Below are 113,721 nucleotides of genomic sequence, written 5' to 3'. Positions count from 1 at the left end.
TTTCCCTCTTCTCTCTGTCAACACTGTCTTTCTTTTTGTATTCTGTTATTTATAATTTTATGTTTTTTTATTTTTATTTTTTGTGTTTTAATCATTTTTTTATTTGTGTTAGCTCTATAAATTTATGTGTTTTTTTGTTATTTTTCAGAAAATCAATTATTTTTTGAAAATTTGGTTGGGATTTATTTAAAAAATAATTGTTTACACAACATTTATGCTCTATGATCAGAATTTAAATTGGTCTCCGTTAATTCTTATGATGATAAATAGTAAATACAAACGCATTATATTTCCAGAAATTAAATTAGTAGCTTTCGCTTGTTGGGAGTGTAATGAACTCCAAGTTGTCATCCTTAAATTTGCAATGGACAATAAAATCTATGGGACAATAAAAATTATTCCTTTTTAAATTAATCCTAAAAAAGTTTAATAAATGATATTAATCTTTAATAATTTGTTAAATTGGAAGACATCGCAAACAATAAAAAATATTTTAATAAATTGCATTTGTCTTTTTATCACTTTTATAACTAACGCGAATAATAATTGCTAAACTAAAACATTAAATAGAGCTGTTAAAATAAATCATGACTCGTGAGTCGAGTTAGTAAAATTATAACTCGTTTAAAAGTGAGTAAATTTAGCTTGACTCATATAACTCTCAAGTTAAACGATTTTGGATTGAGCGAGGTTGATTCATATTACTCGTTTTTTCTTTTTTTTTTGGGTATATAAAGTCTCTTTTAGTATATAAAATCTCTTTCTTGTTAATTAGTAATAAAAAATATATGAAGGTATGATAAAAAATTTTACTTGTACGGATATCAAGTAAAAAAGATTTCTAAAATTATGAAGTAATGTTTTTATGAAAGAAAAAAAAGACTCAAACAAGTCAACTCGTCTAATTCGAAGGAGTTGAGCCAGGTTGAGATTTCTTTGACTCGTTTCAAATACGAGCTAAGTCATTTTTCTAATTTTGGCTCACCGCTTGTGATGAATCGGCTCGAACTTACTCGTTCACTCGCTCATTTAACACCTCTAAAGTTAAGTATCAACACAACACACAGTCTATCATGTTCTCTTAAAAACTGATCTAATAAATGTATGAAAATATGTTGAATGAGTCTTTTTCCAATTACATAAATCTTAACCCGAATTTCGGCTACAAACAATTCTTTCTTTTGGAGCACCATCACACTTGTTTAGAGAGCAAATTTTTGTGTTGGCACCATGATGGAGAGTAAAAATAAAAGTTTTAATAGTAGGTTACCGTCTCATTCACATGGTAATTATGGTTCCAACTCTTCTATGTAAAAGAGGAAAAAGAATACGGGTCAAATATATTTTTGTGTATTCAAGATTTTGATTAAAAATTTTGAGACAACAGAAGATATAGTCATATTGTTTCATACTTGTCTAAGATACTGAGTAAGTTGAAATTCATATATGCAAATACTTTAGATGGGTTAATGATAATGACTATGAATAAGTAACAAAAGATGCAAAGAGAGATGTAGTTTCTCGTGGAAAGAGAGATGCAATCTCTCGTAGATAAGTTGACCGCGATTATGTGAACTTAACACGGAAAGTCAATAGTTTAAAAGTAAAATTTAGGGTAATTAAAATGCTAATGACTTTGATGTTAAATGGAACGACAATAGTCATTTTAATCATAGTTATCAAATTTAAACCAAATTGACCAGTTTGACCGAAAAATTGATAAACTAAATTCAAAATCAGTTCAATTGAACTTTTTGACAATTTTATCATTTGACACGTAAAAATTCAGTCTAACCCGTAAGGCTAACAATGGGTAGGGTAGGATAGAATTTGGACCATATTCTAACTCTACTTGCAGGTTGAAAATTTCATTAAAACTATACCCTATCTTACCTGTGGGTTGAGAATCTCTCAACTATAACCCTACCCACATCCTAAAGTTCTAAACCCTACCCTACCCGTAGAAATATCAAATTTTATTATATCAAAGCAAATATAAAATTCAATCATTCCAAATTTCATACATATTAATAAAATAAAAAAACTAATGCTCCAAGTTACTAAATTAACTAATTAATTTAGTAGTTGCTCACTTATTTCAAGTTATTACACGATGGGAGATTATATGTTATATATAAGATGCGGGTAAGATACATCCTAAACCCATACCCTACTCTACCTATAATCATATTCGGATCAATCTCTATCCTATCCACAACGAATTAAATAGCCTATCCTACACAAACGAATTGAATCGAATTGGATATTCGTGAATAAGATATGTATTGCCAATCCTACTAATCTGTACTAAATCAATCTAAAATACTCTAGAGGGTCTTACATACTCTTTTAATGAGCTAACAATATAAATAGAAGCTAATTACTATATATATTTTACAAAAGTTATCTTTTTCTGACGATGCTTATCATGTTAAGGATTAATAATTATATATTATATTAAAGGCATGAAATTTTCATATAATTTATTTAAATTTGAATAATGTAAAAAAAATTTATTATTCAATAAAAAATTTATATTTACTTATTTTATAGTTTAATTTTAATACAATTGATAGTATAAATTATTTTAGATAGTTGTTCGATCACATTTTTTAATAATTATTTATATAATTAATATAAAAAATAGTTATTTATCCTAATCTAATGTTACATAATTAAATACACATGAAAATTTATTTTTTTATCAATACATTAAAATTAAATTCTTATTTTTATTATTTAAAATTAAATTTTATTATAATTTTATATATTTATTTAATTATTACTAGATTAAATAGTTCGACCAATAAGTGAACTAAGACTCTAGTTGGTTAATGTCTTTTAAACACAAAAGCATAAATACACAAATAGACATAACACAGTTATACATAAATTTGTGTTGCATGTTTAATGATAATAAATAAGACATAATTATCTAATTTAAATATCTATTTTACTCCAAGTATAACTAGTGCCATCATCTTTATCACTCTACCATTATTATCATTGGTTTCTTTAACTATTATTAATTCTTTAACCTTCAATCTAGGTCAATATCGCCAATAAAATTTAATCATCAGATTAACAATTCAAATTTAAAAATTAAAATAGAGTAAAAAAATTTACAATTATTTCTTAAAAATAAAAATTAATGAAGAATTAAAAAAATAGATTTGGAAAAGCAAAGAAGAAGGTGAAAAGGATGTAGTAAAGGTTAGGCACAATTCTAATTTTCTAGAATTGGTAGGCCCTTATTGTTCAAGGTCATGATTTTTTGTGTAAAATATTTGTGTGAACTACTAATTTGATTTTTGTACATTTTTTAGAATGACAATATGATTTCTCAAAATAAAAATATTTTATTTTTATTCCAGTCTTTTATTTTTGTGACACAATGCGGTTTCTGTAGATTTTTTTCATTAAGTCTTGACAGAAAACAATGACGTATCATATTACATGGCTGAGCTGTCACATCATGCTTGTGGAGGTGGTCTTTATGTGCCAACATAGACAATCAGAAATGAACAAAAACTTAATTGTCATTAAATTTAAATTGGTTATGAGTTTATTTGTTTTTATTCTTTAATTAATATCCTTTTTAAATTATTTTTTTATTTATTATATTAATATTATTTTTTCAATAAATTATTGAATATATGGTATAATAAGTACAAACTAATTAATAAATTATTCAAATTTAAAATATTATTTATTATGAAATTAAATGAATAATTTTCAAATATAATTTTTAAATATATAAATAATAAACATTAAAATACAGTTAATACAAAAATAATAATAATGCTATGATATATTAGTACTATGATCTAAATTATTTTCACAATAAAATAGAACTAATAAACACATTATTTGATATATAATAATTTTTTTTAGGTAATAACAAACTTAATTATTTAGCTCTTTAAATTATATTAATAATTTCATTTAATATCTCTACACTAAAATATACTATAGCAGGCTATTAATATTAAATAAAATAAAATAATATATATATATATATTTATATTATAGAGACTATTTATAAATTCAGCAAACTCAAATCATCAATAATATTATTAATCTATTAATAATACATATTGTCATAATGTTACATATCAATGAAGATTTATTAATATAAAAATAATTTAAATTAATTAAAATTTTGCGTATATTAAAATTCGATTGCTTGTATATATAGTCAAATATAATGATTTTGAGTAAAATATTTGTAAATTTAATTATTAGTTATACTATGAAAGTATTGAATTTTAATTTATGTAAATTTTAATAAATCTTCGTTATTCTTATATTTATAAATCTTCATCGATCTATAATCTTATGACAATATGTATTATTAATAGATTAATAATATTATTGATGTTTTGAGTTTGTTGTGTTTATAAATGGTTTCCATAATATATATATATATATATATATATATATATATATATATATATATATATATATAATGTATTTTATTTCATTTAGTATTAGTAGCATGTTGATAGTGTATTTTAGTGCAAAGATATCAAATAAAATTATTAATACAGTTTAAAGAGATAATAAAAAATAAAGTTTGTTATTACTCAAAAAGATTTTACTATATATCGAATAATATATTTATTAGTTTTTATTTTATTATAAAAATTATCTAGATCATAATACTAATAATATATCATAAAATTATTATTATTAATGTATTAACTGTATTTCAATATTTATTATTTATATATTAAAAATTATATTTAAGAATTATTTTGTTTAGTTTCATAATAAATGATATTCTTAAATTTGAATAATTTATCAATTAGTATGTACTTAATATACTATATATTCAATAATTTATTGAAAAAACAATATTAATATAATAAATAAAAAATAATTTGAAAAGATATTGTTTAAAGAATAAGAATAAATAAATCCTTCACTAATTTAAATTTAGAGACAATTAGATTCTTGTTCATTTCTAATTGTCCACATTGACATATAAGAACCACCTCAACAAGCATGATGTGACAGCTTAGCCATATAACTTGACATATTATCATTTTTCGTCAGGACTTCACAAAAAAAAAAAAAAACCAGCTACAAAAATTGTGCTATATCACGAAAACAAAGAATTGAAACCAAACTGAGACATTTTTATTTTGAAAAATCATGTTGTCTTTCTGAAAAATAAACAGGGTGCGAATTGGTAATTTACTCTAAATATTTTAATAAATTTTTAGATTTGTTAAAGTGCTCCATACATCATAGAAAGATCCGACAACAATAATTTGAGATAATTTATTCTGTAAATATTTGAATATATAGTCTTATTAACTTGAAAATTATATAAAATTATTAGATTACATTTTGTTGTAGATCTAAAAATAGACTTTTTTATAATTATACTAAATTTGAGTTAAACCTGATAGCTAAATATGTGCTAATAATATTAGTAAAAAACTCTGTTTAATTTTTTTTAATGAAATTTATTTCTAAGACTTGTTGAGAATGACTTTTCTAAACGTTAGTCCATGGCTAGATTAGAGTGTGGCATTCTTTTTCATCTTTAAACGAGTAAAAAACCTAATTTCTAGATAACTTTGTCAAGACTGCAAATGAGTCAAATCTACTTTACTGTATTGGAGGAAGAATGCTTAGTAATTTATCAACTTTTTCTTATTATTAGTCATGCTCTTCGTGATAATTTTCCTCACTTCTTCTATCAATGTTGGGATAGGCTTAACCTATCATTCTTAATCTTTGCATTGAATGATTTATATGCACTAGTACAAATAGTATTTACTTTAGGCATTTCATTAAAGCATGTATTAGTTCATACTTTACCGGTTAAAAATATCTTTAGACCTTTTTATTGATCACTTTAACTCTTTATATTTCTCTCAAATTCATTACGAGTTTTTAATTTAGCACATTCTTATAACAAATTCTTCAATTCTAAATTGTTTATTGTTTTGAAATTTTTTTAATAGATGTTATATAGAGTATGACTTCTTGCATAACTGAAATTAAACCTCAAAAAATTGTGAATAAAAATAATTCTAAAAAATTATTTTCAATTTATTTCTTAGAAAAATTAATCGTGATTCAAATTTTTCTTTTTTCTTTTTTGTATTTCCATGACAAAAACATCATTTATGCTCTTTGTTTTCTCCAAAATCAGTGTACAAAAATTCTAAAAACTATTTTCTATATATCCTACCTTTTTCATTATCTTCAACTTTTAAAACTGCTATTATTCATTCTTTTAAAAATTTTAAACCTCCATAACCTTCTGTCATCACTTTTTTAACCACCTTTAACACTAATAATCTAATCAACATTTCAACACCATGTTAACACACATAAATAAAAACACTTTAAAAAAACACACAAATATAAACTCTTCTGTCACACACTTATACCTATTTATCCCCTTCCTATACTCAGTTTGTGTGTCACTGCCAACTCCTTTACTGCTGACGGTGCTTCTGCTCTCACATTCCTTTTGGCTCATTATTTTCTTGAGTACACTATTAATGATTTTTTATAAATATTTTTGTTGTGTTTTAAACTTTGTTGATAAAAATAATATTTCTTCTTTCTTTTTTAGTAAATTACCCGAACTGTCCTTAGCTTTTGAAAATGTTAATAAAAATAATTTTTACTTTTTAATAATAGCAATAATATTTTTAAATATTATAAAATATTAAAATATGATAAAAATAATAAAAAATATTATTTTTTATAAGTCACAAATAACTTTGTATTCAGCAAACTATTTATATATTATCTCTAAAATTTTATAAAAATATTTAGATAATATATATATAAAAAATTAATCTCTAAAATTTTTAAATATTTTAATATTATTTTTGTTTCAGATAAAAAAATACAAGAATATCTACTGAGTATAAAATTATTTTATTTTTTTAATCATGTTTGTACATGCAAAAATATAAAAAATTAAGGGCCATTTAATTAGATCATTAATTTATTTATTTTTTTTAAGTTGGGTTTAGATCATAATTATAAAAATAGAATCGGATTGATCGGTTTAATAAAAAAATTAATAAACCGAATTATAAACCGGTTCAATTCACTTTTTATATTGTTTAAGGATAAAAATCGGCATGAACAGATAAAAATTGACAAAAATCAGTCAAATTTGGTGAGAACTGACTATGTACTCTATGGTGCTCCATAGCACCACCACCACCACATCTCCCCTGTACTTCTTATAAATATCTAATGTAAATTTTTGAATTAAATAATTTTATAAATATCTAACTTAATTTTAATTTTGTATTTTCTACGAATTAATTATAGTTTTAATTATGTACTATTATTAATAGAAGTATAAATTTTACTAATAATTTATTAATCTATTTTAATATTAGTGTTGTAATTAAAGCTATCTGATTTGATACTAATATTAAAATTTATTCTTATTATAAATTGTTATTCTTATCCGGTCAAATTAAGATATATTGTAGTAGTATTAACTAAATTTATGTTTATCTTTATATTAATTATCTTTAAAAATTAAAATTTGGTTGTTTTTAAAATATTAATGAAAATATGTATTTTAAATTTTTTATTATTTTATAATTTTTATTTATTTGAGACCAATTTTATCTATTTAACTAGTAATTTATTGATTTAACTAATAAACTAATGAACTAGAATTATGTTAGTGTATATTAAAATTTGCTATCAAAATTAGTTATTAGTATAAAATATATACTAAAATATAAATATACGTTAAAAATAAATTAAATTATATATATATTTATATACAAATATATTACTAATTAATTTTAATTAAAAATAAATTAAACTATCTATATATTTATACACAAATACATTACTAATTGATTTTATTATTTTACTGATTTTAGTGGCTAAGTCTAGTATTTAATCACCAGTTCAGTATGGTTTGGATTGGATCTAAATTTGTGACAAAGTTTAAACTAAGCTTATGGTAACAGCCTAGCAGGCTAGCACTCATTTCTCTCTCATTCTCGCTGTCTCTTCCAAGTCAGTGGACCGAAGCTGCTAATTTGCTATCTCCTCATTTCTCTCTCTCACTTACTAACTCATTCAGTCACCACCCTTTTCTCAATTGCATTCAGCCTAAAGGTTCCTCCTCTTCTTTTTTAGTTCTTCCTTCACTCGTTTTCTTCTTCTGTCTATCTTCCCCTCTCCGCGTTTTCAAGATCCATTCTTTAACAAAAAGTCGAGTGATAAATAAGGCCCTCTTTGGTTGGCTGCGAGGGTAACGTCCCTTTACTTCAAAGTCAAAATGTGTTCGTGTTGCAAAAAGAAACAAAATGCTATTTTATTTTTCTCACTTGCTTTTGGTAGAATGATTCAAAATCCTGAATCAAGTGTCAATGTATAAACCTGATCTTGCTTTTTTTGTTGACTACCAAAAATGAAACGTCAACTAAACCAAAATGGTGGCTTTTCTTGTTTCTTTTGAGTTTGAGTTCTAATTTCTGCTCAATTTTTGTTGCAGTTCTGCATTATTTTACCTTGATTGGCCATGGATGAGTAAGTGTTTCTTTGTTATTTCACTACTCGTTAAGATTCATGATACTTCAAAATCCACTTAGTAAAGTTAGCTTCTTTTTGTTATTTGATATGAAATTTGAAAATTTCAGAGAGAATGCGTTAGAGCTTCTGCAGAGATACAGAAGGGACAGGAGAGTACTTCTCGATTTCATTTTGTCGGGGAGTTTGATCAAGAAAGTTGTAATGCCGCCTGGTGCTGTTACACTTGATGATGTGGATCTGGATCAAGTGAGTGTTGATTACGTCCTCAACTGTGCAAAACGAAGTGAGTTTCAGTTTGGTCATTCACATTGTTGTTTATGAATTATGATGCTTTTGTTTATTTATTGTTTTTGTAGGGATTTACTTGTTGTATGAATCTTTTGGTGTAGGTTCGCTGCTGGAGCTTTCGGAAGCTATTAGAGATTATCATGATCATACTGGTTTGCCCCAAATGGTATGTTATAATTAATAATTTGGCCTTCTTTGATGGTTTGATCTTTCTCTCTTCTTTTTATTGGATATGAAAACTACTTATGTTCCTCTATTGAATAGCTTTAGAATTTAGGACAGATGGTTTGGGACATAATTGTGTTAGAACTTGTGTAACCATATAGTCTAGAGCTTGATCCTTTCCCATTTAGTCTTCTAAATAACTGTTAATGTTAGCACAAGCTAAGATGGGCTATGTGTTCACACTTGAATCCCAATGGCTCTTGCTTGGAGGGGGCATTTTGGATGTAGACACCATTTATTTTCCTGTACCCCTTTGCTTGCTTATACGAGAGATAGTTGAGGAAATTTTTTTTGTTTTTCGTATGCATCTTTATTTTTTGCAGATATAGGTATTATACATAATGCCCTGATTTGCCTAGGCTTCGTGCACTTTGTGATGACAATTTTATATTGATATAATATAGTGCTTACTATTTATAGAAGTCATTCCTGGATCTTGTCTTTTCATACATTTTTTGAGGGTTTCCCCCCTTACTTATATAATAGATGCTGCTGAATAAGATGCATCTTCAAAACACATGTGCTAGATTATTTCCGGCCACCCTAGGTTCTTTTTTACACTTCAGGTGTTTGAAGCTTTTTGGTTAATTTGTTTATGAGGATTATGTTGAGATTTTGAATTTTTCTTCTTTTTTTTTTTTTTTTTTTCAGAGTGATACAGGTTCAGTTGGCGAGTTTTATTTGACAACTGATCCTGAAACTTCAGGTTCACCTCCTAGAAGGACGCCACCACCTGTTCCTGTTTCAACAGTTTCTCCTGTTGCTATATCCACTCCAACTCCTGTTTTTGCCCCATCCCCGGTTGTTTCAAATCTGTCAAGATCAGAGTCTTTTGACTCTACACATGAAAAAGAGCTAACTGTGGATGACATTGATGACTTTGAGGATGATGATGATTCTGCAGCATTAGAAGGTTTCAGGTCCAAAAGGACTCTCAATGATGCATCTGATCTTGCAGTGAAATTGCCTTCTTTCTCCACAGGTGAATGTTTTACAACGTTTATTTGTTGGCTAAATTCTATGCATTCCTAGAAATCCTATGAAGTTAATTATTATCAGATGAATAGTATTTGACATTAAATATCAGAACATCATGGGAATAGGAAAACATATTAAGAAATTCGTGTGAGATAACCTCTTTCATGAAGTCACTACTAGTTGATTGCTGAGTGATGGAGAAATTATTGCTCAGATAGAAACCTGTATGAGAAAGAGAGAAGTTCTATGATTGGCCTTGGGCCCTTGTATGGGAATATTGTGCATGTCAAGTTCCATGAATTCACCAATTACGTGATGTACCTTGTATTAGTTCGTGCATACACTTCATGATTCATCCGTGTGCTAGAACACCATGCATTGTATAGTTCACGTATGGATCACCAATAGAGATAATAATGGTACTGGTTGCTGAGTAAAACTAGGATAATTGGTGCACGAAGAAAGTGAACTTACAACCACAAGATTTTCGGACGTTGGAACTTTTGATTTAGAAAAAGATAAAACAAAAAAATGTCTACAAGAAATTAAAGAAGGTAGGATTAGTAATTTGTGAGGCAATAATGCTGAGCTTTGGGGTATTTTAACGGTCTTCTTTCGAGGATTATATCAAAGCGTACTAAAATTGCGATTGAATGGTACAAACACCCCCCCGTGCGCGGTACTATATATTTCACAAGCAGCATACTGCGTAACTGTTTCCATATGGTGTACTAAAAAACTTATGGTGTATGATTTCTTCCTCATTCTTTATATTTCTCTCCGTTTGCAATTTTACGCGTAATGATATATTGGTTTTAATATAAAAACACAAACATACATTTAGATAATTTTGACGTTGAACTTGACCCAAAGGTTCAAAGGATGCTGTGAATTTTCTTAGTTTCTGTTGTTACTGTTTCTAGGCCTCACAGATGATGATCTACGGGAAACTGCATATGAGATCCTTTTGGCTTGTGCTGGAGCCACAGGGTACGTGTTCATAGTGCCCTTAGTTTGGGAAGATCACTTTTCCTTGACAAAAAATTATAATTGGATTCTTTAACATATGTTAAATATTTTATCTGTTCCTTGGATAACAGGGGTTTGATTGTCCCATCCAAAGAAAAAAAGAAAGAGAAAAGATCCAGTTTGATTAGGAAACTTGGGCGGAGCAAAACTGGAAGTGTTGTGTCCCAGTCCCAGAGTGCTCCAGGATTAGTTGGCTTGTTAGAAACCATGCGTGTTCAGATGGAGGTATGTTGTTTTTCTCCAGGATTAGTTGGTTTGTTAGTGCTCCAGGATTCCATTTACTCATACTTTGTTTTTCCTTCCATTATTTTAACTCTTTGTAATACCATGGCTTCCCTTTTCTTGAGAGCGGTGGTTCAGAAGCTGGGTTTGCATTTATAAATGGATTTTGGAGGCTTGTTTATAACTCTTATGGAAAACTCAGTTAAAGTTAGTCCCTTGGCCCATGCTTTGATTTGCTTCTAAGAAAAAGTACACTTTAACTTAGCCTGGTTCTTTTATGCTCTGTTAATCAGATGACAGAGTTATAGGGTGAGAAATATTTAGTGTTATAACTTAAAAAGGTTAAAACTGAAGGAAAAGTAACTCAGTGGACTGCAGTCCTCAAAGGGACTTGATAGGTTTTGATTCTTGAATTTGTTCAACACACAATATGGATTTGATTTTCCACTTAACATCCTTATCTTAAGCTCATGAGTATGAGCTTACTTTCTTTACATATTTTTCTTCTATGTTAGAATAACAGAAGCTATTGACTGAGACAGGGAGAAGAAGTGTGATCTGAAAGTGAATCTGCATTATTGTCATTAGAGAGTAGATGCTAGAGTATTTATTGGGAGAGATTTGGCTCTCAACTGTCCTCTATGAGTATCCACAATACTTATGGATTATCTTTAGTTCTTTACTCTGTTAACTAAAACTTTTTACCATACTTATTCCCTATAGATAACACGTTCAACAGTGTTATTATTTATCTGGAATGAGGCACGATATGCTTCTGACTGTGAAAAGCAAAAAACCCTTAAATTTACGTTCATGTTTTATGACCCCATATTGATGTATGAGGGATTGCAGATATCTGAGGTGATGGATATTAGAACAAGACAAGGATTGCTAAATGCTCTTGTTGGAAAAGTAGGGAAAAGAATGGACACTCTATTGATTCCTTTGGAGCTGCTTTGCTGTATATCACGCTCAGAATTTTCTGATAAAAAGGCTTTCATACGGTGGCAAAAGAGGCAGGTAGTATAATCAATTCAGTAATCTAATATTCTCTTTTTCATCTATTCTTTATTTGCTTTTGATTCTATTGATGGAAATGTGAGGGTGTCAATATTCTTGTCTGATTTTGAACATTTCCAAATTGATGTCAGTACAGTTAAAAGTTTTGGAGGAGGGGCTTGTTAATCACCCTGCTGTTGGATTTGGTGAATCTGGGCGCAAGACAAATGAGCTGAGGATTCTACTGGCAAAAATTGAGGAATCTGAGGTGTGTGATTATCCATTCAGATGTTTTGTATATTATTGCATCTATTAGTGCTAGTTAGATCATAAGAATTTGCTTACTTTTGTTATTATGTCTGATTGAATGTGGCTAACATGATTCTACAAACTATGTTTCATTTCATTCTTTCTTGTTTTCCTTTAATCCTTTCAGTTTCTCCCTTCTTCAAATGGTGAACTTCAACGAACAGAGTGCTTGAGATCTCTGAGGGAGATTGCAATTCCACTTGCTGAGAGGCCAGCTCGGGGTGACTTAACTGGGGAAATATGCCATTGGGCAGATGGTTACCACTTTAATGTTAGACTATATGAGAAATTACTTTTAAGTGTATTTGACATGCTAGATGAGGGAAAGCTGACAGAGGTTGGTGTCTTTTTTTCTGAGGCAATTATAACATGATGGTTTGTGTCATTACCTCCTTAATGTGTGTGTGTGTGTGTTTTTTTTTTTTTTTTTTTTTAAGATTGAAAAAGTTTAGGGTGTGGTTCTTGGGAACATGGTCTGTGCAATTGATGCTTCTTCTAATTTTTGTTAATGTGAAGTAAATAGAGGGTTACTGTGGAAAATGTGTTTATTTGCAATGTAGTGGTTGAAATTGAATTTTATTCTATCAAAGATAAATACCGATTCTAATGAATCTTTGATGTGATTTGAGAACTAACATAGAAAACACATTGTTTTTCGCTTTTATTCTTGTAAAGAGAATATCTTGTTCTCCCATCTATTTTTATTCTTCTCTTCTCATACATTTTTTATTCTATTAAAAAGATGCAATTACATTCTACCACTTATGTAATTTCTGTTTTTTCTGCTGGGCTCAATTTATTTCTAGGAAGTGGAGGAAATTCTTGAACTTTTGAAGTCAACCTGGCGGGTTTTGGGGATCACAGAGACAATTCATCACACCTGTTATGCATGGATTTTATTTCGTCAGGTATAAGCATCACATTTTTCTATTCTTATATTCTTCATTGACCCCTTTCAATTCTTATAGTTGGACTATTTTACTGTATTATTCTTGATTGCCTCATTGAATTTGGTTTTGCCATAAAAATGAAAGATACACTTGATTTTAGATATCAAGTGTATTTGAAATTAACCTATTCTATTCTCCTGGGATGCTTGCCACTTCAATTTATGATATTTCTTTAGGCTGTGTTTGTTTACTGTCTCAGGACAATGAAGACATACATGTAAGGACACACACACTAATGCACATGAATACATGTAGTCTGTTAAGTTATTAAGACAATAAGGAGAAATCACATTTGTTGTTAAAAACAATTTTACCCTTAGTAAGAAGGAAGTTGTTGGTGATAAAGGTGATGAGAGTAGAAAGTGGAATTTAAAAAAAAAATTGGAAGGGACAAAATTGTAATAAAATCTTGTCTCGTGTCTAATATCTGTCTTAGCTTTCAGGCAAGACAATTAAATACATATTATTTTGTATGTCGGTGTGTGTTAGCATGTCCTTCTAAGATTTGTGTTTCACTAAACAGTGAACGTTGTCACGGTGTCCATGCCTCTGATGGACATTGACAACAACCAAATACAACCTTATCTGTTACGTTGCCTTTTAATCAAGACTCGAGCAAAACCAAAATGTTTATATGTAGATAATCAAGAATTAAGATCACTACATAGTAAAAATAGACAACAACCAAATACAACCTTATCTGTTACGTTGCCTTTTAATCAAGACTCGAGCAAAACCAAAATGTTTATATGTAGATAATCAAGAATTAAGATCACCACATAGTAAAAATAATAACAATAATTATCTTGAAATCCCTAATTTTCTTTGCTGGTTGGCCTTTGCTCTTTCACTTCTTTTTGCCATTACGGTATTATTTGCTTAGCTAGTACTTGCTCTGTAATGGAGCACACCTTTTCCTGTTTTTGGTCATAATTAATAATTAGTTATTTCATTATGAGGATACAGTATGTTATCACAAGTGAGCTGGGACTTTTGCTGCATGCGATTGAGCAATTAAAGAAAATACCACTAATGGAGCAACGGGGCCAACATGAGAGGTTGAACTTGAAAAGCTTGCATTCCAAAGTTGAAGGTGAACATGATATGTCTTTCTTACAATCTTTCTTAACACCAATTCAGAGATGGGTTGACAAACAGCTTGGAGATTACCATCTTCAATTCAATGAGGTTTGTTGAATGATTTAAGTTGTTTGGTTCTACATAATGGTAGATACTTGGATATGTTTGTATGTATCATTTCTCTGATTGTTGATGAGCTTCTGTTCAGGTTCAGCAATCTTTGTTAATATCTTCCTCTTTTTTTTTTTTGGGCTTTTTTTGTGGGGGTTGGGGGGTTGGTTTACGACATATTGAGAGATTAGCAAGCTAGACTTCATTGACAACTTTTTCTTTTTACTAACATTCTCTCGTCGAGCATTCTTCTTGTAACTTCTCTTTATATTAAGAATATTCTTGTGGGTAGCTTTATATGTTGAGATATAAGAAGATCAAGAGAGCCCTAGGAGAAACCATTAAGAAAGATTACTTTAAATGGTTTAGACATGGTTTGTCAGGACATCATGGCATCAGTTAATTTATGTAGTTGAACTCTCCTAGTTGGAAAACGCAAAGTTGTTATATAGGCATTGGTAGAACTGTACAAATCACAACTGATATCGTCTTTGAATTGGAGAATCTATGTCTACAGTTGTGAAAATAATAACATTGCAAAATTTGTAGTTGGTTTTTCCAATTAGACTGGTCGAGTTTTGGCTTGTTGAATCTATTGATAGGGAGAGATATATTTTTGCTGCCAATCTTATAATATTCCATCATCTATAATTCTATATTGATATTTCAAATAGCTAACTGTTGTAACTTGTGTTTGGTTGCTAATTTTTGCTTTGTTTCATTTGTCTGTGCTTGTTTATCTATCTCCCTCTCCTCCACATGTGACACACACACACACACACACTGAGTTGCACATTTAATGTGGTTTTATAACATATCATATTCCTTTTAGGGCCCAACAATAATGGAAAAGATTGTGGCAGTCGCAATGATTACCAGGAGGCTTCTGCTGGAAGAACCAGAAACTGTGTGTATCAGTTAGATGGCATCTTTCAGATTTGAATGTATCATTTTGTGAAAAATGTTAGATTATGGGAGTGAGAAACTTCCTTTTATCTTTTTTCAGCAGACCATGCACTCCTTGCCAATTAGTGATCGTGATCAGATAGAGATATATATATCATCATCAATTAAGAATGCATTTGCAAGGGTGAGTATTCTGGTTGCAGTGGTTAATTCTGATAATTATGTTATGAAGATTTTTACTGTGCTATGAGTGTTTATGAGTTCTGCTTTTGTACTGGAATCCTTAAATGGTATTATTGTGCACTTGACTAATGAATGACAAATTTTACTGTTCTTTCTCGTTAGTGGTATATAGCTTCTTTTAATTGAAATTTTTGTAACATGACCAATATATTGTTGTTGTCATTTGGCTTCAGAGTTAAATGAATACCAGAGAACCATTGGCAACATGGAAGCAAAGATGTAGTTTACATCTTGTTTTAAACTTTTTCTTGATTCTGCCATTTGACATTTTGACTTGGTGGAAGCATTTGATTTAGCTTTTTAATCCTGTTCAAACTACGGGATAGAAGAAGACCTTGGTTTGTTCTTCATTTTTATACCTTCCTATAAGGATCTCTTTACTTTCTGCAGACATTACAAGTTGTTGAAAGAGCAGATGTGTCGCATGAGCATCATTTGACATTGCTTGCAGAAGAACTCAAGAAGCTCTTAAAAAAAGATTCGGGAACTTTTATGCCCATTTTATCTCAGCGGCATCCTCAAGCAACTGTTGTATCTGCGTCATTAGTTCACAAACTTTATGGCCACAGACTGGTCAGCATGCTGTACACAATTTGGATATATTTTTACTTTCTTGATTACCTTGTGAAATATCTTTGAAATGACACATATTACTTTCTTGGTCTTTTTCAGAAACCTTTTGTGGATGGTGCTGAACATCTAACTGAGGATGTCATTTCTGTATTCCCAGAAGCTGAAAGTCTAGAGCAGTTCATAATGGCACTTATTACATCTTCATGCCAAGAAGAAAATGCTGAAATCTTGTGCAAGAAATTGAATCTCTACGAGGTTAGGTGGTTATGTTACTTTGCAATTAGAACTGAACTTATTTGTTAATATAGAGGTTGCAAACTTCATGTTGATTTGTAAACTTAATTTTGATTGAAAGTGAGGTAACACAAACATAATTTATGTTTGAGAATTTTAATCTTAAGAAAAGTGATTTTTGATACCGTAGATATTGTTTGGATACTATTGATAGAAGTTACTATTTATTTAAAAGAGATGCCTTTAACTCCTATGTTGAATTAAAGAATAATATTATATTAAACTAAGTGTGTGTTTGGATAAGTCACTTTGAGGAAGGAAATGCAATTTATGGGAGTATTTAAATTACTTTGTGGTAAAATTGTGTGTTTGGGTAAGTAGTAGGAAAGAATTTCAATTTGGAAACAATTTTAATGATGGATTTTAACTACTCAAAATAGGGAATTTTATAGGGAGGGAATTTCAATTCCTTCTTCTCTCAATTTCATTTAGAACTAACAAAAAGGAAATTCAACCACATTAAATGGGGAAAAACATTTTAGTTTATTTTTAATGAAACAAATTTGTTATTCTATTTTATTAGAATACAATATTTTGTGAATGGAGGTAATGTAATTACCTTATCCATACCAAGAATTTTATAGATGCATATAATTAATCTATTTACATCCTCCAAATAAGAAATTTTGTTATTGAATGGAATTTAATTGAATTATTTTGGTTTCTATTCATTTGAAATTCTTTGAAATTTGAAAATATCTTATCCAAACACACTCTAAAAAGATATATTTTGTCAACATATATGTTGGGTTTTTACTGAGCACAATTCTTACTAACACAAGCAACAACTTCCATGTTTGAATCTAATATTGATTTTTCCTCAAGAAATCATGAGCTGCAACATGATATTGAAGGTTTCTGCATTATAATCTTTTGTCGTTAATATACCTATCCTTTTGTTTCTAAAATCGTCCTTGGCATTTTTGGTTGTTGTTATAGATTGAGGAAAAATCTGGGACACTGGTGTTACGCTGGGTCAATTCACAGCTTGGAAGAATCCTAGGTTGGGTGGAGCGGGCTATTAAACAGGAGGTAAACCTTGTTGTTCACAGTGTTCCCCTCATGTCAAATGGCAGGCATTTTTTGGGTTATCTTTATCTCTCACACTAAATTGGACATAAATTTCGCTTAAGTACCTTTTTTTTTAATTGCTTATTTGTGTAGCTAGGTCTTCAAACTTTCTATTTTTCCTTTGGGCTTTCGGTAGCTGGATGAGGTTGTGGTTAAATCTACTCTAAGTAAAATTTTCAATAATTTTATCAGGTCTACTTTCTGTATTTAGTAATTCACCAGTCCTTTTTATCAGTTATATTAGACAGGAAAATTATATATACTTGATTCATGAAATCCCTATTGGAACCAACCATGTAATCCATATTGCCCCTGCTTGGGAGGATGTTTTTCCTGATTTATCCAAAGAGAGTTTCTTTAGACCAGTTTCTGAACAATTCCCGATTATTCTGGAATCTCACAAGATTAGATGCGTCCCTTCTCCGTTTAGATTTGAGAACACGTGGACGTCGAATAGCTCTTTCCTTCCTTTTGTGATAGAAGTCTGGGATAATGTTGATATTCTTGGTTGGGAGGGATTTAGGTTTATGAGAAAGCTAAATAACCTTAAAGAGAGACTGAAAGTTTGTATTTGTATCTTCCCTATGCCTATTCATCTCTCATCCTGTTTTAGTAAATCTTCTTCACGTATCAAATGTTAATATTGTGTACTTTAGCAGAGTTGGGACCCAATATCACCTCAACAGCGGCATGCCAGTTCAATTGTGGAAGTTTACAGGATTGTAGAGGAGGTAAGAATTTAGTTTTGCATTATATACCAATTTGGCATAAATTGTGTGAATTGCCCAGGGATATTTAATTTTCTTTGCATCTTTCAAACTCGATGCTTACTTCTTGAATGACATCTAGCTATATGTTACATATTTCATTTTACATTTCTATTTCCTTGACCTATTTTGGACCCATTTTTGATTTTTTAATGCTTGTGTGAAACTGTGAAAGTGGAGGACTTCGTCCTCCTAGTGATTGGGGTAATGGCCATTTCGTTTCAGGGCTCCTGCCTAGTTGATTTGACATCTTTGTTTTTGAATACTTAAACATGCAGCCATGGACGATAACTATTTGTTTCCATTGTCTGTTTTGTCTATATCCATTGGACTGTCGGTTAATTTACAATTTTACTGTATGCAGACTGTTGATCAATTTTTTGCTCTTAAAGTACCGATGAGGTTTACAGAATTAAATAGCTTGTTCCGTGGCATTGACAATGCTCTTCAGGTGTATGCAAACAATGCTGTTAATGATTTGGGTGAGTGGATGCTTCATGTCTATTCCCTCATTTTCCAGTTCAGAATTTCTACACAAACAATAATTTCCAGACTTGCACAAGTAGCTCGTATAGCATCATAATAAGACTAAGAAGAAGCTACTTTTACATCATGTGATAACCACAATTAAAATATATTTGAAAATCTTGACAAGATAGCATAATTCAAATAAAGTTGAAATAAAAAATAATTCAGAAGATTACAAAGCAAACATCTGAATTAGTGTCAGGAAATTTGGATTTCCATTGAAAAAGATATTGAAACCAGAATACTAGATGTTACCATCATAAAAGCATGAATTTATCCAAAATCCCTCGGCAAATATTTGTGGTTTCCTTTGTAGTTGTCAAGATATAAAACCATTTATGTGCCTTTATTCTCAATAGCTGAGTTTTTGAAAGAGATGATTTATCATTTATGGCATGGTATTAGAGCTTCTATGAACCATTGGTCTATGTTATAGAGTTCGATCGTTGTCCAACCCTATCTTCTAAATAAGACTTAGATTTCAGGTTTGCGTTTGCATCTCTATGCTTCAATCCTAAATTTCTTCAGGGGGGCATGTTAAGATATAAAGATAGTCATATCTGACAGTTTAAACTTTTGAGAGAATGATTAGTGATAGTATTAAGGATGGCAATAGTTCTTCCCTCCCCTGTATCAGTGTACTACTAAGTACTAACATCCTTTGCTGCTGTCTATTGGTTAATTACATCATCCTGAGTGGATGGTCTAATCCTTATATTCATTTAGTGAACATGTTTCTGAAAGGATGACTTCCTCATATATCCTTTTTTAATTATCTGGTATAAGTATGTGTAGTTCCATAGATGATATATTAGTATGAATTCTAAAGTTCCCATTTAATCCCACAGCAAGCAAAGAGGATTTAACACCACCTGTTCCTATTCTCACACGATACAAAAAGGAAGTTGGCATAAAGGCTTTTGTAAAGAAGGAACTATTTGATGCTCGAATGCCTGAAGAGCCAACAAGGACAAATGAAATCAGTGTCCTTGCAACTTCAACACTCTGTGTTCAATTAAACACTTTATATGTGAGTTCAAGCAACTTGAATTGTGGTTGGATAGTTTGCACACTTGTTTATGCGTTTGTGATAATATGTGTTTCTTCTCATCATCTCAATTCACCCTGATGAATCTCTATTTCTTAGAATTACTTTATTTGGATTGTCATCTTTCCCCCAAGCTTTCAATTAAAAACCTGTGGTTGCTTAGATCTCTCCTTGGTTCATTTTAATTATTCTTCATTGGATACTGTCAATATAGTATACTATTTTAGATTTTAAATCTTAAGGAAAAACTTAACAATTTACTGATCAGTATATCAATAAATGTACTAGTTTTAAAGGTTGTTTTTTAATTCAAAACAATTCTCTGCATTTGACAATCTTTGTCATTGGGAAATAATTGTTTGGTGGGATTGTTCCCTTCTCTTTTTGTGCTTACATGATTGGGATTAGTTTTTAGCCTGGACTATTTAATAACCAAAGCAGTTGTCAATCTATGGTGAAACTTTCCTTCTATACCATATATTATCTTGGTGTTTTCCCTCTATTAAGTTAATAGAAGTTTTTCTGCACTTGACAGTATGCAATTAGTCATCTGAATAAACTGGAAGATAGCATTTGGGAGCGATGGACAAGTAAAAGATCCCAGGAGAAACTCATAAGTATGTGACTGAACTTTTATTTCTGTATTACTCTTCGTACTTAATATGATATGTGTCCTTTGAAAGAGAATCAAGTATATGTCGGCCAAACATAGATATGATCATCATATGGGCACTATGGCTGATCCATGTAGTCAAGCAACTATCTAGTGGGATAAGGCTATGTTGTTGTTGTATATGATGCATGTCCAAGTCTTCATTTTTCATTAGGGGATAAAACTGTTTGTAGCTTACTAGCTTACTATTTTTCCGGTTAATCAATCGTATTTTTATAATTAATTAATTAATTAGTTGTATCTGGTTCAACCTTCAAGATAGTGCCTATATTTTTTAGGTTGTCTTTGCTGTTATTTCATAATGGGATAGGGTCATGTTTGTTAGAAATTAGAATATTTGAAAATCTCATAATATCTTAGTGAGAATATCATGAAGTATTTAGATAATCTTTTTAGGAGTAGTTTATATTAAGTCCCACATTATCTAAAATTGATAACCTGATAACCCTTATAAGTGTGATGCAACCCTTATCTCTTTAGCTAGCTTTTGGAGTAAGTTAGTCCCACTTAATTTCTTATATGGTATCAAAGCCAGGTTAAAAATTGTTATTGGGTCACCTCATACCACAAAAAATTCAAGCCGTCCTCAAATTTCACCCTCTGAGTCTTTGTCTAGTTCTGAGCGTGAGGGGAGTGTATTAAGTCCCAGTGTCTAAAATTGTAAACCTGATAGCCCTTATAAGTGTGAGGCAACCCTTACCTCTTGAGCTAGTTTTCAGGGTAAGTTATGCCAACTTAATTTCTTATAGTCTATATATTTTCATACATTTCATTATTGCTCTTATTTAATTAGGATAATATTTTTTTGTATTATAATATATTACACATAATCATATCAATCTAAGATCAGAATCCCTATTTGTCTTGCCTATAATTTCAATTTTCATGCATTCTCTTTGCGATGAAATACTCTGAAGTCTTTTCTCATGTGTTGGCACTTCTGCAATCCTTTTGTCTATAGAGAAATCCTTAGATAAGTCCAAAAGTTTTCCTCAAAAGGATACATTTGACGGAAGTAGAAAGGCTATAAATGCTGCAATGGATCGCATTTGTGAGTATGCTGGTGAGAATTCAGAAGCTTATCCCTTTTCTTGCAAATCAAACTGATCTAACTTTTCAGTTTTACTCCATTGTTAATTATCAACTTGCAGGAACCAAAATCATCTTCCGGGATCTTAGAGTTCCATTTATAGACAACTTATACAAACCAAGTGTCTCAGCCTCCAGGATGGATGCACTAATAGAACCACTTGATATGGTAAAGTTTGTCTTGTCATGAAGAAACCATTATTTATATTGTCTTGTTAGGTTGATTTTGATTAGTATATATAAACAATAACAACTAAGCTTTATCCTATTAAGTGTGCTCAGTTATGTGGATCAGTTAATATTGTAATGTCTTATCTATGTGTCTGTCAAACCACTTAAATTGGTTTTACCTACAGTTATTCTTAGTCTCTTTGCCTCTAGATTTTGAGCTGCTTTCCATTTGATCCATTTTTCTTGTTACAACTACACATATCTTCAGTTCACACACTGCCTAATGCGTGATTTTACTATCTCTTACCATGATAGGTGCTATACCTATTTCTTCAATGCATTTATTCTTAATTCCACCTTGTTTAGTGTGTTCACTCCTTTCAATCTTGATGCCGATCTTATTTTCTGGTTGGTTGTTTAGCACCCAACGTTTAGTACCATTACCATGCAATGTCATTAATACCTCACCTGAATTTTATGGTACACACCTCTCTATTTATCCATCACTTTGAAGTACAGACCCAAGATACTTAAAATGTGTGATTTGTGGTATGATGTCATCCCTAATTTTCACCTCCAAGCTAGGATTTTGTGGCTGTTTCTAAAATATTCCATATCCTCTGTGTTGCTTCTCGATTCTCATATAAAAATCTGCTTCCAAAGATTCTCCTTCAGCTCTAACTTCCAACTTATCTCTGCCCTTGATTCTCATAATTGGAGTATATCCTCTGAAGAACAGTGTTTTAAAATATCAGCTATGGCGAAATGGCATGGTGGATTTTCAGTCTGCTGCCATTTCTGTTGTGTTGCTTCGTGGAAAATCGGGGGCCGCAATGTCCGTGGTGTCATGGCATTCTGTGATGACAATGGTGGAAATGGCATGCCTTCGTGGAATTTTTTTGTTGGACTTGAGGGTTGTTATTGTCATTTTTAAAATCCTAAAAGCTAATGTTAGGGTCTCAAAAACCTTCCCGACCAGATTTCAGCCTTCACCAACCCAAAGATTGTCTTCCCTCTCTGTCTTTCTCGCTCTTTGCTGCTCAAAGATGAACCGCTGACAGCACCGCCGCTGCCACCAATAAACTCTGACTTATGTTTTCTGGTGTTTTGTGACTTAACATTGTGTTTTTTTGTTAAAATTTCTGAATTAATTGCATACTTTGTGGCTAGAAAGTTGCCTATATTGATTAGATTTTATGAAATATTACATGTGCAGTATTTTACTACTATTTTATGCATATTTTTTGGTATATATATATATATATATATATATATATTTCAGTCCATCCACCGTTTTATCCATTTCCCACAACACCGTACACCATAATCCAATGGCGAATTTTGGCTCATCCGCTATCAAAAACTATGCTGAAGAAGGCCGTTGGTTCTGTACTTGACTATATTTTCTCCAACTTCCTAACACATTCAAAGACATCCCATTGCACCTAGCAATCCATATTGGAAACTCCATTAGTTACATTTATTTAACTTGAGCACCACTCACTATTTTATATTTGGATTTACTTGAAAGTCTAGAATTTACTAATCATGTGTTGTTGACTTCTGTTTTCACTTAATGTAGGAGCTTAGTCAACTTTGTGACATTGTTGTGGAGCCTCTCAGGGATCGCATAGTGACAAGTCTTCTTCAGGCATCATTGGTTGGTACTGATCCTTGCTTTTTATTAATTTAATTCATTTCTGGTACTCTGATTCTAACATATTCCTACTTGTTAGGATGGATTACTCCGGGTTATATTAGATGGCGGTCCATCAAGAGTTTTCTTTCCCGGTGATGCAAAATTACTAGAGGAAGATCTGGATGTCCTAAAGGTATCTTACGCTTGTAATCTTAATACCAAAAAACTTTATGTATAATTTACAGCAGGCAAATCAGTTCTGGATGTCCTAAATGTATTCCATGGTCATAATTAAAATAAGAGTAAAGTATATCTTTTGTCCCTAATATTTTTGAAAAGCTTCAAAAATTCCCTAATGTTTAATTCGTGGCATTGTTGTCCCTTACATTTTCAATAAGTTTCAATTCTACTCTTGAGATTAATTCTTTGTCCGTCAATTTTTTTTGCCAATTTTACCCCTCCCCTATATAGTTCCTCCTTCTCTCCCTCCTTGGAGGGGCTTGGTTTGGGAGCTTCTCTGGTGTACAATGCACCCCCGTGGGGAGAAGGGAGGAAAGAAATGGAACAGTGGAAGAGGAGAGGTGGCGTGGTGGGGGTGGCCCGGTGAGGTGGGGTGGTGCGATAGGGGTGGGGGTGGTGTAGTTGGGTAGCGCGGGGGGTGGGGTAGTGCGGTGGGGTGAGGCACTTAAAAGAGGAATGTTGGCATTGGAAGAAGCCAAGGCTTGTGAGCTTGTGACTCTTGTGGATGTGCTTCCATTGGAGCAGACTCGAAGAAAAAAGGGTTACTTAGCAGATTGTCTCAGAGAGAGCAAAGAGAGTGAGAGTGAAACACAGGAGGTGGTGAGGTGGGGTCTAGGGTACAGTGGGGTGAGGGGTGGAGAGAGAGGAGTGTGATGATGATGACACTATAGGGGAGGAGTAAAATTGGTAAAAAAGAAAAAAAATTGACCAAATGTTATTGTCAAATAATTAATCCCAAAGGTAGAATTGATTCTTTTAGGGGTTTAGCTGCTTCTTTCAAAGCCAGTGAATGTTTCTGCCTGATTGGTCACGAAGAAGATAGTTTTTCCCATTGAACAGATAAAATCGAAGCTCCATTAAAGAGGAAAAATGGGTTAAACACTCAGGTTAAAACGGTTTGTCAAAGTAAAGTTTCACTTTTATTGGCTGCAGTTGATAAGTATCCATTGCCGAAGGATGCTTGAGTGACTATATTCCAGTATCGTAATAAATCTAGAAACCATATCCCTGGGTTTAGATTCACATGAAATTTTCTCTCCCATTTAAAACCTCGTTCTAGAATCTAGACTGACCCTCAGAACGAGGCTTTTTGATAGTAACTAGAATCTCAATTTAGCTCTTAGAAGCCTAAGTTTCTGAGTATTAGCTTCTTTGTGGATGCATCATAGGAATTCTTCATATCCGGAGGTGATGGGCTTCCTCGAGGTGTTGTCGAAAATCAGATTGCACGTGTTCGGCATGTGATCAAGTTGCATGGATACGAGGTTAGTTCACCTGGTTGGTTGTTTGCTTCAATAATCTGATGATCAGTAGATAGGTGCCCAATAGGCTTAGCAATTTTATGTGGTCTGCCGTATGGTTAATGATCGAATTCCATAAGTTATTACCTTATTTTGGAACTTTTGAAGTCACAATGTGTAGATGATTTTCAAAGGAGTCGTTTCTTGTACAATATTATCTTGTAATTCAATGCTGCTGGAATGTATTTTCTTTATGGGCCTGCTTTTTTTAGAATATATGTTCTCGGAACAATAATTTCTTGGAATCTATGTAGCATACGATAATCTGTACAAATTTGCAGACGCGAGAGTTGATTGAAGACTTGAAATCTGCTAGTGGCATGGAAATGCAAGGTGGCAAAAGCAAACTAGGAGCTGATTCCAAAACACTATTGAGAATATTGTGCCATAGGAGCGATTCAGAGGCATCCCTGTTTCTCAAGAAACAATACAAGATACCCAAGTCTTCTGCTTAGTGTATTTGTGTACAAAAAATGGGAAGGCACAATTTTCACTTTGAGATATAGATGATTTGCTGTATAATCAGACTACCAGATCTGGTTTTGTAACTAATTACAATGGTATTAATCTTCCATTTGTAAAATTCGTCCATGTCAAGACGGTAAGAATTCAATTATTGAAGTTTCGATTCATTTAGGAGGGCAGATTATTTGTTAGAAAAGTCAGCTTCATGATCAATTACAGTATCGTGTACAGTTGGCTTGGTGCAACGTTCTCTCTCTCTCTCTCTCTCTCTCTCTCTCTCTCTCTCTGGGTCATCCGATAATTGTTTTATATGTTTCATTACAGAGAAAGAAACTTTAGCCCGATAAATATATAATTAAGGGTAGTGTTAGAAGGTAAACAAATCTTGATAATTAAGTCTAATTAATCTTTTTGATATAGAAAAAATCACTTATACAACGTGCATGTAAGTCGTACACTTCTTATTCCATATATATATATATATCTTATTGTTGCTTGTGCATTATTTTATTTTTCTCTTTTGAAGGTGAAATAAAAAGAAAAAAAATGAGAGAGGAGGAGAAAGAGAAGTTTGAAAAATAAACAGAAAAAAACAATTTTTTTTGTTGAAAAATACAAAAAATTTAATTGAAAAATATAGAAATTTTGTTGGAAACATAGAAATTTTATTTTATATAATCTAAAAATTATTTTGAACTGTACAGTTTTTTTAGTTGAATAGCGAAGAAGAAAATACAAAAATATTACTTGAAAAATGCAAAAATTTTAGTTGTATAACAGAGAAATTGTTTTGAATTCTTTAGATATTTTAGTTGAACAATATAAAAGGAAATCATAAATGTTTGTTAAAAAACACATTTTAGTTTGAAAATACAAAAATTTTTAGTTGCATAACATGAATTATTTTGAATTGAGCATATTTTTTAAGTGAACAACGAATAAGAAAGGCATAAATAACATCATAAATCCTCTAATAGGTAGAAGGGTTGAATTAATATTCTAAATGGTGGCATATAGAATGTAGTTATGACTATACAGATACATAGATGATCTTAATAAAACCAATGAGTAATTGAGTATGTATGCCTGGGTTGAGGCATGACATGTTAATAATTTCGCTATCTGCAAATTCTCTTTTATAATATACGGATAGGATATGGTATGTTCTAAAGTATTTTTTTTTTATTGGCCAAGGAGTGAAATGCACACATATGGTTCAAAGAAGTGTGATATATACCTATATGATCATTTGAGAAATCAGATTTTTCGATTTTATTTTGAAAAAAAAGATAAAAAAGTTTATTTTAAACTAAAATCAGATACTCTAATTTTACTTTTCAGAAAATTAAAAAATTCAAAAGATTTATAATATTAAAATTGGACCTTCTAATTCTTATTTTTAGAAAATTAAAATATTTTAAAAATTAAATCCTCATATTTCTATTTCAAGCTTAGATTTATGTTTTTAAAAAAATTAAATCATGGTTCATTTTTTGATATGGAACATAATTGAGTGTTTATGCATTGATATTGGAAAAGTTGTGTGTTTTTTCTTATGTGGTGTTTATTTTTTTGAGTAAAGAACAAATAGGTTCCTGACGTCTTTTTTCGCGAACATTTTTGTTCTCAAGAATTGGAAAATACATTCATGTCATTTACCCTTTCAAAACGTGGATAAATTTATCCTTCCGTTGAAGTGACTCAGTTGGACTCAATGGAAAACGCTGACGTGGCTCCCGTGGCGCTGACCTGGCCGTTACGGGTGCACACGTGGCATGTAACTTTTTAAAACAGGACATATTAGTCATCTCACACCAAAATGTGTAGCTTTTTAAAACAGGACATATAAGTCCTCCTACCCCAAAACGACGTCGTTTCACCCAAACTCCCAATCTTTCACATTTATGATCCCTAATCTTTCCAAAGAAACGGTGAAGTGGGTCACTATCCTCAGCCGCCTCCAACCCCAACCACCTCCTGCCCCTGACTCCCTCTTTTACCACCACCTACGTTGCCCCTCCTCTCCTTGCCCTATCCCCCTCCCTCTCCACTCCCTCGCTTACCCTAACACACTCTACTCCTCTCTCCATGCGCATCCTCCACAACCACCGTGTCCCACTGTTCTGTTCTAGTCTCATCTTCGCGCTCCCAGGGGAAGACTGCCGCCGTCAGTAGTGGTGGCTTGGCCACAATCGAAGAAGCACGACAGAACCAACCTCTGCAAGGATCGCCATCGGAACTCAGCGCTGCCTCCACATGACCGTTCAGTGCTCCTTGCTTCGCAACAACGCCGCCGCGAAGCACACCCGTGGAATCACTCGGGACGGCATCCTCGTCGCTCAGGATCCAGCCGCCTCCATCATGCACGGTGTTCTCTCCTTCCTCCTTTGCGACGGCGCCGACCTCGGCACCACTCCCTCAATGTAGAACTGCAACTTCGCCAGCGCCGCTTGCTGTCGGTGGGAGATTCAACCCCTCCGCTGCTGCTCCGCCGTCCTGGATGGCAACTTCCTCCTCGGCCAGAGCCGTTTCTTCCATATGCAATTTATGGTAAGTTGCTAATTCTATTTGAGTGTGTAGCAATTTTTATAGAATTATGAGGAGTTCTTACATGTTCTTCATAAATTGCACAATCTGGATTGGCTGAATTGTGAACTGAACTTGTGAAATTGAATTTGTTCTCTGTTGTTGGTGAATATGTTGCTGAATTACTTGTTGAATCTGAATTTGCTTAGACTCCTGCCTCTCGTTTTTCTTAAAATTTTGCTGATGTTGCTGCGATTTGTTACTCTGTTCATTCTTTGTTTGTGTGTTTTGAATGCATTGCTGATGATTCTGGAATTGCAAAACTAGAAGTGCTGAATTTGTTGCTTCTGGATTTGGTGAAATATTGTTGATTGGTTGAAAATGCAAAAGGGGATTAAAGTGTGTTTGGAGTGGTAGGAGAGAAACGGCGCCGTTTTGGTAGTGGGGACTAATACGCTCTCTTTTCAGAAGATACAGTCCACGTGTCATCCCATAACAACCATGTTAGCACCACGGGAGTCACGTCAGTATTTTCCGTCAAGTCCAACTGGGTGACTTCAACGGAGGAGTAAATTTGTCCGCATTTTGGAAGGGTCAGGGACATGAATGTATTTTCAAATTCTTGGGGACAAAAATGTCTGCAAAAAAAAGGTCAGAAACCTATTTGTCCTTTACTTTTATTTTTTTAAAATATAGGTAATTAAATCGGACCAACCGATTTATGCTGGTTAAAAAGAAATCGAATTGTCTAGTTTTTTTTTCTAGAGAATTTGAATTTTGTTGTCTATAAATCGGTTGGTCCAAGTAGTAGATTTGTCTTTTTAAACTACGAAGCCCAAGTCTCTGGGTCCAAATTGTGGACTTGTAATATTTTTGAATAAAAAAACCCAAATTGTTGGATCCCACAAGTGTAAAACAAAAAAAAAAATTAAAGGATATAAATCAAAAGGTTCAATTTGTGTGAATATACATATCTCAGCATGTCTTTACCCATTGCTCATCACTCATTTCGTCTTCTCATCGTGTCTTCTCAGTCGAACGAATGGAAGTAAGTTGTTACGGCCTGGCCCAATAACCGCACGGGTCGGTCTGACCCGATCTCCACCCGACCCGGTCACGTGCCCTCCAACCGACCCGGACACGCGTCCTGTACGGCTCGCACGTGGCTGCAGGACAACGTCCTCGGAAATATGGGCCTGTCCTCGTCCTGGGGCCCACTACTGACATGTATATAAGGGGAAGATTGACTCTTCCCCCGAGGTATGTCACTTTCCCACATCATTCCCCCTGCTTGTACGATTTCTGACTTAGGCGTCGGAGTGTCTTTGCAGGTGGCACCCCCCCTCGTCCATTCACCAGCCCAAGTGCTCGTCAGCTCGAGTAGTCCGCTACCAGTGCGACCCAAGTCAAGGCGTCCCCACCTATCCACCCTTTCACTTGTACTCCCGACCTGTCTGGAACCCGATTACCGAACATTGGCGCCGTCTGTGGGGACCCTCTTTGCCTGAATGGAAGTCGCGCCGGGCCCCGGCGACCGAGCTCGAGTAGCCGGAGCGGAGGGGGCAGCCTCCGTCGCCTCACAACGAGGAGGCCGGAGATCCCCCCAACAACACGCGAGAACCCGACCGTTCGGGGGAACGGGCGGCGATAACGCCATAATAATGCAGGAGCTACGCCACAGAGTCCAGAACCTTGAACGACAGCTAGCCGACCGGGAGAGGGATGGATGGTCTACCGATCCAAGCTACACCCCGTCTCCCGGGGGCGAGGAGGAAGAGAGCTCTCACCGAAGCCACTCACGGCGTATATCTGCATCCCGGACGGAAACAGAGGAATCACCTATTCCAAGAAGACGGAACGACACGGTCATCTACTCTCGCGGCAGACAAACGCGCCCAACGATAAGAGGTCGTGAGGACGGAGAAGGGAAAACCGAGAGAACACGACAACCTGTGATAATGGGTGCCACGCCGTTCCACCGATCTATCCTCGAGGCCCGGTTGCCGAAACACTTCGACAAACCGACGGACATGAGGTATGACGGAACCCAAGACCCTCTAGAACATCTCACGGCCTTTGAGGCTAGAATGAACCTAGAGGGAGTAGGCGACGAGGTAAGGTGCCGCGCCTTCCCGGTAACCTTAGCAGGACCAGCGATCAGATGGTTTAATGGCCTCCCTCAAGGCTCCATTTACAGTTTCCCGGACATCAGCCGCGCCTTCCTGGCCCAATTCACAACACGAATAGCAAAAGCCAAGCATCCTATCAACCTTCTCGGGGTAACCCAGAGACAGGGAGAGCCGACCAGAAGGTACTTGGATCGGTTCAACGACGAATGCTTGGAAATCGACGGCTTAACCGACTCGGTGGCCAGTCTCTGCCTGACGAATGGCCTCCTCAACGAGAACTTTCGAAAACACCTTACCACGAAGCCGGTTTGGACAATGCATGAAATCCAAACGGTGGCGAAGGAGTACATCAACGACGAGGAGGTCAGCCGAGTAGTGGCAGCCAATAAGCGGCAGCCCGGTTACGGCCAGGCTCGGCAGTCCGGAGGAGACGGTGAAAGAACAAAGGAAAAGGCTAGAGAGGAGGCATCGAACAAGGCACCTAGGCCGTTCCCTCGAGTTGGGAAATTTACTAACTACACTCCACTCGCCCTTCCCATAGTGGAAGTTTATCAACAAATAGCTGAGAAGGGAATTCTTCCGAAACCCCGACCACTCAAGGACCGCACGGGTGGAAACAAGAACCTTTATTGTGATTACCATAAGGGATACGGCCATCAAACACAGGACTGTTTCGACCTGAAGGATGCATTAGAACAGGCGATAAGGGAAGGAAAACTAGCAGCGTTCTCCCACCTCATCAGGGAGCCGAGAAGGCGTTATCGCGACCAGGACGAGGAAGGCAAGACACGCTCGGCCAAGCGGCGACAGGAGCCCGAAGATAGAGACCATGGCCTCACTGTGATAAACGTGGTAACGGCAAAAAACGCCGCACCAAAGTCCCGGTCGGCACACAAGAAGGACGCCAAGATTCTGGCGATCTCATCTCAACCAGTGCAAAACACCAAAAAACCTCCATCCATTTCTTTCGGCCCAGAAGACCAATGGTTCAGCGACGCCCCGGAAAACCCACCCATGGTCATAACGGCCAGGGTGGGAACCGGCCTCGTAAAACGGATCCTTGTCGACACTGGAGCTGATTCAAACATCATGTTCCGCAACGTGTTCGACGCACTGGGGTTAAAGGATGCCGACTTAACGACCCACCAGCACGGGGTCATCGGGTTAGGCGACCACTTCATCAAACCAGACGGAGTTATTTCCCTACCGATCTCGGTAGGACAAATACGAGGCCGAAGATCGGCGATGGCCGAATTCGTAATCCTTCGAGACTCCACAGCCTACAACATCATCTTGGGAAGAAAAACAATCAACGATTTTGAAGCCATAATCAACACCAGGTTGTTAGTTATGAAGTTTGTCACCGATGATGGATCCATAGGGACCATAAGGGGAGACCTCGAGACGGCGGTCGCTTGTGACAACGCCAGCCTTTCCCTTAGAAAGAAGTCCAAGGAAGCATCTGGCGTATTTCTAGCCGACCTTGATGCCAGAGTAGAGGACAAGCCGAGGCCGGAACCAGAAGGGGACCTGGAGAAATTTAGCATCGGGGACGAAGGGGAGAAGTTCACATTCGTTAACAAGAACCTCCCACATGAGCTGAAGGAGCCTTTAATTGAAATGATAAGGGCAAACAGAGACCTGTTCGCATGGACGCCAGCTGACATGCCAGGCATAGATCCACAAATCATCTCACATCACCTAGCCGTCAAGCCGGAAGCACGCCCAGTGTCTCAACGGAGAAGAAAGATGTCGGCAGAAAGAGCAGAGGAGGTAGCCAAGCAAACGGCCGGCCTCCTAGAGGCAGGTTTCATACGGGAAGTAGACTACTCGACGTGGCTCTCAAATGTGGTGTTAGTGAAAAAACACAATGGCAGGTGGAGAATGTGCGTGGACTACTCTGACCTTAACAAAGCATGCCCCAAAGATTGCTTCCCACTCCCCAACATAGATGCACTCGTCGACGCTGCGGCGGGGTACCGGTATCTGAGTTTCATGGATGCCTACTCTGGTTACAATCAGATACCGATGCACCGACCAGACGAGGACAAAACGGCGTTCATAACGCCAGGAGGAACGTTCTGCTATAAGGTAATGCCATTTGGCTTGAAAAATGCAGGGGCAACGTATCAAAGGCTGATGAACAGGATATTCCACAGCCTCATAGGAAAAACGGTCGAAGTTTACGTGGACGACATCCTGGCAAAGACAACACGACCTGATGACCTCCTAAACGACCTGGCAAGCGTATTTGCGTCCCTCCGTCAACATGGTATGAGGCTGAACCCCCTCAAATGCGCCTTTGCCATGGAAGCCGGCAAGTTCCTGGGATTCATGATAACTCAAAGAGGGGTAGAGGCTAACCCGGAGAAGTGCCAGGCAATACTTCAGATGAAGAGCCCGGGATGTATCAAGGACGTCCAGAGGTTGGCAGGAAGGTTGACATCACTCTCTCGGTTCCTCGGAGCCTCAGCGGCAAAGGCCCTGCCGTTTTTTAACCTCATGAAGAAAGGGATAGCGTTCGAATGGACACCAGCGTGCGAAGAAGCCTTTCGACACTTCAAGGAAGTCTTGGCGGCACCCCCCGTTCTCGGGAAGCCAAGAGACGGGGAACCACTATACCTGTATCTCGCCATAACAAGCGAAGCCCTGGCCGCAGTGCTAGTACGGGAGGACGGGAAAACCCAACAGCCAGTCTACTTCATAAGCAAGGCTCTGCAAGGAGCAGAATTAAGATACAGCAAGTTGGAAAAGCTAGCCCTAGCGCTCCTAACTTCCTCGAGAAGGTTGAAGCAATACTTCCAGAGTCACCAAGTGGTCGTCAGGACAGACCAAGGGATTAGGCAAGTTCTCCAAAAACCCGACCTGGCGGGAAGAATGATGACTTGGTCCATCGAACTCTCCCAATATGACATACGATACGAGCCCCGGCAAGCCATCAAGGCGCAGGCCATGGCGGATTTTTTGGTGGAAGTAGCAGGAGATCCAGGCGAAGACATAGGCACACGGTGGAAGCTCCATGTGGACGGAGCATCCAACCAGACCTACGGAGGAGCCGGGATCATCCTAGAAAGTCCAAACGGGGTCGTATACGAACAGTCGGTCAGATTCGAGTTTCCCATCTCGAACAATCAAGCAGAATACGAAGCCCTCATTGGAGGCTTAACCCTAGCAACAGAGGTCGGCGCAAAAAGGCTGGAAGTATGCAGCGATTCCCAAGTCATCACTTCCCAAGTGAACGGCAGCTACCAAGCCAAGGACCCCTTGTTGCAGAAGTACTTGGAAAAGGTCAAAAGCTTGAGCCAAAAGTTCGACGAGGTCACGATCCAGCATGTACCCAGGGAAAGGAACACACGAGCAGACCTTCTATCAAAATTAGCCAGCACCAAGCCAGGGGAGGGAAACCGGTCTCTCATCCAAGGCATGACAAGGGAACCCGCGATCACACTACACATAGCGACCCTAAGTCCTTCATGGCTAGACCCCATCACCAACTACCTAGAACACGGCCAAGTCCCTGGTGACGAAAAGGATGCGTTGAAATTAAGGAGGGAAGCGGCCAAGTACGCTGTCATCCAAGGACAGCTGTTCAGAAAGGGACTCAGCCAACCCTTACTGAAGTGCCTACACCCCGACCAAACGGACTACGTCCTCAAGGAAGTCCACGAGGGCTGCTGTGGGCACCACATCGGAGGAAAAGCCCTAGCAAGGAAGTTGATCCGAGCTGGATACTACTGGCCGACGATGATGGCAGATTCCAAAGAGTTTGTCAAAAAATGCATAAAGTGCCAACAGAACGCCAATTTTGCCAAAGCACCGGCAAACGAGTTAAGCTTGCTGACGACTTCTCGGCCGTTCGCTCAATGGGGAGTCGACCTCTTAGGGCCCTTCCCTGTCGGCCCTGGGCAGGTCAAATATCTCATAGTGGCAATTGATTACTATACCAAGTGGATAGAAGCCGAACCATTGGCTAGCATATCCTCAGCCCATTGCAGAAAATTCATGTGGAGGCAGGTGATAACACGGTTCGGGATACCAGAAGTCGTCATCTCGGACAACGGCGCACAATTTACTGACAAAAAGTTCACGGGATTTCTCAACGGCCTAGGAATAAGGCAAAAGTTCTCTTCGGTAGAACACCCTCGGACGAATGGACAAGTGGAGTCCGCCAACAAGGTTATCCTTTCAGGGCTGAAGAGGAGGTTGGACAACAAAAAGGGTGCTTGGGCCGACGAACTGGCATCAGTCCTCTGGTCTTACCGAACAACCGAGCAGTCCTCCACCAAGGAAACCCCTTTTCGGCTAACATACGGGGTGGACGCGGTAATACCCGTAGAAATCGGAGAACCAAGCCCACGGCTCCTTTTGAAGGGGGTAGAGGAAGCCGTAGAAAAGGACCTGATAGAGGAAGCCCGAGAAATGGCCCACTTAACAGAAACGGCGCTAAAACAAAGAGTGGCACTCCGCTACAACACCAAAGTGCTCAAGAGGGAACTCGAGCCAAACGACCTCGTCCTAAGGCGAAATGATATCGGCCTGCCGACCCCAGGAGAAGGCAAGCTGGCGGCCAACTGGGAAGGCCCGTATAGAATCAAGGAAGTGATGGGAAAAGGAGCATTCAAACTAGAAAGACTCGACAGCAAGGAGGTCCCGAGAACTTGGAATGCGGACAACCTAAGAAGATTCTACTCCTAGAAGAAGGACCAAACGCCGACCAGGCTAGCTAAGTAGTCGTTTTACTCTTTTACTTTTTGAAATTCTCATAGCGGTTTACATCTCCTTTATACGACTACCGAATAAAACATACTTGTGCAAACTCTCCATTCTTTTATCTCCGTTTTTCAGACAAATCATCTTGTCGCGAATAACGACACCACCCGACCCGGGACTGATCACCCCGGGAGAACATCAACTACATTGTAACAAATAGCTACACGAGAGCCCACGGGCCACCGGTATAAACAACTATAAACCAAAAACGGTTACTAGAAGCAATCGAACAAGTAAGAACAATTTTATCGCGACAACACGAGCAAGCGACTAACAAGTCATTGTTCACAAGCCAAAATTAAAACGGCTAAGACTAAATTGTTCATAGGCCAAAACGGCTAAAGTCAAGTGTTTACAAGCCAAAACAAAACGGCTAAGCAAGAAACAACAAAATATAGAGTTCATTTCTTCGAAACATCAACCACCTGGCCATCCTTGATGATCTTAAAAACGCCAATTGCCGACGTGTCGAACTCAGGGGCAACAATTTTAATTTGAGCCTTCAGGGCTTCCTCGGTACCCAAAATCGCGCCTTTACCCTGTTTGACGACGTCTTTATACTTGGCCTTCCATGTTGCCAGTTCGGCCTCCACGGCCTGTTTCTCCTTCTCAACCTCGACCACGCGCTTCTGCGCCTCGCCGACCTGTTTCTCCAGAGCCATCTCACGCTCGACCAGACGTTCAATCGTTGCGTCCGACTCTTTCTGTTTCTTCTCGGCAGCTGTTAACTTTTGTTCAGCGGAGGCAGCTTTCTGCTCAGCGGCGGTAGCCTTCTTCTCGGCGGCGTCCAACTTCTTCGAAGATTGAGTCAACTGCTGCCGGAGAGTTTCCACTTCACTTTTCAATTCATTGTTGGCCTTCCCAGCGGTGGCCAACTTCCGACGAAGAGACTCCATCCCGGACAACTCGAACTCGGCCTTCCGAGCAATAACCGCACCGCGCAGAAGAGTGCGGTACATCCACCTCGCCTGCCCGGCAAGGGATGACTCATGGAAATGTTCCTCCGTACCAGGGATCAGCTGGGTGTCTATAAATTTTGAGGCGTCGAAATTCCTTTCCATAACGGTAAGGACACCCTCGGGACTAGACGACGCCGTGGATGTCTTTTTTCTCTTTCTCTTCAGGCTAGAGACCTCCACCACCTCCTCCTCATCATCCGATTTAGGCACCGAACCCCCAATCCCGGCAACCTCACGGATAGGGGAAACACGGACCGCCTTGCCACCTTCAACCGAGGCGCCCTGAGCCGAGGTCTCGATCCCGTCGGTTGCGGCCCTCTGTTCGGGAACATCCTGACCCTCCGGGGGAGCATTAGGCCCCTCGGAGACAGGCTGCTCGTCACCTTCCTCGTCGTCGCCGCCGGCAAGAAAGGTTTGAAACAGATCGGTAAGGCCCGTCACCGACGCGGACATATCCACTGCACGAAACCAAAGAAGGTCGGTTAGTCGTCACACAATATCAATAAAGGGAAAAAGATAAAACGTAAAGAGCTTCTCACAAATATAATTACGACCGGAGTCCCGATCACCCATGAGGAGGTGGGGATTTACTGGGTTCTTCCCAAAAACCGCGTTTAGCACCTCGGCAATCTGCTGATCTTCTGCCGACATGTTTTTGTAAACTACCTTAATAAAACTATTGGCTCCTGCCCCGAAGCTCCAATAAGTCGGGATGAGCCGTACCCCCTCCAGAGACAACCAAAAGGGGTGGCGACCTTTGGCCGGGCGGACTTTAAAATACTTGTCCTTAAACCCATGGTAAGAATCTTCGAACAAGCCGAAGATCTTCCGACCCTGAGCAGCCCGGAAGGACATGAACCCTTTCCTATGTTTCCCCTGCTTGGAAGGGTTTGTGAGGGTGAAGAAGAAGAGGAAGACATCTACGGACACCGGCAGGTCGAGATATTCACAAACCATCTCGAAACAGCGGATCGAAGCCCAACTGTTCGGATGCAACTGCGACGGAGACACGGAAATTCGGTTTAAGAGCGCCATTTGAAAGGCGGAGAACGGAATGCGAACTCCGACTTGAGTGAACATGGCCTTGTAGAACCAAATCCAGTCGGCAACCCGGCTGGGTTGGAAGTTGATTTCATACAACCGCTCGTGAGCAGCCGGGACGAAGGCGTCATAATTGGCCTCCTCGTCAGTCCCGCCACACAAATACCCGGCTTGTCGGAACTCGGTGAGCTCCTCCTCGCTCATTTGGTTGGGTGAATCCCTCACATCGGAGACGACCCAAGCGTACTGGTCGTAAGCCGCAGGGTTAACGGATGCTCGGGAGACCGTGCGGGCCATACCTACATGGGGGTACCATCCAGTTAGTCTAAGAGATCGGTCGCTCAGGCCGGAAACAAACACCACCCCCCACGATTTCCCGACTAAAGGCAAACAAGACTAAGTCTAAAGGAACGAGAAAAAGCCTACCCTAGAATGGTACTTTCCCCCCTAACACGCACGTCTACTCGGAACTAAGGCTACGCAGTAATATCAAAAGAACAAAGCAACAAACATACCAAAAATAATGCCTAAAAAGAGGGATGATTCGAAAATTACCTAAGTTGATGGAGAAAAGGATGATTGCGAGTCTGGAAAAGTGCAAGGAACACGAACGAAGGCACCACAGCAACGCCTTGGAATCTTGTAGCAAGGAGGAAGAAAGGAAGAATAGGGAGTGTGAGAAAAGTGTAGAAATGTCAAAACCGATCGTTTAAAAACTACCTCCAGAGCGCGAAACACCTGGGGGCAGAATGGGCTTTTCAAAAGGGGTTTTTCACCCCATTATGAGCATTTAATGCTCGGCACGGGAAACGAAGCGATGAAAACGGTTGCTTTGAGCAACCAAGAGACGCGCGTGGAGACACAACCTCCCAGCGATCAGCCGACCAAACGAAACGCGAAGGCGACACGCCATTGGTAGCTCCTACGACTACCATTGGCGCGTGGGGGCTCTGTTACGGCCTGGCCCAATAACCGCACGGGTCGGTCTGACCCGATCTCCACCCGACCCGGTCACGTGCCCTCCAACCGACCCGGACACGCGTCCTGTACGGCTCGCACGTGGCTGCAGGACAACGTCCTCGGAAATATGGGCCTGTCCTCGTCCTGGGGCCCACTACTGACATGTATATAAGGGGAAGATTGGCTCTTCCCCCGAGGTATGTCACTTTCCCACATCATTCCCCCTGCTTGTACGATTTCTGACTTAGGCGTCGGAGTGTCTTTGCAGGTGGCACCCCCCCCCCCTCGTCCATTCACCAGCCCAAGTGCTCGTCAGCTCGAGTAGTCCGCTACCAGTGCGACCCAAGTCAAGGCGTCCCCACCTATCCACCCTTTCACTTGTACTCCCGACCTGTCTGGAACCCGATTACCGAACATAAGTGATAGTGAATAAAAAAAAGTTAAAATTAAGTAACTTTAGCGTACCTATAACTAACTATCTATGTTTAATCAAATTAACACACTAATATATATACACATTATCTCTGTCATATAAAATTAAGTAACTCACTAAATATATATAATCTACATACAATAAATCATTATGACCAACAAGATCTAACTAACTAATATTCTTTTAACTAAAAAATAAAATATAATTAAAAACTAATTACTCACATAATTAAAATGGTTAAGATAATTAATAATGTAAAAATTAGGACGATCAACATCTTTAATTTTAAGTTTTCTTGAAATTATCATATGATGAAAATGATGGAGCAAGGCTTCTTCCTTCTTTTGTTCTTCACTTCTTCTGGTATGTGAAGAGAAGAGTTTTAGTTGAGAAGAGATATGTGAGAGTGATGAGTTGAGTGTGAGAAAAGAGCTTTTAGCCTTATAAGCATATTTTAGTCTTTTTAAAATTATTTTTAAAAGAGTATTTCAGTATTTTTAAAATTGACTAAAAGGATATTTTAATCCTTTTAAATCAAATTGACATTTATAAAAAAAAAAAATCTAAAAGAACTTTGATCATATAAGGGTATCTTAGTATTTTGAAATTAGTCCTAAAAAGATTATCTTAGTTTTTAAAAAATTGACTAATATTTTCGTCTTTTTAAATCAAATTAATATTTTGTATTTTAACACCATCAAATAACCTTAGTTCTAAAGAAAATACTCTAGTCTTTTTTTAAAATTAAATAAAAGATATTCTAATATTGTAAAATTAAATTCAAATTTAAAATTATAAATTATTAATAAAATTAAATAACCTTAATTCTAAAATATTATTTTAATCTTCTTAATATGAAATTCAAAATTTAAAATTCGAATACCCTTTTGTATGAATTATTTCTATGAATTATTTCAATGATTAACTTAGTAAATTTTTTCTACTACCTAAATCTTTTTAATTTTTTCAGCAAGACCAGCAAAAGTCTTGAAATATTTTGGAACCATCTAATGCGAAGCGGACTTTGTTGGTTCATTCATATACACGCCTAGCGTAGCTTCCACGTTGGTTAAAATTAGTTTCATTGCAATCTTCCTATCATTGTAAACCAAGTGCTGCACAAATATACTGCTTTGGTTTTGATCTGATAGATCTTTCGAAATCCTACAGAGTTTTGATTCCCTTCCACGTAACCCACATAAAAATAAACAAAAATTAAGCGTAATTAATTAGCTTGTGATTATGCGAGAACAAGAGAGAAGGATAAAACTCGTAAGCGATTTATTCCTGCAAAGCTTTTTCCTCCCCTCCAAAATCCATCTAAACTAATAAACACAACCTAAGATGTGAAACTAGCTAGTGTCACCAACCACCCACCATAGATATTCTAATAAACACACACGACAAGATAATTTGCATGCTAATCCTCCGTCTTCTTTTCCCCCAACATAACCAAAACCTCATCATTATGCACAACTTTCAGTTTTTTGCTTTTATCCTCAACTATAAATACAGCTTTTTCATTTATCACTTGAAGCTCAGGCACGATGTTTTTGTCTGTCAAGGTTTTGATAGATAGCTCCTGTGAACTGCATTTATGTAACTTGAAGTTTGGCTTTAAGCATCTTTCCATGAAAGCATCACTTGCTTGAGCTTTTACATAGACAGTTGAAGGAACGGATACAGTTTCATTATTTGCAGGATGATAACATGGAATCCCCATTTCAGAATGAATTTTTTCTTTAAGAGAAACCATCTTAGGCTTCTCACCATGCACTAGTATAACATGCTTAGGGGAGAGAAATTTTATTAGATCCATTATCCCTTTAGAATCCGTGTGAGGACTGAAAGCCAATTGATGAACCTGTCAAAATATACAACAGTAGTCAAAGTTATTCCAGATATTAATAAACTGAAATGAATGGAATCCATGTCAATTTGCACTAGAAAATCATTTGAATAGCAAAATGCATTCTTCTTTTGTTTCTTAAAGCACATAAACGTTACGCATTAATTCCATGATGAATCAAGGAATTTCAAATAACCACAAAAACCTTCTGTCGAGGAGCATGAAACTTTTGAAACTCAGTTCACAATGTTTAAATCAATTGCAAGTTAGATTTTTGTTTCTCTCAAAAAGATAGGAAAAGTAATACATGGTTTCAGTTGTGTACTTGCCCTCAAGTCCCCAGTCATGTTAAATGTAAATCTCATCACACTATAAAACTCAGAAAGACTAATAAATGCTCAAGTGTTCTTTTTCTTTTGCAAGATATAGGTATTCGAGAGCGAATAGATGAAGAAACTCTATTGTATTAATGCACCAAAGGCTGATATCAGTAGACACCAAAAAAAAAAGGCTGATATCAGTGAGATATCAAAATAGAGCAGGTGATGAAATATAAATAAGAAAAGATACATATGATGAAGACTGAGCACTCTTGCACTAGCCTCTGAATTATTTTCCTCAGCATTAATTGTCTCTTGATATACATATTTCCCAACCCACTAGAACCTATCACTCTCCAAATTTACTGCCAGCTTACTTATGCACTAGTGAGACCTATATTTTTCCAGTTTCCCTACTCCATACAACATCGAGATTTTTGGTCTCATAATTTATTTACATGTGTATCTGCTTGCACTTTTGTCTACCCAGTTGAAAACTAAATAATCACTTTTCAAAGAAGAAAGAGAGCCTCACATAGAAGGCATGTTTCCATGTAGGTAAACAAATCAGTAGAAGAAATATATTTACCTGGCAACGCACATCAATTTTTGTGTTGGGGTCCAATTCAATTTTTGGGGGCTTAGACATTAATACATGTCCTACTGTTCCAGGCAAACAATACCTAAAATAATAACGAAATAAAATATTTATACAATACATCAGAAATATAAATACTTAAAATATAAGATTGATATACATGGCTTTCCAAGAAACAAATAAAAATCTATGGTGAATGAGATATGAGGAACATCCTTTACATCCAAACACACATAAATCTCTTATACCAGAAATCTTGCAACTTTTCAGTTTTCCTAACTGATGACACAGACTGGAAAGAGAATTAAATATTAGATAGAAAGGAGAGTCACTTTCACTAGAGGAGAACTTCAAAATGCAGGGGCTTCAATCGTAGCAGGCTATTTAGAAAATGTGCACAGTATCAACTGCTTGTCGAAACTCTCTGGGCATTTTATAGATTTGGTCTCACTTTCATGTTTTAGTTTATCTCAATGATCATGAAGTAAAATACCAATATAACTCAAAGTTTAGGGGGCAATTATCTGCCGTTTGGTCATCCTGCAATTAATGCAAAAGGAGAGAGAGAGAGAGAGAGAGAGAGAGAGAGAGAGAGAGAGAGAGAGAGAGAGAGTAAAAAAAAGGGATGTACCCAGGTAAAGCAACAAGGGTATTTTCAAATGGTGCCCAACGTTTGAAAACTTCGAGCGAAAGCCCACCACTTATCATCCCAGGAGATGCAAAAAGAACACAAGGACCAGGAGTATCTAGTACAGACCTTTCATACTTGCAAACTGCAGCATCAAAACCAGAGCATTGAAATGAGGAACATATCAAGCGATATGAAGCAGTGAATTATATCGCCAATCTCAATTATTATAAAATTTACATGAACAGAAAAGAGAAGAAAATGTTTACGGCTATTCACCATGTAATTTGATTATGTTTTTCTTTAAACAAAATTCAATATGAATAAAAGATAAAAATCCTATATTGAAAATTCACAAATGACTAGATAAAAATCCTCCCTCACCATATTCCCCTTCATTCACTACTAACTTCGTAACAAACTTCTGACTATTTTTCCTGCTCATTCCCCATTTCATTATTCTTTTTACATGCTTGAACCTGATTCTCAATCCATTTCCTTGCCCTTCCTATCCCTTCTGCTATACACCAATCCATAAAAGAATCTCTAACATAGACCAATTTCCTAAAGTTTCAGGGATTTTCTCTCCTTTTCAACAGATTTAGATTTGGTAGCACAAGATGTGAAAAAAAAAAAGGGAATCCCACACATTCAAAAGCTCTAACAAAATTAAAGTTGTCATAAGTATGTATTGTCTAATTACCTGGTGGTGAACATGCTTTGTGAGGTAAACCCTTTATGCATGTCCTTCTAGAATACTATGCACGGCTGACTGCTGACAGTCATATATATCAATATTTTATCTCAGTTTCTGCTGTCTAGATATTTCATATTTTTTAATTTGAAATGCCTTGAACAAGTGGCAGAAATTTCCTTTCAGATTAACTAGCTGTTACCATTATAGAATATACAAGTAGTCTAATCACTAAACACAGGTTTCAACAGCAAAAATCTATAAGGCATCATTGCCTGCTTGTTATTGAATGCAGAAAACAGCATGCAAATATGTGAAAGCGCATATAAATGCATAATTTGTTCTAGGTAAAATTTCAAAAATGTATGGAATATATGGAAATTACCATTCTTAAAATCAAAAGCATTATTTGTAGGGTATGAATCTTTAATCTTCTGGCTTGTCCAATTGATAAGCATCTTATAGTACACGTTAGCTTGCTTTGTTAAACCTGAAAAATACAGATTCTAGTAGTTAGGTCTACTTTGACACAGATAAATGAAGAAAATAGTACAAGAAACAGCTTTAGGAAGATCAACAACACAAGCAACACAGCTAAGCAGTAGAAAACAGAACATTGTCATATTTTCAGATTTTTAGTTGCAATAATTGAAACAATTTTCTGAAAATGCAGTGGCATCTATGTTAGATAACATGGCTTATTTAGTTAATTTCTACGAGGAGCCGTGTTTGGTCACGGACGACGATCTTCTGTTCTTTCCCAGTTTCCCCAATGCTTCACATTTTGTGCCTTCTTGGATATTATTAATATCAATTTTATTAGTTTGTCCAATTGTTATTCTTTTTTCTTCCTTTCCTTTTGTGGTGTATGGAAAAGTTGCTATTTCCTCTGATAATTTTAATTTTACTTATTTTGCATGTTTTGATTGTTTTCTTTCTATTTGTTATCTCATTTTTTATTTCTATTAATCTATTTTATTTACCAAGTAATTACTGTGCATATGTGACAAAATCTATGCAAGTAACATTACCTTTCTTTTAAATTCTATTGAACATTTTGTTCGTTTGATTCAAATTCTTGCAATTAAATAAGGCATAAAGAAATAATCTTGTTATTTTCATTTCCAATAAGTTGTTTCAAATATCCATGAGTGCTCATTTGGAATGCTAGTAATTATTCAATTTTGAACTATTCGTTCAAATAAAACTTTAGGGTATCCATAAATAACGACACTACTTTAATTGTGTGCAATTGTTCTCCTTGGATGACATTTTGTGGAATTTCCACTTTATTCGAGTTTGAATGGTGGAGAAGTTAATGAGCTAGAGTTCTTAATTTGCTTAATCATCTTCACCTAACCATTTATCCACAAACACACACACTAGGATCTGGATTCTTGACACATCCAGTATTTTTGCTGTAAATCTTATTTTAATTCTTGAACTCCTATGCGAACATCGAAAGATTTCTATTGGAAACATAATCAAATGAATATACATGTAATGAATGTTCAGCAAAACGAGTATATATAATGTTTTTAAAGGGAACAGTAACTAATTCAAACCTGCTGAGAAGTATATAGGAACCTTCAAATTCATGCGCTCCCAGTAGTCATCCATCAAAATGCATAGTTCCTAGACATCATAATAACATAGTAAAAATGAGACAACTATTATATCTCCATCAATATCATGAGAAGAAGTGATGGTCTAATGGTTATCTTGATGAGAATACCTGAGCCCTTCCAAGACCAAATGTTGGAATAAGCACTTTTCCTCCCGCAGAAACACATTTATGAACCTAAACCAATTATTTTGAAAACTTAACAGTAGCCATAGATTTGAAGCACTTGAATTAAAGAGGAAAACAGAGAGTAAAAGACGCACAGAGATAATATATATGGCACCAAATCAAGAAAAGTCAAAACATGACCACCAAAAATCATGAGCAAAGTCTCCATTAAAAATAATATAAATAATGGAGGCGACAAGAAGTAAAAACAGAGGATTCACTATTCATTCCTCTTAAAATAATAAAATGAATGAAGAAAAGAAAGGAGAGGAGGATGAACATGAGAGATGGAATCCTTAAAAGATCCTCTACTTTGCACCATTGGAAACCAAAAAGGTAATAATATCCTCAAATAAAATCAATAGTTGAAAAGAAATCAAACCCTAGAGTTCCTTTCCAAACAGATACACCAAGATAATGTAAAAACCAAATTATTAAACAATTATAGCACATAATTCTACAGAGTGGGTGTTACAATACATACAGCATCCAGGAATTCCCTCTCACGAGCATATTTTGAATCACGAATTGTAGTTCCATATGTGGATCTGAAAAGAGAATCAAATGCAATTTTCTCAGTTACATAGATTAGAGCAGAAAGTGTAATAGGATCCATCAATTACTGTGGCACAACACATTTGATACTGAAATCAATTGATTTAAACTGAAAAAGTGGGCAACTGACAAACTAAAATCATGAGCTCTTGGTCACATACAATACCAGCTTTCCAAGAGCTTAGCTTGTTATATGCAAGACAAGAAAGTCTTATATTTCTAATGTAATATCAAAATATAGTGAAAATAATGTACCAAAAGCTAAAATCAAATTAGAGTATGATCTAATCTATGAATATAACTTGACACAACAAATAAGAAGAAAAAATAGTGTATTTCTTTCTCTAAATACTCAAATGTTGTTATAGGCAAGACTCGTTGACTCAATTAGTGCTGGTCTTACTCAGTAATGAGAAGGTCAAGTCGCAATCGATCAATTTGGGCTGCTCCAAGGTGTCTATCTGGTGTCATATTGTAGTCTCCTGTATATACCATTTCCGAGTCTCCCACCTTCGCATGGAACATTGCAGCTCCAAGAACCTTAAGAATTAATGTAAGGTACTCAAACAAGGTAAACTGGATAAGGCAAGTGACCGCAACAATGCAAAACAATATCATACACATCCAATAAATTATGATCCATGAATGCTGCTTGACTGCTTCACATGACATTATGAATAATGCAAACGCAAAGTTATCAATTAGGATATGCTGAACACAAATAAGTCTTGCAATGATAATAATAAATTCAACCATGCTGCTAGCCTAAGAGCTCCTATGGCCTCTCTTAACCCATTCCTATGTATGAGCATCTTTTCGTAGGATCATATATGACGGTAAATTGATTGTAAGTTGCATAAAATCATTGTAACATGCATTTACAAGAAGTGCATTCCATATAACTTAAGGAGAAGAGTGTATTTTTCTTATTCTCGGCAGAATGCAGATTATAAGCAATACCTACACATACAGCAGATAGGGAAGAGAGAAGGAGGTTTCTCCTAGAATATCTGAGCATCTCAGTACACTGAAAAATAACTCTTATCCTAGCAGATGAGTAACATAGTGCGAAAAATCTAATCCTGACTTAATAACTCTCAACTTATCTTTCATATATTTTCGAGTTAAAAGTGGTTGTTGGGTGATATGGATGACAAAATAACCCAGTCCCACTCAAAAACTAACACACTCACAAAACGGCCAATTGTTCATGACAACAATCAGGCTAACAAGCATGAAAAGGTACCATCATGCAGGGAGGAAAGAAAAATGCAACAATAAAAGACCAAAAACAAATTTAAGAAATCAACAAAGTGTATGTAAGTTGGATTACCCAACGTTATTTTAGAAGTCTAGTTTTGCAAATAAAACATGGCCTCAGAGATTCAGAGACTTACATGGCCAGCATAATAGGCACGAATTTGAAGATCTTTGTCTACTTGTATAGTTTGCCTCAGATCCACAGCAATAACTGTATAGTACACAGGAATAAACCAGATTAAAATGCTTTTATAAAGATAAAAGGTCGAAGCTGCAGCATTCACCAAAATTCCAAAGTTCAAACCAAACTATTGCTAAGCAAAGTAGACCTTTTAAGTGAATAAATTTTAAAGTTCTCACAAAATTATAATAATAAATAAATAAATAAATCATGACATACTAGATATACAAGAAAAAGAATGATTTTCAGTCATGAGCATAGTTAGAAGAAGTGGTGCCAGCTATGAAAATGTACAGAAATACAAATCATGAACATGCTTGACTGGATTGGATACCTTTCTTCATGCACTCAGCAATATGATCAGAATTAAACTGCTCTTCCTCGCCACGGCGTTCAACCAGTACTTTCCGATAATCTTCCAACATCAAAGGAGCCAAAGCTTTTGTTGGGTACTGTTTAAAATCAATTGTCAAGTTAAAGTTCAATTATAGAATGGAACCTTGAAACCAGCTAGTACAGTATTTGAAGCACAGAAGAAAGAAAATGTATGTCAAAATAGTGTATATGCAATATTGCTAATATTTCTAAAGAATGTCAAAATACGACAACCACTTCGATAACCAGTATTTCTAATACACCATAATATTCTACTCAGCAATTTCTTCCCAAGAAGGGTAAACCACCAAAAATACACCTGAATTATCTTGACGTTAACAAAAATGCTTCCGAATTTTGTTATAGACAAAAAATGCCATCAAATAATTTAAAAACGTGCCAAAAATGCTCAGCCATGATAAAAAACTTGCCCCATTAACAGAAAATCGTGACATGGCTCATTTGCCAATGTCAGAGTTTCACTTGCCACATAGTAAGCTCCGTTTGCGACATCACTTTTTCCCATTAATGTAGAATGTTTGAGTTCACGGATGTACATTTTGTCACGTTTTTAAATAATTTGAAGACATTTTTGTCGATAAAATTTGGGGGCATTGCAATAAAATAATTCATGTGCATTTTTGGTGGATTACCCTTCCAAGAAAAATTTTGAAACATCAATCAAGCTCATCCTTTTTTCGATAAATATTCTGATTTTGTTAAAACTATTAATTTCTCTTTTTCTTTTTTTCCCCACTTTTTTTTCCCAATTATGCTCAAACTAATACATAGAAAATCTCTTAAAATAACATCTACCTACCAAGAAAATACAAGCAATTATTCTGAAAACATATTCAGGGAATATTGCATTAAAGGCACGGAAAACTTCACTTTTTTTCCTCCCCTATATTCATATTGCTATTGATGCAAGAACATAATCATGTACACTTAAGAATGTATTGAAATTGACCTGATAGTTTTGCTTAGCTGGTGGCTATGAATGGAATGAACATGGTGATTGCCCTGCTTGGGTATGTTTATGGTGCATATACTATTCAGATGACAGTGCTTATTTGGTTCTACCCATCTAACCGTTGAATATATAAGTACCTATTATGAAAGATTATTTGTACAAAATTTTGTAAAAATTGAATATCAATAAGGATATAATCTAACATGCTAATTTTCATGTTCATTTAAACTTTTCTATATCGCTAATTTAGATACATATAAAAGTATATCAAAATGATTTTAGATTGACATATAACTATGATCTATAATGTATAAGATTCTAATCTAGAGTGGGTTCTGTAAAAGGTTACTCTAATAAAAGAGTAGTCAACAGTATAAGATTTACTTAAATGACCCTATAATCAATTGATCTTAACTCTTATGTTTGGATAATTTACTTTAATAGAAGTAGAATCACCAGAAAAAATAGGAAAACAAAACTACAATTTTCAATTTTTTTTTTATAAAAAAGGATGCTTTAAGATAAATTGATTTTATGTCCAAAGATAAAACAACTTCTACATTATGTATCTAAGCGTGGATGTCTCATCATCATGAATACATTCTTTCTCTCTTAGCGAAATTCTTCATTTCCTATCTTTTTTTTAAGAAAAAGCAACCAATCAATGTCAAATGCCAAATAATTGGGAAAAAAAAGCTCAGTTCAATGATGTCATATGCAAGACTGGCTCACACAGGTATTCGTTATTCCTTTATAGTTAACAATTGGAAACTGCTAGATAATCATGAAGAGAAGGTTATTATATAGGAAATTTTGAATTAAAGCAGCGACGAACTTGGGTTGTCCGTTTTGGTCTCATTCAAAAGGAAGCTAATAAAGTTGAAGATTTGATGGCGAAGGAGGTGCACAATCAGATTCAATATTACTATAGTTTCGGTTATGAGGAGTGATTGTAGTTTTTAGGAACCTAGTTTCTTTTCTTATTTTTTTCTGCTTCAATCCTCTTTTATTCTTATTTTACTTTGCACACCAAAAATGCCAAATAATTGAAATTATGTACTTATGTGAGAAAATAATTATCATCCTCTCCCGACCCAAAACAAAAGCATTACATTGAACACCTAGTAGGAAACAACTCACCGTCATGTAAATTGGTCCGTGAAACCCACAAACTTCAGTGAAATAAACCAATGCACCAAGGTGGTCCAGGTGACTGTCACAAATTATGCCAAAAAAAAAAATATAAGAGTATAAAATCAGCGAGTGAGAAATTTTAATGATTAAAAAATAATGAAAACGAAGGAAGAGTGTGTTGATACAATACAAATGAGTGATGATGATGCAAGAGAGGGCGGTGTCAAAATCGCCGGTGGGAGAGATGAGACTGAAGTTGGGGTAACGGCGGTGGTCCGAGACACCCATGTGCATTCCGCAATCGAACATGATCCGCTTCCCATTTATGTTAACCACCACGCAGCTCTTCCCTACCTCTTGCCCAGCACCTGGAAAAAAAAAAATAATGAAATGTAATGCACGAGAGAAGAGAAGAACAAGAGGAAAGGAATAAGGAATTACCGAGGACTAGAGTTTCAATAGCCATGGATGGTATTTAGCAGTAGAAAAATCTCCAAGGGAAGCCAAGGAGCAGATTGGAGCTCAGCTTGTTAACACTCTATTGGCTTTACCACACTCTCCTAATCCAACATCCATGGAACAAAATCATTGAATGACATGCATAATTTGAACAGACATAGGTTCAGGAAATTAATCAAACACATGGTGCGCGTGTTTTCAGTTGAGGAAATGTCATCCACACCCTCAGGGAGGGGCAATAGAGTGGCCGATTGTTTAGGAATAGCTTTACGCCTTTATCCAGTGTGGCTACTTGCTAGGAGAGTAGGGTGTATTGATGTTTCTTTCGTTTTCCTTGGGCCTTAGGCCTTCTGTGAGTGAAATGCCCATTTCACTTTTGTGTTACATTTTTAAAAATATTTTCATTTGTTCACCGAAAAGGAAAATATTTTAAAATACTTAACCAATCATGCTTTATTTTCCTTATCATTGAAAATAGAAATGAAAATACCAAAGCAATCAGCTCCTAAGTGTTGACTTGTTGCGACTTTCTCTCTTCCCGTCGCTTCCCCTGTCCGTTGCCGCCGTGTCCGCCTGCGTCGCCTTTTTCCGTCTCTGTCGCGTCACCTCTCGCCGTCTCTGTGGCGCCGCCATCGCAGGAAAAAAATGTTCAACAAGTTCAATTTTCTGTTTCTGATTTTGGTTCCATCGTTTCTGCTGCTTCCTCTGTCACTGTCCGAGTTTGACTCCATAGGACCTCTGCTCCAGCGCTTGGACTCAAAAAGGGCGCCTCCATATGTTCAAGAAGCTGCTGCTAAAGGTGTTTTGAGTAGATTGCTTCCTACTCATTTGTCCAGTTTCGAGTTCAAAATTGTCTCTAAGGTGATCTCTCTTTTCCCCTCGGAGTTTCCATGTTTTAGGGTTGTTTGGGGGCATTCTTGCAAAATATTTTTTTTAATGATATTTTTCTAAAAGATCTCTTATCAAATTAAAAGTGATTTTATGTTTGAATATTTTATATATTTTTTCATTTATCAATTATGTTTAGATAAAATAAAATAAAAATAATTTTTTTATTTAGAACTTGATTGGACGACATTCTCAAAAAATATATTTCTTTTAAAAGATCTTTTATATGTTTGGATAATTTATGTAAAAAAAAATTTTTATTTATCTATATTTGAATAAAATATGATAAAAGTTTATATATTATGTGAAAAATATTTTTTTTAAAAAAAATCTTTTAAAAGAAGATATAAATTGTAGCTTTTTAAAAAGATATTTTTTTATTTTTTTAGTTTTTTTAGTTTTACTATTAGAAATTTATCAAATATATTAAAAAATAAAAAAATGATTTTTTTCATTGAAAAAAGATCTGTTTTATCAATTTAATGGTGCCAAAAGAAACACTTATTATGTAAAAAAAAAATATTTTTTTATTTAAAAAAAGATTTTTAAAAAAAATATAAATGGTAATTTCTCAAAAAAGATAATTTTTTTTATTTTTCTAGTGTTTTTTCTTTTACTATTAGAAAGGTTAAAAATTTGCTAAACACACTAAAAAATAATTCTGTATCGATTTAATGGCCAGACAAACACTTAATTTGAATGTTGGTTGAGTTTGTGAGTGGTAGTAATTTAGTTTGAGAGAGAGAGAGAGAGTTGTTCTTTGTATCTGGCTAGATATTTGGCTGTAAACCCTAAACCCTTACAGCATGACTCTTCTTAAAATTTAGAGGCTAATATAATCTAAAAGGTTAATGCTGACTTTAGTTCCCGTAGGTGTATGCGTGAGTCGTTTAACTTGACTTATGTTTACTACTTAGAGGGACATTTTGATTCATTGAAACTTAGAGGGACCAAAAATGATTTACACATGTATCTACTTAACCAAAGTGAGCATTAACCTATAATTCTTAAATTTGAATAGAAGACTAACTTATCAATTTTTTTTTTTATTAATAACAGAGGAAGTAAAATTCTATTTTAGATAACGGTAACGTTATAAATACTACTCTTGTGATTTTTGCTTATTAAAAGCAATGTTTATATAAGATTACCAAACAATGCTGACCATGATGCTTTGAGAGTTTTTAAAAAGCTCAGTTGCTCTTAAAACGCCATACCACTACCAAATCAAGCCTTTCACGGCAGATTTATTGTTTAGAAGTTTCATTCTCTCCCTATATGTAAATATAAGATATAAGATAATATAAATATTAAGTATAGAAGATTTTTCCAATAGAAAAAAAAGTTTGACCCTCCTTCCCTATAATATAGTTCTCTTTATTTTAATTTCGGGGCTTATATATTCCATTTTTTAATGTGCCTCACAATTCGAAAGAATTCGTGGGGAGGGGTCATTTCAGTTCATTTTTCGATTGACAACATGGTACTTGGTTTTTACTCCATGGTTCATTTAATAAAGTGAGTTTTTATATTATTTCATTTTTTTGTCGCCCCTTTTGGCCTTGTTTACCTGAATTTTTGTTTACATGTACCCTAAGTTGTATACTTCTCTTTGCCTCCTGCCCTTTTGTACAAAGATGTATTATAATTCAATCATAGTCATTTATGTGAGAATTTTGTTTGAAGCAACAAGGACTAGATTTATTTATTTATTTAGTTCCAATTTTCCAATGGATGCTTTCACTTAATATATGATATCCTTATACTAACCTTCAGAATTAGTTAGGATCTGCATCTACTCTTATATGATTTGATGTGAAATATGGTTTCCATAGTTTTCAGGATGCATGTGGTGGAGACAGTTGTTTTCTGATAAATAATTACAATCAGTCGAGACAGAGCGGGTCTGAGATAATGTATGTCAACTGAAATTTATGCTGACAATGCTTTCTTTTTCTTTACCTACAAGTTTACAGCTCATCTTATTTCTTATCCTGTTATTTTTTATGCCTTAGATCTTTATTCCTTTTAGAAAATGCCATTGAACTTCTTCACATTGTTGTTTGAAAATATTAAATTGGTCAAATTTCAGTATAAAATCTGTATATAAAGAGTTATGAAAATTCTACCATCTGTAGCTCACTAATGGTGTGGTTAAATGTAGTTACCATTATATAAGAATAAGATTCTGAAGTTTTCAGTTTTTCAATGTCATATTGTCATTAGTTGTCTGCTCTTGGATGAGATCAGGTGGTCTATAGTAGGACAGAAATATAGAATGGTAGGTGCCAAGAAGAGAACGAAGTTCCGTGATGTATTACTGAGATTTCATTTAACCTTGTTTAATTTCACTATTTCCCGCTTTGCTGGTTACTTGATCTCATGCTTGCTTTAGTATCTAAGCACGTGCATGCCTCAGTGGCAGAATGGAAATCATCTGCTGTTGAGGATATGATTTTGGAAAATACATGACATCAGCTTAATTAGATCTCATTTTCATTTTTAATTTTCAGACAAAATTATTTTTGTAACATTTTCCTTGAGTTACTGCAATTGTATTAGATTATGACACAAAGTATTGAATATTTTGATATGGCACGGGGCAAAGAAAGGTTTTTTTTTCCTACATTCTAAATTGTTAATGTGTATATTTCTCAGTATTAGAGGAACCACAGCTGTTGAGATTGCATCTGGCCTTCATTGGTATCTAAAGTATTGGTGTGGAGCTCACATCTCATGGACAAAGACAGGTGGAATTCAGATAGCTTCAGTCCCAAAGCCAGGATCACTTCCCCTTTTGAAAGATGAGGGACTAATAGTTAAACGCCCAGTTCCATGGAACTATTACCAAAATGTTGTGACTTCAAGCTGTAAGTACCAAAATCAGCTTTCCATCGAATTACACATTTTCCTGAAACTTTTTGTACTGAGCCACTTATTGAGAATGTGAACTGAACGTTAGTTCAGTCGATGACTAATGTGGATGCTTAAAACTTTGATCTCTGGCAAAATATAGATAATCTTTAGTCACTTATTCCAAAGAAGTTGAATTAATGAACATTTGTATGCAACCTATACAAAGTCAGTTAGAAGGTACTAATGTGTTTAAAAAAAAAAAAGCAATAATTGATCTTCTAGGGACTTTATAAAATCTATGAGAAGGAAATATTTTATTAATGGCTAGCGGTACATAGTCCAATACAAATAAATGCTTAAGTCCTATTGCCAAACGAAATACTATTGAGTTGAGTGAGTTTTCTCAAGTCATTCTGGTCAGGAAGTATTGAACTTTGGGGTTCCTATCTTATCACATTCAAGGATCTTAAGCTTACTGTTAGGAACAATGCATAGTTGGGGAACAAATACACAACCAGTGGTTCCTTGTTCAAGGGTATACAATATCACATTCTTTGTGATTCCTTGTAGATTCGTATGTTTGGTGGGAGTGGGAAAAGTGGGAAAAGGAGGTAGACTGGATGGCACTTCAGGGGGTGAACTTACCCTTGGCATTTACTGGGCAAGAAGCAATATGGCAAAAGGTTTTTAAGGTAAGATGCAGTTTAAGACAAACCTTAGTCTAAGTAAAGAGATTTCTCATGTTGAGGGAATTACCTCTGAAAATCAGTGCACAGAAACAAGTTTTTCACTAGAAGATCATTACTTCAGTGATGGTGTTACTTCTTCAAAATGCAAAGTTTGTCATCATGTTTATTTTATATTTGTTTCTTTCTATCAGCCATTCTTTCAAACTTATGCTGCTCAAAGTAAATTGTGCATAATGTTTCTATTTGGACTATGTTAATAACTGTTCTGCATATTATTGGCTATGCTAGATATGTTTATACTTTGACAGATATTGGGCCTGGGTATTTCATTTTATGCCTTTTGATTAATGAAATTTGGTAGTTTTAAATGGAGATATTTGGTGTCTTGTTGCTTCCATAGACAACAATGTCAGTGCACTCAAATCATTGGATTTATAATCATTTACAAAATGCTAGAAGTTTCAAGTATTCACTTATTTGGATAAAGTCCTGTTAGCATTTTAGTGGTAGTCATCTAGCATAGTGACTATTTTAGACGGTTTTTCTTGATTGATATGTTAGAGAGATTTGCATGCATTGCTCAATTGTTATGCTTTTTCTCTTTATTTTAGAGGGGTAGCAATGGTGAAGTTTTTTTTTGAAGGATGAGCTCCATATGCAATTCCTATTAAACAAACACAAGATATCTTCTCGTCGGTTTCTCCTAGGCTTACTTTATGTCTACGCTAACCTAATGAAGACTTATTCTTATACATTTTAAAGTAGTATATAATCTACATACTATATTTATACCACATTGGAATTATATGACATCATTCTTGGCATTTGCCAATGTTGAGATGCATCTGGTTTGTGATGGGCTTGAAGATGACAACATGTTTTAGCTACCAATGTTAGATGCACTATTCATTCTTATTGATACATACTGTATTTTCTCTTTCAACAGTGATTTGACTAGTATTTTCATTTGTAGGATTTTAACATTAGTTCGGAAGATCTGAATAATTTCTTTGGTGGACCTGCTTTTCTTGCATGGGCTCGCATGGGAAATTTACATGGGTAGGTAAAGTAAATATTTAAACCCTATCATTGATTTTAATGTGCTTTTATAAGGCCATGGAAATGGCATTGCTAGTTGGGTAATCATGTGGTCTGTGTACTTTCGCATTTTTGAAAGTCGAGGCACTCATGTTGGATAATTGATATAATGAGAATATCTTCTGATTAGTTTATGAATAATCCTTTATTGTGATGGAACTTTGGTATTATCTCTTTTGCTTTTCACCTGTCTTCTTGATTTACAGCATGGAGGTGAAGGTACAGTTGCAACATTCTTAGTGTGTATGATGTATTGATGTGTAGTCGTTGATTCACATTACAATGCTAAAATATATTCCGTACATAGTCCACATGGTGGTGGTACTAGTAGTAGTAATAACTTTTTTCATCCTTCTCTATCCATTTTTCATGATACTGAAGGGTGTATCTTTGTTACTATAGAGGCTTTTTGTTGCATTCACTGGTTAGCATGTTCTCTAGTATAAAATGAGATCTATCATTTCTCAGATGGGGTGGCCCTTTATCGCATAATTGGCTAGATCAACAATTGGCCTTACAGAAACAGATTATCACTCGAATGTTGGAGCTAGGCATGACCCCAGGTAAACTTGCATGATCATATAGATTTTATTTGTATGTCATATTGTTTGATGTCGGTACCTATGTCAGTACCTGTATTTAATTCTCAAATTTCTATGCTACATTTCGTAAATCCAATGCTGTCATGTAATATTTGATCTTTTATATTCTAGTGTTGCCATCCTTCTCGGGGAATGTTCCAGCTTCTTTGACAAAGATATTCCCTTCAGCAAAAATAACTAGACTTGGTGACTGGTATTTCTCTTCCCTTTTATGGTGATACTTTTGTGTACCTAATGCATGACTTTTTATAACCAAGGTGAAAAATTCCCTATCAAGTGGCATATCTTAGATTTGTGCTCATATTCCAGTTTCAAACTTTTTGAGCTTTAGAGCTCTGTGTTTCCATGTATGTATCATTGATGTGTTTAATTATTGTTCTGTATAGGAACACCGTTGATGGGGATCCTCGTTGGTGCTGTACATATCTTCTTGATCCCACGGATCCTCTATTTGTTGAAATTGGGGAAGCTTTTATCAGGAAACAAATCAAAGGTGATTCCCCAAATTCTGAGTTATATTTCGTTCTTTTAATCCTCACTATATTTGTCAATTTTACATATTATCTAATTTCTGCTTTTTACAGAATATGGGGATGTAACAGACATCTATAACTGGTATGTTTATTTGTACTTCATATGTTATATTCTTTATTTTCCTGCTGAATTTTCCTTGCAAATTGATGATATACTCTAGCAGTATGTCGAACCATTTTTCTCGTGTGAGGATTTTCCATTTTATGAAACAGTCATATTTGAGTGAGCATGTTCACTTGTTGATATCTATTGGTTTGAGTCTTGTACATATGTTATTGTGATCTGAGTGGAGTGAGTTTTTAAGCTTGATTACTATTAGTTCTGGCATACATGTTGTATTTCTATTCTCATGAATCATATCTTCCAAAGGCCTTATTTGTTAGATAGAGGTACACAAATGTTTTTTTTTTTTTCTAACTCACTATAGTCGTGCTGCCCATTGAGCTTGAAGAATTTTGCTTGAGTCTAGTTTAGCTTTTGCTTAACTTTTTCTCTGTAGAAGGATGAACACGTTGTCTAAATTCTTGATCTTTTGGTTATAAGTACTTTGCTATTATGTCATAAACTAACAAAAAATTTTAACTTGTTAGATAAAGGCACATAAATGATTTTATGTCTAACATATACCGTTGACTGTAGTGACACATTTAATGAAAACTCCCCACCTACTGGTGATCCAGAATATATCTCAAATCTTGGAGCCTCTATATTTAAAGCAATGTCAAAAGGTGACAAGGATGCTGTATGGCTTATGCAAGTATGTTTCAAATGACTCTGGATCTTTCCATCAGTTTTTACTCCTTCTATATCAAAATTATCTACAATATCTTCTCTATTTATAAGCATCTGAATCCCTATAGATAATCTTTTTGAAATGTATATTATGCATTAGTTTCTTGTAAATATTTGTTGTCATCTTCTATATTCTTTAATCAAATACACTCTGAGTCATGGATAGTCTCCTTGGTGTATAGTTTCCTCTATTTTTTTAATTTATTTTTCACCCCCTTCTTTGTGTATTTTTTCCTATGTTTTCAAATGTAGAAAAATATGTTTCCAGTAGCAGCTTACTTCTATCATTGAGTTTTGGTCTGCTGTGAATATTTTTTCCTTGTTGCTTTTCATTGTTAATGAGTTCCATTTACCTATTTCTTCTAGTGAATATTTTGATGCCATTTGTAATGCACACTGATTTGTAGATGACAAATATCAATGATTCCGCAGGGTTGGCTCTTCTACTCTGACTCATCATTCTGGAAGCCTCCTCAAATGAAAGTATGTAAATCCAAAACAGACCAAACATCATGTCTTTTTAAGGATTTGCATTTTTTATTTTTTGAAGTTTATTATTATTGTTTATTTTCATTTTTAATCCACTGGTTAGACTATGAAACCACATAGAGATCCTCCCTTTTTTGTCAAAATTATTCTTTGGAATAGAATATAATGCCTCTTTTTTTCTTGCGGTTGACAACCTTGGCTTAATAATCTTTCAAGGTTCTCACTTGTGTAGTCTCAAACAGATGGCTTGTCTGGTTCTTAATGAATATATTAGCAGAATCAATATACGTCTTCTCGTTGTGTAGGATCTTGGCTTCATAGATTATATCAGTGCTAAATAGCACTGTTTTCATGGAAACCAGAGCCTGTACTTATGTCAGGATTTTGGCTTCTAAGAAAGTCAATTGCTAACGTTCATTTTTTCCCAGTATGATCTATATGTATTGTAACGAGCTCCAGGGATTACTTCCAGGAATTTAGTCAGAGATTATTATGGATTTCTTAAATGACTTTAACTTCCTACAAGTTTGAAATAGTATTGCTTCATATGTTTGAGAAAATAAGCAACATATAATCTATATGACATCTTTTTCCTTCAGTATTTTCAACTATTGTTCCCCATTCCTCATTTTGACTGAATTCATGTTTTGTAGCCTATGACATTGCAATTTTTTCCTTTTTCTTTTTTTTTTTATTGTTTATTTTTTATTTTTGTTTGTAGATCTAACTGGGGTATATAGTATAATAGGGAAGGAAAGGTTGGGAAAATGGTTAGAAAGTTCTGGGCATGGACTGGATGAGAAATTAGTGATCTGTCAACTCACCTGTGTTATATTTTCTTTTCTTTCTCTTTTTGCTTAGCTTTTATTTTCTAGTTTAGCCTATAGGAGGTTTCTTGCAAGATATTCAATAAAATCAGATATTCAGTAGGAGTTTCCAATCACATACCAATGAAAAAGCTTGGATGTTCTGATTTTTGGTATTGCCTATGATAATATCTTGTTCCTTCGATCATGGAATCGAATTCTTCTCTGTGCTCACGGATATTTAGCCACTTTCATCTTTCTTGACTTCCTTCCAGAACTAGAGCACCTCTATTCCCTTGTGCTTCCTGAAGTCCTGATCACCGCCTGACCTTCTTAATGTTTAGGTTGCACTGCTGCTCCAAGTCTGATATTGTAGATCCCTCATTCAGTTGTTTGTACAGTATTAATGTTTATATTTACTAAAGCAATTTGAAAAGTGATCTTAGATATCTAATTTCTGGAGGTGTATGAAGATCTCAGACAAAACACTGAAGTAAAATTCTTTAGCATTATGGGTCTTGGTTATGCAACTTCAGTCCTGCAATGGTGTATGAGCTAAAGCTAGTGCAATTTAATGCAAATGCTGCTTCTTTATATTGATTTTTTTTAATATATATATTTTTCCTTTCTGGACTATGCATGTCAATAATTGCAGGCACTTCTACAATCAGTTCCATCTGGGAAGATGATTGTTCTTGATCTGTTTGCTGATGTTAAACCAATATGGAAATCTTCCTTTCAGTTTTATGGTACTCCTTATATCTGGTAATTATCTTTTTGGTAGCTCATATTACTAGTTTTGAAAAACTTTGATATTGTCAATAGCAATTATTCTTTCTCGCTCTTACTCTGCTTCAGGTGCATGCTACATAATTTTGGCGGTAATATTGAAATGTATGGTATTTTGGATGCAATTTCTTCAGGGCCTGTTGAGGCTCGTATCAGTGCAAACTCAACAATGGTACTGCAAATTTTCACGTATTGCATATTGTCAATTATGATATAAGCATAATTTAGAAGTTTTTATTTCTTAGAAGCCTACATGGCACCTGCTTCAACTTTGATCATATGCGGCTAATTTTTTACCTATTCTTCGTTTTGTTGGAAAATAAGTATTGATAACATTAAATTAAAGATATAATTATTTAGTAAATTTTTTAATTTATAGCTTCTGCATTCTAGTTTTTAAACTTATGCAGCTAAATTTTTTGTAGGTTGGTGTTGGTATGTGCATGGAAGGAATAGAGCAGAATCCTGTTGTTTACGAACTAATGTCTGAAATGGCATTTCGGGAGGAAAAAGTGCAAGTTTCGGTAATGTTGTTCAAAAGCTTATTGCTTATACAATTATTGACACTTGTGTTTACTTAGTTTGTAACTTTGTTTTAACGTTCTTCTCATCTAATTTTTAATTCTGGTGATAAGCTTAATTTTAAATTCAATTTTCACAAATCTAACTTCTCATTTAAATCTTCCCTCGATTCTCCCATAGTTGATCTTTTGATAGTCCACTTAAAACTTTTTCAACTCTTTACTCTCTTTATTTTACAAGTAGAATTTTCACATATATATATTGAAGCATCTTACGAATAACAAGTGTTGCACAAAACATATATCAAGAATGATCTAATTTTTCAAGAGAGGCTTAGAAAGTAGTTTATATTGATAGCGTAAAATGTACAAGTTGTAAGTAGATCTTAATATGCATGTGATGACCATGTGCAACAAATTAAGAATTCAGTTCTATTCTTGTTGTGTGTTTATGTTTAATAATATCTCAATTCATATTGCATTATAGGGACATTATGCCCTCTATATCACGCGATTAGAATATCAACTATTGTCATATCAGGGTATAGCTTTCTTTAAATTATGTATTAGAAGTGCCACGATACTTATAAAAATGACCATATAAATATCCTTTATAAGTGTTTGACTATCCTCACCAATTGAGCTAGCTTTTGGTATTGGAGCCTATCCTATGTTTGTTAGTTGGCCTTCTGTATATGTCCAGTAATGGGCTAAGAGGGTATTATAAAAGTCTCACATTTCTTGGGGATATGACCACGATAGTCTTTATAAGTGCTTGGCAATCCTCACATCTTGAGCTAGTTTTTCGGATTGAGTTACACATTGTTTGGATCTGTGGAAAATGAAAGGAAAGAAAACTTTTGAACGGAAAATGAATGGAAAACTTGGTTTTACGTCGTTTGGATGGAAGAGAAAAGAGGATGGAAAAGAAAAAAGCTGCGTGGGGCCCATTTAATTTTTTTTCACCCATGATATGCGAAGAAAACTGGAGAAGGAAAGAGAATCAATAGCAAAATGACTTATATACCCTCCTTTGAGTTGTTTATGATTTTTGTGTATCATTTTATTATATAGTTTTTGACAAAAAAATATAGAGTTAGTTTTTTTTATTATAGCATTTAAAAATCATTGAACAAGGAAGACAATAAAAAAAATTTATAAAAATAATATATTAAAATGTTGAACGTTAAATTGAATAACTCATTTTTTTATTTAAAAAAATAACTTAAATACATTAGTAATGTATAATTTATATATAATATAAAAAGGGTATTAACGTAAATTTACTATACTTTCATTTTCTCTCTTCTTAATTTTCTTTCTGTCCAAACAAATGAAAAATTTCTCTCTATTTTCTTTCCATTTATTTTCTCTTCATCCAAACAACATATAAAAAAATCTACTTTTCCTTCTATTTTCTTTCCTCTCATTTTCTTTCCTCTCATTTTCCATCCTACATCCAAACACACTCTTAAGCCTACTCAACTCTAATATCAGGAAATGTGGTAAGTATTGTCAATGCTAGTATGTCTAAAAACTTGTTTGGGGGGTCATAACTCTAATGATTAAATGAATCTAAATTTGTTCTACATGACCTAGTTCATTATGGTTGAGTGACATGTTCAGAAGAAAAGAGAAGAGAAAGTGAAACAACCTTGTGTATAGAAAATAGTAAATGGATTCTAAGAAATTGGGTTTTCCCTACACCAAAGCAAAGCTAACAAAAGAAAAATTAATCTAGAAAACGTTGCTTTCCAATCTCTCAATAAGTTTGAGAAGGAAAATTCCTGGAAAATATTATGAGCTATACACCAACTAGATTCTAGGACTCTAATAAAACATGCTTGTTAGAGAATCTGCATTGAAAATTCATGGCTTTCGCTCCAACCAAATAGTCCAAATAGTGGCCTATAAAGCACATCGCCACAAATATTTTTTTTTCTGTTTCCGAACCCAACAAATCTCATCAAAAGAAACTGATGGAGGGTTGCAGGGCACACCAAACATTCATCAAAGATGCTGAATAAATTATTCCATAAAATGACAGTAATCAGATAGTGCTAAAACAGATGAGTTTGATTCTGAATTCACCCCACACATAACACACGCATTAGGAGAAATTGCTTTATGTGACCTTGAAACCTTTAGCATGTCATTGGTGTTAATTCTATTAAGCATAACTTCCACATAAAGAATTTGACATTAGTGTGAGCCTTTGACTTGCAAATGGGTTTATCTAGGTGGAAAGAGGTTGTGCTTGGGGATTGAATTTGAAAATGAAAGTGAAAGAAGGATTTTCAGCTAAAACTACCAAAGGAGTCGAGAAATCACAAAAGGTCTAAGAGCATAGTAATCAAAGAGAAATCATCAGGAGGTTAAGAGCATCAAGAACTGAGTGGCTTTCCTATCCTTAAGGTTACAAAGAAGGTGGAGATTCCAAGATGGAGAACAACCCTGAGCAATACAAAAGGATTGAATAGGAGAATTATTCAAGGAATATAAGTGGTATAAACTAGGAAAAGCTAGGACAAATGAAGTATCTCCTATCTAGTAGTCTTCTCAAAAGTTAAAACGAGACCTTCACCTACCTCCGAAGAAAGCAATGGTTTGAAAGTACTACAACCTTGAGATATTAATCACATGGCAGCTACACATTCCTTTGGCAAGCACCTCCATGACATGATAGCTACACATTCTAATTTCTGATGGCACATGTACATGCATAATGCTAATTCCTGAAACCAAGATTTCACCTCCATTTTCAATGCAAGATGATTCAGTACTCTGAAGAGAGTACTTTTTGTTAACATCTGTGTTATCTATAACGTACATGCATTTCATGATCAGTCCTTTCTTTTCTCCTCTTATTTTCCTGTGGATGTGAATCAGACTACAATATGATAGTAAAGTTATGTATCTAGAATCTTGATATCATCAAAACCTTCATCCAATGGGTTGTACTTTATTTTATTTATTTATTTATTTATTTGCAGGAGTGGATCAAGAGTTATTCCCATAGGCGATATGGTAAAGCAGTTCATCAAGTTGAGGAGGCCTGGGAGATACTGTATCACACAATTTACAATTGTACCGATGGAATTGCTGTATGTATTTTCATAAATTGAATTCGTTGGACATTTATGATAATATATTTTACGCCATACTAGTTTCTATGTTGCTTTTCTTTTTAGAATTTAAATAGGGATCTTTATACCTAAACTACCACACCGAATGAGAGTTACTCTTCTTTCTGTATTACTTAGTCTTTTAACAAACAGGATAGAAACTCTGGACACAAGGAGTATATATTGTTTTCATTTGATAGGTAATACACTATCCTTATTTAGAATTATTGGTAATCCTAAATAAGCAATTAAATCATGAAATACAAGGAGATGAGACATTATTTTAACAGATTGTGTACAGTAAGGTATTCTAAGACATGATTAGGAATAGGATAATATCAGAACCTCAAAAACTTACTACTAAGATTTAAATTTGGCACAAATAAACTTTTAAGCTTAACTATACCAAAATATAAAGTCAACTCCTTGAAACTTGGCTGGTAATAAAAATCAAGCATGATGTTGATTTTGACTAAGAGTTGGATTGAATGTTGCAAAAGAAGATATTCCACTAAAATGATTGACAGTGACAACTGACAACTACAAGGCTTAAACAATGCCATGGTGTCTTGAAAATCCATGTTTAAACTATTTAGATTCAAATCTCTGTTAATGGTTTTACCTATATTTTTTCTGTATTTCTATATATTGGACTACCCTCCATTTCATTAACTCTCGTTACTGGCTTTTATGATCTTGTCCTTGATCATATACGATTTCGGCTGATTATTAGTAAATTTTGGTCTAGTTGCTTTGCAAGATCTATTGTTGATATAATTGTTGAAACCTGGGTACTGATTTGGAAAACTTTGTGAATTTACCAATCATCACAGGACCATAACCATGATTTTATTGTAATGTTTCCTGATTGGGACCCATCAACAAATTTTGGATCCAGTGTGGCGAACGATCAGAAGAAAATTTACTTCTTGCCACCTGGAAATAGAAGATACTTGTCCCAGGAAACAAACTCCGATATGCCACAGGCACATTTGTGGTATCGTCCCGATGATGTAATCAAGGCATTACAACTATTCCTTGCTGGTGGAAAGGATCTTGCTGGAAGTCTCACATACAGGTAACCTGTTGAGTTTGGTATATCCAGAAATTGTTTCTGTATCACTCACTTTCCATTTCCATAAAGCATACTATTCTTAAATTGTTCTTTTACTTGGTTTCAGGTTAGCCTAATGGTGCTCTTCCAAGTCGTTCCTTATTGGACATGTTAGATAATAGCAAATGGATGGTGTACTAAATTGATTACGGGGAAAATTGTGTTAATCAAAAGTGCCATTTTCTTTTTGACAGGTATGACCTGGTTGACTTAACACGTCAGATATTGTCAAAGTTGGCAAACGAAGAATACATCAAGGCGGTTACTTCTTTTCAGAAGAAGGATATTGATGCCTTGCACTTTCATAGCAATAAGTTCCTTCAATTGATTAAGGATATTGAAATATTGCTGGCATCCGATGACAACTTTCTTCTTGGAACATGGCTTGAGAGTGCTAAGAAACTTGCAAGGAATCCAAGTGAGAAGAAGCAGGTAACTATATATATATATATTGCTCACAGCATGATCTGTGATCAGATATTGCTGCTGCTAACAAACATATGCATATCAACAGAATTAGTATTACTTGTAATACGATTAATTATTTATAATAGTTTTTTACATTTTCAATCGTTGGATACATAAAAAATTTAGAAAATTTTTATTATTATACTCTTAAAGCTAAATCCATATTTTTGATAAATTTTATGCATGTATAATTCATCTTTCTTTTCTTCTCTGCATGTATTTTATTGTTTTACAGTAATGGTATCTTTGGCCGTTGAAACAAATTTATAATATATCATATGCCTTTATAATTCATCGTTTATACGGTTATGTGATAATTGTATCCTTGGGCCAGTGGGATGAAATTAATATGAAACCCGTCATGTGGTTCGCAAAATGTTTTTAAATGTTTTTACATTCTTAGAGATTTTATATTAGAAATGTCATATTCAAATGTTTTTCCAAGGTAAAATTCCCATTAATGTGAAAACATTCAGGCGAGTCACACGCCAATGGAACCTACAAATACACCATAATTAGATGATTTAATGCCATTTTTTACCTTTATATGGCCAGTATGAATGGAATGCTAGGACACAGGTGACCATGTGGTATGATACGAATGAAACTACACAGAGCAAGCTCCATGATTATGGTAAAATACGTTAATAAACTTTGATTTTTTTTTTCTTTTTTGGTGTCTTATTTAACTTTGATATGCCCATTTCATATCAAAATTTGCTATACAATAGCAATTATGTTGAAGTTTTCTGTTTTACCATGCTTCTTGATCAGCTAACAAATTTTGGAGTGGTCTCTTTGAAAGCTACTATCTCCCACGAGCTTCAACCTATTTCAGCTATTTGTCTGAAAGCTTGAGGAGGAATGAGAAGTTCAAGTTGATTGAGTGGCGAAAACAATGGATTTCGCAGTCGAACAAGTGGCAAGAAGGTAATGAGCTCTACCCAGTAAAGGCCAACGGAAATTCTCTTGCCATCTCCCAAGCTCTCTATGAAAAGTATTTTGCAAAATAATTTGGTTGACAAACCCTAAGATTTGATGTCAGAAAAGCAGAGAATAATAAGTAATATACATTATTGTTTTTTATTTATACTCAAGTAATATACATTATTGCTTTTTATTATCTTTGTTCTATGAAGGCTTGTTGCTTTTCAGCTGAACTATCTCTAATCATTTGATACTACCCTTGTATTTCTCTTTCTCTTTGATGGTTAAGAAATGGGAAGTTACATAATCACAAAGACTTCAAATGGAAAATAACAAACAAAGCAAGAAACAGAAGAAAGAAGCATCCAAAGCAGGAAGGCATATCAAATAAATCTCACCATTCATCACAATCATAATTATCTCTATCATACATGTGATTATTGCATTTTTATTCTCCATTCACCGGGTGATAGATAATTTAAATAAAAAAAATAAGTCTTTGATCTTTTATGTCAGTACAAATAAGTTTTTCACATTTTAAAATATAAATAAGAACTTGACCTTTGCAAATAGGAGACCATAGATTTGTTACTTTGTCTCTCAAATGACAACCGAAAGCCATTGAGAGATTGTTAAAATGATGATTAGTCCTTAAAACAATTTTCAACGTACAAACGTTAACGGAACACTGTCGTGATAGTCGGATGCCACACTAAACTTTGTAAAATGATGTTGTTTTAGTTTTGGTATTCAAATAACCCAAAAACAACATCCTAAATGGTGTTTATTAAAATTTTACCTAACAAAATAAGTAATATGATGTCGTTTTTGAGCTATTTAAATGTCAAAACCAAAATTGTATCATTTTACAAGTTTTAACGTGATATGTGATAATCTATAACAGCGCTCTATTAACGTTTTTATACTAAAAATGGTCTCAAGGACTAATATGAGGCATGTTTATAAACTTGGGGGATTAAATAGAGACAATTGAAACCTCAGGTACTAAATTGAGACTCACGTGTAAGTTTAGGGACCAAATTGAGTATTATCTCAGTAAATTATCAACAAAAACCCATCGAATTCATTTCTGGATCCAAATGAACCTCTATTAAGAGGAGGAAAAGAAAAAATGCACCAACAGCAACAATTAAAAAATGATGATTAAGAGAAAACGCAAAGAAAAAGGAAAGCGAAGAAGTAAAAAGAAGAACACAAAAAAAAGAAAAATGAATGCGAAGATGAAGAAGGAGAAAAGTAAAGAAAAAGGAAGAATGCGCAGGAGAAAGAACGCGAAAACGAAGACGAAGAAGTGTTATTGAAACGCGCGTGTGTACAAATGCTGCCAGATACAAAAATGCTTGGATGTGTAATTGAACTCTTAACCTAATGGACTAAAAATACCGCCAGATACCCAAAAAAAATAAAAAGAAAACTAACTAGAAGCAAGTATTACACTTCCACGTACAAAGTACACCCAAGCAAGAACACAAGCAGCAGCAGCTCAACTAAGTGTGCTGTGTGCTTCACTCGTGCGAGGTTCGAAATGGGTTCTTCAGTTGGAGGAAGCAACAGCAACAACGCAGGCGTGGAGTGGCACGTGCGCCCTTCCAACCCTAAGAACCCCATCGTTTTTTTCGATGTCACCATCGGTAACATACCTGCTGGCAGGATCAAGATGGAGCTCTTCGCTGATATTGCCCCCAAAACCGCTGAGAATTTCAGGTTCTTTCCACTTTTCGCTTAACTTATTTATTTATTTGATTATCTATTTATCTGGTTTTGAAATTGAAATATAGGAATAGGAGTAAGATGCTTGGGAAGTTTATAATTCTGAAAGTACTAAGGGATTCTTCAAGTTTCCTCTCAATTTTTTTTATTTTGTTTTTTAAAAAGATTCCTTTGTATCCTTTAGTTGAGAGCAAAATGACAATGGTAATAACAGTGATGATGAGAATCAATGAGGAAGTTAATATGTAGTAGTTGAGTTGGTATGACCTTCTAGGAACTAGAACCCAGATATATAAAATAAAATAGAATTATTCATGATCATTCTTTTGAAACCGAAAAGAACTTATTAACCTATATAAAGTTACTCTTTTCTGGCGGAAGTATTTCCTTAGTTTCTACAGTCTTGATCATTCTTTGTATGTTTAAACTTGATGCTATTGGTAAATGATTCTTGGTAGTGGATTCGGTATGTTAATTAACGTAGCTTTATGTGGTTTCAGAATATTTTCATACTATTATTTTGATTGCTACTTAAGAGCAGGAATTGGAAACCATACACCAAAAGAGTTGGCATTGTTTTTCATGGTTGATGTGCTATTATTGTTTCATTTTTCAATATTAAAACCTAATTTTATGTATTATATTTAATTCAGATACACGGATCATCCAAGACATACTTATAAAATCAATGCATGTTTGGAGTGTCCATGTTTATAATTAATTTTATTTCTCCTTCTAATTGAGGGATTTGACTTTTACTATTTTGCAGGCAGTTCTGCACTGGGGAATACAGGTAGTGAAATGATCTTTTCCATCTGATCCATTCTCATCAACACCATTATCATTTATACTACTGAGTTGGCAATATAAGCTTCATAATTTTAATTTTTGAGTTTTCAATCTGTTCTTGCCATTTTCTGCTTTCAAACTCTGTTGATAGTTATTGGTATTTTGGTGTTTAGTTACTGCATTCTATGGTATCAGCAGTTATTCTTTTGCAATTGGCACGATGATAAATTGAAGATGATGATCATTCTATGCTAGTGTTGACTCTGGGATGATAACTTGATCATTTAGACCATAAAACTTATTCGGGCTTTTGTTTCCGATATGGGATATGGTTGTCAAAATTGTGATTCTACTTGCGAAGCACAATTCTGCAAGTTTGTAAGGCTGGTTAGTGATCCTGATCACCTTGCAAAACATCTTCTTGGATGGTATCTTAGGACATATAAGCAGCTAGATAGTATGATCATACTGATCCCTTGTCACTGTCTGGTCTAGGATGAGCAGCATAAAATCAGAAAATATGCAGATCCCAGCATGAAACAACTCAACCAAAAATCACTCCACTACAATCTTGTGGCTGAACTGTGTGATTTGAATATGGAATTTGAAACTAACCCATCCCATTGGTGCAACTAAAATCTGAGTTTCTTTGCCTCCTTGCAACTACAAGTGCTGCTTGCTCCATGCAATTGCATATGCTGCAAGTCGATCTCATTGCTTCTGCCAACCCCCTTTTTCTCTGATTGCTGTGTGGTAGATGCTTCAAATTGGTTAATTGCAACTGTCCCTGTTCCATCGATTCTGTGCTGCATTTGGGGGTGCAAGTGATGATGGAAAGTTATAATATCCAATAATATTTAATATCTAGAAAAAGGGAAAAGAAAATGTAGAAATCTAATACAAGACAACACTTACGTATTTTCAATTGAAAGCTTATTTAGATGCCAGTTGGGATTTTAAAGGTAGCTAGCTTATATGTTGTTTGTATGAGTTTTCTTTTCCACTTTTCTTGCGCATGAGTTAATTGAGCTCTGAATTAATTACAAAGTGAAAGCTAAATTTTCAAATAGCTACTGGATCAGAATGAAATATTGTTTCGTTTTCTGTTGATGAGGTGACTAACACTGTAGTTTATTCTTTTGCCAGGAAAGCAGGACTACCTGTCGGCTACAAGGGTAGTCAATTTCATAGAGTTATTAAGGATTTTATGATTCAGGCTGGTGATTTCATTAAGGTATCGTTGTAGCTACTGTAACTTTGACTATAATATAACTGTTTTACATCATATGCAAGAGGAGGCCCTTTTATAACCTAAATTATTAAGGTGATTACACATTTATCTGTATGTATAACTTGGTATTATCTGAAACATACAACATGAGGAGCATCTTAGGTATATAGTCGGTGTTTCCTATCCAATATGGTTAAGAACAAAGTGCATAATATTTTCAGATAAAGAAGATATTGTGCAAAGAAGATATTCATATGAAGAGAAGATAATCAGGAAAGGGTTAGGAGGATAAGGAACCTGCTAAGGAAGTTTAAATAGAGGACAAACAAAAGAAACAAAAAGAGAGAAAAGGGGAAAGGGGGGGGGGGGGTGAATGAATCAACCACTTCCACAACATGATAGTATTTAAATGTAGATTAATTTTGCTTTACCCTGGAATTCTTAAATGACAACTACTTTATATTATCATCACTTTGAAGTCTTTTTCTTTTATTATTGTAGCTTTCACTTGTCAACTCAATTTTAGTCAGGGCTAGATATAGCAGTGTTTCCTTTATTCCTTCAATTTATCTCCAAAGACATATTAACTTAGTAGTGTGAATGTGACATCAGCTGGGTTTAGGACATGGTACTTCCATTTAACCTTTTAGAAAATTCTCCCTCAACACTTGGCTTTTGAAAGAGCCTTTCCCCCTTTCTTCTACATCATGTGGTATGCTGGTCCAATCAAGGTTCGGTTTGTCAACTGTACGTCCTCACCTTTTGTTTTTGGGCTAGATTTAGATGTATGAATCCTATACTGAATTATTGATTTGGTGTGAGATAGCATTCTCATTGAAACCATGTTTTTCCCTCTTAACATCCTGGTTTTTAGAAGTGGTTTTTCCTTTATATCCCCTGTTTTTATTTTTATATTATAATTTATGCTACTTGGTTTTTTTGTAACCTGATTGGAACTGGAGTAGCTAATTGGAATCCTATCAAAATAGTGGAAACTAAAACAGATTAAAGAAAGAAAGAATTGGAAAAAGTACAGACAAAGTAGTCCCCTCGTCAGCATGCTCTCCAACCTATCCCAGATGTACTCAATTCTTACATAACTTCTCCAATCTCCAATTATAGGCTTTATCTCATTTTCTATTTCAGATTTGCACTCTTTCTCTCTCCACTTTTGCTGCCATAAAATTTTCTCCTTTATCTCGTGTGCAAATGTCCTGCCTATGTTCTTAGGTCAATTAAAGTGCATCCCATTCCCATCCTTCCTCCTCCTTTACCCTTGGGCTAAGGTTGTTTCATATTCCATTTCTCGTCGTTGAAACCATTTTACATGTCATTTGTGGTTAGGGAATTCGATGTCAAACATTATGTGGTCATTATGTATTTATCTTTCATAAATGAAGAAGCATTATTAAATACAAAGGAAACAATATTAAGTAGATGTGGAGGATAAGACATTCTCAATACGAATAGTAATATACAAACAAACGAAAGGGAGAAACTCTATAATCTCCATGCATATCAAAGATAGATCCCGCTAAACAGGTTATGCACCTTGCAACAGGTAGATAGATAAAAGATGCGTGATCCAATCAAGTGGTCATATTAATTAATTCTATTAATTAGTTTATCTTCATTGTAGGCTATCTGTACAGATTTTTTATTTTCTTTTTTTTGTCAGTGAATGACACAATCTATCTTCTTAGTGCAGCATTTTTATTCTAAATTATTATATTTGCACTAACTTTTTGTGCTATCATTATAATATCACAAATAATGAGATGCATGAGTTCAAATTCAATTTCATACATATAGTAACCTGCATTTGATTTGTCTTCAGAGGATTTGGTTATACTACTGTACAAATGTTACAAATCTAGAACTCTATCATGTTGTAATGTGAATTGACTAGTATAATATTCCTTGGCAGGGTGATGGCAGTGGATGTGTCTCTATCTATGGACACAAGTTTGATGATGAAAATTTTATTGCCAAACATACTGGCCCTGGTCTTCTTTCAATGGTATGTTATTATTGCTTCATCTTGCATTAATTTTGGGTTATTTGAAAACAGGGTGACTATTGATGGTATTTTGTGTCTAAACCATGCTGCAAAGGGTACAATTATATCAGTACAATATTACAGTTATAAATGTGATAGTATCATTGTAATCAATTTTTGTAATAACTCTTTAATTGTAGCAATAATTGACTGTATGCATATATGAAAATGACATATCTACAAGATATTGATGTTTGGAACTCATTACAAATTTTAAGTTTTAGTAAGCTTATTATTATTATTATTATTATTATTTTGTACATCTACACCTCTATACCTATATATAAGGAGGATTGAGTGACTTTGTGTATCTCACATTGTTTTTGTAAAATAATTATTGTGAAGGCTTGAACTTGGTATTTTTAGGTTATGCTTCATATGCACTCTTTAACCACCGAGTTAGTTATATTGCTTTTTCTGTTTATTATATATATATATATATATATATAATTTTACTTTCTTAATTTAATAAATTGTACTAATATCTAAAAATATAAAAAAGTTGGCTGACATACGCTAATCAAAATTAATGGAATCATGGAAATTCTAAAATTAAATAACTTATTTGATTTTCAACATTCTAATCAGTAACTATATTCACAAATCAAGGTAATCCCTTTTTTCCCAAGTGCTTTGAAGTTTTTGTTATGTTCTATTACTAAAACTGATAATTGATTCAATTTGATTGTGTTAATTATGCTTTTACTGATTCCCATGTCAAATGCTAAGTCTGGTTACTCTTAATCTGCAGGCAAACAGTGGAGCTAACACCAATGGTTGTCAGGTAAAATTTCATTGGTCACTACACTACCTTTCTCTTCCCATTTCTCAGTGACATGAAATTGGTGAAGCTCTATTTCTACTGATAAATTGTCTTTTTTTTTTTTTGCCACAGTTCTTCATAACTTGTTCAAAATGTGACTGGCTTGACAACAAGCATGTGGTTTTTGGGGTATGCTTCAATTTCTTTGGTTTCCTATCTTTATTTTCCTTCAAACCGCTCATATGGAGTTTGGTGTGGTTAGAAGAATGTTTTTACATTCTTGGGAATTTTAAGCTTAAATCCTTACATCGGAATGATTTTACAATGTTAAGGAATTTGAAAACTTTTCACTAACCCCATGCCTCCTTAAGATCTGTTATTATTGACCTTTTCCTCAAGCCTTGAGAGTTCTTGCAAAGCATGAGAAAATCTTGGCTAACTGAGTAACTGGTACTCTTATAAGGTTTATTCATTGTAACCAAAAGAAAACAACAACGCACTATTTATTTTCCTTAAACCCTTAACTTGGACTCTAATTGATATCTATTGCTCAAATAATAATATAAGTTCCCATATTGTTCATCATAGATCATGCTCTAATGAAGCTCATTTATTATAAAAAATTTCCAAATGATTTTATCAATTTTGTTGACTTAAGGTTAGGCCGTTAGGTATTTTGGCGTTGATGCTGAACAAATCAAAGCCACCTAAATTTAAGCTTAGGCATATGAACAACTTACTTTTACTGTTTGTTAATAATACAGATACTGAAAATAAACACAATATCTTATCCTTTATCCCTGTTTATTGTTATTTCGCAAAGATTATGCACTACTGCGGTCGAGAGAACTGGCTTTGTTGTGCCCTTTTCCTTGACACTCCATCCTCACTGCTCATTTATTGTGCTTGCCTCTTCAAATATTTCATTTCATATGCATCCTTGAATAGGTTGCATTGTTTGAATTATTTTGCCAAACCTATCCAATTTTGGTCATTTTCCTGTCTTCCTTTCATGCAGAGAGTGCTTGGAGATGGTCTTTTGGTTGTCCGGAAGATCGAGAATGTCGCAACTGGACCCAATAACCGGCCGAAATTAGCTTGTGTCATTGCTGAATGTGGTGAAATGTAAATTTCATGCAAATTCTCTTTTTGACTCAGAACAGAACAAGTAACTTCTCTAACAAACGATGGTGCTGCTTTGGTTGAATCCTCTGTAGCCACTATCAATCACTATACAGAATGAGGCCTTGTATGCAAACTATCTTTGTGAACATTGAAACTAAATATTATTGTAATATCGGAAAATTTATCGCTGGATTGTTGAATGATGCAACTGGGTAGTTTTCGTCGGTTGCTAAATGGAGATACCAATCAAACCATTCTTAGTCATCTCATTGAAACACTTTTTTTGAGCCATATCTACTTGTCTAATAGCATATCATATGATAGTTAAAGTTTCACATTAGTTTTTCGAACTGATCAGCTGATGGAGAAATTAAATTGATCGATAATTTAAAATTGTGGGATTAACTTGATCAATTTAATTTTAAACCTTAAGGACTAATTGATTATTGCATGAAAAGTCAGAAATGTCAATACATGAAGTTAATTTAAAAATTTAAAAATAGAGAGTAAATTGTTACTCTTTTAAGTCTTTTATAAAAGAAACCTTTACGTTTTGACAAAACATTATCAAAAAGAAAAATTTAATTTTCTAATAGTTAAATGATCCATTTTTATTTTCATAAACAGCAAATAATTTATATATTTGATCTAATTTAATGTGGTAATATTTGAATAATTATTTAAAAAATATAAATTGAGACAAAATTTGGTCTTTAAACCGCTTTCTTGATTTTTTGCCCATTCGTAAAATCATGGAATTTTAAGGATGGAAGATCTAAATTTTTGAAACAGGTTCACCGTTCACCAATAAGTATATCTCTATAATATATTTTGTTGGAGATAATTTTTCAGATACCAAAATTCATTTTCTTCTCAAATTTATTTTAGTAAATATTAGTTTCTTTATTAACACCAAAATGGTCATCTGCTCAAGAATAAAAACAAACGTTTGTAAATGAAAAATTAATTAAAAAAAAAGGGTAAAAGTAAAAGAAAAACAGTTAAAATTCACGAAGCGTTGATAACTCTAGGGCAGATAGTCGTAGGCTCATAATCATAGGATTACTTTCTATTTATTTTTCATCGCCACATTCCAGAGTTGTGAATTGAGAAGAAAACAGAAAGAACGTAGGTAGTGAGTGAGTAAGTGAAAGATGTCGAACGCACTTAAGAGCGTGAAAGTGGCTCCCAACTCTGCGACTCTGGAGGAGGCCAGACACCGCGTCTTCGATTTCTTCAAGACCGCCTGCCGATCCCTCCCCACTGTCATGCAAATCTACAATCTTGATGACGTCACTTCCATCTCCGAGCTTCGCTCCACCGTCGCTTCCGAGATCCGCAAGAACTCCCACGTCACCAATCCCAAGGTCCCATTTCCCCCCTTTTTCTCTTGTTATTTTAAATTATTCAATTGAAATTCTCTGGAGCTGTTTATTCATTGGTGAAATTTGCCAAAATTTTGTTATTTTTAGATTTTAGTGAAATTCACATTTTTCTTTTTAATTTTCGGGTTGTTATTCGTGCTCGACTGCTCGCTATTTGAACACCTTAACGAATATAGATTTAATTTTATTTGTCTGATGTTGCTAATCTGTTCCATGCTCCGCACCATTCTCTTTGTAATAGTGAAGTTCTGGAAATTTTTGGAGAGAGGTTTTATCTGTGTCCCAAGATTCATTGTTTGGGCATTGGACCTGAACTTTATCTTTTGCTAAAGGCAATTTGTATGTATACGTAGAAGATATGGTGAGTCCTGACACTTGTATAGTGCTGGTTATTAGCTTCCATATGATCATTCTTAGGAATTTAGAATGGCTGTGAGATAGGATTGGAAATTTAGTGCCATATGCAGAATTGTTTGTTTAACTCGTAAGGATGAAACCGATAACCGAGTTTTCTCCCATGTTACCAGATTAAGTGACATCATTGAACTCTGTTTAAAACCAAATTTTCAATTAATCTAGCTATAGAGAAATATATTGTGACCGCTACATGCATTTCCGCATTTCTGGAAAAATAATTTTCTATTCTTTTCATATAGGATAACTAGTTAGAACTTGACTGATCTGCCTGAGTTTGATAATCAATGAACATCGGGTGAGAACCAAACTGTCACATTGCACAGGAAAATGTTGGAATTTAGACTACTTCTAAGTTCCCTTGAGTTTTGAGTAGTTATGAGATTTTATGACTGACATGCCCTAAAATATGAACACGGCAATTGTTGATTAATAGCCTCTAGTTTCCGCACAAGTTTTCTTTCATTTAGGCTTAAATCCATCACCAAATTTGGGAGTTGACACTAGTTTCAACATGTTTTTGTGAAAACAAGATGGATAATTCATTTGATAATTTCAAATTAGATTTGGAGCCAACTTGTTTGATATATCTTTCAACTTTGAAGAGCTATTATGAAAGAAAAAGATTCTGTGGACGAGTTTGAATGATATATTTTGCTAGATATTCTTAGCTTACCTATACAAGAAAGCTATGTATGTTAATGTAGCACGTTGAAGTTATACCCGATCTTCTGGAAGTTTAAACCTGCTCAATAAATATTCTCTTTTAGATTTGTTGTTTCTCTAGTTGTTGAATTTGTTTTGTGAAAGTGAGTGGTTCTAAGATTATTTTCAGACACAATATCAGTGGGTATTTAGGTTTCTAGCTTTTTCTTAGTGGCAATAAATCATGTTTCTTAAATACTGGCATATTGCTTGATTGAACACATTGAAATGCAAATCATATCTGATTGGTAGTTAAGCTTAGTGAAATTCCCTTTCTAATAATGTCCGAATTCCAGTTTTCCAACTCATCAATATGGTGGTTTTCCTAGGCTGAGTTTAGGTGGTAATTTTCCAAGTATATTATAATTTGCATTAAATTTGGTTGGGTAAATTACACTCAACTCCCTTAAAGTTTAGTGTAATTACATTAGAGACCCTTCATTTAAAAACGAAACATTATGGTCTTTGAGTTTTTAGCACTGCACCAAGTCACCAACCATCGTTGCTGTTAATGTGATGTAAAGCAGGCCCGACAGAAAATAAAGTAAAGTAATAAACCTTGTCCTAGTCATATGATAAATAACGGAACTTATGAAATTTTTGGTGTTATTTAATGTGCACTGAAATGGATACTTTTAAATATTAAGTTATAAAACAACACTTAATTATCCTAACATATATTTCCAATGTTTGGTTGTGCCATCAAAGCATCAAACCACCACCACCACTGCCACCTGCCAAATCATCACTTAAAATTCTGTGCTCCCAGCTAGTAGTTGTACTGATCTACAGATTACAACCACTACCGATTCATAACTGAAGTTTTGTTGGAGTCCTACATCACCCTGGAATAAGGTCTGGATAGAAGTATAAGAACTTGGGTCCTTTATCTCACGAGTTAGCTTTTGGAGTTGACTTTGACCTACTCAATTCTAATATGATATTAAAGCCAATGGTTGCTAATAGACCACTTGCAATTGTCCAATCCTACAAACTTCATGTTTCAGATGTCTAATATTGCAAACTTCATACTCCATATATCTCGTCTTGGGCATGACGGGTGTGGGTTAAAGCCTTATATTGCCTTGAAATAATGCCTAGGTAGTTTTTATAAGAAATTGAACATCTCTCATCTCATAAGCTAGCTTTTGAGGTTGAGTTAGATCATCTAAATTCTTTTAAAATTAAACACCCTAATCTCACCACTTACACCATGGCCACTTCCATGAATTGTCATGGTTTCCATTTTCTAGATGGAATAGATTGAGACATTAATTTTTTTACACTTACTATCAGCAAACGATGGCTTTCTTTTCCCATTAACAAGGTAGATGGAACAAGAAACAACTGCCAAAACACACCAGACAATAGATTCAAGTTCGGTTTTCCAGCTAACATAAGTGCAACTAGGAAGAAAATTTACAAGAAAAGGTCAATCATCAACATGAGATTATAACAACTTAAAAACTTGGCAAGTTAAAATAGCATTCCAGGAAGATCAACTCCCTTTTCACTTCATAGTTGGGAGTATACACAGAATAATGTTGTGAGTCAAAAGACAGTTTAGGTTTGAGACCTGTATACTGTTGCCCTTGCCAACCGTGGCGCACCATCATTTCATTGCTGGTTGCAATTGAACCCACCTTGTCTGGGTCTCTGCAGCTGCCCTTATGCTGCCCCTAATCCACCATTTTCTCTCCAAGTGAACCATTACATGTTTTCACCATCTTGTGTCTTGTGGAGCAGGTGAGGATGATGTTCAAGGCTTAGCAACCAACCAAGGTGGATTTCCCTTGGATATAGTCCTTTTGTTGTTAGCCAGAGTTTCAAACTAAACAGTATTGAAAAGAATCCGTGGAGAGGGAGGCACAGATGGCATTGTTGGTGAGCTTTAGGAAAAAGATGTAAGACACAAGGTGAAGGGTTGTCGTGTGTAATTACGCTAAACTGTTGGTGAGTGTAATTTACACGAACACAAGTTTACTGTGGCCGAAGTGAAGATGTTTAGATGGATGGGTGATCATACGAAAATAAACAAAACAAGGATTAAGGAATGAGAACATACAATGGTGGAGTATCGTGTTTAAGTGGTTTGGACATGTAGAGAGAAGACATCTTGTGGGGAAGGTAGATCAGATGGAAGATATACTAGTGGTTAGGATAAAGAAAGAAGACTTTGAATGAGGTGGCCAAGAGACTTGTAAGCATGCATGGTCTTATTGCAGAGATGGTACATGATAGGGGATACTGGTGTTGTTTGATCCATATAGCCAATGCCCCCTAGTAGGATGAAGCTTCCATGTCATTGTCATAAATCCTACAAGGTTGGACCACTTCGATCTGAAGTAACTTTCAAACTCCCAAGTTTGGGGTGTGTCGTACTCGTAAATGTATCCACGTGATGGCAGAAAGATACGAGAGTATGTATAGGCTTTTGAGATCTAGTTACATTAACAAAAAATGACTTCCATTGGCCATTGCCTTTGAAATCTCCTCACATTGCATTATGAATCTTGTCCTTGCATAGGCATCAAAGCTTATAATTCTTCAGAACATGGAATGATATTTAATTATTTATCAATTTATCAACTATAAAAGAAAATGTGTCAATTTATGCTTCAGTCAAAGAATCTTATCTATGAGAAAAGATTGTACTGTTATCGCTAATATCTTGTGGACATTCAGGTGATTGATATGCTGCTGTTCAAGGCGTTCGAAGAGCTGAAGAATGTTGTCGATCATGCAAAGCAGAGGCATCACATCATTGGTCAGTATGTTGTTGGTAAGGAAGGGCTTGTGCACGATAAGGCCACGAAAGACCAGGGCATCTCACCTTTCCTAAAGAATTTCTACAACAGCAACTACTCTTGAATTTTGGTCATGAGTTGTTCTGTGTTTTCCCAAACTCAAATAAAGAATTGTCTGACTGTTTTATATCAACACTCGATAAAAACTGTTTTTGGATCAAACCACTGTACTAGTTATTCCTTGGTTAATTTGAGGAAGTAATGTTTTGCTGATTGATGTGCACCATTGCATATTGCCGAAAGTATTGTCATTTATTACAATTTAGCATTATCACGGTAAAAATTCTTCCGAGTGAGTCTATTAGCAAAGTATTTTAGAGAAAGCATAATGTATGCCAATGCCATGGTGTTAGGTTCTTACAATTTGTAGTTAATTATTTGGAATACATTCTTGGAATTACATTTCCTTGATTGCTATTGAGATCTGCATTTTCTAGTAATTTCATTGGGTGGCAGCACTGAAGCAGCAGACCCTTGGTAAACATGGAATCTGCAATTACATTATATATATTGGCCCAATTAACAGTAAGAAACATGATTCATGGTTGGTGAGTTTCCATTGTTGGCTGGATAAGATTAAATGACAAAACTTAATTGGTGTTTTTCACTTTCTGTGTTACTTTAGGTGCACACTATAGTATAGATTAAGTTTGTGTAGATTTTACAGATTTTTTTAGTTAAGGCGTCTGGGACTTTCAGGTGGTATTTGCTGTGAAGCAGGACATGACAGGCGACCAGGCTTTATCTTGTTAATGATCTGTATTAATGGGCTAAGAATTTTACTGTTTCCACAAGTGTACACAGTAATTAATTATAGGCTTAGACGCAGCCGTAGCCTCTGTTTGGTTAATGTCTAGTATGAGAAATAGACAGAGAGACATATATGACCAATCTGACGAGGGACAATAATGTTCATGAGGTTTTGACAAACCCTTAACAAAATGACTTAGATTAATGGAAAAAATGTATTAGATTGTATGAGGTTGCCTTGTTGAGAATAAATTTTAACCCACTTGGGACTTTCAATGGCATCAATTTCTTCAATCTTTTAGGTGATATGCGCTGCATAATCTCACCCGATTAGCCACAATTTAATATGCGATGCCTAAGAGGTATAATTACATCCATCAAGCTTGTTAGTGGTAAAAGGTATACTAACATAACTATTGAAAGTAGGGTTTTAGTCTTTGCAAATACCAATAGTAGCACCAGTCATGGAGATAGAAAAATAGAAGAGCCACAATAGGAAGAGATCAGAAACAATAGGCTACAGATATTGGGTAGGAACAAAATCGCAAAATGCAAAATGGCCAAATAAGCAAAATATGACCACTACCAGTGAAAGGAACACAGCAAACAAAACGGCGCGATGGGCACATCGTCATGTGTTGATGAAAGTGATGGGGGTGATTTAACGACAGAGAAATGACAGTGTTGAGTGTTCTTTAAGTCTTGAACAATGTGAATCCAATAGACCAATAGTGTGATCTGCAAGCGAATTGGAAGACAGTAGACAATGACAGCGGGACCAGAACAACATGAATGGCAACTGTACAAGTATTTATGGGCTGCAAAAGTGATACTGATAACACAATAGAGGACATTTCATCTGCTGAGAGGGGACACAATTTTTGAGGAAACAAGAAAACAAAATTCTTTGGAGGACTGAGGATTCTGTTGTTCGAAGTGAGTTTTTCTCCTTGAAGATCTAAATATCATGTTGAATTAGACGAGTAACTCGTGTTTATTTATCACGGGTTATTTTTATAAAGCAATGAAGCAAACCACTAAATTCCACCTAACAACCTAACCAATATACTATCACACCTAACTCAACAAAAGAATAAACTCTTTCTATGAGCCACAAAGTTTTATAAATTCAGATCCATGTGAAAAGTGAAAACTATGCCATTTAAATGTATCATCTTGTACAACTATCTGTTAAAATTAAAATAAAAGTCTTCAACAACAATTACAATGTACAATATTAGTAATTAATAAAATACACACTTCCTGTCACCCACCTCGGTTTCTAGACTGACTCTGAAGCAATAGTATAAGCGATAAGAAAGGCTTGTAATACAACAGAAGAAAACTTGTAAGAACCTAGATGGCCAAGCAATAGCAGGTGAAGGATCCAGGAAAACTAATTTGACAGACTATTTACCACGCCCCTTAATCTCTTGGGCGGGCCAGCCAGAGTGAACTAAGGGCACGCAGCCGGGAAAAGTAGTCATGTATTGCAAGAAGTGCACGAGCTGATTGGCGAGTTGTTAGAATACGGTGCATTTGTTGTAGAGTTTGCTGGCGCAGATTGTCAGCCTTAAACCACCACAGAAATGTAGCCAATAGTAAGATAGTTTAACAGAAGATATATTAACATGACTGGTATTAAGATAACATGATATGAATCCAGTTTACGAGAACACTTTCATGGTTCTTTTTTCTAGGGGTGAGGGGTAATACATGGAATCTAAATGAGTGAAGCAAGGTATGCAAATGATTTTTTGCAACAATGCTATGAAGCTAAAAAGACATCAATATATCTCAAACCAACACAGAGATTTGAATTCCAATGTAAATGAATCTCTACAGTTCTGTTAATTCACTATCTTATCATCCTCCACCTAAAAAGCATTCATGGGAGGGAAGCATTTCCATATGATTTTGGGCAAGATAGTCATCAATTATAAATAATACTGGAAACAGTTGGAGTAGAAGTGATTCCTCAATTATTCAGCAAGATGTTTATAGGTTTATTTACATAAAAGGGTGGGGAAATTTACCTGTCGAATAAACCCCTCAAGTGTCCCTAGCTTACCCATGGCCATTGCCATTTGACCCATGTAATTTGCCACATTCCCTGAGGAACCAGATGAATTTTGTGATCCGGTGGACAATGTCTCAGCAAGGGATTGTTGCAATGCTTCCATGCCTTGAGATAATGCATCTTCTGCTTGCTGAGAGGACTCCTGCAAGTTTGTAATACCCAATAGCTGCTGCTCTGTGAGAGGTTCCAATTGACTTACCAGGAGCTGCAACCAAATTCATGGCACTTGTCAAGGGTAAGAAAATGGAAACAAAAGTTAAGTTGTCACATTTACGAGAGATATGTATATAGTTCAAGACAAACACATAAATTATATGGTGTAAACGTAGAATGAAGCATCTCTGATTATAGGGATACTAAGGTTTGACCTCTGCAACACAATAATTTAGAGCGTCAGGACAACTTAGAGATGATGTGAGTATATTCTCTACAATGTTTATAGAAATATTTTCCAATTAAGAGAGTAAGGGTTCAATTGATTTTGACCCACTAGAGTAGTAACAGCGCTTATTACTTTTACTGTGCTCCATCTAAGTGTGTATCACAAAAAGATGAGCCATAGAATGTGATTTCCACTGCTATGGCCTATAGGAAATCGGACAGATTTCCTTTTTCTTTGTACAGTGGTATCCATAAATCGTACCATTCGATTTAAATTGTTTAACTTTTTTTAGAAAAATCACACAACACCGTCCGATTTGCGTTTTTTGAAATTTAAAAAAAATCCATTAAAATCGGACCCTCCGATTTTTGTTTTCAAAAAATAAAAAATTTAAATTGTAGCTATATCTGAAAAATCAAGCAAGATGAGTGTCATCAAAAAGCAATATAAAAATGTTCAAATTGTAGCTATATCTGAAAAACAATCATGTTGAGGAACAGGCGAGCAGCAGAAAAAGATTATCATAGAATTGGTTATAAACTTGAGAAAATTGGGTAAAAGGTAGAAAATTGGTTACAAAAGATTATTGTTCATTTCTTGTCAGTAATCACCAAATACTGAGTAACTGTAGGAGCAGTGTTAACTAGTGACACGCTAGCTTTCATATTATAGTCACAATAGTTAATCTGTATGTCTTCACTTGGTTTTCAAATCTAGTATCTTATCTTCTTCTATTTGCCCCAATTCAGTTCCTTATACTTCAAATCCTTTTCAATTTGATCCCTTACCTTTTATTTTTGTCAATTTGGTTGGTTATGTTTTAAACCAATTTTAATTTAGTTACACCATTGAATAACTGACAAAAAATGCGTAAATGGCACATATGTAGATCAGAAGACACCATCTTTTGTCGGTTATTTAATAGCATAACTAAATTGGAAATAATTTGAAACATAAAGACAAAAATTGACAACTGCCATAGATAAATGACGACATTGAAAAAATATCAAACATAAATGAGATCAAACAAATCAAGTAAATAAGGAAAAACAAAACCAAAAAAGAGTTGTATCCAGCCCATATTATAATTAAGCCAAATTATTCCATAGTTGAAAGATGAATGATGTACAGGAAAATGATTTCCAAGTGTGTCTCAGTTTGAAAACGCATGGGTGGTAAATTGTGCTGAACAAAACTGAATTTAGTTTTAATTAATTGAACCACATTTATGCTGTCAAGTGCCAACAACATAACTGCTCAGGTGCATCCTTTATATTTTTCTTTAAACCATAAATGTCAAAAGAAAAGGGTAAACATAAGATCACCTTGAGGAGTTCAGATGACCGAAAACCACCAAGCCACAAAAAGCACCTCTCAGCAGGTGTTTTCCACATCCCAGACAGTAAGTGGAAAACATCAGCCTTAGCTGCAACGCCTTTCAGCCTAAAAATTTCATCATAATGTGCCATTACACCATCAACAATCATTCGAAGTTCAGTATCGCCTGCATGTGAATTTACAGCTGCTCTAAGCTCATTAATTTGTCGATTTTGCTCTTCCAGCCACCTAGCATATTCAGCATCGAACTGCATTGCTCCTGTAAAGAAAATTGAACAATGATTATGGATAACCTGTTGTAACACTGGAGGAATTAAATGTCCACTGAAATAATTTAATACAGTTGACAAAATAAGAAAAATTACACAACTATTACAATAAGAAGCCTTGTCCCACCAGGTGGAGTTGGCCACATTCATCAAACATTACAGCATTGTTGTCAAACTCGCAAGTTAACTCGTAAACTCGTACAGGTAGTGGAATCGAGTTAACTCAGACACAAACTCGTTTTTGGGTAGACTCGGCTAGACTCACATACACTTGGGCAAACTCGCGAGTTTGAGCTTGAGCTAGCGAGTTTGATTTGGGTGCCCGTTTTGGCCCAAATAAAAGAAAAAACCCTAATTGGCTCGTCACTCACTCCTTTCCCTCGCCAGTCTCGGCCCGTTCTCTCACTCTCTCTCTCTCTCTCTCATTGTTGTGACTTGTGACCTCTGTCCGTCTGCCGTCCGCCATTCGCTGTCGATATCTTGCGCTTCCAAACTGCCACACATCGCTCTCAACTCTTTGCTGAATCTGCTCTGCTTCTCCTTACTCTCGCTCTCTGTTCTGTTCGGGTTCTCTTCAAGTGGAGCATCTGTCGTCCGCCGTGCTGTCGTCGTTCATCCCGTTGCCACCGTTCGTCGTGTCCTTTGCCTCCACCGCGCCGCCATCATTCGTTTGCGCACAGATGCCGCCTTTCTCTCTGCACAACTGCGCCTAGTTTCTCTGCTCCTTTTAGGTATGTTTCAAAAAAGAAAAATCATAATTTCATAGTAAAAACTACCATTTTTTACTTGTTCTGTCTTCTGTGATAGTTGTTACTTGTTACTAAATGTCTGAATTTTGCGATAGTTGTTAATTCATTGTTAATTCATGGTTAAACTTAATTCTGCGATAGACTGAGTTGTTCTGTGATAGTTGTTACTGCATTTTTTATTTGTTAGTTGTTACAGAATGTCTGAATTCTGAATTTGTGACCATTGTTAATTCATTTTTAGGGACAAAATGTCTAAAAATGTTGGTTTAGGGGTGAGGGAGGTGAGTGTGAGTTCATTGGGGATCCAACTCAAAATTTAATTGAAGAAGAACAGGAACATGTGAATGATAATGATCTTGTTGGATACGTCGAACCTGAACCTGAAAGAAATGATGTTTCTGATGAAGATGGTGAAGATGATGATGTTGATGCCATGGAAGATGAAGATATTGGAGGATTTCAGTTTAAGATTTAGTTTATTAGAACATTTAATTGTTGCTTTTTTTTTTTTGCGGTTGTGTTATATGAAGCTTTCCTTGTGTATGTTTTATGTTGAACTAGATGCATTATCATGAAAGATTTGAATGTATGTTCTAAACTACTTGTTGTAATTGTTGTCCTGATGTACTATTTTAATTTATTATGTATTTTGAGGTTAAAATTGTTAAGTTTGAATGCCTATATTTGAGTAAGTATATATATATGATATTTTTTTAAAAAAAAAATCCATAACAGGTAAACTCGTACAAGTCTACGAGTCGAGTCTAGGTCAGCTCCACGAGTTTGCTTAGACTCGCGAGTTTGACAACCTTGGATTACAGTATACAACTACTATCATAGTCCATGTCTGTAGCAACCCTTTAAAGTTAAAAAAATCTTTTCTTAATGGTTTCAGCTCTAGGTGTTTTTTTCTTTATCTCTCTTATTGGGCTGCTCCACATATCATTTACACTCTTTACCAGGGGTTTTTATCTGCCTTTGCCTATGGAAACCAGACAACCTAAGGTAAAACCATACTAATTTTTCCAAAATAAATGGTTCTTCAATTTTCTCTCTCATGCAATCATTCCTAATCTTATTTGTCTAGTGTGTCCACTTATTCAGTACAATATCTTTATGTCCACAAGAATGAGCTTATTTTCTTAGTGGGCTTGTCACGGCCTCACATTCTATTCCATACAATATCATAAATATAAATATTATAGATGTAAAATATGGTTTTTGCTTGAGTGGTACTTTTATATTTCAAATAATACCCAAAGCATTTGTCATTTCAGGACTATGATATAAAGTACTTCCATATCCAAACTTTCAGAATGAGTATATTTTAAAAACAAGATACCATTGCCACTCATTGAATGCGCTTGATCACCCGAGCTTGATATGAAGATTCCCTACAGGAAGAAGCAGAGATTGAGCTTTAGAATTGAAGATGACCGCAAGGAAATGTAACAGCAAAACCAAAGACAAAGAGTAGACAGTTAAGGCAATCAAATTGCAAGCGTTAACTGAATTTCACCTGCTGCCTAGCTCGCTGAAGCTCTTGCTCTAGCTGGGTCAGCTTCAAACGACTACTTTCCAGCTGTTGCACATAGGCCTATGTATAAAAGCATCAAGTGCACTAAGAATATGAGCTTACAGCATCATGCCATGCATTAATATGACCAAGAGGTAAATATTAACATATTTATCATTTATTACAACTATCATTAGAAAAGGCCATGTTGAAATATTACAAGGGAAATAATTGGATTCCATTGCATAGCAATTATCTATGATTGAAAAAACAAACGTAATAGTTCTCTAGCAGTACACACTAGAAATAACTCGCCAGTTTCCTGTCCTTTTAAAATGAAACACAGGATAAGGATTTTCTCCCCAAAAGATTATCTGCAGGCCAATTTAACATGAAGGAGAATTATAGATTAGCTTTCCAAAGAAAAGGTCACTGTTTCTTTGTCAAGTCGTTTCTCTCGATATATTTGCTAACATCTCATCCTCTTTCGGTGATCACAAGCTCCATCCACACCTGCATCTTCAATTTTGAAATGTTTCCATATTCCAGTTTCTTGACAGTCTTGTTTATCTCAAATTAATGCAGTTAGTATCAATGGTTGTTTAACTTCTAGTTGCATGTTTGGGTTTGGGTGGTTCCTTCCACTCTGAATGCTCTAAGGTCCCCTTTGAGTGAAAGGAATGTTGATTTTTTTTTTTTTTGGTTTACTTATTTATTTTGGATTTTGGCTTTTATTTCATTGCTTTTGCTTTTGGATCACGTATGGATTACATGATTCCAACCTTAATGTATGGGAGATTTTCTTTAATGTTTGCAGTCTCCTGGTAGTTGTTTGTTGATTCCAGTATTATTTAGCATTTATATTCATCCAAACTGCTCCGGTCACTATCTGAATCTGATTTTGTTTTCAGTTGTCCCAGTGTAACTCTGGTTTGTGCCAGGCCATGGTGGGTTTCCAAGCATCCCACTCTAGCTGAGTTTGTTCTCAACAGTAACAGACCCAATTTGTTTTCACCAGTCCCAGGCACATAAGTGTTTCATCAAGTTCAACTTATATTTTCTTATTACCAAGAAAGATTTACATGCAACTGCCTAAGCTTTGAAAGTTTCCAATTAAGGGGGAACATCAATATATGAGAACATGCATATTAAATACTAGATTATCATAGAGCATCTCAGATCATATCTTATAGTGCTAAAAAAATACGTTGGAATGTTGGATAGTCTCCTATGGTTGGTTCCTATATTTTCTCGTATTATTTGTTCCTCCATTGAATGATGGTTATAATACTATTATCATAATTTATAGGGATTGGTGTTTGACTTTGGTATCAAATCATAACATATCACACCAATATAATGTGCTATATTTGTAGTCCTTACTCTTTATTTTCCTTTTCATATCAAAATCCTATAATATGAAGTTATAAACAGTCATAGTAAAGGCAGCCTTGCTGCAACTTTGAGCATTTTCATGTTCCTTCTTGTATCTAGAACTGTCTTATTCTATTTTTCAATACAAAAACGTTATATATAACCACATAGATGACAATATACGACATACATTATTAACTAGACTAGATGTTCTCCATATATCAATATTATGAAGCCACACAAGAAATGCACACTTTTAAGAATAGTATTCACAAAAATAAATAAGTAAATATGATTCATACTTTTTTTCTCAGCCGGCTTTTTCTGGCAGCCTCACGATTTTGAGCAAGCCTGCGAAGACTCTGCAGTAATACATTTATGAAAAAAGAAAATGCCATGAAACAATTGCCCTTTAGAATTAGAATATTTGAAATTATTGAAACAATAAATTTTTAAAAGTATGTTCAACCTTCTGATCGGTTTTATCCTTTGATCTGTCACTTGAGTCAGAAGCCACAGGAACAAGGGCACCTCTATCAGACTGCAAATATACCATGTATCAAAATATTAGATTGGTTAAGGCTACTAATCGTATTTTATGAGCCTGCCTAGAAAAGCTTATTCCCATGCATTGTGTTTAGATACTATTTTTATTTTCAATTAATCATATAATCTGATAGAGTGATAATCATATCCCAGTACTCACTTCCCAATGCAGAACTGGAACTTGTCATGTCATGAATGGAATGATAAGGGAAACAATAGCAAGAATGGTAAAGAAAGATCACCCGCTGATTTTTGTCATCAGTGTCAACATCTGTAGAGATATCAGTCCTAGGACTGGCGTCAGCCATAGCTGGCTCTTCTTGATTATCTGTATTACCAACTAATATAGTAACAGGACTTGATGATTGAACCTTCTTTAGTTGTAACCTATTTGGCTCTGGTTGGTTTGTCAATAGGCCTTTTATCAGGAGAAGTTGACAGCTATATTAAACAGCCAGAAAAATATAAGTTAATAACAAGAAATTAGCCTTATTAACCAAAGCTGGAAGTTCAGAAAAAACAGAATAAAAGGGCTATAAAAAGCTCACCTTATCCAAATTATCAATGTGAACAGAACCAGGAGAAATTGTTTGATTACTTACTTTAACTGAAATAAAAGCTGAATCTGAATTATATATCAGCAGAAAAACCACAAGAGAAGGACAGGTCAGAAAAGTTTATACTTGTTAACAATAATTTAGAAATAAGTTAATCAGATTTAGATTTTGTAACTCAAACATAGATATATCTAACTGATTTGGATATCCATGTGCATTGTGTATTGTGTATTGTGTCTCTGTCAGTGCAAATATTCCCTTTACTTAATAGCAAAATACTAGTTAGTATTGAACTGACATACTGCAAAAACAGCAGCTATTGCATAAACTAGTGCCCCAACGAATGAGGTTGCTACCATGACCTGTAGGTCACAGGACAGCTGCGTGGTTATCAAGCTCTCGAGTTAACTATGAAGTTTCTACGAGTTGGGATTTCCAAGGAAAGGGGAAGGAAAAGTTTGCATCCTTCCCCTCTCTTTCCTTCCAAAACCCCAAATTACAAACAAACCTAAAGAATTAAGAAGTTTAGGTCCCAATTGAGTTTACTCTTTTAAACCAAACCCTGGAGCTGAAGTTGAGCTTTACAATTTAAAATCTTAAATTGACCTAGAATGCTTCACAAGCCTAAACTCTCGAGTTCGATTACGAAAGCAGCTATTGCATAGTTTCAGAAATTTAACTAGGTTGAATAAAAATGGTATATATGAAGAAGCATGGGTACAAAGCCAAGTGAACCAGCAGAACCAACACAAACCTTTCTCTTCACCGTTCTTCTCCAACTGCTCGCCACCGGCAACGACGACAATGACAACTGCAACAACGACGGCGGCAACCCACCAACAGAACTTGAAGCAGATCGCAGTTTATGTTCATGATGAAGGAAAAATTCACGGCTTTTTACGCCCTGTCGATGTTGCCGTCTCCGATCGCCGGAGTTTTCATGGCTCCTCCGCTCACGGTTGCTTTTTGTTAGGTATCTTCCTCGCTGTTTTCCCAAATCTCACTGTGTTTAGGGGAAATGAATCTGGCACTACAACTCGGTGATACAGTCAAAATAGTCAAACAGATGAAAACCTTGAGCTTCTGTATTGACTTGGGAAAGGAAAGGAAAGGAGAGGAAAAGAAACACTGTTTTCCCACCTTTTTTTATATATTTTTATTCTCTGTGTTCTGTTTTATGGCTTTTTGGTCAACACTTACAAATTACAATGCCCTAGCTACTTGGATCTCACGCCTTTCTTTAGTAGCTAAATTTCGTCTATTAGGCCGTCTTTGTTTACAGGAACTGAGAAGGAAATAAGATATTGAAAATAAAATATAAAATATAAAAATATTAAATTTAGTATTTTTATATTTTATTTATAATAAAATAAAATAAATTATAAAAATTTAATTTAATATTTTTTTAAAAAATTTAAAAAAAATATAATAATAAAAAATATAATTATAAAAAATTAATAGATAAAATATTTAAATAAAATAAAATCAATTTTAAATTATACAAATTACTTAAACAAAAAATATTACATAAATTTTCTTAATATAAAATTTTATGTAAATTAAATGAGTCTTAATCGATTTATATACGTTGGTAGTAATCGAATGACATTGAATCGATTTACTAGAATTTCACGTAAATCGAAGTGAGCTGATTTGATTTATGTATGCATGTTGTGAACTCTAGTAAATTGAATGAGTATAATTCGATTATCCATGATTTCTGGCAGCTAGTTATTCGAATCAGTGTGCTTCGAATTAGGCAGGTTCGTTGTGCATAGTAAATAGAAACAGTCCAATTCGATTTACTATGTATTGAGCTATATGTATAAATCGAATTTCCCAAATTCGATTTAGTGTGAAAGCAACGTCTATAAATATGATCTGAATGTGAATTCCTTATGATAGTGAAACACAATGACTACTGAGAATAGTTTTTTAGTATTGCTGCATTATAGAAAGTCGATTAAGAAGAAAACGTGTTCTCGAATTAAGTTTACTGATAAGGATCCCTTAGTGTTTTTTCGAAACCTTCAACGAGCTTCACTAAGTTCCTGAATTCTATAATCTAAAAACTAGGGTTGCAAGGCATGAAACGGGTTGAGAAGTTATTCTATAGAATTCCGATTTCAATCTTGTGAGATGATGTGAGATACGATTCGTTCGTCATAGGAAGTGACGAAAATTTGCAAGTACTATTCCATTGTTGCCGGCAATTTTCCAAGGTCAGGACCCCTGAGTTGTTGGCCAAGCTTGTAGATGTGATCTCCAGCTCAGGAGGTTCGAACTAGAATCCCCAACCTCCAGCAACGGCAGCCTGTTCTAGTTCAAGGCCTGTTGGTGCCTTTTCATCTGTGTTTGTGATTGCACCTGAGGCAATGTTGGTTGCCTCCCTGTCCTTCGCAGCTGATTTAAACCGCAGTTGTGACGAAGAAATAGGTGATACTACGATTGCCGGATTTACTAATATGGCACTGGTTTCATTACAGAGTGGAGCACCGGATGGTGTGGACGACGTACTGCGGGATGATGATGTGGAGTCCCAAGACAATTTGTTGATAATAGTGGTGATGACATAGTAGGGAGTAATCCAGCTGGGGGTGGTGGAGCGTCTAGTTCAAGTACTCAGCAGTATCCCCTGCACTTTTCAACTTTGAACTTGGATGCCATGAGACAACAGGGGGTACCTAGCGTACCTGTTAGATTTGGGGTCAGAGATACACAAGATACTAGAGGATTAGCAAAGTTTCAAGTTTGGTCAGCATTTTCAGGATAAAGAAGAGGCCGTGTTAAGCGTGAAGACCTATAGCATCCGAAGTGAGGTTCAGTACAAAGTGGTGGAGTCCGATTCTCGCAAGTACTATGGGAAGTGTAAGAATTTGGCAACGGGTGCACATGGTTGATTCGGATCAGTCTTTGCCAACGCAGAGGTATTTAGGAGGTAAAACGGTACAATGGACCTCATACTTGTCTGGCCACATCGATATCGAGTAATCACATGAATCTTGATTATCATGTGATCTGGGCATTCATACTGCCTATGATTAGAGCTGATGCTGCCGTGTGTATCAACGTACTGTTGAATGCGACAGAGGCATATTTTGGTTTTAAACCAACTTACAAGAGGGTTTGGTTGAGCAGAAGGTCATAGCACAGATTTATGGAGATTGAAATGAGTCATACAATGAGGCCGTGATGGATATTAGGTGTGCATACGACAATGCCGGGTAGTGGGACGGGCTTGGGTTTGGAACAACATCAAACCGAATGACATGACTCGCCCTGTCAGTCCAATGGAAGTGCCAAAACTGCAAGGTGTGTGGGAACCACCGATCACCACATCTGCCATCCTTCGCCGTCAAGAAATCAATATCGAGTGCGGCTCGTGGTCAAGGCTGTACTCCACCAAATTGTGGTAGAATCCGATCTACCTGATGCCACTTTATGACAGCAAAATAGATCAATGCTGTCACAAACCTCCACAACGCTGTATGCCGAGACTCCAATATCTCTGGATGCACCACCTGAACTACATCATGAGAGCTATACGACATCCAAGTGAACTGTGAATAAAAACAGTTATGAAACGTCATCATTAAATGTACAGGTTGCCAAGCTAACATCAATGTTAACTATTTTGATTTACAAAATACTCATATTCGCAGCATGTAAGAGATCTCCTGAGCCTCCAGTGTGCAACTCGAGGTCCTTTCTCACTTGCGGTTGGGATGTAACCTGACCACCTACACCCAAAACACACGTTATCACTAAATGAAAATAACACAAAAAAATTGTGACAAACATAGCATATAAATATCACACTACCTCGAAGCCAAAGACCAACCAAAGGCGCCATATCCATCGGGCCTTAAACCAGGGAATCACCAGAAGATCCATGGCTGAAGCAGCTGCAATGGACCGGCTAACTTTACAACGTTCCTATTCACCACACGGCATATGCACCAGTATAACCATGAGAGAGCAGCTAATCCCCAAATGTACCCACCCATGTCCTCAAGTTTGGCTACATATGGTAGCTACCGAATGTGAAGGCAAGTACCGAACTTGTCGCCGAATAGCTGAGTCCCCAAAAGCATCATGGTATACGCCCGAGCATACCTCTTAACAGTGGCATCGTTGACACCATGAGGAAGTTTACCGAATGTCTCCTGCATCCAACTGCATTTCACTGTGAACTTGTCGATGCAGTTCGCAAGAGGCAAAACACCCAACAACTCCTCGAACCGCATCCAAGCTGGGTGACCACCTTTGATGTATCGCTCAAAATCCATCAGGCATCCACTTACATAATTTCCATCAATCGGCAGCCCTAATTGGTACGCCATGTCCTGCAGTGTAATCGTGCACTTTCCGAACGGCATATGAAACATGTGCGTCTCTGGACGCCATCGCTCCATGAATGCACTCACTAATGACTCATCCGACCTAAACCAAGTCTCGTTCAGCCTCACGAGATGGTATAAACCGGCCATATGTAAGTACGGAACGATCCTCTCATCCAGGCGCATACCCTGCTACCATCTCATGCTTGTGATACATCGGTAAGGCTATATAAACAAGATAACAAATTGTCTCTTAGGATCACATCAAAACATATTTCTATAACAATATCAACTAATCTATCTGTTAATCTAAAGAATACCATAAAAGCAACCAAATAATCTTACAGGTTCAAACACAAAACAAAATTATATATTCATCAAACTATGACTAATAAAATAAGTTTAATATTAATACAAAAGTTGATTTAATGTACAGGATCGCACAATCTTGGATCACTAACAAGTTCATCGCTGGCAACCTTGACATCACATGAATTCTAAGTAAAACAGCATGTCACTACCCATACTTTCTTTAAAAAACAACCCAAATCACAACATAGACTCTAATCACTACTCTTACTCTAACTAAGTTTTACTACCCATTATCTTCACTACTCATACTCTTCTAGTTATTTGTAATCACTATCCAAATTAGAAATCGCCCCGTCAAACCTCTAGAAACTAATAAGTCACTACTCTAACCATTCTATCTAGTTTAAAAATTGTAAATTATGACTAACGTTAAAAGAGACAAAAAAAATAAGTAAAACATTTGATTGTATTTTCGAAGAAAAAAATGTATGCATTAACCTCTTCATTGATGATACCAGTAATATGGGAAACTTTGTCCAAGCGATAAAGATGATCCGGGTTATCCATCATCAGTAGAATATCCGAATGTTCTCTGGGGTTTGGTGGGGTTGGATTTCTAAATTGTAGTTCGAATGAGCTCAATTTGAATTCTATTTATAGGGAAAGGCTTAATAAATCGACTCAGCCAAAGTCGAATTACCATGGGCGCACATTATATGTAATTCGAATCAGCCCAATTTGAATTACTTTGGGAACAAAACCAAGACTAAATCAAAACAGCTTATTTCGATTTATGGTGGGAATCACGTGCATGCAGAAATCCAATTAGAGTCATTCGATTTACTACATCGACAACATGCATGCATAAATCGAATCAGAGTGATTTGATTTACATCTTACCTTAGTGATTTGAGTTAGACTGATTCGATTTAGTAGGAAAATTGCTAAATCGAATCTAGCTCATTCGATTTACATAGAAACGTCCATTAGGGAGATCCATGTAACATTTTTTTCGTTTGGGTGATTTGTGTAATTTAGGATTGGCTTTGGTTTATTTAAGCATTTTACCTAAAATTAATAAGAATAATAAAAAAAAATAAAAAATAAAATCTGTTCTTTGTTAGTGTCTGTATCCTTCCTGTCAGAATGAACACAGTATATATTAATTCAATGTCTCTAAATACAATGTCTCTATTCCTGTCTCATTTGTAAAATATGATTTTGTGTCTTGCATCTCTGTCTTAATGTCTCGTCCGTGCAAACAAGCACAGTTAGGCCTTTTGTAGGGGCTGTTTAAGACTCATTCCAACCCACAATCCAATCTATATTTGAATTGTTTGGATTTGTTTTTTTTTATTTGGTGTTATTTTTAAATTAGATTCGGATTATACTCTAAGCCATTTGATCCTATTCAAAACTTCTTTTGTAATAAAAATATATATTTTAGAATAAAATTAATAATGTCATATTATATTTTTATTATATATAATATTATTTTGACATAAATATAATATAATATTTATTAAATTTAATTTTTAAAGTAAAATTTTATTATTTTAATATATAAAATTTACAAATTTGTATATACTAATTTTACATCAAATCGATCCAGTTTAACTCGATTTATTTTGATTCACTTTCATGCATCTCGGGTTAAAATAGACCCAATCTCAAACCTGTTTGAACTTGACTCATGAACACCCTAACCTTTTGTCCCTGCACCACTATGTTTTCTTTTTTAGTAAAGTCGGATAAACCCGACCAAAACTAACAAAGACTAACAACAAACACTTTATTATTGTGGCTAAGATTGTGTTCTAATAACAAAATTGTTTCTCTCTAAAAGTGTCCCACCGGGCTCAATCCCCAACTTCTGTGATTAAAGAGCCATATATTATACGTGGAGTTAAATCTTAAAATAGTTTCTAAACTTGTAATTGAACTTTTAATTCTCCTGAACTTAAAATTTTTCCAAATTTGTCCCTGAATTTAACAACGGTCGTACCTGAAGTATATTCCGGCGAATATTCGCAAAATGAGTGATGACGTGTGTCGGGGTATGCCACAGTAGACAACAACGGCTATATTACGTGGCTCATATAAGTTTTTAACTCAATTTGGTCCTATTAGGTTAAAAACCCTAATCTCAAATTATCTTCACCAGATTTTCTTCTTTACTAAAAATCCTAATCTTAAATTATCTTCACCAGATTGATAAATTCTCTTTCTCACTCTCTTCTTCTTCTTTAACTCCATTCTCTATTTTCACTCTTCCAAATCTAATCATCAGCAACAACAACAACAACATCGCCAAAAAAGATCAAAGATTTGGTCCCATTCCTTCACGCCTTCGTGCAATGCGGTCCCACTCCTAAGATTTGGTATTCTTCTCCTTTTGCGAATGCTATAGTGCAAAATAAAATCATAGAGTTTGCAGTTTAGTGGCAAATGGCATGTAAAAGTACTAGAAGAGGACAATCTTCTATGGCCCTCCTTGCATCTCTGTGTTGAGCGTTTTGAAAGGCGAAAAATTTGGAGGTATTTGGAGGTGAAAAGCTAGCGGTAACAGAGATTGTGGAAATAGCAAAGAAGCTCTAGCAAGGAATGTCTCAAGTTATAAAGTACCGTTCTTTGTGAATCTTCAATCTCTTCTGTTAGTTTTTTTTTTTTGCTAGTATTTGGTATTTACCGAAGTAGGAGATTTCCTTTTTCTTTTGTCTTTGTCCCTATAATGGACAGTGTATTTTTTTTTTACAAAGCAATGCAATTACATATCTTTGAAAAAAAAGAAATGTAGTTGAATTATCACTAAAAAAGTGAAGTTGTTTCTACTATTATTATATCCAGGGGAGGAGCTAGAGTAATTCTTAGGAGGGGCCAACATAAAAGTATAATATTAGAAGAAGAAAAAATTAAAATTAAGGGGGGCTAATATAAAAATTAATGACCTTTATACAATAAATTTTTTTATTTAGGGGGGGCGTTGCCCCCTTCTCTAATACTTGCCCTCGCCCTTGATTACATCAACACCAACCTCTTCAATATGCGAGGCATCAAACATGAACACTTTAATTCATCAACAATATAGCTCAAAGTCAAAGCGCTCACGACTTAGTCGTGAACAAATGGATGTATATCATTTAGTAAGAGATCCTAGAATTCGACCAATAATTTGAAAGTTTCATCCAAATAAAAGAGATGAAATTTATCAGACTTATCTTAAAGTTGGAACGAATCAACCAATACTTGATTATTATCCATTTTCTGGTGATGCAAGTCATGATCGTCATTTTCAAGCTTCTTGGTTTGAATTATACCCTTCATGGTATTATATTGAAGATGATATTGTATATTATTTATCATGCAATCTATTTGTTAAGGAATCTTCAATCAATACATATTCAAATGCCTTAATGAAAATAACTTCAAGAATTGGAAAAAAGTAAATAGTGAAAACGATTATGTTAGTTCTTTTAAATCATATATATTGGCAAAGTCTTAACTTTTCGAGGTTGTGCGTATAGAGGCCGTGATGAAAGCTCAAGTTCAAAAAATTAAGGTAACTTTATTAAATTGTTAAAGTTTTTGGAGTTTTTCAATAGTAGTATTCAAATATTTGGTTTAAAAAATACTCTTAAATTTGCTAAATATACTTTAAGTGATGTTTAGAAGAAAATTCTACATGTTCTTACTACAATGATGAGAAACTCAACTAGAAATGATACTGGAGGTACCAAATTTTATATCATTATTGATAAGGCTTGTAATAAATCTAAAAAAAAATAAATGACTATTTCTTTGAAATTTGTTGATATAAATAATTTTGTTTGAAAACGCTTCTTTAATTCTGTAGATGTTAATGACACTAGTGTCGTGACTTTGAAAAAAGAATTGTTGTCTATGATTTCTATTTATAATCTCTAGGAGGATTAATGTCAAACTAACAGGCCAAGATGCAAACTAACTGGGTACTTTGCAAAAGATTGAAAAGATAAGATGGAGTTTTTATTTTCATTCTAATTATAGCTTGATAAAAATATTTATAGCTACTCGTTTTAATAATATTATTGATGAAGGTATGGCTCCTCTTCAAAGAGGTGAGGATTATGATATCAATAAAGTGCTATCTTCATTTGAATTTGTTAAAGAATTATGAGATTACTAATATTTTGTATCAAATATTATAACAAAAATTTTAAAATATTTTGAATGCAATATATGTTGTTTTCGCATAAAAATTATTTTGAAAATTGGGATAATGGTCGGTACAATTTACATGAGACTGTTAAAGAATTTTGTGAGAAGTATGAAATTGACATCCCTGGTATGAATACACAATATATACAATGTTGGAAGAGATGATCTTGTCAACTAAAGATAACAATTGAGCATCATTATTAAATAGATGTTTTTAACAACAATTGACTCTCAAATACAAGAGTTAAATAGTATATTTAATGAAAAAACTATAGAGCTTTTGACTGTAAATATAATTTTGGATCCTAAAGATATTTTTAAATTTAATATTCAGAATATATGTAAGTTAGTTGAAAAATTTTATCCTTTTGATTTCTTCTAATCATGAAAGGATTATTTTAAATACTCAATTACAACATTATAAATTTGATATACCAAATCATTTAAAAGATGTCGGAATATTTTTTGAGTTATGTCAAAGATTGAAAGAAATAAAAAATAAAAAAAATTATAATTTAATTGATAGATCGATTTGCAATGTCTTGACTCTTTCTGTATCTACAATAATAACAGAAAAAAATTTTAGCAATAAAATTTGTTAAAACAAAACTTCAAAGTAAAATGGCAAATAAAATTTTTATAAATGATTTAATAATTTACAATGAGAAAAAAATTACAACTATTTTTTTAGTATTGATTCAATAATAAATTATTTTGAATTATGAAAAATATCGAACACAATTGTCTGTATAAGTTGTAAATTTTAATTCATTTTAATTGTAATAATATTATTATTCTTTAGTACATAAGTTATAGTTGTGTTTTAAATTATTTACATAAATTATAGATATATTTTCTTAACAATTACTTATAATTTTGTAGATTTTAAATTCAACGATCTATTTTTATAATATCTAAGGTTAATATTTGTGTTTAATTATTATAATACATAATATATTCAATTATCCTGTAAGAAGTAAATTTTAAAATTTTATTGATTGTTATCTTCAATTAAAATTATATATAGATATATAGTTTAACTAATTTTTTGATAAAATAAAAAACTCAAAAAAATTTACTGACCCCCTAAATATTGTCTAACTTCACCTCTGATTTCAATCTATTTCGACATCAAAATTTGTTAGGACATAAATAAAGATGCACTCCAAAAAACTATAGTGATCTTATTAGAGAAAATTAAGATTTACTAGAAATAAAAATTCTAACTCTACAATTTCCATGTTGATCACATTTTATTATATGATCGTGCTTTCCCTCCTCGGATATGAAATATATGAAGCAGACAATTTGAATGCATCTGCTATATACATTGTTCTTAATCGCAGTCCTCTAATTAATTGCCAATATATATAAATACAAATACTCACATATATAAACACATTTTAGTACTAGCTATAAGAAATAAAATAAAAATAATAAGAAGATGAAGCATATAACAAAAAAATTTCTTGAACAATATAATCAAAGAACGATGGCTAAGGCATGATATCAATATCATCAAAGCTTAACAATTCATGATGAAATTGAAAGTGTTCGTTTAGTGGCTCCATCAAGGATCTTGAGAGAAATTCATTGTAATCAGGTTTCAACAAAGTGGATTCATCCATCCTCCATTGTTGAGACGAAACATGTTCATCATAATCAGCACCATTATTGTTAGTATCATTATTTGCCTTAATATCCATAGGCATGGTGATGAACGTATCCGCAACATTTGAGTCTTGTCCAGTGAGTTCTTGCACAAGAGCTCTAAAATTTGAAGCATTTGTCTTAACCTTCATTGGGCTTGAAATATATGTAACTTTGATCTCTTTTTTGTCCCCTGTTTTTCTCTCTCTGCTCTTCATCATGGCCCCTCTTAGATAATAATATTATTCTTGGCACTATATGCAATTTTGCATTAACAAAGAAGGGAAAAAGTGGATTATTAATAAAGGTTCAACTTGCACAAGTCTTTTTATATGTAAAGATGGATTGGTTTTGGTCAATATGATGAGCTTCGAGGAAAGTGGCTATGTTTTGAAAAACAGAAGGGGTTAAAAGGGAGTTATTTGACTATGGAAATGAAGGATATGATCCATGATGAGAAATTAAACTTGTGCGGTTAAGAATAAGGATGCTTGAGTGACCCGTAATTAAGTGCTACCAGATGTTTTGGAAAACCTGCTATGTTTTTGTTTGTGTTCAATGAATAATTTTAGCACGTGCGCAGCCATGGATGACTTGGGAAAATCTTCAGCGCTAAGAAATATTTTTATCGGTTATAATTATAAGATAATCCTATCCGTGGATAATCGATATATAATATGCTAATATATGAGTACATGACCAACGTTACGTCTTTTTCTTGGCTAATGATAAAATTCGGTAATATATAGACTTTTCTACTTTCTATTTTGTTCGTTGTTTTTTTTAAGTATATTTTTTTGTTTTTTTTGAGTTTTTAAAAAAAAATTAGAACTAGTCCAATAATAATGCATCACCTATCTCTAGTTTGCTTGTATTTGTTGTAAAATAAATAAATAAAGAATACAAAATAAATATAAAATAAAGACATGTAAATAAATATTTTTAGTATTAATATTCACCAATATTAATATCTCAATATAATAGAGATAATTCATATATGTATTTATTAATATTATATATTATAGTGTACATATATATAAAAAGGAAAAGAGAGGAGTATTCGGTATAGTTGCAACATAAAAAAAGAGAGAGAATTGTTTTTGTTGCTGTGCATTGCTTCAAACGTGGCTTCTCCTATTTATTTGAATTTGTCTTGAAAAGTGATTTCTTTAATATTGAGAAAGTTAGCCGTCCAAGTCATAAGTGGTCATCCAAATTATCATCTTTATCACAACACAACCCATTTGGATGACCATTTAGGGTTATGCCTCGTTAAAATCTTAATAAAGAAAAATCCAATGGAAAAAAACTTTAATGAAGGTAAAAGAGTACAATATCCTTTGTGATGGAGTCTGTCTCATTAAAAACATTGTAAAGAAAAATCCAATAGAAAGAAAAACCTGACCACAGAAAAAAAAAAGTACAATCTCCCCATTTTTTCGACATTATTTTATATCTCGAAATCGGCGCATCCCAATCTGATGTACCAATTTGTCAAAGAAAAATTTTGGAAGTGACTTTGTAAATAAATTTGTCAGATTATCGTTTGAGCGGATCTGTTGGATATCAATTGTTCCTTGATTTTCAAGGTCATGAGTGAAGAAGAATTTAGGAGAAATATGCTTTGTTCTATCACCTTTGATGTATCTACCTTTAAGTTGAGCAATGTATGTTGTATTATTTTCAAACAGGACAGTTGGAGTTATCTTATGATCAATCAGTCCACATGATGATAGAATATATTGGATCAAACTCATGAGCAAAAAACACTCATGACTAACTTCATGTATTGCTAGTATTTCTGTATGATTAGAGGATGTTGCTGCAATCGTCTGTTTCGTAGATCTCCCTTTGTGTGGACCAGACAAGTATTCTGCATCTGTATAACCAACTAGTTGTGACTTGGATCCATATGGATAAAACAATTCCATGTCAACTGTTCCATGAAGATATCGAAAGATTTCTTTGATTCTATTCCAATGTCTTCTGGTTGGAGAAGAACTATACCTTGCTAGTAAGTTCACAGCAAATGATATATCGAGTCGTGTATTATTAGCAAGATATATTAGCGCTCAAATGGCACTAAGATATGGTACTTCAGGACCAAGGATATATTCATTTTCTTCTTTAGGACGGAATGAATAATTTTCCACATCCAAAGACCTTATGATCATTGGGTACTTAAGAGATGTGACTTATCCATATAAAACCTCTTCAAAACATTTTCTATGCATGCTGTTTGATGAATAAAGATCCCATTTTTTGTATGTTCGATCTGCAAGTCGAGACAAAATTTAGTTTTTCCAAGATCTTTCATCTCAAACTCTTCTTTTAGATCTTTTATAATTGTTGGAATCTCTTCAGGGATTCCAATGATATTTAAATCATCAATGTACATATTAATTATAATGAATCCAGATGCAGATTTTTTTATGAAAACACATGGGTAGATATCATCATTCTTAAATCCGTTTTTGGCCAGATACTCAATAAGACGATTATACTACATTCGTTCAAATTGTTTTAGACCATATAAAGATCTTTGTAATTTGACTAAGTATAATCCATATGAATATTTATTGGATGATTTAAATCTCTTTAATCCTTCAGGGACTTTTATATAGATAGCACGATCTAATGATCTGTATAAGTAGGCTGTTACCACATCCATTAAATATATATGTAGTTTATGATATGTAGATAAACTGATGAAATAACGCAATGTATTGCATCCACTATAGGAGAATATGTTTTTTCATAATCTATACCGGGTCTTTGTGATAAACTTTGTGTCACAAGTCGAGTTTTGTAGCATACAAATTTATTTTTCTCATTTTATTTTCTCACAAATACCCATCTGTATCCAATAGGTTTTTCATCTTCTGGTATACTGGTGCGCGAAATTGTGAACAATACTTTTCACAACTCTCATAATCCCCGGTCATGAACCCCAAAAACTTGGTGTTCAATACCATGGCATTAACACAACTTCGCACAACTAACCAGCAAGTGCACTGGGTCGTCCAAGTAATAAACCTTACGCGAGTAAGGGTCGATCCCACGGAGATTGTTAGTATGAAGCAAGCTATGGTCATCTTGTAAATCTTAGTCAGACAAACTCAAATGGATATAGTGATGAACGCATAAAAACATAAAGATAAAGATAGAGGTACTTATGTAATTCATTGGTAGGAACTTCAGATAAGCGCATGAAGATGCCTTCCCTTCCGTCTCTCTGCTTTCCTACTGTCTTCATCCAATCCTTCTTACTCCTTTCCATGGCAAGCTTATGCAAGGGTTTCACCGTTGTCAATGACTACCTCCCATCCTCTCAGTGAAAATGTTCCTATGCTCTGTCACAGCATGGCTAATCATCTATCGGTTCTCGGTCAGGCCGGAATAGAATCCAGCGATTCTTTTGCGTCTGTCACTAACGCCCCGCCTGCTAGGAGTTTGAAGCACGTCACAGTCATTCAATCATTGAATCCTACTCAGAATACCACAGACAAGGTTAGACCTTCCGGATTCTCTTCAATGCCGCCATCAGTTCTAGCCTATACCACGAAGACTCTGATCTCACGGAATGGTTGGCTCGATTGTCAGGCGAGCACTCGGTTGTCAGGCGATCAACCATGCATCGTGCAATCAGGAATCCAAGAGATATTCACCCAATCGAAGGTAGAACGGAGGTGGTTGTCAGTCACACGTTCATAGGTGAGAATGATGATGAGTGTCACGGATCATCACATTCATCAAGTTGAAGAACAAGTGATATCTTAGAACAAGAACAAGCGGAATTGAATGGAAGAACAATAGTAATTGTATTAATACTCGAGGTACAGCAGAGCTCCACACCTTAATCTATGGTGTGTAGAAACTCCACCGTTGAAAATACATAAGAACAAGGTCTAGGCATGGCCGAATGGCCAGCCTCCCAATGATCTAAGATAGCATCAAAATGAAGATGGCTACCCCTCGATATCTCAATACAATAGTAAAAGGTCCTACTTATAGAAAACTAGTAGCCTAAGGTTTACAGAAATGAGTAAATGACATAAAAATCCACTTCCGGGCCCACTTGGTGTGTGCTTGGGCTGAGCAATGAAGCATTTTCGTGCAGAGACTTCTCTTGGAGTTAAACGCCAGCTTTTATGCCAGTTTGGGCGTTTAACTCCCATTTTGGTGCCAGTTCCATCGTTTAACGCTGGGATTTCTGAGGGTGACTTTGAACGCCGGTTTGGGCCATCAAATCTTGGGCAAAGTATGGACTATCATATATTGCTGGAAAGCCCAGGATGTCTACTTTCCAACGCCGTTGAGAGCGCGCCAATTGGGTTTCTGTAACTCCAGAAAATCCACTTCGAGTGCAGGGAGGTCAGAATCCAACAGCATCTGCAGTCCTTTTTAGTCTCTGAATCAGATTTTTGCTCAGGTCCCTCAATTTCAGTCAGAAAATACCTGAAATCACAGAAAAACACACAAACTCATAGTAAAGTCCAGAAAAGTGAATTTTAGCTAAAAACTAATAAAAATATACTAAAAACTAACTAGATCATGCTAAAAACATACTAAAAACAATGCCAAAAACCGTACAAATTATCCGCTCATCATATACGTACAGACTACAGGTCTAAAGACTTCACGTTTTGTAAGTGAGTCTAACTCAGTCTTCATAGCTTCTTCCCATTTTAGCCAATCATTCATTTGTTGACATTCTTCGACTGTTCTTGACTCAATATCCTTACTTTCATGCATGATATTTAATGTCACATTATATACAAATATTTAATTGACAATTGTCTTATTTCAGTCCTATTTTTCTCCTGTAAAGACGTAATTTATCGAGATCTCGTCATTTTCACAATTTTCAAGTACCTGAACATCTTCTGGCGTCAAAACTATATCAGAATTTTGGATAACTGCAGGTGTCTTTACTATGTCTTTATCTTTTTCAACAAGAATAGTATTTACCTTTTTCTTTTTCAAGAATTTTTGTCTTTGGAACCGACAGGCCTACCATGCTTCTGACGTGAATTTGTTCCGATGGCCATTTGTCCAACTAGAATATCAATTCGAATTGGAGAATTTTCAGCTGGTATATAGGATTTAGTAATCTTTTTCGTATCAGAAAATGCATCAGACAATTCATTTACTACTCTTTGCAAATGTATAATCTTTTGAACTTCTAGTTCACATTGCCCTGATCGAGGATTTAAATGCATCAAGGATGATACATTCCAATTAAGTTCCTTTTCAGGAAGCTTATTCTCTCCCACCTAATGTTAAAACTTTTGATTCATCAAAATGACTATCTGCAAATCGGGTTTTAAATACATCTGCAATTTGTATCTCAAAATACCTCACTATAGATGGAGAATCATATCCAATATATATCCCTATTTTTCTTTGGAGTCCCATTTTGGTGCGAGAAGGTAGTGCAATAGAAACATATATCGCACACCCGAATATTTTTGAATGGAAAACATTTGACTGTTGGCCAAAAACTAATTATATAGGAAAGAACTGATGGTAACTTATTGGCCTCAAATAAATAAGTGATGTGACATGTAAAATAGCATGCCCCAACCTGAGATTGGGAGATTTGTTTTCATAAGTAAGGGTCTAGCAATTAATTGGAGGCGTTTAATAAGTGATTCTACTAATCCATCCATTTTGTGTGTAAACATGAGTTACTGGATGTTCAACGATTATTCTGTTAGCCATACAATAAGTATCAAAGGCTTGGGAAGAAAATTCACCGGCATTATCAAGACAAATTGCTTTGATTGGATTTTCTAGAAACTGTACTTTTAATCGAATAATTTGAGCAAGTAATCTCGCAAACGCCAGGTTGCGAGAAGACAATAAACACACATGTGACCATCTCGAAGCTGCGTCTATTAAGACAATAAAATATCTAAAAGATCCACATAGTGGATGAATAAGTCCACATATATCATCTTGAATCCTTTCTAGGAATTTAGGGGACTCAAATCTAATCTTTACTGGTAATGGCCTTAAAATTAGCTTTTTTTTAAGAACATTCAGCACAACAAAATTCACTAGATTTAAGAATCTTCTGGTTCTTTAGTGAATATCTATGAGAATTTTTAATAATTCTCCATATCATAGTTTTTTCCGGATGACCCAATCAATCATACCAAATTATAAATTCATTTGGGCTGGTAAACTTCGGGTTTACAATGGCATGTGATTCAATTGTACTAATTTTAGTATAATATAACACAGATGAAAGTGAGGTAACTTTTCTAATATAATCTTTTTATTTGAATCATGAGTTGTGATACATTAGTACTCATGATTTTCTTCATTCATTTTTTCAATATGATGTATATTTCGATGAATATCTTTAAAACTCAACAAGTTTCTTAGAAACTTGGTAGACAATAGTGCATTATTTATTATGAATTTTGTTCCTCTAAAAAATAAAATTATAGCTCTTCCAGAGCCTTCTATTATATTGTCTGAGCCAATAATAATATTAATATATTCTTCTTTTGGTACAAGATGTGTAAACTATATATTACTTTTGAGAATGGTATGCGAACTTGTACTATCCGCAAGGTAAACATTTTCACTATATATCTTTGTCATTTTTTTCAAAGACAAATAACAATAAAATGAGTAGAAGTATTTACACCGTAAAATTGTTTTCTTGATTAAAAATATTTTTTTAAGAAGTATTGTACATAGTACCATATACTAAAAATTTTATTATTATTATTATTATTATTATTATTATTATTATTATTTTAGAACTTGGCCCATTCAGTAACGTTGAAATTCATAAATATAAATATTTTATTAAATATTATTTATATACATCACACTTGAAATTTAAATACATAGAGAATAAAATTTAATTTTTTAATTATTTATTTATATAAGTACTGAAAGCAAATATCAAATTTTTTCATTATTAATCAAATGACCAATATTCTTTCAAGATCCTCAAAGAAGTCAGATATTTCATAATGAGTGGTGTAGTTTTTAGCAACATCATTCGAAACAAAATTCGTCTCCTTTCCTTTGTTATCATTTTTCAAGAATATTTGATAAAGATCAATTAGGTGCTTCGAGGTACGACATGTACGCGACCAATGACCCTTTCCACTACAACGAAAATATTTATCCTCTATTGATTTATTTTGCCCATTATTTTTTTCTTTACCTCACTTTGAGTGAAATCTTTTTTTGTGAACATAATTTTTTTTCCTTCCATAATTTTTCTTGTTACTAAAACATTGTCATTTACCTCTTATAAGGTTATGATTTGCCGCATTTGTTTCAGGAAATAGGGCGGCACCAGCTAGACGCGCTTCATGATTTCTTAAAAGTAATTTATTGTTACGTTCAGCAACAAGAAAGTAAGAAATTAATTCAGAATATTTTTTTAATTTTTTTTCTTGATACTGCTGCTGCAGGAGCACATTCGAGGCATGGAAGGTCGAGAAAGTTTTTTCTAATATGTCATTATCAGTTATCTTTTTCCCATATAATTTCATTTGTAAGGTGATTCAGAACATTGTTGAATTATATTCATTTATCGATTTAAAATCCTGAAGACTAAGTGCACCCACTCATATCGGGATTGAGAAAGTATTACTATCTTTTGATGATTATACATTTCTTCAAGATTTTCTACAGATATGCAGGATCTTTTAGTGTGAGATGTTCATTTTTCAATCCTTCGTCAAGATGATGACGAAGAAAAATCATGGCTTTGCCTTTATCCTTCTGGGATGCCTTATTTTCAACTTTAATGGTATTTCTTAGATCCATTGAATCAAGATGGATTTTGGCATCTAGTATTCATGATAAGTAGTTATTTTCAGATATATAAAGAGCATTAAATTCAAAATGAGAGAATTTTGACATAATGAAAATTTATTACCTTGAGTTTTCCTAAATTTTGATCAAAGTTTCGTACTGATAATGTGTCGTAAAATAAATAATAAAAAAGAGGAAATAAATATAAAATAAAGAAATATAAATAAATAACTTTAGTATTAATATTTATCAATATATCTCAATATAATAGAGATGATTTATATATGTATTTACTAATATTGTATGTTGTTGTGTATGTATATATAAAGAGGGAGAGAGAGAGAGGAGTATTCAGTATAGTTACAACATAGAGAAAGAGAGAGAATTGTTTCTGTTGCTGTGCATTGCTTCAAATGTGACTTTTTCTATTTATACATGTAGCAAGCTTTCATTTTCAAACTTTATTTACTTGAATTTATCTTGAAAAATGATTTTTTTTTAATATTGAGAAAGTTAGCTGTCCCAATCATAAGTGGTCATCCATATTATCATTTTTATTACAATAATATTGATGGTTGTTCTTATTAAATTGTTGATGAATTGATTCTAAATTTTTTGAAAAATTAGTTATCAGAGTATATTTAATACAAATAAAAAAATTTTGAGACAAAATTAAAATAAAATAAAACTTAGGAATATTTTTAAAATTTTTAACAAATTTTAAATATAAAAATTATATTTTACTATTTTCTTACTTTGATTAAGGAAAATGAGATGTTATTAGAATGTAAAATTGAATAGAAAATTTTCACCACTGTTTGACAAATTGTATTTTTAAGAATAATAGCAAAAGCTTTTCAATGAAGTATTTTGAGAATATCAATTGTTAGCTAATTATTAACTGATTTTTATTACTCTATAAATGATTAATATCAAAATATCAATCTTTTAAAATATATTATCATTATACCATTTTTGTGCTACAATAATGTTATTGCAGTATAACCGTGGCATATTAATATTGAGTTAACGACTTTGTATATAAAGTGAAAAAGTTGATAAAGTAATAAAATAAGAATTTAATTATTATGACAGTATTTGAAAAGGAGATAGAGACTAAGATAAAGATATAAAGTATATTGGATTATGTTATGTTTCAGTCTCATATTTGGTTTGGAAATGAATTTTTTATTTTTTTTAATATTTAAGGGAATAAAATATAATTTTTTACTATTAATTTTATAAGTAAAATAAAAAATAAATATGACAAAAAGAGTAATGAAGAGTTAGATTAAACAATTGACATTATTCAATTTTTTCTCCACGAGAAAAAAATATTATAAAAGTTTCAGCTTTTGTCTCTAAAAATTTTAGTCTTGTGTCTCTATTTTTTAGAGATGTTCAAGGAACTGAAATTTTGTGTCCCAAGCCTCTGATAACCAAATACAATATTAAGGTCTAATTTGGGTAAACAACTTAATTAAGTTCATTTTGAAAAAATAGCTTAAACAATAAATGACTATATTAAAAGTAGCTTATAAATAAGTTATTTTGTATTTGGATTTTTAGTTCTAAAAATATTTATTTTATAGAAATATGATAAAAATTAGTAATATTATGAGAGCAGTTATTTTTTAAACTTCTTTATAAACTTCTAAATAGTTTCTTAAAAAGTTACAATTTGATTTTGAAAATTACACCAAACACTAATACTAGTATACTACTACTCTTCATAAGTCAAAAATTTAAAAAAGTTACTTTTGACGCTTTTCAAACGAGTCTTTAAGTCTAAATCTCAACAAATAAGCGCACCCTATTAGATTAAGATAGTAACATACACATTTCATGATAGTTATAAATCCAATGATAATTAACCTTTCGTTTTATCATTTAACCAACTTCCTTAATTTAAACCATCTAAATTCTTCAAAGAGGTATTTTGGCAATAAATTTCAACAAGAAGAGTAACTTTCACCGTTTTAAAACAGCTTAATTTGGGCCTATAAAATCTAATCTGCAGTTTTAAAATGCTTCTGTTTGTGCATTTGCGCACAATTCCTCTAATTAAACAGCTATCATCCCCGAACGTGCTGCAAACATCTACAAGGAATCTCTTTGACTCCTAAAGTTCAGATTGGAACCATACAGTTAGATTTTGTTACGCATGGCTAGTTAATTAGTTGCAGAGCTATAGAGACTCAGTGAACTTTGAATGTGCACTGATTTATGTATGCAAAAGTGTAGGAAGTTAGTTGGAAGAAGGCGAATATAATAGTTAGTTAGAGGAGTTAGTTAGAAGTTAACAACTTGACTCAGAGAGTTAGTTGAGCTTCATTCTCTACTGAAAAAGTTCAGATCAATGCATGAATCACACTCTCCCCCCTCGGTTTCCATTTCCCTCTTTCTTGTGTTGTAAGCTTCTCTCTGTCTTTCTCAAACTATATTTTCCACAAGGTGCCGTGAGCCATTGCAATGCAGCTACACCTTCCTTCTCATCTTCGATTCTTTTTCTCTCTGTCCTCATCTAGTTTCTTTCTTCTCTTCTCTTCAACTCATATACGATAGAGCTGAGATGAGAACGTTGACATCCATGCATGGAGTGATGAGTTCCGATCACGAGTTCTAGAGAAGAAGGTTATATTGCATTGTTGATTGCATTCAACATTTCGTTGAGCTAGTTTCTGATTCAATGGATCCAACAAATCAAAGCACCTCAATTAACGGCCTTCATCTTGTTAGAGATATAAGCATGGATCGGCTGGTTTGACTAGAAATCCAATAAATTTGACTCCCAATCAGTTCGGTACAATTTTTAAACTGTTTAAAGAGAAGAACCAGTCAAAATCGGTAAGAAGATGAAAATCGATTTAACCGAACCGTTTGAAAGAAAATTTTAGAATTGATGAAGATGTTTAAATTTGGATTTTCTGTATGGTCTCCATGCTGTCTTTGTCACTAAAGTATATTGTTCTTTAGTATTTTAAATGCTAATTATTAATTATAGTTAAAAAGTTCATTCAATTAGTGTAATTATTATGAAAAAAGTTAAAGCTAATTTTAAAAGAAGAAACACAAATGGATACATAATATTCTTTCAAGTTGATTTTTAAAAAAAGAACACTAATCTTATTTAAAATTTAAAGGTTTATCATTATAATGGACATTTAATATAAAATTCTCAAATTGACTATCAAATATCAAGTGTAAAAAATTGAATAAAAAATTATTATGGGTCAAATTTAATAATTTAGTGGAGACAAATAAATATTATTATTATATACTAATCAATAAAACTCCAAATTGTAGTGGAGCGCTTGCCCCATATCCACAGGAGTAGATCCGTCCATACATGAATTACAGTATTACACTCTCCCCCTCGGTTTCTATTTCCCTCTTTTTTGTGTTGGATCTTCTCGTGTCTGCATGCTGTCTTTGTCATTAAGCTATATTGTTGTTAATTATATAGCAAAAAAGTACAATAATTTTTTAGATATTATTTTAATTTTATATTTATTTATATTTAAATTAATTATATTTTTTATTATTCATAATTATTAATTTAAATATAATTAAATATATATAAATAAAAAAATATCAAATATTTTTATTAATTACAATATAATTATCTTAAATTTTAGGTTTTTGACTATTTTAGATTTTTTATTTAAGTAAGACCAATTTTATCAATTCAACCAATAACTCATCAGTTAAACTAATAAACCAGTAAATTAATAGCCTAATCGGTTCGATTATCAATTCAGTTCTAATAACTATGAATCCAAGTACCTCACTGAACTTAGTGATTTTAGACAACAAAACTACAATTCTTTGACAACAAAAACGCTTGTAATTGGGAAATGGTACATTAGGAGTCAAATATATTGATGATCATCAGCAAAAGTTACGAATGACATAAATTTTATCGGTACACATGCATGGACGAATAATGATGGTATTAAAGAAGGAATAAACTTACTATCTAGAAAGATCTTCACTTATAGACATCTCATTGATAGAGGATGGCGTAAAATTGTTGATATGATCAAAGCTTGACGCACCACCAACTACTTGTACCTGATCAATTATTCTTCTATGTAACATAAATGCTGGCTCTTGTGGAGATGGCATTTCAATTAAGTGGTTATCAAGATATGAAATAATTGTTATCATTGGAGGTCTAACATCTGGATTTTCTTGAACACATAATAATCCAACTTGAATACACTTAATCACTTCAATTTCAAGATAATTTTCTTTTATTTTTTGGTCCAAAATGCTTAATGCTTTGTTTTCTGTCCACTTTTCCCAAACCTGTAAGAAATTTGTTAAACCGTTATTGGAAGAACAAATTGCTCCATGCTAGTATCCCACTCTAAATTAATATAAACAATTAGAAAATAAAATTGCCAGATTTTTTCACTCACATAATTTAGTAGGCCTGAAGCAAGATGATAACAATCATAAGAAGTTAAAATCTTTTTCCCCGTAACAATTCCTAGAATCATAACTCCAAAACTGAAAATATCTGATTTTTCGGAAAAATATCCAAGCATTGCATATTCTGGAGACATATAACCACTGCAAAAACGAAAATATTACACTAATTTAGACATTATCTATTGATGAAATGAACTAAGGAAGGAAAGGAACATTCAAAACTTACAATGTCCCAACAATTTTGTTTGTAATTTCTTGGTCTCGGTCCATTTCCACAATTCTAGCTATGCCAAAGTCCGAAATCTTTGGATTCATACTTGTATCTAACAGGACATTACTTGGTTTAAGATCACGATGAATAATTTTGGGTCGAGAATGCTCATGTAAATAATGAATTCCTCGTGCAACTCCTTTTATAATTTTATAACGCTGAGACCAATTTAACAACTTTTGTTGCTGAGTATCTGCAGAAATTTAAATTAGAAAAGAAGCATAATTTTGTGTGATCAATGATTTAAAATAGCTTTAAACATTCGTATAATGAACTTTGTATGTATAAGAGAGGAAATTCATACCAAATAAAAAGTAATCAAGGCTTCCATTTGGTACATATTCATATATCAGTATCTTCTCTTCATCTTTCAAGCAGAAACCTATGAATGTTACAAGATTCCGATGTTGAAATTTAGCTATCAACAACACCTCATTCTTGAACTCCTTAATGCCTTGTTTAGAAATTTTTGATAATCTTTTTACAGCTACATGTCTCCCATCAGAAAGAATACCCTAATAAAAAATATAGAAATCATTAAGTATTCATCTATAAATCATGATAAATGGGGAAAAAATGTATCATATATATTTTTACCTTATAAACATTTCCAAATCCACCTTTCCCAATCAAGTTCTCAGTTGAAAAGTTATTTGTTGCTGCCTCAATTATAGCCAGATCCATTTGCAATGGCTCCAAAGTACTACCTTCATCACCAACTAGAATAATATATTCGAGTTTTTAAATTGGTTTTGCTCTGATCTTGAACTTCTGTAAGGGAAACATATACTTTAAAATCCTTTCTATGAAAAAAGTTTTACAAACAATACTTACAAATATTTTCTCTGAGAATAGTTTTGTATTTCTTGCTTTCTTTTCTTCTTAACAAATGCCAGCCAGAACATAAGAAGAGCATCCCAGCAACAATAGTGGGAACAACAATCAACAGAATTTTTTTCTGATACCTACCATTTCTCTTTCCTGCATAAAAAATTAACATGTGATTTAGAGACTAAAAATAATGATTTTCATATAAAAATAACGATAACAATTTGATGTCTTACTATAACTTTTAGGGAATTATTTGATGTCAATTATTAATGACTAATATGATCTTATATTTGATTTTTTAGGCGCCACTTGATATCAACAACCTTACATTAATTTCATGCAAAAATCTTGGAAAGACTTAGTTTCATGCTTATTCTAATTTGTTTTGCAAAGGACTAAATTGTTACATCCCTCATGCTAAGCGTATACGAAAATTAACTACCAATATAAAATATATATTGAAATACAAAATACACATTAAAATAAGTTCAACTACATATGTATTCATATATAAATACATGATGGTTGGATTTTTGTGTGCACATAGTATTTCAAAAATGCTATTTGTATACTAATCAGCCACCAAAAGTAGTCACTATATATTTGTATATAAATACAAATATTGTTTAACTCATTTTTAATGTATATGTTGTATTTTAATATGAATTTTATACTAGTAACTAATTTTAATGTACATCTAATATAGTTGTAGCATTTTTGTTGTTCCATATATACCATAAAATATTTTGATAAATAGGGTATTTAAGTCTTTTAATTTATCAAAATATTTTGATAAATTAAGTGATGTTGTTTTAACTAATTTATAGTGAGGGTATAATATTTTTGTATTCGGTTCCACTAGAAAACTAATTAGAAAGTAGTCAACTAGAGCCAATTAGTTGAAAAACAGGAAGTCTGTTATAAAAAAGAAAAAATAATTTTCTACTATTCTAATTTTTCAAATTTTAAAACTAAATATATAAAAGATTGACTTGAGTTGACTTATGTTATAGTTGGCTCTTTAAACTTTTTCTTTTGCATTATATATATATATATATATAAGTTATGTTATGTGTACACTAAAATTAGCCACTAAAGTTAGTCATTACTATAAAATACATGCTGGAATACAAATACACATTGAAGATAAATTAAAGTACACATATATTTATACACAAGTACATTAATGACTGATTTTAAGGGCTAATTTTGGTGTACAAATAGCATTTTTCTGTATATATATATATAGCAACGAAAGTTAGATTTGTGCAGGTTTAATAAATATACTAGCTTTATTATGTATTCCAATTGTATTCTCAAATAAGAAGGGGTGGTGTGTAAACTCTCCCACCTTTGTAAATTCGAATTCTCCCTATTAATATTCCATTTATAACATAATAACATTATTATGTTATGATATTACATATTTCAATTCGATTTGGATACCGGAAAAAAAATCGACTCGGGATTTGTTCAAAACCCAAATTCCAGTAGTCATTTATTTGGTACCCCTTAGGAGCAGAAACTGCCATTCTAACACTTTTTGTTTGTGGATTATATATATATATATATATATATATATATATATATATATATATATATATATATATATATATATATATATATATATATATATATATATACTAGCATGCCACAGATTTTGCTTTGGACATGAATATCCACTTTTCTCTTTTTATCAATTATAATATTATGGACGATTATGTTGCTTTTTTTTTTAAACATTAATCATGTAATGCTTGGATCTAAATTTTACCTCCTGTAGCTCCTGGAGGAAGACTAGCCTGACTAGGTGTCTGGACTCGATCATCATCTCCATGAAATTTGGACAATCCAAACATGATATAGCAGCTAGGATAAAAAACTTTTCCCTCTGGACTTGACAAACAACACCATGGAATTTCATATAGGAAAATGTTCTGTAAGCAAGAGCTGCAATCTCCACTATTTAGATCCGGTGTACATTGGCCGAGAGCATATAGAGTTTGGACACCATTCAGTTTTGCGGTTGCAGTTACATAATTCTTGGTGGTGCTCTCCTCCTTCATATTCGTTATGTCAGATAAAGTGCTCACTAGTGTGAGAGTGAAGGAGTTCTGTTGCTCTCGGTTAAGGTTGGAGGTGTTGGCAATGTTGAACTCATGAAACATGGGACTCGTGTCGTTCCAGGTGGAGAGGGGAGATCGATAGGAGTAGCGAAGAAGGCAATGAGTGTACCAAATGATGG

The 113,721-nt window shown here is 34.2% G+C and overlaps 9 protein-coding genes across 23 annotated transcripts in view; 5 read left to right on the top strand and 4 right to left on the bottom strand.

Annotated features, from left to right (window-relative positions):
* The first annotated feature begins 7,931 nt into the window (after nucleotides 1-7,931).
* On the top strand, nucleotides 7,932-25,922 carry LOC112707632 (protein unc-13 homolog). 4 transcript variants are annotated; one of them, XM_072201375.1, is made up of 27 exons: nucleotides 7,932-8,127; nucleotides 8,507-8,541; nucleotides 8,652-8,827; nucleotides 8,934-8,998; nucleotides 9,709-10,039; nucleotides 10,959-11,025; nucleotides 11,136-11,289; nucleotides 12,139-12,306; nucleotides 12,443-12,553; nucleotides 12,722-12,931; nucleotides 13,401-13,502; nucleotides 14,511-14,732; nucleotides 15,568-15,642; nucleotides 15,745-15,825; nucleotides 16,275-16,457; nucleotides 16,557-16,712; nucleotides 17,691-17,783; nucleotides 18,482-18,553; nucleotides 18,954-19,071; nucleotides 19,966-20,147; nucleotides 20,701-20,782; nucleotides 21,800-21,901; nucleotides 21,990-22,096; nucleotides 23,681-23,758; nucleotides 23,835-23,930; nucleotides 25,147-25,242; nucleotides 25,560-25,922. In XM_072201375.1, the coding sequence occupies exons 2-27, from the start codon at nucleotides 8,534-8,536 to the stop codon at nucleotides 25,731-25,733; spliced, it is 3,309 nt and encodes a 1,102-aa protein (XP_072057476.1). In that variant the 5' UTR covers nucleotides 7,932-8,127; nucleotides 8,507-8,533; the 3' UTR covers nucleotides 25,734-25,922. The 4 variants fall into 4 exon arrangements, with proteins under 4 accessions (XP_072057476.1, XP_025615242.1, XP_025615240.1 ...); XM_025759457.3 differs by having other exon boundaries at nucleotides 15,742-15,825; XM_025759455.3 differs by having other exon boundaries at nucleotides 7,932-8,263; nucleotides 15,742-15,825.
* Nucleotides 25,923-29,930: 4,008 nt separating this feature from the next.
* Nucleotides 29,931-35,093, top strand: LOC140174745 (uncharacterized). Its single transcript, XM_072200254.1, has 3 exons — nucleotides 29,931-30,580; nucleotides 30,644-32,251; nucleotides 32,546-35,093. Exons 1-3 carry the CDS (start codon nucleotides 29,931-29,933, stop codon nucleotides 35,091-35,093), a joined length of 4,806 nt encoding a protein of 1,601 aa, XP_072056355.1.
* A 4,533-nt stretch (nucleotides 35,094-39,626) lies between these two features.
* Nucleotides 39,627-50,010, bottom strand: LOC112707630 (cleavage and polyadenylation specificity factor subunit 3-II). Of its 9 annotated transcripts, none has more exons than XM_025759453.3 (15): nucleotides 49,870-50,010; nucleotides 49,362-49,729; nucleotides 49,111-49,288; nucleotides 48,927-48,999; nucleotides 47,784-47,923; nucleotides 46,773-46,890; nucleotides 46,395-46,468; nucleotides 45,401-45,537; nucleotides 44,927-44,990; nucleotides 44,386-44,451; nucleotides 44,216-44,285; nucleotides 43,036-43,140; nucleotides 41,960-42,101; nucleotides 41,320-41,413; nucleotides 39,627-40,425 (listed from the first exon to the last, which is right to left on the bottom strand). In XM_025759453.3, exons 6-15 carry the CDS (start codon nucleotides 46,861-46,863, stop codon nucleotides 39,982-39,984), a joined length of 1,287 nt encoding a protein of 428 aa, XP_025615238.1. In that variant the 5' UTR covers nucleotides 46,864-46,890; nucleotides 47,784-47,923; nucleotides 48,927-48,999; nucleotides 49,111-49,288; nucleotides 49,362-49,729; nucleotides 49,870-50,010; the 3' UTR covers nucleotides 39,627-39,981. The 9 variants fall into 9 exon arrangements, with proteins under 9 accessions (XP_025615238.1, XP_072057474.1, XP_072057475.1 ...); XM_072201373.1 differs by having other exon boundaries at nucleotides 49,362-49,480; nucleotides 49,870-50,009; XM_072201374.1 differs by having other exon boundaries at nucleotides 49,106-49,288; nucleotides 49,362-49,480; nucleotides 49,870-49,930.
* Nucleotides 50,011-50,024: 14 nt separating this feature from the next.
* On the top strand, nucleotides 50,025-65,310 carry LOC112707629 (alpha-N-acetylglucosaminidase). Of its 2 annotated transcripts, none has more exons than XM_025759449.3 (19): nucleotides 50,025-50,240; nucleotides 52,110-52,183; nucleotides 52,926-53,137; nucleotides 53,694-53,815; nucleotides 54,786-54,871; nucleotides 55,379-55,473; nucleotides 55,624-55,705; nucleotides 55,899-56,005; nucleotides 56,097-56,127; nucleotides 56,686-56,803; nucleotides 57,271-57,321; nucleotides 58,789-58,898; nucleotides 58,992-59,094; nucleotides 59,348-59,446; nucleotides 62,437-62,547; nucleotides 63,402-63,646; nucleotides 63,877-64,114; nucleotides 64,706-64,784; nucleotides 64,925-65,310. In XM_025759449.3, exons 1-19 carry the CDS (start codon nucleotides 50,025-50,027, stop codon nucleotides 65,161-65,163), a joined length of 2,418 nt encoding a protein of 805 aa, XP_025615234.1. In that variant the 3' UTR covers nucleotides 65,164-65,310. The 2 variants fall into 2 exon arrangements, with proteins under 2 accessions (XP_025615234.1, XP_029144416.1); XM_029288583.2 differs by having other exon boundaries at nucleotides 50,102-50,240; nucleotides 52,103-52,183.
* A 1,113-nt stretch (nucleotides 65,311-66,423) lies between these two features.
* Nucleotides 66,424-73,052, top strand: LOC112707628 (peptidyl-prolyl cis-trans isomerase CYP22). The gene is made up of 7 exons (XM_025759448.3): nucleotides 66,424-66,802; nucleotides 67,578-67,601; nucleotides 68,744-68,831; nucleotides 70,756-70,848; nucleotides 71,639-71,671; nucleotides 71,783-71,839; nucleotides 72,669-73,052. Exons 1-7 carry the CDS (start codon nucleotides 66,624-66,626, stop codon nucleotides 72,777-72,779), a joined length of 585 nt encoding a protein of 194 aa, XP_025615233.1. The 5' UTR covers nucleotides 66,424-66,623; the 3' UTR covers nucleotides 72,780-73,052.
* A 513-nt stretch (nucleotides 73,053-73,565) lies between these two features.
* Nucleotides 73,566-78,299, top strand: LOC112707627 (NADH dehydrogenase [ubiquinone] 1 alpha subcomplex subunit 6). Its single transcript, XM_025759447.2, has 2 exons — nucleotides 73,566-74,142; nucleotides 77,965-78,299. The coding sequence occupies exons 1-2, from the start codon at nucleotides 73,930-73,932 to the stop codon at nucleotides 78,148-78,150; spliced, it is 399 nt and encodes a 132-aa protein (XP_025615232.1). The 5' UTR covers nucleotides 73,566-73,929; the 3' UTR covers nucleotides 78,151-78,299.
* Nucleotides 78,300-79,974: 1,675 nt separating this feature from the next.
* LOC112707626 (transcription factor TGAL1) lies at nucleotides 79,975-88,921 on the bottom strand. 3 transcript variants are annotated; one of them, XM_025759444.2, is made up of 10 exons: nucleotides 88,402-88,921; nucleotides 87,639-87,715; nucleotides 87,333-87,531; nucleotides 87,014-87,085; nucleotides 86,847-86,906; nucleotides 85,174-85,251; nucleotides 84,997-85,048; nucleotides 82,624-82,895; nucleotides 80,873-81,121; nucleotides 79,975-80,408 (listed from the first exon to the last, which is right to left on the bottom strand). In XM_025759444.2, exons 3-10 carry the CDS (start codon nucleotides 87,396-87,398, stop codon nucleotides 80,262-80,264), a joined length of 996 nt encoding a protein of 331 aa, XP_025615229.1. In that variant the 5' UTR covers nucleotides 87,399-87,531; nucleotides 87,639-87,715; nucleotides 88,402-88,921; the 3' UTR covers nucleotides 79,975-80,261. The 3 variants fall into 3 exon arrangements, with proteins under 3 accessions (XP_025615229.1, XP_025615230.1, XP_025615231.1); XM_025759445.3 differs by having other exon boundaries at nucleotides 87,639-87,697; XM_025759446.3 differs by having other exon boundaries at nucleotides 87,639-87,709; nucleotides 88,402-88,918.
* Nucleotides 88,922-91,681: 2,760 nt separating this feature from the next.
* On the bottom strand, nucleotides 91,682-92,173 carry LOC112705402 (protein MAIN-LIKE 1-like). The gene has a single exon (XM_025756234.1). It carries the CDS (start codon nucleotides 92,171-92,173, stop codon nucleotides 91,682-91,684), a length of 492 nt encoding a protein of 163 aa, XP_025612019.1.
* A 16,425-nt stretch (nucleotides 92,174-108,598) lies between these two features.
* Nucleotides 108,599-113,721, bottom strand: part of LOC112707625 (cysteine-rich receptor-like protein kinase 25) — a 6,443-nt gene continuing 1,320 nt past the window's right edge. The window contains exons 1-8 of the mRNA XM_025759442.2: nucleotides 113,251-113,721; nucleotides 111,480-111,626; nucleotides 111,243-111,364; nucleotides 110,950-111,160; nucleotides 110,601-110,838; nucleotides 110,362-110,515; nucleotides 109,914-110,248; nucleotides 108,599-108,754 (exon numbers count right to left, since the gene is read on the bottom strand). The exon at nucleotides 113,251-113,721 is cut by the window's right edge and continues 1,320 nt beyond it. Of these exons, the coding sequence (XP_025615227.2) occupies nucleotides 108,733-108,754; nucleotides 109,914-110,248; nucleotides 110,362-110,515; nucleotides 110,601-110,838; nucleotides 110,950-111,160; nucleotides 111,243-111,364; nucleotides 111,480-111,626; nucleotides 113,251-113,721 (1,700 nt within the window). The 3' untranslated portion in view covers nucleotides 108,599-108,732. The remainder of the gene's footprint in view (nucleotides 108,755-109,913; nucleotides 110,249-110,361; nucleotides 110,516-110,600; nucleotides 110,839-110,949; nucleotides 111,161-111,242; nucleotides 111,365-111,479; nucleotides 111,627-113,250) is intronic.

This window comes from Arachis hypogaea, chromosome 8, assembly GCF_003086295.3.
Source record: "Arachis hypogaea cultivar Tifrunner chromosome 8, arahy.Tifrunner.gnm2.J5K5, whole genome shotgun sequence".
Lineage (NCBI taxonomy): Eukaryota > Viridiplantae > Streptophyta > Magnoliopsida > Fabales > Fabaceae > Arachis > Arachis hypogaea.
This window is presented reverse-complemented; position numbering and strand designations above follow the sequence as displayed.

Excerpts from the sequence above, each read along its gene's own strand:
- LOC112705402 (XM_025756234.1), bottom strand. The coding sequence starts at position 92,173 with ATGCGCCTGGATGAGAGGATCGTTCCGTACTTACATATGGCCGGTTTA.
- LOC112707627 (XM_025759447.2), top strand. The coding sequence starts at position 73,930 with ATGTCGAACGCACTTAAGAGCGTGAAAGTGGCTCCCAACTCTGCGACT. Across the intron at positions 74,143-77,964 it reads CCCACGTCACCAATCCCAAG|GTGATTGATATGCTGCTGTT; the intron begins GTCCCATTTCCC and ends GTGGACATTCAG.
- LOC112707630 (XM_072201370.1), bottom strand. The coding sequence starts at position 49,386 with ATGGCTATTGAAACTCTAGTCCTCG. Across the intron at positions 49,289-49,361 it reads TATTGAAACTCTAGTCCTCG|GTGCTGGGCAAGAGGTAGGG; the intron begins GTAATTCCTTAT and ends TTTTTTTTCCAG. Across the intron at positions 42,102-43,035 it reads TGCTTTTGATTTTAAGAATG|TTTGCAAGTATGAAAGGTCT; the intron begins GTAATTTCCATA and ends TTGATGCTGCAG.
- LOC112707628 (XM_025759448.3), top strand. The coding sequence starts at position 66,624 with ATGGGTTCTTCAGTTGGAGGAAGCAACAGCAACAACGCAGGCGTGGAG. Across the intron at positions 68,832-70,755 it reads AGGCTGGTGATTTCATTAAG|GGTGATGGCAGTGGATGTGT; the intron begins GTATCGTTGTAG and ends ATTCCTTGGCAG. Across the intron at positions 71,672-71,782 it reads CTAACACCAATGGTTGTCAG|TTCTTCATAACTTGTTCAAA; the intron begins GTAAAATTTCAT and ends TTTTTGCCACAG.
- LOC140174745 (XM_072200254.1), top strand. The coding sequence starts at position 29,931 with ATGCAGGAGCTACGCCACAGAGTCCAGAACCTTGAACGACAGCTAGCC. Across the intron at positions 30,581-30,643 it reads CAGGGAGAGCCGACCAGAAG|TCTCTGCCTGACGAATGGCC; the intron begins GTACTTGGATCG and ends CTCGGTGGCCAG. Across the intron at positions 32,252-32,545 it reads ACGTGGCTCTCAAATGTGGT|GATATTCCACAGCCTCATAG; the intron begins GTTAGTGAAAAA and ends GCTGATGAACAG.
- LOC112707626 (XM_025759444.2), bottom strand. The coding sequence starts at position 87,398 with ATGGCTGACGCCAGTCCTAGGACTGATATCTCTACAGATGTTGACACT. Across the intron at positions 86,907-87,013 it reads AGGATAAAACCGATCAGAAG|AGTCTTCGCAGGCTTGCTCA; the intron begins GTTGAACATACT and ends GTATTACTGCAG. Across the intron at positions 82,896-84,996 it reads GCATTCAATGAGTGGCAATG|GAGCAATGCAGTTCGATGCT; the intron begins GTATCTTGTTTT and ends TTTTCTTTACAG.
- LOC112707629 (XM_025759449.3), top strand. The coding sequence starts at position 50,025 with ATGTTCAACAAGTTCAATTTTCTGTTTCTGATTTTGGTTCCATCGTTT. Across the intron at positions 55,706-55,898 it reads ATAACTAGACTTGGTGACTG|GAACACCGTTGATGGGGATC; the intron begins GTATTTCTCTTC and ends TGTTCTGTATAG. Across the intron at positions 62,548-63,401 it reads ATTGTACCGATGGAATTGCT|GACCATAACCATGATTTTAT; the intron begins GTATGTATTTTC and ends CAATCATCACAG.
- LOC112707632 (XM_025759457.3), top strand. Across the intron at positions 11,026-11,135 it reads GCTTGTGCTGGAGCCACAGG|GGGTTTGATTGTCCCATCCA; the intron begins GTACGTGTTCAT and ends CTTGGATAACAG. Across the intron at positions 25,243-25,559 it reads TCAAGTTGCATGGATACGAG|ACGCGAGAGTTGATTGAAGA; the intron begins GTTAGTTCACCT and ends ACAAATTTGCAG.